Source organism: Poeciliopsis prolifica, unplaced genomic scaffold (genome assembly GCF_027474105.1).
Source record: "Poeciliopsis prolifica strain line A6 unplaced genomic scaffold, Auburn_PproV2 SCAFFOLD007, whole genome shotgun sequence".
In the NCBI taxonomy this organism is placed as follows: Eukaryota; Metazoa; Chordata; class Actinopteri; order Cyprinodontiformes; family Poeciliidae; genus Poeciliopsis; species Poeciliopsis prolifica.
Window position 1 is genome coordinate 11,445,718 of NW_026562382.1, and position 122,117 is coordinate 11,567,834.

Sequence of the window (122,117 nt, forward strand, 5' to 3'; positions counted from 1 at the left end):
TTAACAATTTGTATTAAGTGGAAATATTTGTAAACTCTTCAGTTGAAATTTATACAACTTGATATAAACGAGAAATATATATCAATATATGCTGCACACCATATAATTAGAGAAACTATGCCAGGAAAACTTGGTAACCCATTGACAGCAGTTGAAATAATTACGATACTAAACAGCCCACTAATATAATAATACCAGTGAGGGATTTTTAAGAAATAAAGTCATTTATTCATAAGCTTAATAGATTCACTAATATGAGCAGCTAAATAAAACAACAAATCTTTATATGGCTTTGAACACCTAACATATTTTCTAGAATATTTTAATATCTTTATTCCATGACACAATTAGTATTTTTTGCGGAATGATGGCAACACATAATCTAGAGTTACTGATCTCTTTAGTGGTATTATATTGCAAATTCTATCAATGAGTTCAGTAAATACCATGGGTGCTTTTTGTGATCTGTGGCCTTAATTCTTTGTTTGTTGGACTAGAACCAATGATTTGTCCCAGAACAAAATGAAAAACAGAAGAGCGAACTTCCTCTTCCCCCAAGAAAGAATTTCGCAGTTTTATACTAAAAGCTAAGGAGTGACTGTCTTTAAAAAGTCTTTTCTTTAAAAAAAAAAAAAAAAAAACAGGTACTCCCACTATCTAAAACAACACACACCAGGACCAAATAATGTTAAATTATTGGCAAGCAGACTTGACATACTTATAATCTTTATTTAAACCTTTACCCTTTTAAATAAAATGTGCTACATCAGTGTCTTGCATGCAGGTATCTTGATGCATTTCAAATAGGATGGATTTATACAATCAGCAGAAGTTTATATAACAAAAACACTCTTTCATTGAGTATAACGTGTAAAACACCATGCAAAAAGCAATTACATCAATGGAACCTTAATGTCTTCCCCACCAGATCAGGTAACAACTTAACAACAATATAAAATGTAAACAGAGGCAGGAAATGGCATTGATCACATGACGTGTGTGATACAATTTCCTTGAGATTCTTCATAACAACCTGAGCCATCAAAGCCATCTTTGATATTTTCTATGATAAAAATTGAAAGGTATACTGGAAAACAGTGTATTCCCAATTCTACCAGAAGTCTTTCACAGAGCTTTATTCTCATTAGTTCATATCCAAATATCTTATTACATACCATACAACATACACAGTATATTTAGTTCCTTATTTAAAATGGAATTTTATAATATCAAACAATGTTATGATTATTTAAATTAGAATATTAATTTACATCACCAAGAGACAGAGAATGAAGAAGCCATTATTTTAGGGTCAGTGAAACTTTTCAAAACAATTAGCTTCCCTGCAACAGTCAAGAAATCTGTCTTTAGGTAAATACTAAGGCAAACAAGATTATAATTTTTGTTTTTATTTAAAAATTAATTAAATGCTTTACTTGTAGAACAAGTTTGCTTACACGGATGTGCATGATTAATTTATTTTTTGTTATATATGTGTGTAACCCAGAATACATAATCGTCTTCAATGATTAGAAAAAGTGCAGTTTTTTTAAGGGTTACTGTCCTGATACTGATCAACACAAAAAATCAGCAGTCTTGATGTTTTTCAGCCATAGTTTTGTAGCATACAGCCTGGAATTAAACTCATGGTGAAACTGCACTCTTTGGCATGCATAGCCATGAAGAGAAACATTCATGCAGAATTAGAAGTGGCTTTAGCAGACATTCTTAGCACAGTAATTAAGGCTGGTCTGAAATCAGAATACCCTTTCTAAATGAAACTTTAAAGAACCACCCTAAAAGTAAAATGGGTTTTATAAAAAGGCAACTGACTGACAAATTAAATGCATATAGCATGAAACCATTCTCTGTTTGAAAATAAATAAGTCACTTAATAAAAACTGGTACTGCATAATCACCGGAGTAGCTGCAATAGTCATCAAAGCGATAATTAATTTGTATTTAAAAATACTTTAAATAATTATACCAATTTCTGCAAAATAGTCCAAAGGGAAGAATTTTATTTCAAACGCTGTAAACATTTTTTTTTTCAATTTCTAAAGTTTGTTTTGCTCTTCCATTTTTTTTTATTTGTCTTGTTCCGTGATGTCTTTGCTCTCAACTTCCTTTTCACTTCTGTCCTTTTCATGTTTGCTGTTCACATTTGGTGTTACACTTGTACTTGAAGGCTCTGAGTCCTTCAACCCTGAGACTTCAGCTTTATGGGTGGTAGAGAGTTTCTTAGGTTTTTTTGTAAAACAATCTTCTTTGTCAGTCAGCTGTTTGTCCTTTTCAACATCAACACGGACTGCATCAAAAATCTTGGTCCTACTATAAAGTCTGAAAGCTCTCTGAATAACAGCAGCTGACACGTCTTCCTGTTTTTGGCGGAAGGTGGTTGTGATGGGTTCATACGACACCTTCGATGGATTTGCAGCCATGAAACGCTCCTCCATCTGGGCCCTAAGTATGTCCATCTCCCCACTCTCACCCAAAACACGTTTTGTAAAGGCAAACAGGATATCCAGGCAGTGAATCCGGTCACCACTCACAACTGGTAGATCCATAGAGATGAGCTCCAATTTGTTGGGCTTAGGAATACGTAATGGTGCAGCTAAAGAATCTGCAAAGTCTGAAAGCATGCTGCACTTCACAAACTGTGTTGCAAGAGGGTCAAACTTTTCCCAGACCTCATAAAATATTTCAAAGTCATCCTCGCTTAATGGCTCAGTGCTTTCCTCTGTAGCCACGCCAAAATTCTCCAGGATGACTGCAATGTACATGTTCACAACAATAAGGAAACAAATAATGATATAACTCACAAAGAAGGTGATTCCCACTGCTGGATTTCCACAATTTCCTTTAGCATTATTACTACCAGGATGCTCCATTGTAGAATCACAATCGTCCGGGTTCTTGTTCAGGATGGGAGCTAGAAGGAGATCCCAGCCTCCCGATGTGGTAATTTGAAACAAACAGATTATGCTGTTGCCAAAGGTCTCAAAATTAAAAAGGTCATCGATGCCTTTTTCTTTCTTGACATAGGCAAAGTTTGACATGCCAAAGATGGCATAGATAAACATCACCAAGAATAGCAAGAGGCCAATGTTGAACAAGGCAGGAAGTGACATCATCAAGGCAAACAAGAGGGTGCGGATCCCTTTGGCACTTTTAATAAGGCGAAGGATGCGACCAATCCTAGCCAGTCGAATCACTCTGAACAGGGTTGGTGAGACAAAATACTTCTCTATCACATTTGCAAGAAAAATGCCTGTGGAAATAAAGAATAATTCATTAAAGTTAACAAATAAGCAAACATATACAAAAGTTTAAGTATTTTTTCCACAAAACAGTAGCCAAAGAAAAGTCTTACCAACAATTGAGAGGATCACCACAATGAAATCAAAAATATTCCAGCCATTGATGAAAAAATAATGGCGAAGTGCAATCATCTTTAGCAAACATTCTCCAGAGAAGATAACAATAAACACTATGTTAATGATCCTGAGGTTTCGCTCCCATTCATCACTTTGTCCTTCGGTTTCCACCATCATAGTTACCATATTTAACCATATCAGAACCATTATTAAAATATCAAATGCTTGTTGAGTGACAAAATCAAAAACATATCCTTGAAGCTTGTTCTGAAACAAAAAAGACACATACAAAAAAATAAACAATAGGAAAATGTGTATTAATGACCAAAACACATTAGATGCAAGTGAGTGGATAAATGATGAGAGAAAATGGTCCAAACTTCAGTGGCTGGACATCCCTCATATTAGAACAGTTTTGTTCATGGTAAGATCATTAGCTCTCAATGTGATATGTCTCTCTAAATAAGACAAACATTTCCGTGGCGAGTTGTAAATAATTTTATTGGCCTAATTGTAAATATTTTAAAAAGTTATAATGATTGCCTGCTTTCTACGGGTGACATGCCTGCTGGTGCAACATGAGATTGACTGATAATCCCTTTAAAGACCTTGACACAACTATCCCAAGTTTGATTCCCGTTGCTTCCGGGTTCTTTTGCCGCCTGTCTTTCCCCTCTTCTCTCTTGCCCTTTCCTGTCAGATTACGATCAGCTTTTTTTGATCTTGAGCTTCCTGTTGTTTGACTATTAATGTCAAACAAAGTGCCAAAATAATTCTTAAAAACGAAGGTGATAAAATTTTCAAACAAGCAGAACCTACTTTAATACATCTCCCTCTGTGCATCCCAATGCACATGAATGTTTTACACATCCTCAAAACTGACTGCAATAATTTAAAATGGCTGATTAACTAGCCAAACTGATAAAAGTCATTCTCTAGCTAAGTTTGATTTACTTACTTCTGGCCTTGGGATTGGTTTCTGTGGCTTCTTTGATCCCAGCTTTTTCATAGCATTATAGTATTTCTTTTGCTCATCAGTCATGAAGATGTCTTGACCTCCTAAGTAAAAAGACACAACAAACAATGTTAAACTACAGCAAAACATAAGTAGTTGTTTAAAGAGAAAATGTGACACTTATCTTTCTCTTTTGTTGATTGAAATTGTCTATAATGACACCAATGAAGAGATTTAGGGTAAAAAATGCCCCAAAGATGATGAAAACAACAAAATATAGGTACATCTTCAAGTTGATTTCATATTCTGGCTGTTCTCCTACCTGTAATAGACACAACAAAACACACAAATTAAAATGTAAATGTAGAACTAAGAGGGCTGCAAAGTGGTGCAGTAGATAGCACTGTTGCCTTGCAGCAAGAAAGTAGAGTCCAGGCCGGGGGTCTTTCTGCATAGAGTTTGCATGTTCTCCCTGTGCATGCATGGGTTCTCCCTGGGTACTCTGGCTTCCTCCCACAGTCCAAAATCTGCCAAGTTTATTGGGTTCTCTAAATTCTCCTTAGTGCGTGTACATGGTTGTACGTCCTGTCTGTCTCTGTGTTGCCCTGTGACAGATTGGCAACCTGTCCAGGGTGTACCCCACCTCTCGCATGTCCTGACCCCACTAAGGACAAGAGTGTGCAGAAAATGGATGGATGTAGAACTCAGAGCTCCTTCAGGGTTCCCCCAGTGTATTATAAGCCTGACAGTCTGGCAAGACTTTACTTACCCCTTCCCACCCTCCACAAGGTTAAGCATTTAAGTTTATGTATATATAAATTCCCTTCTCACCCAAAGCAAGTGGTTCTTATCCTCTGAGCTCGGGTCCTCTACCAGAGGCCTGGGAGCTTGAGGGTCCTGCGCAGTATCTAGGCTGTGCCAAGGACTGCACATATAAATATGTATATTTATATATAAAATAAGCCGGTCTACAATCTGTTGCGTTGAGCATTTCACTAACGAAACAGAATTATTTCTTATAGTTGGAATTATAGTAGTTGATGGAGTATGCTACACTATGGATATATTGCCTGTCTATCCCAAAGCAATATCTGGGTTTCAAATCCTGCAATAGTGTTAACTTTTAATTGGACTTAAATGCCATCTTTTTCTGACAATGCACAGAAAAAAAATTATGTAGACGTTCTCTATGACTGTCATTTTTAAAATTAGAACTCAACAGACATATTTTCTAAAAGTAAGGAGAAACCGATTAAATAATGCAGAAAATAAAACTCCACCCCAAACACTCCTGAGGTTTAAAATACACAAAAACTCAAACTCATATATGCTGTATATCAGGGGTGCTCAAGTCTAGTCCTCAAGAGCTACAGTCCTGCAACTTTAAATGCATCCTTACTCCTACAGACTGGGATCAAATGGCTGAATTCCCTCACCAGCAGTCATTCAGCTCAGAACGGGCCTGGTAATTTGATTCGGGCATGTTAGAGTAGGGATGCATCCGAAAGTTGCACGATGGTAGCTCTCGAGGACTGGACTTGAACAACCCTGTATATACTACCTAACACTACTATGCTACATGACACAGTTAATGCCATCTTGTAACTGGTGGAGGTTGCTGCTGAGATGAATATTGAATAGATAATAGGTTTTGGTGGTGACAGTGTGATGGTGTGGGGACATGGCCACCCACTCGTAAAATTTGCCTTGTTAATATAGGGGCCAATCTCAAACCAGTCAATATTTGAGATCGGATTATGAAACTTGTGGGAATCAGATAAACCCTGCACCAAACCACAATCTTGTTTGGGGGAGCAAAATAATGTATCATCCAGAACTGAGAGAGAGGAGACAAACTGTACATGCCAGAGTGATTACCACACCCACATAGACCTACTGAAAAGTACTGTGTGCATAATCCTACAGCTGTGCATGACCGAACTGGTGATCAGTATCAGGAGAAGGTTCCAGGTTGTAGTTGATGTGCAGGGTTCTTCCATGAACTACTGAAGCCCCTGTTTCTGAAATGAATAATTTGTTAAACTGGCACCATCTCTTGTTTAATTTTGTTTGGGAGGGAACAAATATGTTGCCATGAAGTTCATTTGCAATTATTCAATCAAACACAAGTTTTCTTACTCTTCTGTTAATTTTATATCCCTCTCCACAGGACCAAATGCATCCTTTGTATTGAACTACATAATGCACTCTAGTATTTTATCCTCAAACTGAGTATTTTTAAGAATTTTTTTAAATTATTTTGTTACTTTTACATTTAACTTATGTTAAAAGTTTAAATGTGAAATATTACATGGTATGTGTCATATCTGGTAATTAATATTACATTTTTAAAAAGTTAGGAATGCTGAGATAAAAGATAATATATTACTTTGCTCTGAGAATCCACAGCAGCATACATGATATCCATCCATCCTTTGAATGTAGCCTGTCAAGAAAGATGCTTCAAATAAGATATTCACATGTTTGGAAATATAAAAAAGTTATAAGCAGAAACATATTCTGTTACTCACAACTTCCAGAAGAGCAAGGTAGCCCATTGCAACATTGTCAAAGTTGACTTTGAGATTCTTCCATATGGCAGTCTGATTCCCTAAAGCTTTACAGTCTGTTTCGTTTTTCACCTCTTTCGGGAGGAAAGCCTTTTCTGAAGTTTTATTTTCACAGGTATAGAACTTCCCTGCAAATAGGTTTACTCCCATGATGCTGAAGATGAGCCAGAAAATGAGGCATACCAGCAGAACATTAAAGATGGAAGGAATGGCTCCCATCAGGGCATTGACTACCACCTACAAAAAAACAACAAAACAAAAAAACACCACAAAAGTAACATATATCTACCACCTGTAGCCAGAACATCTTTTAAAAATAATGCAAAAAATTTCCATGAAATGGTATGAAAAGGAACACACAAGAGTGATGAGACCTGATGTGTAAACAAACAGCAGGACATAACATGGCAATATATTGGAAGTGGATGGAAAACAGGGAAAAATAGGAAAAGAAGGCAGGAAAAATATTAAAGTGTAAAAAAAACAAACAAAAAAAAAACAGTCAGTGGTTACTTAGTTTTAAATAAGCATTGATAGAGAACTTCTTGAAGAGGACCAAGGATGCCAAAAGTTTCATTACTGTAAACAGAAACATAAAATAACACATAAATAAATCATGTTAGATAACACTGCAAGCAATATTAAAAGCAGAAAGATGCATGTGAGAAGATAAGCATGCAAATAAAGGATTTCACAGGCAACTGTGGGAGGAAAGAGACTATAAATACAATACCACAACAGCATGAAAAGAAGTACACGTACATGCTTCATTGATTTTCTGTGTGCAGTGAGTATGTGAAACCAAAGTAAAATTCCTTGTTTAATGACCTTCTTTGGTCATTAAAGCTGATTCTGATAAGTTACCAGTCTCAGTTTGGACTGTCAGTAAATAAAAAAATGACTTAAATAATTGCAATGTTGAGTGAGAGGTCCAAAACTCATTCTGTGAACTGATTCTTCTGCTTGAGTTTCTTCAGAGTAAGCAAGTTATGGATGCAGTGAGACACTATCCTTTGGTAGCCTGGCCATTTCCTTCCTGTGCAATTCCACTCAAAAATAATTCTCACTTCAACCACAATCTTAGATTTCTCCCATTGACTTGGATTGTTTCTGGTCAATTTTTGACCAGGCTAATCAGCGAAGGAGAAGTTGTAAACAATGATGCAAATTTTCTGTGCCTTTTTAGAATTGTATTCTACCTGTAGTTTTAGCAATGGCAATGGAGGAAGTGAACAAAGTCATACAGTCAATCTTGGCCACGCTTCCAAATATTGAAATAACATTAATAGTTGCCTGGTTTGGATTGGCACATCTCTCTTCGCAGTGGAGGATGGTTGCTTACAGCGCAGGCAAGTTCCAGTAAGATTCTTAGCTTTGAACATACGTCATGGGCAAACATTAGTAATTGGGCAAAACCTCAACAGAGTCCACACCTCCTTCTCAACAGCGAGGGCCCAGACCTTCTGAACTACACTAAGGAAGTGCAGAAGGTCCAAAGTGTAGTCCAAAGGCTATTTTTTTAACAATGGTAGTCCTTCAATAACAAACTGAAAATATAAACCAGTTGCAGTGGGAGAAAATGGCTGGAAAGAAAGAGGTAAAAATAGGAATACGTTGACTGCATGCCACAACTGAGAAGATTTTAAATAAAGTGTGCGCATGTGTTTGGAGAGCATGCGGGTGGGCTGTTAAGCAGAGCAACACAAGTTTTGTTTTGGCTAGCCAATTCTGTAAGTAAACAAAGGCTATAAATGTGAACCCAATTATCTGTTCTCTTATATAAGACTAATTTTCCATCATAGATTACAAAAGCCTGGTAAACTTCAAAAGTGTTTTTTTTTATGGTTCTGGATCAGAAATGTAATTAGTACCTCACATAGGTAGCCAAAAACAACAACAAAAAATTACCAGTAGCAATATGCTAAAGGTTAGGTTTTTAGAAGAACTGTACTTTAAGCTTAAATGAAAATCTTGAGCTCATTGTCAGCATTATAGTTTTGCTTACAGTTTTGCAAAAGAGTTTGTGACTGCACTTACCCTCATGCCCTCAAACCGTGACAGAGCTCTTAGGGGCCGCAGAGCTCTCAGCGTTCTCAGAGATTTGATTGGCCCAAGCTCTGAGTATTCTAAAGCATTAGCCACTAGACTGACCAGAGAGACCTGGAAAAAACACACACAGACACTGTAAACAAAGACTGAGAATGTATAGTAAAACACACGATTATCAAAATATAGAAATTCATTGTTTAAATGTTTTTCAATGTAATTGCTTCTACATCAATTAGAGTTACCTCATTGTAACTGACGACTGAACAAATATTTTTCTTTGTTTCTGCATAAGATAATGTTTCAACTCACGTCAACAATGAGGAAGTCCAACCAGCACCATGCATTTGTGAAATACTTGGCAAATCCATATGCCATCCATTTCAGAAGCATCTCCAGTATGAAGATAAAGGTAAAAATTTTGTCTGCAAATTCCAAGATCACTTTAATTCTCTTCCTCTGCTCAGAGTATATATCTTCAAAAGCCTAATGAGAAAGCATAGTGGGTCATCACACTACTGGTGATTATATATTGTAGTCAAATGTCAAGAAAGCATTGAAATAAGCTTTACTTTACATAGAAAGAAAATCTCTGAGACTTACAAGTGCGCCACTGCTGAGCAAAATCATAAATATGATGAAGCTCTCAAACCAGTTGTGCTCCACTATCCGATAACAGGTTTTTCTTAGAGTCCACCACACTTTCCACCAACCCACATTCACATTTACTTGGCAACATTTAAATTTCTGGGTGCATTCTGAAAAGAAAAACGTGTATTATTTGCCTACTGTGTGATTAGAAGCATAAGATGACTGTTATATGAAGAAGTTGGAAAATTTACCAGCAGTAAAGCAATCATGCGGATCCTTAAATACTTTTACATCAAGTACAAGCTCAGCAGGCTCTCCATTTGACAAACCATCATCCACTGTACTTCCCTCAGAGGCACTGCTTTGTCCATCATTGTCATCACCATTGTCATCCTGTGGATGCAATCAAGATTGTGTCTTAAATAGAAAAAAAAGGTTTTGGGCCAGATTTATAATGCAAATTTTTGATCCACGTTGAGTATGATTAATCCATTTTCCTCACTCGTATTATTCTTTTATTTTTAAATCAAGATAGTTCTACCACTTTTCATAAGATTCAATAAATCTGTATTGGTTTTGAATTCAGAGCAGAGCGAGTCCATCTACTGGCCAAATGTCTTACTTACAAGCAGAATCTGAATATGATGCACTTTTACCAACTATTGCACTGAAACTGTTCTTTGCAATGGAAATATTGAACATGCTGATATTAGTGTTATTGGGATGAGAACTGGAATTCCATATATTGTGCACCTCGAGCAGTAACAAGTGAGTTACATGAGCTCCGGTCTTCAGCAAGTCCTCTTCACCATGTACAGATCCCTAAATGTAGTGAGTTGCTGCAATGTCACTGTCTAATTAGCTATTTGAGCTAGTCAGCAACTGGACAGGTGTACCAAATAAAGCAGACTGGGTGTACATGCAGATAATTTGCATGGTTTCTATTTATTTAAAAAACTCAAAAAAGCATAAACATCTTCCTTAGAATTTTAGAGGTATTTGTCGCTATTTTTTTGCTGTTTTTGGTGAAGCATTTTGGTTTGTTATTTAGTTTATTGTTGTAAGGGCTTCTGCAGGGTGTGTCTTCTAAAAGCATGAGCTAGAATGTCTTCCTGCAGAGTGCAGACTACCATGGGACCAGCTAGTGAAGTGCTGGCAGTGATGTAAGTATGTTATTGCAATATTGTGGATATACTAATGTTAATGTAATAATGGTTCATTTCTCTGTCCTTTCATTCTGTTTATGTGAGAGAAACCTGATACTATGCTGGAGCAAAATCAATTGTCATAGTCAAATGATTTGTTTTTGCAGTATTTGGAGTTTCTAAGTTAGCTCATCTTTCATTTTTTAGTACTGAAATCTGCATGGAAGTTTTAGCTTAAATTTGAAAGTGTATTTCTATTCTGTTGTTTTAAGAATATTAGCATTACTACATTAGAGTGACTGTAGGTTTTGTTTTAAATTATTATCTGGTAGTTTGTAGCTAACATCAGCAAATATAAGTTTAAGGAGTGATTTGTAAAATCCCATTAAACCAGATTTAATAATCAGTTTGGGTAATGTGCCAGACACATGAAAAAATGGCGACTCATGTATGAATTAAGGCACTTTTTTTATCAGTAATTTAAGAATTAATTTTACAAATAATTTTTTTTTTTTTTAGAGAAGTAAAGCTAAAGTTTTGGAGTGACATGAGCCAGACACTTAACTTGAATGTAGTTAAGTGTTTGAGTGATCTGTTATTGAGGTCTTTCTATTGATTACTTAGAAAAGTATGATCGGAAGAAAAAAAAAGTTATTAAGATCAATCCTCTTTAAACATTGTTTTAATAGCATTGGAAGATGTTATTGCAGATCAGAAATAAGTTTCTCAGTTTGAGAAATTTTGAGAAAGAAATTTTTCAAAATTAGGTGTGAATTAGCAAATTCACACCTAAATTTGCTAAGGGTGTGAAAAATCCGAATCCTAATCCTGTCAACAAGGATCTTTCTCAGAGCAGGGTCTATCATAGACTAATAAATCTAGTGAGTAAATGAATTTCTTTAAAATCCCAATGAGATGTTACAATTATTACAGCAATTGCTGTTTCTGTCTCTTTTCATCCCGTAATCCCTATTACTGATCAGCAATCAGATTTTTAGAGGAAAATTCAGCTCCACAGCACTAGCAAATAAATGAAGCTGAGCACTAAGATTTTCTTGTCTTGACCAATATTGGTGGTCTTATTCCTAGGGGAAACATTATGACACTAGCATGACTTTTTGACTGTAGAAGGCAAATATTTTACATGGCATTACCTGGGAGCAGATTTCCCCAGTATAAAGGAATTCTAAGTAATACATCTTTCAAAAATACTAAGTCAGTGGATCACACTATTTTTTAAAGCAGGAACCCATTTTTATTAAAGATAATTTTAAGAATAAGGCAAAACATAATTCCTACCATTTCACGTTCCTGTATGTTGGATGAAAAACTGCTGAAGTCCTCAGTGTTAAGCATTTCAAAGTCTGACTCTTCCGCAGCAATGGGAACAGTCACAGTCAGACTTGGGTTATTTATGAAAGACATGATGGAATCGTCACTCTTGCTGTTGACTATGTACTTGTTTCCACTTTTGTCCACTCCGGTCACTTCACCATTGCTGTTCTTAGTTAAGTCTTTAATGGTATGATTGGGGACACCATTATGTCCAAATGTTTTGTCCTCACTTGTTTTTTTATCTTTGATGCAGAAACTGTTGGAACAACTTCGAAACTTCATTTTAATGAAGGCAATGGCCCTGTGTATGCGATCAAATGCAATCTGCAAGTTGTTGAGCTCATTGTCATCCTCTCCTGACATCAGATTGTCTGCACTGAATGAACTCAGCAGCAGGGCCAGGAACAAGTTCAGCACCTGGAAGAGAATAACATTGCTTTAACCAGGATTGATCTTGAGTATGTTGCTCTCAGATAATGAAGGAAAAAAAACAAACATTTAATGCTGTGAAACTGCATTCAGTTAAATTATTCATTAGAGATTGAAAACATTTGAATGATGTGGAATGAAATGAACATAAAAGATGCAATGTACCACAAGATTTCCAATGACCATGACCGTCATGTAGAGAATGAGACATGGGGTTTTTCCAGCCACCTCCATACAGTCCCACATGGTCTCTATCCATTCTCCACAAAGCACTCGGAATACAATGAGGAATGAATGGAAGAAGTCATTCATGTGCCACCGAGGAAGAGTGCAGTCTTCAGAGATTTTACACACACAATCCTTATAGTATTTTCCAAACAGCTGCATGCCGACAACAGCAAAGATAAAAACAATGATGGCTAGCACCAGGGTCAGGTTGCCCAAGGCTCCCACTGAATTACCAATTATTTTGATGAGCTTATTAAGAGTGGGCCAGGACTTGGCCAACTTGAACACTCTCAGCTGTTAGAAGAGAAGAAAAAAAAGAAGAAAAAAACTTTAGAAACACACTTTTGTGCAAACCTATTTGAATGACAAACATTTGGTTAGAACCAATACACCTCAAATTACAAGGTCATCTCAGATGTATTCATTCCTCGTGTAAGTTTAAAATAATTTTCATCCCACCAAAAGATTCTCATCAAGGAAACAACCAACAAGAAAATCCCACAGGCATTTCTCAAACAAAAATTAAACATTGCGAAATGAGAATCAAATTAAAAACAAAATATAGCCTCTTCCTCTTTGTATTTACATTTTAAAGAACATGTCATGCTGAAAACTGTTGAGCTCTTTTTCAATTGTCAATGGGTCACGCTTCTTTGACATCACAGCAAACAAACTCTACGAGTAGCTTTTGAAGGTTTGTATGTGGTGAGAAGAGTCAAGTCTTATGATTTCAGCATTAACCAAAACAATTCCATAAAGGAGCAACTAACAGATACTTACCAATCTAAATGACCTCAGAATGGACATGCCTTTTACATCAGCCAGAGAGAGCTCTATCAAGCTTAAGCAAACTATGACTCCATCAAAAATGTTCCATCCCACTTGAAAGTAGTGGTAGGGGTCCAGTGCAATGACCTTGAGGACCATTTCTGCTGTAAAGATGGCCGTGAACACCTTCCAAAGAGCGATTACAAGGAAGAAGAATAAAACAGGATTTTCAAAGCACAGAAAATATGTGAAAGATTTATCTTCAGAAGTCTCAAAGCTGACTTACCAGGTTTCCTACATACAGCATATCAGTGAACCACTTATCCATTGGATAAAACTCCATGGCCATGAAAATTGTGTTGAGTACAATGCACATGGTAATGGCTAGGTCTGTGAATGGGTCCATCACAATTATTTTGACTATTTCTTTGATTTTCATCCATACTGGACAACACTCCCAGATGAGGAATTTGTCGGCAAATTTGTACCAGTAAGGAGGACACTTCTGTCTTGATTCTTCAAGTTCTATTGTCAAAACATCACAAAATATTTTAGTTGAATTGATAATTTATTTCTTTTAACCCAAAATAAACAATAATGTTTTAATATGGTCTTTAAAGCTGCAGTAGATAACTTAAAAAAATAAATAAATGCTTTTCTTCTTACATATTTGTTAAAACTCATTATGTATTGATAGTATGAGACAAATATTCTCAAAAAGGAATAAAGTTCATCTGCCTCCTCTCTTTGGTTTTGCTGTCATCTGTATAAACATCCAATCAGAGCCAAGCAGATGGTCAAAGTGCTGTCAATCATGTATGTGCTTCTTGCACCCTCCCTTGCACGGCATGTACAAGCTTAATTTAGTCGATTTCTGCATCTGTGGCAGATTATCAAATTACCATTACAGGAAAACTGTTTATCAGCCATTATCTGTAGCCATGCTTACTACCCTGTGTGTTCACAGTTAGAGCCACTGTAGGGATGGAGCTTATTGATTATTTCTGACTGGGACCAGTGTGCGACCAGTAGAACCACAGGGCAGAAGCAGAGAAGCTTGATTTTTCACAGGTTATCTGTCTCATATTAAACTGTGAGGACATAATGACAGTTTTAACAAATATCTAAAATAGCTTGTTGGTCCATGAAGTACACAACCTTAAAACACAAACATATTATAACTCCATTATAATAAGTTTGTGGCTATTATATCATAAAATGTCAAAGGTTCAAGGGACAGAATATATTTAAAACATTGTATATACATTACATTAGGGTTACATTACATACCTTCCATGGTGGTTGTGATGACACTAGCTATACTTAATGCTCTCTGTCTCATCTCAGGTAACTCCAAACTGTTGCGGTAGTTTTCCCCACTGGCCGGTTTGCCTTCAGTGTCTGTGGTGTCAGCCTTCACATAGAAACGATTATTAATGCCACAGTGATGAAGATAGTAGGTAGTGAGAATAAAAAATAGAGTTAGCTTGAGCATCTTATTTATCTGTATAGCTCATTTAATACTAAAGCTTTTAGTGAGGATTTTCCAGTTTTTGTCTTACCAGTTTTCTGGTAAGACGAAATGAATAGTTCAGTTTTAGAATCATACTTAAAAATGATAAGGTTTGATAAATAGGCAAAATTTGATTTGTCATGAAGCTGACTATTTAGCAACTAATTAACCTGCAATGAACCTGTGCAAAAGACGTTAATGTGAAACTGCTAATAAATTGAGAATGTATTCTAACATGCAATGGTGTTTTTTTTATATATATATATACATCTTTGCACTAAAAAAACACTCAAGTAGCATTGTTAGGACATCAGTTATCAATATCTAACATTATTTCAGCAGCAGTTAGTATAATCATTGTATATTTTTCACCTTTCAAATAGAAATCCCAAATGATTTACAGACAGTAATAAGAGTCAAAATTATTTACGGCAGAGCAAAAGTAATTTGGTGAGCCTGCTATATCTGCTGCAAGTGTTAACATTTATCTATGTAAACTATAGAAGCTGGTAATCTGCATACAAATTTGTCCATGGAACATGGCAATAATGTAAAAAAAAAAAAAAAAAGAACCTGATTTGAGAGATGGTCAATAGTAAAGCATTGCAGGCGCAGGCAAGACAATGAAATGTAAAAAAAAAAAAAACATAACAGGTGATGTCGTAAGCAAATCAAATGAGGTAATCTAGGCTATCAAGATATTTCTTACATTGTTTCCGGAGGAGGCCGAATCTATTCTCGGATTAGAAAGAAGAAGCCCTGTAGGTAGTGATGTTGGAAATGAATTCCCGTCCAACAGGGAAACAGCCCCATTGCAGTCTATGGAGCTGTGCCTGATCCCAAAGGGTTGAAACTGGAGATGTGGTAAGAAGCTGCACTGGCTCACACTGCTGTTGTGTCTATCGCATCTTGAGGCATTCAATGGGGATGCCCTCCAACTCAGTTTGCCTTCAAAAATGCTGTTCTCGTCATCTGCAAACTCATTTTCTGAAGAGACATCTTGTGTTTGGCTTTGGAGACTGAAAAGGCTGATTTTGCTGTTTCTTCTGGATGAGATCAGTGGTCCACGAAAACTTAGAAAGGACTAGGAGAAAAAGATATTCTCCAATGGATCGATAATAAATGTTGATGTGTAGAAGAAAAACTTCCAAGACAGTAAAGTTTAGCGCTACACAATACCATATTTCTTGATGGACAATGGAATGGACAATGGACAAAAAAAACAACAACAAACAAACAAAAAAAAAAAAAACATAAAATCTATATAATGGTAATTGGTAACAATGTGAGTTGTGCTGATGATGAAGAGATCAATGATCAGAGTAATAAGAAGTTTAAGATGAAAATCTCAAGTCATGTGAAATATGATGGATAATGACAAGAAAATGAGATGAGGAAGAAGAACAAAATGAAGGTGATAAGAATGACAATGAAGATGATGACGACAGTAAGAACATCGATGATGATGGTGATGTTGATGATGATGATGATGATGATTATCAAGATATCCAAGAAATTCCAAAATCTGTTTTGATTTTAGTGAGAAAAAGAAAATTCTGATGTCTAACAGTTGAAAAAAATGTTGCCATTTAAAGATTTTAATGTAAATGGTTAACTGACCTATCTTCTTTCTTTTACTGTAGTGATTTTATTGACAGATTTTTTAAAATAAATACATTTATATTTCTATTAAAAATTATTCCAAACAGATGTTTTGATTTATTATTTATATTTCATATTTTAGATGTAAATTTGACAGCTGGTGTTTGATAAATTATATTATTTGCAAAACAGGCATAAATGGCAACACTATTTATTATACCATAAAAAACACCGGCATAAAGCTTTAAAAAATATATACCCCTACAAAAGTTTCACCTCGCCTGAATAGTTGACAAATACTTCTGGTGATTTAAAAACAGTGACAAATCCAGTGATTCAAAGACAAAAGGCTGAAAAGCATAAAATGCTGACTTTAAAATGTAAGACATTAGCTGAACTCTTCAACTAATGATGCATGGTACTGCACCTGGTGTGTAGATGAACATTTCATGTCATAGTTGAGCGGATATTCATCCACAGATAAGCGGAAACGGTTTGCTGGTAAGCTGTCCAGTGAATCTGAATGAGATATCTTCCTGGCTCCTTTTTCCTCCTCTTTTCTCTTTTTTTTCCTGTTGCGACGCTCTTTGGCACTTTTTGAGCTCAGCTTAGATACTTCTGAGGAACTCTCTGTTCCACCACCTTTCTCCAAAGCATCTCCATTCCTTGCTGTAGCTGCTTTTACCATTGCCTTGATGAGAATAGGCAGCATGGTGAAATAAACAGATGATAAAAATTGCATTAGTTGTGTCAACATGGCTGGTTTACATTGAAAGATGTGATTCAAGTTGAACAATGATTAAAGTGCGCAATGAAAATGTACTATAAGGATAATATCTTCAACAAGGAAAATGAAATGCACTAATACATCTAATACCAAACCAAGAGACATTGATATTGTAAAGATCACAAAAAGATTAGAAAGCAAGGAGTGCATTGACAAATGCAATCTTAGATAGCAAATTACATAAACTCATCACTTGCATGAATGTTGTTTTATTTTCCAATTTTCTGATGTATTTTAAAACCTGTTTACAATTTAGAATGAATATATAACAAACAACTTCAACCACTGTTAAAGACTACTATTATTTTTCTGTCTAGATGTTGTTTAAGGTGAAGTTGAACTATTGGAAAACAGTTCTTTTATTACATTAATGTAATGAATCCACCTCTGGCACCACTTGGATCACTAAAACCCATTGAATAGACAACAAGAAGAACCTCTAATGTGATTGCACTCATGTCAATAACAACATGTCAACTTCAGAATGAACAATTTAAAAAAAAAAAATTTTAAACAATTTTATAAGAGAAGGAACATCCATTTAGTGTACCTGAACATCCTCTTGTTGACGTTTTAGCTGCTCAATGGCAATATTATATTCATACTCCTTCTCCTGAGCTTTCTTTAGGTTGACCTGGCACTGCTCCTCATAGGCCATAGCAACTACAGCCAAAATTAAGTTGATCAAGTAGAAGGAACCAAGGAATATAACCAGAACGAAAAAGATCATGTAGGGTTTCCCAGCTGCTCGCAATGTCTGTAAATATGAAAGAAAAGTTTATTTACCTTTGATACAAATACCTCAAAGCAAATACATTAAGAATTTTGCAAATAATCTATTTATTATTTCACATTTTCCATTTAATTTAGGTACATTTTTCAATTAGTACTGAAAAGACAATTCTAAACTCAGAAACAGAAAACAAATACATAAGTCATAAGAGGCTCTGTCAATGACATTTAGTAAAACAGAATTTTACAATTTGCCAGAGTAGTTCCAGTAAGTTGAAATGATCAAATTTAATTGACCTTCTTTAAGCAGAGTCATACACCAGTCTCAAATCAGAATATTACCCCCTTGACTCTGAAAATGGAGATAACATAACCATTTGAGAAGATTAACAATGATACCAGTTTTTTTTTTATAGAACATTGTATTTTTTTGTTGTTGTTGTTTTCCTTCAATTTCACATTAAAAGCTGATATTTTGGATGGCAACATTTTTAAACAATTTGATTGATGTAAATAAAAACCCCACTGGAAATTGTTGCCACAGGTAATGTTACTACCTCCATTCAAAATGCCTTTAACATATGAGATATTTGCTTTCCCCGTTGTTAATATGAAGCTCATCAATTTGGTCTCCAGTTATTGTTCTCAAAAACCTTTCAAGGTCTGTTTGCCTGAACAACTCCCGTTTATCACAATCTAAGGTGCATCTGTGCTACCTTTAAAGTTTGAGTTGACATAATACTATTTTAAATCTTGGTTAATCCTAAAAAGGAAAAACAAAGCAAGCAAAAAATCTAATAAAAAACCACAGAAAACTTGGCAAAAGAAAAAAGAAAAACATAATACATATTATGTTGACAAATTTACAATAAAAAAAATTAAATCTGAAAAGAATGAAAACTGCACAAGACAATCATAAATAATTTTTTAATTATATTTTTTAAAAACCCTCAAATAACTACGTTCTGTGAAGACTCTTCACCATAAGGCCAGCATAGAGAAAAACTGAGTTGGATTTTATGTTCTTTTAGTTTTTGCATAAGTTACCTGCTGATAAAGATATTCCCAGTAATCCTGTGTCATCAGTCTGAACAGAGAAAGGAAGGCCCAACCAAAGTTATCAAAACTTGTGTAACCATAGTCTGGGTTTCCTCCAGCTTTCAAACACATATACCCCTCTGGACACTGCCTGTAATAAAGAAGGAGTGTGTGAAACACAAAAAAAGATTCACCAACTAATAATTTTCCATTGTATCATCACAGTCATAGTAATAATACACCAGGGTAGCATTTTTTTATAAAAAAGTCAGTATTCTGTTCGTTGGAGTCTGACTTACCCAGCAGAGCTGCTGTTTCCACACAGCAATGCATCTCGTTTCCCTGGAAGGAAATAATGATTTTCTGAAATGAAAAGTAGTGACAGGTTAAAGGTTAGGGATGGTTGACAATATGAAATGAAATAATATCATACTTTAATTGTGCTCTATCAGAACTTTCCAAAACGCTTTACATAAAGTATTTGTCCTCTATTCAAGTGCTTTTCACAAGGTCTTTGTGAAAATGGTTTTGTTTTTAAAGAACAACAGAAATAGAAAATAGAAAACTCACTTGGGTCATTTAAGTAGCTCTCATTGGTTGTTAAAGTTTTATCTTCTGGTATTATTATGCACTTGTTCCTCAGATTTCCCATAAACAGCTGTAATCCTACAAGTGCAAAGACACTTAAGCAGAAAACGGTCAGGATCATAACATCAGCAAGCTTCTTCACTGACTGGAATAATGCACCAACAATTGTCTTTAGACCTGCAAAACAAAACAGAAAAATAATATTGGAATTCTCAATATAATCTATAGTGTATTATCTGTATATTGTGTCTACTTACACAATCTGATATTGTCTGCTTTCAGTTTATTTTAACATTATTGCAAATTTATTTGCATTAAAAGGGATTGGCAGAATGGCTGCCAATCACTTTTTCCTGCTGCTTACCTGGTATTACTGAAATCGCTTTTAATGTTCTGAGCACCCTGAATGTACGAAGAACTGAAAGATTTCCGATGTCGGCAAACTCAGTTACATACCTGAAAAAGAGTATTTTTTATTTGAAGTTAGTAATTGTTTTTCTACTTGATCAAAAAACCACATTAGCATTAAGGGAAGCAAACATTGACAAGGTGAGAAGCTAGTATACTGTAAAATCTTTCTGCAATATGTTACCTGTAAGACAATTGTAAGCACCATCTTATTAACTTCTACATAGATTCTAACTGAGTCAGAATGGATCAATCACAAAAAAATATTGATAGAAAAAATCTGAGTTTTATTGAAAATACAAAAATTCTCTTTTCAAACAAAGATCTTGGTAAAACAAATACAACAACTGTCCTTTTAGGTTACTTGAATTTCCTGAAATGTTTTACTTACGCCAGAACAATGACACAGAAGTCCAGCCAGTTCCAAGGGTCTCTTAAGAAGGTGAACTTCCCTATGCAGAACCCTCTTGCTAAAACCTTAACAATGAATTCAAAGGAGTAGATTGCAGTAAATGTGTACCTGTTGGAAAGAGGATGCGTTCATTGGTACATCATTTCAACTGGAAACATCCACAACCACATATGAATGATTTGATGAGTGAATCAAAAACTCACTCTACTGGCTTTGCCCAATCAGGTTGATTGTTGAGAGTCATGAATCCACAGTTGATGAGGATAGTACACATGATTAGCATGTTGAACATCTTACAGGCAGATGTTAAGAAAGCACGTAGCAGTTTTAGAAGTAGCATGTTTTCTTAATATTACATGTACTCCATTTCTCGACCAAAGATTTAACTTTGAATATTTTGCTTTGAAAGCTCAATAGATGCCCCAAAGAAGCATTATAGATACGCTGATATTTTATTCTTTTCATGCACTATAACACAATGTTTATGAATATGAAATAAATATTGAAAGTAGTATAGCTGATTAACTTTTATGAATGTGTTCTGTACTTTCTCTGAAGTTTTGAGAAGTCATTACAGAGACCAAATCAACCAATCAGATGTGGATTTTAGGCAACGTGTGCAAAGGTTGAGTTAGGCAGCCAATACAGTCTCTGAGTCAAGGGGTCGTCTGATATAACACTTTAGGATTTATCTTAAGATTCGCAATAGGTAAGAGTTTCATTTAGGATAGCTATTAACAGCCAATTTTAAAGAAACATACTTCAAATTGCAAATATTAAAAATTATCAAGTGAACTACCTAAACAGGTACCTATGTAAATGGTTATAATCATAGTACAAAGCATAAATAGTAATTTGACATTAAAAACAGTAACTCATGTGATACTTAAACTGTTACTTTTCTAAATTCCTGTTTCAACTCACTGTGCTGCAGTGCTAAGCAGTTTACACTCCAATAGAAGGACAGGTGGATAGTCAGCTTGTTGTGTTGTGAGTATATTTGTCCCTTCTGTTGTTGCTAGAAACATTATCTGATGAAAACAATATGCTTTTTGCTGCTGCTTGGTTATAGTTGGTGTTATGTGTTTGTGAAATGTGCTAGGGCTTCAGAAAAATCGTCCAAACAAAAATTAAGAAAATAAAACAAGATTTCTACATACAGCAAAACAGAAAAAATGCCTTTTGGCTCATTTTTATAACAAAGAAAACATATCTCTAATCTTACGCTCTTTGGAAATTAGGTTATGGGCTTTATTATTCACAGCATGTTTCATGCATTACTGAAAGGATATGAATGCACCAGGATTTTGAATGACAGCTTTCTAATGGGATTGAAGGGAGACAGGAGGTACAAGGCAGGAGCAGCGTTGAATCGGTAAATGAGCTTCTTGTTGTTTACTACTATAAAAGTCTGTAAAACACAAAAGAGACAAAAGAGAATTGTATGTCATGATATAACAGACTTGAAAACCCCTACTACCTTTTTGAAATTTAATTGAGTAATTATTTATGGGGAGAAAATACCTTTAGGAAGAGTTTTACAGGACTGCACTTTTAATTTTTTTCTTGAGCAATATCGTTGAGAATTATCATCACTAAAATTTCTGGATAATCTACTTCACTCAGTGGAATTACGCATAGTAATTACCCAAGCTTGAGTCAAGAACAAGCTTGTTTTAATAAAAATTGCATTAAACACAGATATACATGCAATTTATGTTAAAGTGAGACAGTTTTTCATTCTAATTTTATCTGCTTAGCCATTTGTGCCATTTGGAGGTCAAATAAAGAGTCAATAAATATATACTTTTTTTTTGCTGTCACTGCAAACACTTCATCACATTCTAACATATACACATTACATACTGTAAATATGGCTTTACTAAGTTTTATATTCAACGAGAAAATATTTTGTAAAGTGTTTATTTTTCCAGAATTGGCTACTTTAAAACCGTTACTTAAATTTGTGTCTCTAAAGTGTCAGAATTTGCACCGAACTTGATATTTTTGTGTGTATGAAGACATTGTTTTGATTAAATTCATCATGGCAATGTTTTACTCTTACTTAAAATATGTTAAAAATATGTCAAAATTGTGCTTTTACTTAACTGTCTACGCCCATCTAGGAACATCTTAACAATCTAAATGTGTATTTTTCTCCTGAAGCATATCACTTTCTTTGTTGCGTTTTACTGTTTTGCAGTAAAAAGCCACGACTAAATATATATTGTTCAAAGTCATTATCAAGAAAGACATTTATTCATTTAAAGATAAAATATAGTGCATTCTTTGAAAACAAAGCTTAAAGAAAAGTTTATATATTTTTTCTCTCGATCTTAAGTCAAAGTTAACCAAACCTACTTTTTGTTTTGAGTAGTAGGGATCCAGGTCTTCCAGCGCTTTTGACACCAGGCCTGCAGGAATGTCATACAAAAGTGGGAGAGGCTTGCCTGCCTCCAGATCACGGCTTGGTTTGAGCTCATCCTCATTCTTGTGTGTTTTCTCTTCATCGTTGGACTTCTTCGCTTTTTTCTCAGCGATTCGTTTCTTGATAACTTTGAGTGACTCGCGGGTGAAGGGGCGAAAGTTGTCAGGACCTGCTGGCACAAGGAGTTCTGCCATCTTTTCATCCTGCACCTTCAAGAACAGCTGGCCTCTGATATGGGAAAAGTCTGATGAGTAAAATACAGAATCGCAGATTTATTAGCTATGTCACCTTTTTATCTTTATTTTACACAAATACCTCACAAAAGCATTCACATGTTTTAAATTTTTCATGTTGCCATAATCACAAACATAAATTATTTATGTTCTAAAAATATATTGTTTAGGAGTTTTTTGTGACTGTCCTGCAGCACATGGTTTTGAAAGTAAAATTAAGTATTTTATTTATAAAATAATTTGAAAGGTGTGGCATGCATTTGCACTTTTTAATCCAACAACTCCATTGTACTTGTGGGAAAACGTTTAGGGTTCTCGTCTTTCAAGTGCAACATTTAAGAAGCTTTTTTCCACAGTTGGTGGTATTTAGCTTTGTTCATCTTTTCATCAACTTAAACTTGCAAATCTGAGAAAGATTCTCACAGCGTGAATTCAGATACATGGTCATCCTGCACCATGTATCTGAATTCAGATACATGTGTTGCATACTTGTTCAATTTTTAGATGATAGATCAATCAATACTCAATGCGATGCTCTATGATTTGAGCTGTCTGGTTTGGTCACTTTTATTCTCTAACAAATCTTTCAGGCCTTCACAGAACAACTGTATTTATCCACCCACCATGTCATAATTACTATTATGAGGCTGGAAATTACTGCAATGCACAGAAATTTCTTCCATCTGTGATAAAATTAGATCTAATTATCTTCTCATCTGGTAGTAAAATTAAAATTTGACATGACAATGATCAATTCCAGGTGAAACTCCTGTTCCCCACCACCATCACTCAAATTGGAATGAGACTTTTTTTTTTTTAGGCCTCTGTCTGACAAAGAGCAAAGAGGGGAAAAGATCCATCCTACAAATAGGCCTGACTGGTAGGATGTGTTAGGAAGAGTTATGCAGTATTAAATATGAATGCATCACATCTTTTACTGCAGATCCTCGACCCAAAGAGTTTTTGTCTGATCTGCAGCACCATCATCACGACCAAGCATCTGTTCCACATGTATAAATTAATCAACTATTATCAATTAGTACAGCACGTCTTCACAAACCAGTGTTTGAACATCAGCACATGTTCAATTAAAGTTTGAATGTGTAAACATGGTAGATAACTTCCTACTTCATTACAAAAGTACAGGAGGGGATAGTAACTATTAAGTATACATCAGTTTAAAACCTTGACCAATTGTGGAGCCGCTGAAATTAGTCAGATGTCACACACAAAACGTTTTGTATTTGTGGGATTCATGATATGTAAAGGGCTTATCAGTTTTCTAGCATTAACATTTCTAGCACTGAACAGTACAAAACCCACCATAGAGTAGTCGTTCACTCAATGCTTATACTCATATTTTTACGCTATATTATATACATATATTTTGCTATGTATGAGCAAGTTACCTACGCTTACATTAATATTTTTTTATATTTAGACATGATGATTTTAGAATGGATTCAAATTTGATTTTCAATAATTTTCATTTTAAAACATGTGCAGCATCATCTTCCTCACCAATATGAGATAATTTTATGTCACATATTAGACTTCTACAATTCTACATACCTTAGATTTGAGGTTATTTTACAACATGAATTGGGATGTACTTGTAAAGTAAAATCAAATCTTTGCAAGTGAAACATGATGAAAATCTGAACAAGTAATATTTTTGCTGAAAAGCAGAAAATAAAGAAAATGATCCACTTCCTATTTATCGCATTAGCAATTACTTTTTAGACTTCTACTCTTCCACACCAGAAAAGGAATTAGTTCAGAGGATATTTCCTTTGGTTTGCTATTTTGTTTGTTCTTCCTTTTAATTTCTGTAAAGCACTTTGTATTGCCTTGTTGCTGAAAATGTGCCACATAAATAAAATTACCTTTACCTTTTAAACAGCAACATGTTTACAGACTATGATAACAAAGGTGGCATCATTATTTGTAAACAACATTGCATGTCTTTTTTTGGGGGGGTGTGCTTCCTTAGGTGATTATGTGTGAAAAAAGTGTGTTTGAAAATTACTTGTCTGTTTCAGAACAATGGAAAGGCTGAATATGACTTGTTTCTGTTTCATACTTTTGAAGTGTTTTGTTTGTCAAGGCCTGAAATTATGCCCTTTAATCCACCCCTTCAGGAGGAATAATGTGCTAAGACACTATAACTATACATAAAAACATGAGAGATGAGACATTTGGGTTTATTTCTATATAATTACCAAGGAAAACAAATTAAAATGCAGAAGGAACAGCACACACGTTCCAAATTCAAACAGTCATTCCTATAAAGTTAATATACAGTATTCAAGATCAAAGAAGGCATGCATAATTCTGTCTGTCTGTTAACAACTCATTATCCACTGCTTGAGATATAAACTGGCACTTTGAAGCCTCAAATAGGTCCACTTCACTTTATCTCCAACCTGTCTGCATTATGACCTTGTGCCCACGAACCTGACAAAAACACATCTGTTCTCACCTACTCACCATTGGAACAGAACAGAGACTAAATCACTGCGATGTTTGTTATGCGTCATAAATTTAACAGCATCCTGATGTGCTTTAGTGATGATGGACCCTGACCTCAAGTCAGGAGGTTAAATGGAGGCAGAAAATTAGCTTAAATATTTAATGCAGATCAATCATTGTAAACTTAGGTTATTGTGTTTTGTTGGGGGGTTTTTTCACCTCAGGGTGCTTTATTGTGGTTTCAGTGCGGTAAAAGATAGTTTATAACTGGTTGTAGACAAATTAGATCTGTGCTTTTAAAAAAGTGTGAGACAGGAGCCAACATTAGAGTATACAGTACAGCATATTTTAGATCTGTGCACAGTGGAAAGGTATGTACTTGTAGGATAGACCCATAATGATGTGCAAACATTTTCTAGAGATTCACAATATATTCTTTGTTCCAGAGTTTAGGTGTACATTAAAATATTAGGCCAGATATTAGGCTCCTTTTGCCCAAGATATCCACAACAGATTAAGTTTTTACTGACTTAGATGCAAAAGCTGACATTATGATCAAGTGAATAGGGAACAGAGATGGACAGCTGGCTCAACACCTCAGATTTATCAAACAGTTATTTCTTAGAGCAAACTCTAAAGACTATAGGCTTGCATGAATGTTTTATTATAATTGCTTAATGTGACTTGTGGGAGATCAAAACCAGAATAACTAACTTGTAGAATAACTGTGACTCATTATAAAACAATAAGATGATTTCCACTTTAACATATTTGCATGTAAAGTGATAAACAGTCAATATTTGTGGAGTCTCAAGAGAGCAACAGACTCAAAGCCCTTAAGTAGTTCTGGCTTGCTGCTAGCCCAAGATGACTCCAGAAGCCATCTCTTTCAGTCAGGGCGTTGGCATAAGAGCTGCTGATGGGTGGTCAACCAAATACTTCTCCAAAATCATTTTATATTTTTATGAACAATCTGCTAAGATACACTGTTTGCCCATTCTGCGCAGTGTAGAAACAGGACAGTCTAATCTCTAATTGACAGCAATCTAATAATACTGTTGACAGTCAGGCAAGCAGGAAGTCATCTAAGATGGAGTGTGGGCTAGTAATTGCTGCCATGCCCCATTACATTCCATAATGTAGTGAGGGGAGAATTTAGCAGTTTGGGCTTAAACCTTTGTCAAAACATCACATCTTTTTTTTCAACACTCTCATACTATGGAGTAATATTATGTGCTATGGCAAACAGAGAACACATCGGGGCAATAATAATAACAGTAATAAAGAAGATTAAAAAGCTGCATACAAATGTACAAGCACCATAGATGAGATAGAAAAACATCTTAACAAATTACTATATATTAGAAGCATAGATAGATAGATAGATAGATAGATAGATAGATAGATAGATAGATAGATAGATAGATAGATAGATAGATAGATAGATAGATAGATAGATAGATAGATAGATAGATAGATAGATAGATAGATAGATAGATAGATAGGTAGAAACACTTATGTAAATTCACTTATATAAACAAGTTAAATAAATTATTACACAACTTTTGAATTGATTCCACAGCCAAAACTCAGCATACTGATTTCTACTCACCGTCACTTTTCCATCCTCCACAGGTGAACAGCTGACAGAATGTGTTATTTTGGGGGGAGGAAGGGAAATCAAAGTTTAAAATCCTTCAAAGTGTCTTAAACTTGTCCCGGTACAGACTTGCTCCTTTCAATGCCTTCATCAGCAAAAGCCAGTGAGTGAAGAATTGAGTCCACCACTCCCAGCGACTGGAGCGCTTCTGCAGCTGCGCTTCCTGTTCCAGGGACCAAGTGAGGGCAGTTTTCAGAACGACTCTTTAAACAGTGCTGCGCTGCAACCACCAGGCGTTACTGGCGGAAACACGATGCTTGTCACTGGCATCCAAAAACTGAGACCACTGCTGTACATTTTACTTTCCAAGTAATCTCCTGTTTGTTTGGGTTGAAAACGAGGATCTGGTGTCATTGGAGTTCGTATATCAAAGAATCTATATTCGCTTTCGTGAGATAAAGCAGCAAACCAAGCTGCAAAGCTAGTGTCATAGATTACCTTGTTCCTTTAGCAGAGTTTTGTTTCATACTCAGTAAGGAAGAACGAAATCTGTAGATTTTAAAGTTTGGCATTAGGACGACTTGATTGTGAATAGAAACTGTTCTAATGCTGCACCCTGGTGGACAAACGTCACACTACATGGAAATAGCTGCTTTGTTAAACGTTAATTGCCTCCGAATAGAATGGCGCAGAACTGCCTGTGGTGGTTAGAATCAGTCGAATTTCATGCAAATCTCTCATTTGTGAATATTTACTATTAGGCGCATTCTTCTTTTCCTTCGTAGTAGAAGTTTTAAATCTGTATAATTAGCGTTGGTGATGTGCATTTGCATATGAAGTTGCTGACGCAGCCAAATCAAGAGAAAAAAAATGGTTCAGATAAAACCATGGCTTAGAAGCTATTATTATTTGCATAATATAAATATAAGTGAATTAACACTATAATGTGTCCATCTTGTATTCAATAAATAGTTCACTATGTGTTTTATTTTAATATTTATTTTCTTGAAACATTTCAAAGAAATATGATTTAATTATGGGATAATTGCACTTCATAAACGCAGTTTAATCTTTTTTTTTATTAGAAATACAAAAAATTACAACAACAACAACAACAACAACAACAACAACAATAATAATAATAATAATAATAATAATAATAATAATAAAAACCAGCACCACTTATTTACACTTGGTTTCGTGCGCAAATAATGACCAAGACATCCCCATTTTGAACAATGCGCACATTGTTATAGCTCAAGGGGAATAATCCTCTGTCAAATGCCTTTACCCAATTTGCAAGTTCCAAGTTCATAGGCTACTCTAGGTTTCAATCTTGAACTTCTTTCCCAAAGTGAGCATAACACTAATTTGATTCAACATCTCGGAATTCTCGCAATAATCCAGTCGGATGTTAGTCGAGATGCGCGTACGGCCGAGCGAGGGCGCTGCTGTTCCTGTGGATTGTTGTAGAAGTGTGTTGTAGAAGTGGGAATAAAGTCTGAAAGTGACGGAGCGTTTCTCAAACGTTGAGAATGTGAGAAATCCGCCTGAGGAGAGTCAAGGGACAAAGGATCCGCACGGTGCTCCAGAATGGCTCAGCAGGTAGGACGAGCGAGGATTTATAAATATTATAAACAGTGTTTTAAATTGTCTTATTTCTCCTGGTGTTTTTCTTTCTTCTAGCAAATCAACGAAGAAGGGACAGCATTAATACACGTGCACAGACCTGAATGGAGATGTTCAATGATCTCTGCTTCTTTTAATTTTATCAACTCCATCATAGGATCTGGAATAATAGGTGACTATACGGCCTAATGGTATGGTTCTGTTAATAACTAAGAGACTATAGGATTCCCATCTAAAATTGGGATTTCTGAGATGGCAAAACTGCTGTTGCTTATTTTTCCACAATAGACGTTTTAATCCAGCAATATCATATGACCAGCAATATCATATGACCAGCGCCTGCTGAGCCCCCTCTGTTTCATTTATTCATTCATTAGATCCTGAAAAGACAACAAAGACTTTGCAAATTTAGTTTTGAACTGTAATCTGACAACTTTTCCAACAATTTTGGATTGTAGCACAATGTCAATGTGCTACAATTGACATTGTTTCTTGAACTGGAATAACGTGGCAAAAATACTGATTTTTTTTTCCTTCTAGCGCCAGATATTATTTTATTTATTCTTCATTCATTTTATTCTTGACACAGATTTGCAAATTAAATTTAGGTCTGGATTTTGAATAGACTATGCTAACAGAGACCTGTATTTGAGTTTAGTGATTTTCCCATCAGTTTCACCAGTGGGATGATGTGTTCAGACTACTTCTGTCTTACAGGACAATTGCATGTCCGCAAAAGGATTGACCTTTGGTCAGATCTGGCAAGAACACATTCTTTTTTATTCTTTCGAGCTAACATGAACTGAATGGCTTCATTGACTTCTGCTGCCACAATAGTTAAAGTGTGAAATTCGTCAAAATTCCAATTTATTTTTTTTGTATATAACTTTGTTTATTCTTTTATGACATTATGTTCAATAAATTTGAACTAAAACTAAAGCTAAAGAGGCACAGAAAATCAACATCATTGTTCGCTATTTCTTCTGTTCGCTGACTGTCCAGGATGAAATTCATTCAGAGGAATCAAGCTCAAAAGAGAAAACTCTGCAGAAATATTAAGGGGAGATTAGAATCGGACACAAGTAGGTAGGAAGGCAATGGCAAGGCTAGTGTCCCCTTGATCGCCTGTGACAACCTACAGTCTTACTGAGGTTATATTAAAACACGGGTGCACTCAGGTCACTTCAAATATTTGTTTGAACTAACTTTTTTTATTCAGAGGTATCACAGAGAACAGGACCCAGAACAAATGCTTAAAAATGTTTTCAGATTTTCTTTAGTTGGCAAATTTCAAGTTACAGCTTCTGACTGCATATATATATATATATATAAAACAAAGCAATCCAAGGTGTAATAATGATTTTGTTGTATAATCAATTATTAATAAGCCTGGCTTTGTTCATGAAGCTTCAAGTAATGATTTGAATATATTTTATAAATTTGAACAATTTTTTTCCTGCTTTGAAAAAGTTTGATATTTAATTTTGAACTTTAACTGTGCTTTCCCAAAACTAGGTTTGCCATACGCATTGAACCAGGCTGGGCTTCCATTCGGCCTGCTCCTTTTGATGTTGGTTGGTTTTATAACAGGTGAGAGATAACACTGAAAATGGATCGTATCATAAAAAGGTGGAAAACAAGGATGACTTTAAAAAATGGAAATGTAATTAATTGTTTTTGCCTGTTTTGTTTTTGACAGACTACTCAATTGTTCTACTAATTAAAGGAGGAAATCTCTCAGGATCAAACAGTTATCAGTCGCTGGTACAAAACACATTTGGTTTTCCTGGATTTTTGATTTTATCTGCTCTACAGTTTCTGTATCCTTTCATAGGTATGTTTTTAAAACACCAGAAGGAGAAATAATTATTTATTTATGCTGCTCTGTGTCCTGTTTATCTTTCTTTTTATCTTCATTTGTGGTTATTGCATAGTAGAAACATTACAACAGACAGTCTTAACAATAAAACACTGATTCATCTTCTGTCTTCTTCAGCCATGATCAGCTATAACATCACAACTGGTGACACACTGTCCAAAGTATTTCAGAGAATCCCAGGAGGTAGGTAACTACCTTTTGACATAGACGGATAAATATTATGGACTTTATTTTATTCATAAAGAACAAAATAATAATCTAACTCACGTACAGAAATTTAATTAATCTTTTATCCAATGTTTGTAGTTGGTCCAGACCACATCCTTGCAGAGCGCCACTTTGTGATCTTGTTGTCTACCTGTCTGTTCACCCTGCCGCTCTCACTTTATCGAAACATCGAGAGACTTGGGAAGGTACGGTTATATCTAAGTATCAACATCCTGTGTACTTCTAAGATTATCTTGCTGATTAAATCTTGTGTTACCAGGTGTCCTTCATGTCAATGGTGCTAACACTCACCATCCTCATCATCGTCATGATCCGAGCAGCTACTCTTGGACCGCAGATGTATGGATAAGTCTAAAACCTGACAAAAAATTTTGTGAACAAGCACTTCTGGAAAGAAATGTCTATATCTTTGTTTTACTGACATTAATGTTAGAGTCCCTTTCTAGTGTTCCTACAGAGACGGCGTGGGTATTCGCAAAGTGGAATGCCATTCAGGCTGTTGGTGTGATGTCTTTTGGTAAGTTTTATGATGCAAAGCCGCATGACAGAGAATTGATGTTTCCAAGTCATTCCAGACAGTACTTTTATCCAGTGAGACAAACAGATCAGTAAAATCTGATTTTATTTAAACACGTCTCTCATAAATAATGCCTGCTTTTAGTTACTCCATCGTTCACTTAAAATTCTACATCAGGCCACAATAGCAAACACTTTTCATTTCAGTTTGCTTTCTCTTTTATTGTTGTCTAATCACAATTGACATCCTGATATTTCAGTAATGTAGGAACATATACATAGAAATTAATTACTACATGTACTTTTTACTAAATATCATAGACTTAGTTTAAAATTAGGCAAGCACCTCAGTTTATTGATGTAAATCTTGAAAGAATTAATTTTCCATTAACATGCGTGTTTATGTTTCTTTAGCCTTTATATGCCACCACAACAGCTTTCTGATCTACAACTCTCTAGAGCATCCCACTTTATCCAACTGGTCTCGGGTCACCCACATCTCTGTGGGCTCTGCACTGATAATCAGTGCTGCATTCGCTGTTGCAGGCTACACAACATTCACAGGCTACACACAAGGTATGAATCTAAACTGTATAGCAATGCAGCCCATTACTGTATTAAATTTGTTTATCTTTTCATCTTCAATAATGATTTATTTTTGCATTTGGGTTATATTCAGGAGACATTTTTGAGAACTACTGCAGAAATGATAACCTGGCAACATTTGGTCGGTTCTGCTTCGGCCTCAGCATAATTACAACATTTCCACTCGAGTGTTTTGTTACCCGAGAGGTAAGTCATATTTGGAAAGGCCAACCTAAAACTTTAGCTGCTGAAGTTTCCATAAATGGGTTTACACAGTGTTCTGAAGACCAGATTCAGTCAACCAGAGTTGATTGATTAATGTTCAATGTAATAATTTCCTCATTGTTTTCAAAAGATTAGGTTTTCTTCCTATTGTCTGTTTCCTCAGGTGCTTTCCAATGTCATATGCAGTCGTCCTCTTTCCAAAGCTGAACATGCATCGATAACTCTACTCATAGTTGGTGTCTGCACAGCATTATCCCTGGCTTATGACTGCCTGGGAATTGTTTTAGAGCTAAATGTAAGTTGTACCTGTTCAGACAGGCTCTACCTGCTTATCTAACATCATTCAGCTATATGCAAATTCTCAGAATGAACTTATTGCTTTTTCTTCTGCCATCCAGGGAGTTCTGAGTGCCACACCTCTGATCTTTATCATCCCATCGGCGTGCTACCTCAAGCTCAGCCCAGGCCACTGGTTCCGTGGTGAAAAGCTAATTCCCATCATGCTGATAATAATTGGCTTATTTGTTATGATCACTGGCCTGATACTGATTGGTGTCTTCCCTCAAGATTGCTCACACGGTGTTGAGATGTTCTATTGTGCTGATGCCAACGTTTCTGGCACGATACCCCCTGAATGACAGAAACCTGCCCCACATATGTATTTTCCCTAGAGATACACTGACGCACAAATAAACAAAGGGCAACAATGTCTTTATGTGGATCAAGTATTCTTATTCCTACCTCAGGAGAGAGTGCTAATTTGAGCTGTTTGGATACTGGATCCTTTATTTTTCTTATAATTTAGCTTATACATGAGTAGTGTCTCATGTATAATGAGATAGTTTTGTTTTTCTTAACTGTCTATAATTCTGAGGTGCTGAAGAAAGAGGATTCTAACTTTCTATCTTCATTTTTTGACTAATTGCATGTTTTGATATAAAATTATGGATTAAACAAAGAGTTATCCTTATCAACAACAGTGATGAAATAACTTTTGTATTTAGAAGTATCCATTTTGACAAATTACTAAATCCTGAAAATTCCCCGAGTGTGATTATACCCAAATAATATGGTCCTGCACCTTTAGTTGGACCCTTTGCTTTTATATTGCTGTTGCAATTTCACTGTGATCTTGATTTTCAGAACACATAATATATTTATCTAGATTTGAATGCATTGTATTATTGTCAAAGTTGTCTTTTTAGAAGAAGTAACAAACTGTTATATTCCAACCATAAGGGCAATGGCGTATTTAAGTGCATTATGGAGAGATGAGGTTCAAAAAACTTCAATAAAATATCTCTCCATTCAGATATTGTCTTCTGCTTATTCTGTTTATTTTTTTCTTTTTGTTGGATGTTCTTTAGGTTTGAGCTAGAGAACCAATTACACAAAGCAAGAATTTAACAATGGAGTTATTCAAGATATGAAAAAACAGTCATTTAACTTATTGAACAATTTTCACTATTCATGTTGTTTTTAAAGCCAGTTCCAACCCATTTTCAAACGGATGTGTTATGCAGCACACAACATGTTTATTGTTCCCATGAGTTCTAATAAAAAACATGCAACCAATGAAAGTAAATTATTAGTCGCACAGACTTCATTTACAATGTGTGCTTAAAAAAATATAAGCACACACTGCTTATATTGTGTAAATTTTGAATCTGTATCAATATTGTGTCTTATCAACATGTTTTATTTAGACTTTGTATCTTTTATTGTTAAGATTTAAACAATTTTTTTCTTTGGTATTTAAAAAAAACTTAAGTTTTACCATTATTTTTTAAAAACTTTTATTTCATTTATGCAGACTGTGGGACTTTGCTTGTGCAAATTTTAATCAGCAACAAGATTTTGTAAAGAACAAAAAAGATATTTACATTGTATAAAAATAGTAACACAATGATCACCATTTTTCACATAAAAAGTGTTTCCACAAAGCGCCACATGGTGTCGCTCTGGACAATACATTCAGAAAACACATTCTAAACAGCCACGCTGGTGTGTTTTCCCAAGCTACAGGTTGTTTTAATGTTGACGATTTGACTTTGTGGTGCTAAATCTAAAGTTTATATCGAGTTGTTTCTATTTCTATTTAAATTTAAGCTATAAAACTGAACACAAAGTAAGGGCCCTTTTGGAAAGTGTGACGAACCGAGAACCGCCCCGCTTTTTACAGCTCTGTGTCTGTGATGCAGCTCCAGATGAAAGTTGGCACCGTCCTGTTGGCTAAAGTGTCAGGAGAGAAATAACGCAAGATTCAGGCGCTTAAATGAGCGGAGCGGCATAACGTCCGCTTTTCAAAACGTCCTCATTAAAGGAGCGACATTATGTTTTCACCCAAAATCTGTTTTTAGGAGCGTTGACGTCTTCCCTCCTAAAGGACTAATGGAAGTTGTCATCTGCTGTGAGACCCATCTGAATTCATGGTAAGTCGCAATCAGAAACAGTTTGTTTCTTCTCTTTGCAGAAACAGTTAACAGGACTCGAGCTGGTGACCTCATGCGGGGGATTCGCCCACCTTTTGGTATTGGTGTCGCATGAAAACACCAGCGAAGAGTGCTTTTGGTATGACGGCTCTCGCTAAAGATGAACTGCGCTTTCTGTTTGTGTTTGACTTGTCCCAAGGATTTCGTAAGGCCGATGAGTTTAGTCATGGATGATCGTGGATCCCAGCCCCATGCGCGGAGCACTTCCTTGAGGTAAGTAGGCTACAGCAAAAACAGTCAGTGAGAGGGGGGTGGTGTAAAAAATAAATAAATAAATAAAATAAAAAATAAAACAGTTTATTTGTTACAAGAAATGTTATTCTTCTTAAGCTTAAAGCATCTTTATATATTTGGAGAATTTCATCCCCGTTTTTATGCAAAAATAACACGCGAAACTTTCACCTGTGCACGCAACCAGCTGTATTCCCAGCTGTTTGACGCAGGAGCACAATGACACCTTTGTCACCCAATTTACCGACTTTTTAACTTACATTCCTTAAAGTCAGTACATTTCAGCGGAGTCAGGGTTGCTTCAGACGTTTCAGCCTCTGAACCCTCCTCATTTCCTGCTTACAGTGTTGTTATTATTATTTTTTCTTCTTCTGAGAAATACCCCCCTGGACCACATGCAAAGGTCATGGGAACTATTTTGGAGGCTAAACTTGCAGTCTCTGTCACTGTGCTGTGCGTGATGATTGTTGTGGAAGTCACGCATCCACTGGGGTTACAGAGGATATTGTATTATAAACACGTTCCCCTCCCTCCTTGCAAGAAAAAAAAAAAGGTGCTGGTGAAGTGCTTGGTGTGACTTGATGGAATTTCCCATCAATTTTTGGTCCATATAGAGTCATAGGTGATGTCAGCTGCTTCTATTACTGTGGTTGGAATCATTAAAAAGTGGAAAGTGAGTTTCCAGAGCCTTTTCAGTCTCTTCACTGCTTTAGCAATTTGTTGCCAATTGGCTGAGATTTTGAGATGAAATTTAAGGTGACAGTCAAGACCAACTGCTCAAACTTTCCAACCATTACTTATTTTTGCTATTTTGCATTTGTGAAAAAAAGTGTGCATGAAAGAGTCTCCCTCTTATTTTGACTTGCAAAGAATTATACTTTTCTTATTTTATTTCAAGTTATAGCTATAAACCTCAGTGTGTTCCATTTGAATTTTATTCAGCACAAAAACATCAGCTTGTATATTCAGGCTCTTTGTGTGGATGGAGTGAGTGTCAACTCTCTGCTTGATCTCAGGTCGCATGCAGCTTCTAACAGGATTTCTGACAGGAATGGCTCTGTACAGTTCTATTGATCTTCCCATTAACTCTGCTAAGCATTGATTGTGTGCTTGCTGCAGAGGAGCACTCTCACAGCAAGATGTGGCCACGAACATGTTTTGCTTTGGGGATGGTGCCTTCAGAGTTAGTTGCAATGTTAATATTCTACCACATAATGTGCCCTTTCTGACCAAAACTGGGCAAGCATTTTCTTTGAAAAGTTTAAATAGTTGTGGCAAACTACAAATGAAACATTTTGTGTTTATTTTCAGAATGATTTTTTTCCTTGCAACTCTTCCATAAAGAGCAGTGCCAGGATGCACAAATATTCTCAGAGAGCTACTATCTTACTCTAAAATTTCTTCCAGAGTGACCAGAGTGATTTGGTCAGCCGCTGAAAGCCACTCTGAACAAGTAGCCGACAGAAATCTGTGATTGACCCTGTTACCAAGTGTGATGTTGTTTTCAAGGGACAGTGATTAGTTATTTTTCTACTTATTGTTTAATAGCAATTAACAAACAACCTAATGGAGCCAAATGCCACCAAAAAATGAAGAAAAAAAATCCCTCATATCCTATTTTGCAAATTACTTTGTCTTAAACACATAGAACATCATTGGTTTTATTTCTTGAGTCTTCTGGCATAAATAAATAAGTTCTTGTTTTGACTGTCGTAAGGTAATACATGAAAAAAAACAAACACAAAAAGCTACATTTGCTAAAAGTAATTGATTGATAGTTATTTAGGAATTATAGAACCTAGATTGGAATAACAAAAATATGTAATAGAGAAGAAACTACGCAAAAACAAAATACATTTTGAAACAGCATCAACATGCCTGCTAATTTAGGTGAAAGGACATGTCTTGGTAGGTCTGTAGTTATGTCATGCTTTATTCAGTTTGAGGTGATTAATTAAAGAGTGGTTCTTTATTTAAACATATGAAAATCTGTATCCTTTACATGCCTGGTCTGTTCCTTGGTTTCATGAAGCTTTGTTAATTGTTCATTAAAAAACTTCTGAGGCCTTCAAACAACATCCTGACAATACATTGACAATATAATTGTGTAAGATCTGAGGACAGTTAGTTGCAATGGACTTTACTTAGGGGTCTCAGTATAAAGGTTGCTGAATGGAAGCAAGTTTCTATTTGTATAATTTGTTTTCATCCACTTCAGTTATGTACTGGGTTGCAATGTTAGTTTGTCTCTCCAAATTACTCCCAAATCTCATTATAGTTTGTGACTTTGCTAAGAAAAAGTGTGAAAAAGTTCAGGGAGTGTACATGCTTCTGCATGGTACTGCATGTTCATATTTTATAAAGTAGTTTGTAACTCAATTTCTTGGTGGTTTAACCACTTTTCCATCCTCAGCTGGGGTGTGGTGGAGATAGTTAAAGACATATGTTCTCAATTTTTTTTCTTTTATTTGGGGAGACTAACCTGCTGCTTCTCTACTTTTCAAGCGCAGCCGTACGGGAACATTTTCAGTGACCCCCGAAGCTATGCTTCATTTGTTGTCCAAATACTGACGCTGCCAGAATCAGTTGGCTGGCTGATTTAATGCAAAAATGTTTGCTGGCACTAATGCAAGTATTATTTACCTAGAGGCAGTGCTAGCAGTATTGCGAAGTGGTGTTGAAGTGTTCTTGGGAACTATCTTTTTAATATCAAGAAAAATACTGTGCTTGCATGACATTTTTACAATAACATTCTCTTTTGCCAAAGAGACGCATATTGGTTCAGTCCTCTGACAGTGCACAGCTCTGAGCTGGCCCTGGTAATTGGACACACCTAAAAGCATGATCTCACATGGCTGGCTCTCCTTAAGGGCAGAATGTGGAACTGGTTAAGGTATTGTGAATCCCCACAGCTGTTTCCTGACATGCAGGCAGTCCCAGGGCACAGCTGCTCACATGAGTTAACAGATGAATAATATGGCAAGACTTGATGGTATGAAATGAGTTATTTAAAGAATTTGGGCAAGCACAGTTGAAACGACAGAGTTAAGACACAAAAATCACAAGATGCAGACGAGACTAAGGCGTATCACATTTTCCTTTTTTCTTTTTACATTGTAGTTATCCCCAGAGACAACAAGGCCGTCTTGATTTAGAATCATGCATAATTTGATAGTGAGCATAGTGCCTTCAGATTGCCCACTCACAACCAGTGGGCTCAGAAACCAAGATAAAGAGTGTCATTGAAAAATATCCACCCACTAGATGAAAAAAGGGGGGAAAAAAAATCAGCTGTACACTTCCAGCAGAGTTTAACGAGTGAGTGTTTGAATGCTGGAAAGTTTTATCTCATCGATGCTTTCTCAGAAGCCAACTCTCAGCAAATGTTGAATAATAGCTGGCCTTTTTTGCTACTCTGGGCTCATTAACAACACATTAATCATTAACACCAAAAATTGACCTCTTTTGACAGTAAAGGTTTTTATTCAGCATGGTTCTTATAATAAAGCATTTTTTTTATTTGCTTATCTCTACTGCTTGGTGTTTCTGTTGGCTGCAGCAACAGATTTGTTGCACAGATTCAGGTTTGTGGACCAGTTAAGTAGACTGGAAGACATGGCCCCACGTTCTTTCTGTTGTGCACTTTTCCAGGCCATAACAGTTGGATGCTTCCTACTCTCAGCCCGACTAACACTCACAATGACCTCATATGAATGAGTCCTTTGTGTGCTCACAATGACAAATTTTGCATATCTCCAATAATATTCAAACTTTTCATGCAGCAACTTGCCTCAATTTGCTTGACCTTCATTATCAATGTTTGTCCAGTTTAGATGAGATATTAGCAGTGAGAGGCTTGCCTGTCCTGACACACATTCCTGTTTCTTTTAGTCCATTTCTATATTTTGTCATATTACAATGTCAAAATTAAGATTTATTTTGTTTGGATTTCACATGCTACTTTGTCAGAAATTGCAAAGTGGAATCAAAAGTGATGTTTTTATTTGTATTTACTATGTAAAATCTGAAGGGTTGTGTGGATTTATATTCAGCCCACTGAATCCGATTTTGGTGCAAGTAAAATCTTTTCGCTGTAAGTTTTTGTGGTTTGTATTTACCAGCTTTCCAACAATGCAGAGATATTTTATTCTTATTTTTGCAAAATGGCTCAAGCTCCATTGCATACAGAGCATCGGTTAACAACAATTTCTATGTCTCAATTTTATTTATGTCTGGACTTTGACTGGACTATTCTAACACATGAATAAGCTTTGTTCTAAATGCACGGTATCCCACTCCAGTCCTTACTAGCCAGTGCCCTGCATTTTTGAATGCAAAATGTATCCAAGCTGAATTAATAGATGAATAACTTACTCCCAGTGTACCAATGAAATATTCTTCTGATTCTGATGTGATACAAAGGAGGTAACTATAAGGCAGGCCATCAACTCTTAAGACCTGGGGATCTAAAACTAGAACTGCAAGATATTTGAAAATCCTGCATTAGCGATAAAATTGGTAAATATTGCAATAGTAATATTAGTTGCAATATTGGTCTGTTTTCTTTGCTTCTTATTGTTCTCATATCTGAAATTTTGGACAACATCATTTGTGCCTGATGTGAGTGTCTGCTGCTGTGAAACTTTCCAACTGGCTAATTTTTACTCTATCAGGAAAAATGTATGTTCATTACGTATTAAATATTTGCCAACAATTATTGTTGACCAATTGGACCAATTGGTCAACAATAATTGGTTTAATTTTCCAAGTGGAAAATTGAACCATCCCATAGAAGGTTTCCTAAAAATATATTTTCGATATTTTATATTTTTATTTGTAAAAAAAATATATATATATATTTTTCTATATATCTTTATATATATATATATATATATATGAATTAATAGATGAATTATATATATATATATATATATATATATATATATATATATATATATATATATATATATATATATACCTAAACACCAGAGCAATAGAGGCCCAGATCTACCACACCAGACAAGACCCAAGGTGTAGGTTGTGCAAGGAGGCCCCTTAGACAGTCCAGCACATCACAGCAGGGTGCAAGATACTGGCAGGGAAAGCGTACATGGAACGACAAAACCAAGTGGCAGGCATAGTGTACAGAAACATCTGTGCAGGATATGGACTGGAAACCCCGAGATCAAAGTGGGAAACACCCCCAAAGGTGGTGGAGAACGCCAGAGCTAAGATCCTGTGGGACTTCCAGATCCAGACAGACAAAATGGTAATGGCAAACCAACCAGGATAAGAACCACCCGCGGTGGGTGAGAAGGGAATTTTTTTTTATATATATATATATATATCCCTCCTTCTCAATTATTTGCTCCTTTGTGTTGATTTGCTAGATAAAATCCAAATAAAATAATTTACAATTTGTTGGAATGTAAAAAAGTTCAAGGGGTTTGAATATGTTTGCATGACACTGCACTTTTGCAGGGCACAGAAAAAAAATCTTGAAATTTTTTCTGGTTGCCAAAATAAATTTGTGGCTACTGGAGAAATCCCCATCACAACCGTCTTTTTGAGTCTATATGCATAAGAGGGGAGGTATAATGTGGAAAATGTGTGTATTCTGTTTTGTGGTTCTCTAGATGGCACTGTCACTGTGCATGTGTTTGGGAAGTGGTCTCCATGTGGCCACTTTTGTGGCTTGCAGTTTTCATATTATCACACTGCTGAAGCACAGATAGAGTGAGCCTTATCATTTCCCAACAAGACCGTAGCAACCGGTGAATCACACCACGACACTAACAGGCAACTGGGGACTGGTTTCAGTGAGGAGTCTGGCTCTGACAGCAAACATTAGTAAGTAAAAGGAGGAGAGCTACTTTGTATTCAAGATCCACACAATCTGTGTGTCCAGCTGTATTTTCCAGTGCGCCTTGCCTCTGAGGTAATGCTTTCTGGCTATAAACATGTCACTCTCTTTATTATGATTTTAGAAGACATTAAGTGGACATATAAGGAAATTGGTCTTGTGCCTTACTTTAGATTGTATGCTTGTAATGATGTGAAGTTTGTATCATTTCAGCACTTAGTTTTCTCTTCACATTTAGTTTTTTAAAAATAAATGTGTCTGTTCTCGTTTAAAACCACTGTGCCTGTCCACTTTAGAAAGCTCAGTTTGTGTGATGAGCAAAACATGGAGCCTATGCTTTTGTGCCATTGATAGATGCTCTTTTGTAGACAATGCTGCATTGTTTCAGACGAAGGGACCTGGATTTAAAGGTTGTGATTATGGCTGCAGAAGATGGCTGTCTTCATCTCAACTAAATTGTTTATCTAAATGTTTGTCGCACTTTGAAATACACAAATGTGGTTAAATCATCAGAGACCAGAGGTGAATTACTCTACCTTATCATTCAAGTGTATTGTGTAACTTGAAAGGGCCTCCTGATCACCCAACCAACTGCTTCTAAGTGCATTCTCTTGAGATGTGTGTGAAAATATGCACCAAAGGGCAAAAACATGCATTGTGTCCACTGTGAATTCTCCTCCTCCCCCTTTGTACATTCATTGCTTTGATATGGTGCAATGTTTGGAGGGAAAATATTTGAGCTGCGTGAAGATAAGGACAGTGTAATGTACCATAGCAGATCCCAGTCCAGTGTCTCAAAGGAGATTTGGAAACTAAAATGAATGATTTTAAATCTAAGTAAAAAATCTCTTTCCCTCTCTGTTGACTTTTAGCTCTTTTGATCTTTCAGTGCTATACTGAAGCGTGCAGGGCTGATGTTAAATGAAGCTGGGCCAGATTATGACAAGTGGACATAATGACAGCTAAAATGAGTACTCCACATAATGATGTAAGGGGACACCCTGAGACGTTGAGTTTTTCCAGGCTTATGCGAGAAACTGCTGCGGAGAAGAAAAAAAATGTTGTGCCTAAAGTATAAACAATACACTTAGGAGGTGGGAAGTTCTCATAAGGTCCCTGAGCTTTTTTTTTTTCTAACAAATCTCCTCCCTGCTCATGAACTGAAGGCCTTTCCAGACCCTCTATGAAATGCTTGTGTTTACTGTGAATGACCTCTTACCAGATTAACAGCTGTGGCTCTGGCACAGTGTTTTGTCTTTCCTCTGGAACCTCTAGTCTTCATCACTTCAGACTCGCAGTTTGTTTTATGCAGTGAAGCACAAGGTGCAGACATAACTTTACTTACATTCAGCTCAAGTATGACGAGTTGTGTGAAGGTTTGAATGTAGCTGTTTGACAAAAATAAGGCAGAGAAGGCGTTTTAATATGTTAGGTAAGTGGGGGTGGGATGGTTTAGGAGGTGGCTGCCAAATACCTGCAAAGCGTGAGTATGTCAAGACTTTTGTGGGAGGAAATATTTGCTTAGTTCTTTTATCAAATTGGCTGGAGGTCTAGTGTGGGCCTCCCAACTCCCAAAGCCTTCCAGGAGGGTGTTGGCTCTCTTCAGAGATCTATGAGGAGTCTGATTTTGGTTGCTGATTAGCTGATCATGCAAAAATAGTGTTTCCTTGAGCTCCTTTCCTTGTAAATGAAATAATGTAATGGTATTTGACTGATCGCTCAACAGCAAGGGAAGCTCAACATTTATCAAATACACTTAGTTTTGTGAGAAAACCTATCAAAGAAAACATGTATGGAAGGCTAGAGCTCTATAAATTTTTTGAAAAGGTGGAATTTCAGAGAAAATGTGTGAGAATTTATGTCAATTCAGCATCATATAATGTTGAAAAAACTGAGTAGTTGTACCCATCATTTGAGTCAGACTATAGATTTTGATAAGGTTTTAGCTTTTCTACTTTCTGGTTTATGTGAAAATGCAACTGTCTTCACAATGAAAAGTAAATATGGTGTTGTGAAAGCAGTTGTCCCCTTGCAGTTTAGTTTGACTGCTACATGTGTCGGTTATTTTCACAGAACTTGGTATTTTAGTTATTTGGTTCTTCAGGATTTTCCAGTTCTCCTGAGGTGAAAGGTTTGCAGCGAACATCATGACAATCTGTTGCCACATTTTAAAGAAAATGCAAAAACAAGCGTCTATTTTTAGAAAGTCACCAACTTTGTGATTTTGCTCAATTCCTCATGGACAGCTTCCTTTGTACCCACTTATTTGTCTTCCTGCAGCATCTTATTACTTTGGATTTGACTGAATTTGTTTTCTGGACAGAAACTTTAAGAAGTTCTATCATGATGCATAGTCACAGTGAAACTGCAAGCAGTTTAATTTGCGCTACAGAGGTTTGCCATTATTTTAGAAAACAGCTACGTAGCACTTGTATTCTTGTGAATTATAAGATTATTTCTGTGACATGGATTTTCACTCTTATAAACAAAAAAAAAAAATACTTAATTTATAGCTTTATAGCTCCAGCTTGCTCACATCTCCGCTCACCACCTAGCCCCTTATCTTTTGACAGAATTTAGTGGTGATGTTTGCAGAATGGGTTGCACATTCTTCAGTGAAAGCGTAAAACTACTGATAAAGAACTGCCCTTATTTCACAATGGTGAAACTTATTTATTGCTTTCGTACCAGATAGTGTGAAGATTCCAGCACAAACTAGCTATTATTACAGTAAATTAGGGATTCAGCTCATTTAGAGTGTGACTCTTAAGTGTACATCAACAGAAACATTTATGCTTAAACATTGATTACAGTAAAAGGCTTACAGGAAGAAAGTTAAGGGTTGTAAAAAAAGATTTCTGATTTTGATGGTAAAGGAAACAAAGTACGTTTTATAATTTAATATTGATAGTAAAATTGTAGTGATTCTCACAGAATAAGTCTTTCAAACTTGTTGCTGCAAACCATGCAGGAACATTCAGTGTTTTTATTGGTCAGCTGTATCTGGGACAAGAGTACCAATTGTAAATATTTTGAGCAAGATAAAAACTTGAAAATCTGCTAATTAGTAGTTTTCTGGTGGACTATTTTGGGTAAAAGTGTGATAAGTACACTGAATGAATTTGGATAAGACGTTTGGAAGTTGAATAAAGCTTTGCAAAAAAGATCTGTTGCATCTTTTTATTAGTCTTACCCTACCACATCCCATGACACTTCCTGGCTACAGGGAAGTGTTTGTCTCAAATACCAAGTTGAATAATAAGAAAACTAAGTTTGTTTTAGGTGAAGTGATGTGCAAAAATATTAGCACGATAGCTTTCAAAAGAATGATTAACTTAAGCATATGGTCAGCCAGGTTTGATGTAAACTGATTTTCAGTGGCATACATTCTGAAGTTTTAAATACATGTACTGTATCCCTAACATCTTCCTGTGACCAAATCTGGTAGTGCAAGATGCAAGGCTGAAACCAATGAAGTCTTCTCAGCAGTAGTACCAGGACACTGGAGCGAAATGTCCTTCAGTGATTTAAATACCTCAATGCAGAGGGAAGACTTCATTTAATATGGAAAGATCAAGATTTTTGAGGCATTTGCATCCAAGACGTGAATCCTGCACTGACCAATTTAGAGAGAGTGACATCCAGTGGTTTAGATGAGTAAGAAAGTTTGAACAAAATCACAGTTCTATTCTAAACAATGACATACTGATAAAATGGAATATTTTGAGTTCATATCTAGAATTTTTCTTTTACAGAAGTCATTGTTTCTTTTATTTAAGAGGAAACATTTGTGTAACTTTTATCTATTGATACTTCTAGGCAAGTTCAGTTTGACTTTAAAAGTATCAGAAAAAAAAAAAAACACTAAATTAAGTAAACTGGGCTTTTTTTCGGTTGGACTCTTGAACTTTTGTATGCAAACCACAATTTAGATAATCTTTTTAATAATAGGCTTTTGACTTTTTGAAAACTTTACTTTCTTTATGACTGCATGTAAAGAAATGCCCTTTACTTCCCAAGGCATAAAAAAATAAATAACCTTATCGGGGTGAAGATAATATTTCCTATTCAATTTTCACAACAATTAGGATGCTCGTTAGATCTTACTGTCAAACAATTGAATAGTGTAGGGTCACAAGCAAACAGTCGGAGATATCAAGGGCCATTTCCTTTTAACTTTTGCCACTAGAAATCTGATTTGCACCTTTACAACTCCTTGTAGAATTTTGTGCTACTCCCACCGATCACGATATTAGGTGTTGTTATATTGCATGTTAAGTCATTCAACAAATCAGCAATCGCATGGCAAGACATTAATGCATTTAGGCAGAGATGTGGTGAAGTCAACTCAGCTTGTTAAGTTCAAGCTGAGTATCAAAGTGGCACATAAAACAATCTGCTCATTTACTTGGGAGGATTTCTTGGGTTTACAAAGAATGGCATGAAAGAGAAAAACTATCCAGTTAGTGACATCAAACATCAAACCTTGAAGCACATGGGGTTCACTTGCAGAAGTTGCACTTCATAACAAAAAGATGTGGTTGCAATTTAAATAGGCTCACCAAAATTGAACAATATTATATTGTAAGCATATTGCTGGTGTGTCTCGCTTTTAGCATTAAAAGTCAGAAAGTTTTAGAAACAACAAGAAAGCACATATTCATCCTGTTGTTAGGTCGTTAAGGCTTTGGATGTGGTACTGTAAGAATGCAGCCACAGTCTGCCTTCGTATTGTTGTGGACCATTTCTGTCTCTTTATGACCAAACTTTATCCAACTTCTGATGGCTACAACAAGCAGGAACATATTGTGTGACATGGTGTACCTCAAAATTAAACATAATAAACTCATCGTACTCCAAGGCAGAGTAAACTTACTTTACTGTAAAAGATGTCCAACCAACAGAGATGAGATGGGTCTTTGTTACACAAAGATTTGCATCATGGGTATGCAGTCTACAAATCTGCAGGAACCAATGTGGGCCAAAACCTTTGTTGAAAAATTTCAGACACCTAGTTGAATATATGCCATAAAGACACTTCTTATAGCAAAAGGGGGTACAGCATTTCCACAAACACAGTGTACCTAATAAAGTGGCCAGTTGTAGGTTATGTTTTCAGTTATTTATCTGCATTTAGTAAGTGAGGGAGACAACTTTTAATGATCCTCCGTCGTGTTCAGACATAGTCAATCATCACAGTTGGGAAATGCATGTTCTTTGTTCGCCTTGACTCACCATCATTATGGTTTTGCACAACCGACGGTCCTTTAACGTGGTTTGGGAGTGAGTCAGTTCTTCAGAAGTAAGGTGTGGTTTTAAACTGTTGGCATTGTTTTTTTTTGTTTTGTTTTTTTCCATAAGGAAAATAAAACACAAGATTACAACCTGATTTAAATTAATGAGACCCCGTGAGAAAACAAAATCACTATCGGGAGTCCCTACTTAACTTTCTTTTAGTTTGTAGACTCTGAAATTGCTTTACTGCAATTTTCTTTTCAGAAAAAGAAAAAAGTAAACAAATTTGATCATTCAGCAGATCCAAAGTCCTATGAGCCCATGCTTCTCTTTGTGCCTGCTCTCTTGGACCCTCAGGTTCATGTCTACAAAGGGGAGGTAAAGCTGCTTACCTCTCTTCTCTGGACCAAAGAAAGAGAGAACACTGCCAATTCAGCTTTTTTTGAATTGCAGCTAGAGGGCTGGTGGAATTTTTGTCAGAGGGAGACAGATTTCTGATGTCACAGATTAGGGCGTGGTATTAAGGTGGGCCTTTTAAGGCTGTACTGGCAGAGATCAGTCTGTTTGACTTCTCATGGGAGAACATAGCTGAAAGGGGAATTATGTGAGTGGGAACCAGCGTGCACAGAAAGGTAAGAGCGGTAAATGAAATGCAGGCAGCTTCACTGGAAAAGCAGGTCTGTCACCTGCTCTCAAACTTTTTGTTCCTCCTCAGTGTTTTGTTTGTTTGGTTATGTGCTGTGGAAGTATGAGGCAAATGATTTCTGGCCAAGTTTTCTTTCATTCAGGGAAGTTTCAATGCATGTGTTGTGACTTGAAAGCCAGGGTGTGTTGGGCCTGCTGCACTGTGGCATGTTTAAGCCTGTATATTTGATTGTATAGCTATGCTACAGCTGCTAGAGTTGTTTTGGTCAGTGGAGCGTTGAGTTGTGGATTTAACTTCTTAAAATAATTGGGGTGTTGCATGACAGTGTGGTCGAACAGAAAATACTTCTATTAAAAAAAGCAAAAAAAAAACAAAAACTCGTTTATATCTTGTACATGAACCCAAGGGGTCATCACACTACCCAGCAGCTGTTGACATACCACAGAAGGCACTTTTGGTAATCCTTCATATTCTTTTCTGCAACTCTAAATGCTGAATATTTCTTTTTCTTGTTGACATAATTCCAGTTGGAATGAAGGGTCTGACTTTTATTCTGTTGGACTGTTTTGGTGATTTGCTGTTTCATTGTTTGTTTTTCCATCTTTTCTCTTCTGATGCCTTCTTGTCGTTTTCTTTTTCCCACCTAATCAAAGAAGTATTTGAGGTATTTTTACAAAAGTAGACACATCTGGACATAATTTTTTTCTTTTTTTTATAAGAAAAACTGACTGACCTTTTTTATTTTAACAGATTTGTTTTTATCTTCTTTTTTTCCTCCTAATATCTGCACACATATGTCACAGGCTTCTTTTTTTATACATTCAAATCTCAGATCATGTTGTAGCTGCATTTCACATAATTCAGTTTCCTGAAGCAGAAAGTTTTATTTATAAAATATCAGCATACTGTCCCTCTGGACAAAGTCCTATCACCATAGCTCTTTGCAAGTAATACTAATAAATTAAGGGTGCATTCTAAGTTATGATGTTTAAAAATGTGAGTGTCATGACCTTTGTGGCTGAACTTGACATTGTAGCTAACATTCAGTGCCGTAGTTGGTACAAGAATATATGGAGAGAAAAAAAAAAAAAACTTCAACCATTGTAAAGTAGAAGAAAACTGCAAAGATCGTTCATGTAATTATAAAGAATGTGTGAGGAGTAATGCTAAGATAATTATAAATAATTCTTATTAACTGATGATGTGGTTGTAATTTTTATTATTGCCCTCAAGGAGACAACCGCAATAAAAACGATGCATGGTTCTGCTGGAGTTCCCAACTTGGAACCCTCACTTCCTTTTAAGTCTCTCCAGACGTCCCTATAAAAAAAACTAAGTTATTGATTGTTCTTATCTCATTTTGTGTCTGCATATTTCAAAGTGTGTTATTTTAAATGACATCAGTGTTAAGGAGGATTAAACTGAATGAGTTTTATGCAAAGCTGAACGATTTCCTCTTGTGGGAAAAATATTTTCATAACAGTGTCTTATGACTAAGAGTTAGAGAGGACATGGTGACGATCGGGTTGTTGATTACTGCTGATGTAGGATTGTGTCTGTCAGCTTTGGTCTGTGACTTTCAATGGGCTTCCTTGTGATTATTGGAGCTCCCAGACTCTACCTGTAAATGAAGCATCAGCACAGTCAAGCCGCAACATGTCTCCTCCCATTCAGCAACACATCAGCACAGGCCTGGATGGAAAACATACGCCGCCCTCCCATGTTTATCACCTGCCCAAGGTGTCTCAATTTTATAAAAAACACTTCCGTGTTGACAGAGCTGTATAAACAGTGATGAGCCGGAGGTGCGACAACTGTATGTTATTCCATACTAATTTGTTAAGTGCTTCCATATGAGGCATTTACAGGCAAAATATATTATAGCCCACAGGTTTTAAAAAATGTTTGAATTGTTAAGCAACAAACAAATGCATCACTAACTTTAAAATATATTCATGAAAATGGCACACCGTCTAAAGTAAACTGTTTGCCCCACTTACTGCATCAAGATATACATTTATGCAGACTGTATAGGTTTGGGTTTTACTTGAAGATTAATGTGATCACTGCAGTAATTGTCAGCATTGTTCAGCTGAAATATATCTCAGAGTTGCATCGATCACTGACCTCATTCTTTTCAGATTCCTCCTTGAGGCCTAATTCTCTTGAATCCAAATATTGTGAGCTCATTTGTTGGGCCTGCGCCAGAACTTCTTACACATTCATTCTTTCTCGCTCATGTTTCCAGCATCTGTACAGTATCAAAACTAAGCCCAGTTTATATGCCAATACTGTTCATGTACATCACCAAATTGTTTACATTGGATGGCGGTTATAACTCACCCTGATGAATCAATATGTCTATGACAAATATTATTATGCATTTTGTTATAAACCAAATGCACCATGTCAGGAAACCTATTTTGTAGGTTAATAGTCACCTTATTTGTTTGCACTTCATTTCCACTTTGGGTTTTAACTTGAGGTCCTTAACATATGAATATATAGGAAACCTAGAAAATCCATTTATGGTACAAATATTTCTATTTCAATGAAATTCCAATGTTCAGGCGTGGGTAGGTGGTGCTATGTTGATCACATTTTACTTAATATAAAAATTCAGGCAACAGTTTGAAAAACAGCCATGGAAAAGCAAGTTTTAGGTTTCAATTAAACCTCAATAAATAAATGTCCCATTTGAAATTGTAGTGGAATGTATCACATGAATCATGTGATACTGGATACTATTTTCCAGTAACACAAAATACTCTGGAGTAAAGCTGAGTATACTATCGATTGATGCTCGCCAGTCACAATGGCAACGCTTGCTACTCCACCACCTGTCTGACCACTGTGAGAAGAGGTGGGGAGGAAGCGCTGTGCTTTTATACCCGAAGTGACAAAGTTGTAACAGGTTGTTCTGCTTTAACAAATAGAAAAAATCAAGTCTAAAAGCCATTTGACCCAAGATTCCAGTGCTGAGATGGTTTTAGGCTAAAAGAATTGCACAGACATGTCAAAATTTGCACAGAAACATAAAGATAGAGCCCTAAATAACCTATTTGGACAGTTAATCAGCAAATAAAAAAAATTGCTTTGGGGTGAGCTTCACGGCTGTCAGCCCCCACAGCAATACTAATATTTCACCAGTAGACATGATCAAGTGGTGCTTTTGACCTTACATTGCTTGGCGTCTTCTATTTGAATGAGTAGTGTCCCTGTGTGAGATGTTAAAAGCCGCTCCTCTAGAATGCTGAGTATGCAAAAAAAAAAAGAAAAAAAGAAACCTCTTTCTATCTGTGCATAGGCCGACTAAAACAAATGACACATGGATGTTTTCTGTGTTTCTTTGGCCTGGGTTTACTGACCGGTTTAGTTTTTTTTTTTTTTTTTTTTTGTAACATGTTTTTCATGTCGGAGTGATCCGTAAACATGCATAACTACTGCTGTCTGCACTTTTATTGATTTTGTTTGCAGGAATGCAGAGCTTTGACAAGCATTTGATAACCTAAGTACATTCACAAAACACATTAACCTCTCTACATGAATATTCCACAGTGAGTCACATTTAGGGTTTAATCTTCCTTTTTTTAAAATATCAGTATCTCTCACATGTCTTTCCATTCTCAGGCTGTTCTTCTGGCTCAGTGAGCAAATCTGTCCTCTTAGTTGTCTTGTGACTTTTGTACAAAGTGGACTCTTAAATGTTACAGCCTCAGTTCTTTGTAAAGCTTCTAGAAGAAAAAGTTGCTATTGTTGTCTGGGAGGACACATTTTAGTGTTCATTTTTATAGTTTCTTTTTTTTTAATGCAGTCACAATCAAAAACACTTTAATTTGTTTGCATAAAGAAATGCAGTGCTTTGAAACTAATACAGATGCAAATCGAAGACTGGTCATCTTCTTATCTGACTGTAGGGTGTCGACCAAAACAAAAGCCCCGTCCCCACCAGGACTGAAGACAGCGGATTGTTCAGGTTTCTCCCAGTGGCACCCAGGAAGCCCTCGTTTAACCATGGACCAGAAGGAGAACCTGATGGATAAAGAGCTTTCTCTTACTGTGGTTTTGCCTGGTGGAGTAGAAAAGAACACCCAAGTTGAAGGAAGGTAAGATGCATGTAGATTAGCTTGTGTAACTTCTGTAAAAACAGTTGGAGTAAATTTCTTTCTCACACTGAACATCCAACATTTAAGCCCGACATCATGAGACCGATGACGGATTAAGTCATCACATGACGTCCTGCTTTTATCAGACCGAGTCAGATGGGTGGAGTTGCTGTATGCTGTGGTCCCAGTTAACATGGATTCTTGGCCAGTATTAATTGCATTCTTTTTTTTTTTTTTTTTTTTTTTTTTTTTTTTTTTTCATTTTGCTCATCACAAGCATTGACAAGCTTACTCCCTTACTGTATTTTTACCGGTAGCTGTGTTGTCAAGACCCAATAAAAAGGTTAAAGCCGAGCTGTACCAACTAATCAGATCAACATGTCTGCATACCTCCATGCCAGAGTTTCAGAGCAAGGTCTGTGTGCATTTCTCTATCTCACAGCTCATCAAGAGAGTTTACTCAAGATATCACCATCTGTCATTTGCACAAGGACGTCCATACAAACAGTCAGAGAGGGATCCTATCACCTTGGACTCTTGAGAATGAATTAAGATTGTTCATATTTGATTAGACTGAATGTATCTTATTGTCATAACTTCAGGATTGTTCAGATTGCTCAAACGGCAGCTGAAATTTGTTGCAGCTAAAAACGTTTGAGTGATTTCTTTATAGACTTTTTGTTGTTTGTTCGCTAAACTCCAGTATCTCTTGCACCAGAAAAAAAAAGTAATAACATTTTGTTTACCATGTGTAGCTATCTGCAAACCAGATCATCAAGTCACATTAGATTCAATTTCACAATAGTTTTCTTTTCGTTTTCAAGCACAGACTTGAAATGAGTTTTTGGTTACTGTAGGCTTTCTGCTCTTTTTGCAATTAATGGTTTTACATTGGATTTTGTGAAACCAAAATGGAAACAAATATTCTGTAACTATTTTATTGTTTGACATCTAGTATAGGAGACTGAATATCATCCTATTCTATAATAAATTATTTTGTAGAAGATAATATATTATTTTAATCTTTCCACAAATGTATTACATTTTATGCATTACAAAGCATTTACATTTTAAAAAAATATTATCAGTGTGCAATATTCAGTGATTGTTGGGTGTGTGTTTGTGCTTGTCTCATTCTAAGGTGACATTTTAAAGCTCATTGCCATTTTAAATCTTTGAAATTTAAGAGAACTTCATTTTAACAAAAACAAACGGCTTTTAAAGAAAATTTCCCTTGCCTAGTTCAGATTTTACTTGCTTATATGTAGTGACATACAACATAATTATAGCCTAAATTCTTAAAACTATTTCCTTTTACAATTATGTAGACGCTAACTTAGCATCAATAACTGATTGGTCTGACATGAGATTAGCTCTTAAGAAATGAAAAGCCATGTTTTGAAAGCACACAATCTAAATTATACTAAGGTTTATAATTTGTTTCCAAAGTAGTCGGACTTAATGCGTACAGTTTCAACCTTAAATAAACTCGTCTTCCTCCGGCCGACATGTTTATAGTGGAGCAATTTACTGAAAGGCTAGGTTAAGATTAGCATGTTTACTTTCTGTTTTGATGGGACTCATTTGTTTTGGTGGAACTCATTTGGAGCTTAACAGATTTCATTACAGCTCCAATGTGGTCAAACCATACTGTGCTTCCGAAAGTCCTTTGCTTTGAGTTTTGTAAAATTCAAGCTGTCATAATCAGTACCAATGTGAAGAGTTAAGACACTGAAACAAAGATTTGTTGACAAAGTAAATGACATGTAATGCAGTTTTACAAGCCAAGATTTTCTGTTTTTTCTTTTTTTAAGAACATGCCAAAGGGGTCACCTGAAGTTCAATTATGAAAAACCCAGAGTTGAGGACTCTCAAGACCACTAAGAGTCCTCAGTTCTATTCATGATCTAATTATGTAATCTTATTTTTAATTTCCTTTTATTCCTGTCTCTCAGCAAACCCCTGATGGATCTGTTGGTCACACTGTGTGCAAAGTATCACCTAAATCCATCAAGCCACACTTTAGAACTGGTCACTGCTAACAGGAACAACATCAAACTCAAGCCCAATGCCCTTATAGGAACCTTGAATGCAGAAAAGATCATATTGAAGCCGAAGGGAGAGGATAAAAATAAGAAGGCTGGTCCACAGATGCCAGAGGTAAGTTATCAAGACTAATAAATTCAAGAATCCTCTTTGGAAATTCAGAGACCGATCTTCATTTTTGTAAAGCTTTCGCCTGCTGATACCAATTCAAATTTTATATATAATAAAAACATTAAAAACCGAAAAAAAAGTAAACCTTGGCATAAATCACCCAATTGTCCTCAGTTATCCAATTAGTGACTCATTTTTTTTTTCTCCAGGCTACTGTTCGGATGGTGATAAACTACAAAAAGACGCAAAAGACGGTGTTGAGAGTAAATCCTCGAGTTCCCCTCTATGAACTGTTGCCAGCGATATGTGAGAAATGTGAATTTGACGCAGAGACCACAGTTCTGCTGAGAGACGTCACATCATCAGCACCCTTAGATTTGTCTGGGTCTCTTAATGATTACTCAATTAGGGAAGTTTACGCAAAAGACACACAAGGTAAGTTTACTTTTAGTCAAATCATGATGCTAATTTTACATTTTAGAATTTGCTACTCATCATATTTACTCCATGCTGCACCTGACTGGCCTACTGTTTCTTTTTCTAAGAATAATTGAAAGTGTTTTTTTTTTCTTTTTTTTTTTATTTATGCAGTAAATTTTTAATTTGTTGTCTATATGCAGGACAAGTTATTTCTCCTGTGTGCCTAAGCTCACCTGTCCCTGCAGGTATTTAGTAATTGCAAACTGTATTATGACTTTAAAAGATTAATCATATTATAGTTTGAACACAAATTGTGATTTATTTCTCTGTCTTAGGACTGGTAACTCCAGGCAAAGATAAGATTCAGAAAGAAAAAGAAAACAAAGGCCTCTTCAGCAAATTTAGGAAAAGCAAAAAGAAATCAGACCAGGTGACTGTTGTGAAGCAAACCTTTTATCTATGTGCACTAAAGTGTCTTTTCAGTAATGACTCAAACTTTTAACTCTCTGGAAGCTTATTTGAGGTAAAAGGGATGTTTTTTTTTTTTGCTTTAGTTTGCCAATGGTCAATGTTCACTGTGTTTGGAAACAGGCCTCTTATCACATTCTGATTGGATGTTTACTCTTTAAAGCCAACGACTGTCAGTGCCCCAGCTTCTCCTGTGCTTGTCAGCAAGCCTCGACCACTCAGCATGGCCTTACCCTGCTCAAATTCAACTCCTATCGACGCCTCAACGTTCTCTGACGTGCCAAAAAAGAGACGTGCGCCCCAACCACCGATGCTCACATCTCAGAGCTTCGCCACTCGCCAGAGAATCAACTCTGAACCCACCACCCAATTCGATGGGATTCAGGTGAGTGGATTGTAAACATGAGCCCTAAGATCTGATGCTAGCAGACTTATGAACACTTGGATACAATAGTTAAATTTGATTTTCATACAGAGAACTCCTGTAAGTCGAGGGTCCTCAGCAGAATCTTCACTGAGGAGGACCAAACGCAAGGCTCCTGCACCTCCAACATCTACAAGTCCGAATGTTGAAAAAACTTTGTCAGAAGAGGAACATGCACAAGGTTTGACTCTTATTTGACCATTTTGGTTTTAAGGAATGTTTTTTTTCTTTTCCATTTTGTAATAGTACATTTATAAAATAACTTTTAAATACCTTTGATTTGAATTTCTGTTGGAACATTTAAAATGAACATCTGGCTTTTGACTTCTTTGACTCTTGCTCCTCCTAGTGGTTGTTACTTTGTGGTGCAGATGTTGGGAAAACAAACTGTTCCTGGGACTGTACTGTGAGATTTAGGTTAATTAATAATCCAACTGGGCTAAATTTTATTTTTGTAGACTTCCCCCACACCTCCATTTTGCAAATGGAGAAACTTGTCTTTTTTTCCTGGTTTTATGCTATCAAAGTTCTTATATTTTTCCCATTCAGATAATATAAAGTCACCTGGTTCTAAACATACTTTCCTGTGATTGTGTGTGCCCCATTGTCCAGTTAGAGGAAACGCCACCCGTCCTGCAGGCACAGAAATCAAAAGCGGAATATATTTTAAAAATATTTTGTACTGGGGGTATTTTATAAAGTGCAGGGTTTTTTTTTTCTTCTCATATTTGTGTACATAAGTGTTTTTATTCTTGATTTGGAGAAGAAATAAATTTGACAAAATTTGCTGTGAGTAATGACATCCTCATGTGCTTATTTATGTTTTTATATATATTTTTTAAAGTGTAACTTTAATGCATGTCCTGTGGAAGGAAAAATATTGTTTGATCTCTGTTTTTCAGTCATATTATTTTTGTCTGCTTTACTTGTTTTGTTTAAGTTTAAACTTTACCAGTTTTCCTTTTTTAGTTTTCAGTTAGTTAAAATAACATACCCATGACTGGAAGAGAATTTCAAATAACAATGACTTTTTCTAATTTTTTTTTTTTTTTTTTTTTTTTTTTTAACAGCAACTGCAGTTTCTTCCACGCTGCAGGAGATCAGAGAACAGGAAGAAGCTGCTGGATCTGTAAGCTCTTCCGCTGCCCCCAAAACCCAGGGAGAGGATAGCATCCTCAACGTGTCCCCTGAATCCTTACACCACTCACCTTCTCCAGATGCTGAGAGTGGGAGTACAGTGGAGGCGGGTGGGGAAGATCAGTGTCTTGATCTATCCTCAGATGGCAAGTACGAACTCTAGTGACACTACATAAGGCTGTGCTATGTTTTAATCATTATGATTTACAACACTTTTTTTATTGTTTTAACCTTTTTTTTTCTTTCTTTTTTTTCCCAGACGAGTGGACAGCACTGCAAATGATTCTGCAGCTCAGGGTGTTAAAAGTACTGACACAAACTCATTTGACCCCACTACCACTGGTAAGCACTTTCTCCAATGGCATTGATCTTTTTTTTTTTATTTATTTTTGATTTCCATCTTTAACTGATGGAAAAAAGTTAAAGATGTTGAGTATATATATATATATATATATATATATATATATATATATATATATATATATATATATATATATATATATATATATTTTTTTTATTAGCATAGTATCAAAATATAAGAATCCAACTTTTAAGGACAGTTATTTAGAGTAGGTAAAATTGTTTGTATATAAAACAAATTTACTGTGGCGAAGTTCTGGGTACTCATAATGATTCGTTTTTCAACAAATGTGCTTGAGGCATTGTTACTTTTACTTTTTGACTAACTCAATAGTTTTTTTTTTTTTTTTTTACTGACACTTTCAGTGGTAGATTGTCTATAACTATAGCTAAAAAGGCCCATTTCTTTCAGCCATTGACAGCTAACACACTCAGAAGCTCATATGCTGCCCAGATGAAGCAGTATAGCAAACTTAATGAGAAGTTTTTCTTTCAAACATTTCTTAACATAAGATTTTTTTGTCCATGAATACCTTCTTAAAGGCCATGTTTCTTTCAGTGTGAAATTATGCTTTAGCGGTGAAAGATGTGAAGTTCAGTCTCGTCCTTTTTTAATAAAAAATACATTCATTTTACATAACAGATGTTCTATTTTTTTCTTCTCTTGCAGATAATGTTGTGGTTCAAGTTGAAGATGTTCACCCACAGCCCATCTGCAAAGAGCTGAAAGCTGATAGCAATGAGAGTGGCCTACTTCCTTCTGTAAAAAAGGATGTAGAAGTTCAGGCGTCCAGTGACGCAAATCCAGAAACCCCTCGAGTGCTGCCCGATGGGTCGGTGAGTTCAGTAATAATCAGCACGCAGTGTCCCACTGGAGAAGATGCTCTGGTGCAAACGGATTCCCTGGGAGTCTCTGGGCCTCCACAGCAACATGTGGACAAAGTCTCTTTATCAACTTCTCCAGTCACCTTAGTGCCAGCAGAGAAAAAAGATATGTCCACTTCAACAGAAGAGCTGGAACCCTTTGAACCCTCCGCAGGCGCATCGCTCCACACTTCACCAACCTCTCCGGGCAAAGAAAAAAAGTCGAGCGTGCCAGCCCCAAAGAAAGCATCGTTTATGCATGCAGCAGACTCTGAGCTAAAGCCGAAGCCTTCGAATGAGCTGACCAGAGATTACATCCCTAAAGTTGGGATGACGACCTACACGATCGTGCCTCAAAAATCTCTTGAGAAACACAAATACTTTGAAGTTGCACTGACACTGGAAGCGCCTCAAGAATCTCCAGGAGAAGAACTTGATTCTGTTTCTCCTGGTTTGAAAGAGGACCAGGGACAGACTGTAGTTTTAAGAGAGAAAACTGAACAAAATTCTAACTTACCCAGGGATGACTCGCTGTCTAGCACAATTAATACCACTACTACTTTTAGTACTACTACACTGCAACACACTGTAAATGGAAGCATACCTGAACCTCCTCCTCCCTCACCACCCATGACTGTCCAGATGACAGACAAGATCGCCTCTGCTAATGAAGCTTCCCAAGCAGGTTTTCCAACAGAGGTCAAAGACATGAAAATTCCACCCGCAACTAGACCTAAGCCTGCTTCTTTCCGCTTGGCACAGCACAAAAAAACACCTGGATTTTATGTAACTTCAGCTGCTGAGAAAAGTCCTAGTGCCACTCCTGCCTCTGGCTTCAAGGAAACTCAAGGGAGTCCAGATAGAGCAGGCCTCCCCTCTCCACCTCCCCCTCCTCCACCACCGCTTCTTGCTCCTCCTTTACCTCCTGTACAGTGTCAAGAGGAGACGGCAGAGACCGCTGGAGTACAGTTTAGTTTGAAGCAGGATGACAAGAATGTGGCCTCTATGCGAGTGACAAGGCAAAACAGCCTGCCGTCAAAAGAACTGGGTTCTAGGTTAAGCTTGGAAAAATTTAGGAGCTTTGCAGCTCCTAGACCTTTTGCTCCTAAGACGCCATCCCGCTTCGCCCAGGCTGTGTCCTCTGCTGTGAAAAGAAGCCAGTCTCTGTCCCACGGCCCAAAATCACCTCCCTCCAAGGTGTCTCCTCCTGTTTCTCCAATTACAAGTCCCTCATCAGTCATCCAGTCAAAGGGTTTATCTGAACTCAAGGTTGGTCCTGAAGCAGAGGGTTGAAATGTAGTACCTTTCAAAAGTATTCACACCTTTACTGTTGCACCACAAATTTCAAGGCTTTTTAATTTTTTGAATTTTTCGATAATAAACAAACACAATATTATGTTGATTTAACTGTGAAGTAAAAGGAAAAAATAGACTTGGCATGTATGTATATATATATATATATTATAAAAATCTGAAAAGTGCATTGAACATTTATATTTATCCCCCTTTTATTCCAAAACTACTTGTCTTCATTAGTCATATAAATAGAGGAGTTGCCAAGAGTAGCTCAAGAATCTGGTGTGAACAAGCTGTTTGTTGATGTGCACTCCATAAAATTGATCTGAGTAGAAAAGTGACAAAGAAAATCTGTATTTGAAAGAAATCCATAAGACATTTAAAGGGTAGCCAGCAAAACATGTGGAAAAAGATGCTTTAGTAAAATTAAACTAAAATGTGACTTTTTTTTTAGTCTGTTATAGAAGCAAAATGCTTTGTGGTATAAAGCTAAGACTTCACATCCTCTTGAACACTCAGACTCCATAATGAAACATGGTGGTGGCCAGAATTAAGAATCAAGTTCTTCATCCAATCAGACTCAATTTAAGCTGCTCTGCAATGAAGACGTGGTGAAAAATGTCAATCTCTAGATGTACAAAGCTGGTAAAGACATTTAGCTGTGACTGCAGTAAAAAGTAGTCCTCCAAAATATTGGCTCTTTGGGGCTGAGTACAGATGCATTTTAATTATGGTTCAAATGTGACATTCAGGAGGGTCTGAATACTTTTACAAGTTGCTATAGAGCTTACTATAGGTCATGTTTCATTATGGAGTCTGGTGTCAAACTCCAGTCCTCAAGGGCCACTGTTGTGCAGTTTTTAGATGTGCCACAGGTACAAAATACCGAAATGAAATGGCTTAATTACCTCATTCTTGTGTAGATAAGATCTACAGAGCCTTGCTAGTGACCTAATTATTCTATTCAGTTGTGGTGCAGCAGAGATGCATCTAAAAGTTGCAAGACGCCGGCCCTGCAGGACTGGAGTTTGATACCTGTGCTGTAGGTGTTCATTGAATGGTTCTCTGCACTCATGATAAACTACTGATTCTGGTTTTCTGTTTAATAAATTGTGATCATTCTGTCCATTTGTTTTTCCATTTAAAATTTACTGGAGCATTTTTTTTCTCATATTTTCTGATTTCTACATATGTTGTTTTATTTGACCCACTGACTTTAAGCAGCCTTCCGTTTAACATGAACTCCCTCTTCTCTCCATCCAGCAGGATGAGGAGGATACTCAGATGGCAAAAGTGACCAGAATGTAGCTGTAATTCTGCAGCAATTGTTTTTTTCTTTTTTCACCGTAAGTAAAATCCAGAGCCAGACAATATTTTAGTGTCCATTTCCACAACAAATGCTCAATACTCTTCTTTTAGGAGGAGCTAATCTTGTTTTCATTTTTCTCTAGAAGTCTTCATCCTGTACTTTGAGCGAAGAAGTGGTTTTCTTTTGAAACCTGTTTCCATGGTCGTCGCCAGCCTTCATAAACCTTTGGATTTTAATGATGATTGTTGTTATATCATTCTTTTTATTTTAGACGATTTTTGGCTTCTTTTATGTGAGAACTTTTATGCATTTTATGCAAAGAGTTGTGAGCAATGATGGAAAATAATACTATAAATTATCAGTGATTCCCAGAGCAATAATATTATTGAATTTATTAAGGAAATGTCTGATCTAAATAATACGAGATGTGCAAGACAGATCGGCTCTGACTTTCAGTAAATTCTTCCATATTTAAGTTTTAGTTTCCATTACAGTGGATTCAGAAGAGCACTGCCGTGTACATTTGTACTTGTTCTTGTTTGGTGAGTGTTGCTATGATTAAAGCTTCTACCAAACCATTTGTCTGTATTGTTTCCCTGCACAAGTTACTGAAATTGGATCCTTCAGAATAAAAGCGGTCGTTCACAACAGGAAAAACTGGATCTTTGTGTGTGAGCCAAGAGCATGTTGAACTCAGTCTGTCAGTTCTCACTGCAACAGCAATAAGAAGCATGAGACTTGAACTGCAATCTCACTTAAAGATGCATACAGGTAAAGAATTTAAACTATTTTTGCTAAGGTTTATTAAAGTAAAGGGGGAGCTTATTCTTGGTGAAAAGCTTTGCTGGTGACATTAAAGAAATGTTGATTTAACTTTAGCTGTCAAGGTCAAATTTATTTATAGCTATAGCATATTTCCCACAGCACAATGTGTTTTACAAGGAAGGACAACCAAAACATGAACAGGCATAAAAGAATCAAAAACCAAATGTAAGACAGAGAAAGCTTCTCAAGATTGTTAAAATAAGACAGCTAGTATGGTTGAAAACAAACCATTTGGGTCAATATATGCTACAAACCAGTTTAAAGGGAATTGAAAGTGCTCCAAAGTTTGTGTTAAGGGGCAGGTTATTCCATAGACTGGAACCTTCATCTCTATCAGATGTAACTTAAGACTGGGGACTAGAAAGCAATATTGGTGCACTAGACCTCATGGTTTTAATTGAAGGATGAATAGAGTGTAGCTCAGACAAGCAGGATGGAGCAAGACCATGCATTTATTTAAAAACAGAAGGTAAAATCATTAATTGCATTCTGAAACAGAAGGGAGACAGTGAAGAGAAGTCAACTCTTAGTGTATTTTTGCTTTGTACCAGCAGAAGAGCATCAGCAATTTGGACTAACTAGAAATGATGAATGGAGGATTTGTCCAGGCCAAAACACAAGGAGTTGCAGTAGTTCAACCTGCAGAAGACAGATTAGCTGGAAGATATGTCTTTACCTTGGCCAACTGTCTGAGATTAAATAACCTAGATTGGACCATTTTTAACATTATCTCTGAAAAAAAGGCTGAAGGCTCACAAAATTGTTTTGCTTATGTCAAACAATACATTGAATCAAGTTGAGAAACTTCAAAATGTCAAACTGTAAACATTTTGCATGACGAATGACAGTTGTTTTTATCAGACCTGTACATTGACAATGCAACCAAAATTAATTTTTATTTTTTTGCAAAACAATGATAGAGCCCTACTGGTGCTGACACAAAGTTGGATGTCATTTTTGTGTGGACTTATTTCACCTGCAAACAAAATTTCTGATAATGCAAATTAATTTTCGGGAGCAGATTCAATACTGTCATTATCAAACTGTGAGGCCGTTACATGGTCTTCAGTTTTCAACTTTTATTAGGTGTTATTTCTTTTTGTTTTATTATCTTTTTTTTATTTACATCCTACCAATCTCTGGGGAAAAGTACTTTTTAAAATATGAACCTTTATGTGTGATGCCTATTCTATTACAGTGTCTGTGACATAAACATGTATTACTGATTAGGCCAAATTTTAAATGCTGATGGAGAAAATGCCAATATTTAAATCAAACTCAACCTTTCTTGCTTTAGATGAGTTAACATTAACAAAATTACTTCTAGTCAAATCCCATAATGACAATATACATTTGAAAATAGATTGACATTTTTAATCTTCTTCAAATTTACAGGTTGATATACTTTTCCTTGGGATATGGTTACATTGCATTTTAAACAGTTTGACTTTATTCAGTATATGATTGATTATGACAGCAGCACTGATAGCTGCATAAGCTAATCAAGGCATTGTGAACAGCTGTCAATGCAATCTTCTAACAGACTATTTGCAGATGACCTGTTGAACATGACTTCTGGCTGTGTTTGAGCATCTTTTGGATCGTTCTAAACTAATTACAACAAGAAAAAAAGAAGACAAAAAATATTTTAAAAAATAGCCAGAATCAAGTTAGGTTTTATAAACTGAATAGCCATATTGTCTTTGGTCCATCTCAACAGCTACTAAAAATTAGAGCCATAAATGCAACCTGATTGTTTAAAATGACATAACTTTTTTTATTGTCAATATATTGAAAGGAAACAGCTGAAACTACTATTTTTGCAATTAGATTTACATTTTCAGACATTAATGAGTTTCTTTAACATTGAGGCCAAAGCTATTAAGAGCCATAGCCGAGAGTCTAAATAGCCACATGTGGGAGACCTCTGGGCCCTATGTGAAGTATTCAAAGGAAGCCTTTGTTGCACAGATAATTCCAATAAAGTGTTTTCTTTTTTTTTTAGAGACAGTTGTTTGTTCCTTTTAGTGCTTTGATTTGCTTTATGGCATTCAGCTTGCTGTGTGCATAAAAGCCCTGTTGTTGGTTTTGTGCTTAATGTAAAAAAAAAATATTCCTTTAACTCTTTGCTGTTCTTGGTCTGAATCTCCCTTTGTCAGGGTCTGTTACACATTACCTTTCAGGACGATGTTATCGTCCTAACCATCCCCCATGTAGAGCCTGTCACTGAGTGACACGGCCCGCAGTGCAACCAATCTGCTGGACGAGCTACTCTTTATAACCGCAGGCCTTCTACAGTGGAGTAATTCTAAAGTGTATACCCAGTCCAAAGTCCATAAGAAAAGAACAGTTAGTTTTATAGCCTTCCTGGACTCATTACCAACCCAATTGTTTAAAAGGTCTTTGTGTATACTTGTCCTGACATTTAGTTTGCAAATTTATCTCAATGTAAAATAATCAGAACGAACCCCCCTCACCCCTAGCACCCTCCCCCGACAAAAAAACAAGAAGAAAAAAAAACAACTCTTTGATTCTAAATCAATTTAATACAAATAAGGCTGTTTTGACGATGATTGTGTCAAAAATATCTTTATTGTGGTGGATCATGTTTGGGTAGGAGGGATCATTTTGCCCACAGGGCCAGCCCTGTGGGCAGCAGATGAGCCAGAGAAATGTGTGTGTTACTGTGTGCGCGTGTGCATGTGTGCTGCTGAGCTGTAAGCAGAAGAGCCCCGCCAGGCAGCCTGCTGAAACTGGGCACAGTCTCCCGTCCAACAGCTCGTCTCTCTTGTTTCCTTCAGATGATGCCTTGGATTTAGCCAACCCACACAAGTGCTATGAATAAGACACTGGACAAAATACACACTTCTGGAGGACTCGGACAGAAAGCAGAGATTTTTCAGAGTGGCAAGGGTAATGAGAGTGTCTTCCCCAGCCCAGCAATCATCCCACTGGAAGATCCTTCACTCACTCCAAATGCTCAGAGGACTGGGACCAAGTTTTGCAAGGGGAACAGGTATAGCTCACTTTTGCTTATGTAAACTGTGAATGGCACAGGTCTGCTTACAACAAGCTGCATTCTGAAAAATTCATCTACCTAAAAGAAGAACTTTGTGCAACACATTTTACAATGCTTCCAGCCCTGAATTTAAATAGCACAGAGTTTGCATATGTACGAGCCAGTAAAAGAGCTGCAGTGTTGCTTAGCAATACACTAAAGACTAGTTGATTGAGTTGTTAAGTTGAGGTTAACCATTCATTCAAGTCACTAACAAACTTGTTTCCAAATATAATATTGAATTCTTTTGAGAGATAAAAACAAAAAATCAGCCTTTATTTACAATACTTTCTTCACATGAATTGCATACCTCTTCCAAAAGTTAAAGAACTGTAAATGTAATACAGTGGAGGAATCAGGGGCTGTTTCTGTCTGCTCTTATCTAAAGCTTGTCGGTGAATGTGGTAAGTGAGTCAACATTAAGGGCAGGAGGGGTTAATGCAAAGGGAAGCCTGTTTATCAACTACTCCATACCTATTGTCTGCAAGAGCAGCAGCAGAATCAGTACAAGGGCCCTGCGTGCGCTGACATGTAGGCATAAAGTTAAGTAACAATCCCCCCACTTCTTCAAGGGTTTAGATGCTGTTTTTAAGATAATTTCCCTCTCAATTGTGGTTGGGTTTGTAGCCTGTAATAATTGTATTCATTCTGTGTTTGACATCAAGAAATACTCCTGTTATGTTGCGGGTCAAACTGACCCGTTTTAAAGTTTACTTTTCTTTTATTAAATAGTTGGAAGCATTTTTTTTTGGCATAAAGCTTTTTTATTTGTATTAATAGGTGCACTAAATTTGAATTTTATTCATTTTACACATTTGCAACCCCTACATTTTACGTGGATACTGTTCGGGTCAGTTTGACCTGGCAGTCAAGTTGAAGGGTAAAAAAGATTTTTAAAATCTCCAGTTCTATATGTTTCCAGCTATGAACCATATTTCACCCTTCTCTCCCTCCCACCCCCACCCCACACACACACCACCACACCACACACATACACACACACATGCCCACTTTCTATTCTCTTTACTACACTAGGAAACTGTGAAAGCAGCTGTTCATACAGTTTTTCACAGGCACATTTTTTGTTCCTGTGGGCAAACTCCAGCAACACTGAGTGGACACTCAGCAGAAGTGGGGGAAAACATAAATAATGTGTGCCTGACAATGTTTATGTTGTCATGTGTGCATGACAACATAAATTTGGGTCAATTTTATGTTGTCAATTTGACCCAGAAGAGTATACGTGCCTCAAGTTCACTTATAAAGATCACCCCTTGAAAAAAAAAATCAAAATGTAATATAAAACAAAATTACAAAAGAAAATTTTAAAGGAAATTATTGTTTTGTTTTGTGTGAGGTTTTTTTCAGTGGACATTAAAAATATAAATTCCCTTTTTTGGTCCAAATGAGTAAATGAGTAAGTTGTTGTCATTGGTCCTTTAATTGTGAGGAGTAAAAAACATCATTGCACAAATATTGATTGAAATAGTTAGCATTGGAGTTAATAATCAAATACAAAAATGTTTTGGAGGACTTTTTTGGTTTCTGACACTATTGCATGATTACACTCTCCACAGGTCAAATTGATCCAGGAACATTATTGCTGTACCTCAGACACGGACATAACAGGAGGTTCAAAAAGCCAAAATTAATAAATAAATAAATAATAAACATGCTGGAAAGAACAGCTGAAAGTTGCCAGCGAGTGATGATGTTAAGTCTAGAACAGAATGTCAAACTTCAATGCCATGCCATTTTTGCCATTTTGGAAAAAAAGTGTATTTGAAACTACCCAAGGACAAGGCTCTCCAGAGACTGATTAGGTGAGACTTATGAAAGTTGATAGAGTGATCCAAACGTAAAATATTTACAGGCATGCATTAACTTTTTTTTTTTTTACATTTCTTCTATAGTGAGATATTTTGTACTCAAACATTTTATCAACTTAAAGCCCAGTGAGATAGCTTCATACAAACCAAACTGAACAGCAAGTGAAGAAACTGATTTGTTTTCAGGTCGTGTTTTAAACAAATAACACTGTTTTCAGTGGGAAATTAGAGTTAATTTTTTAACTTTGAATCTGAGCCTCTTTTCACACACACCTGCTTTGAGTAAATGTGGGTGCTCTCTCTATCCTTTGACGCATCAATACCCACCTACTTGTTTTCATCAAGAAAACGGCTCATGTCTGTTGAACAACAGTAATCATGGTAGCTACACTGATCTTTAGTGTAAAACGTTTTTGTGTAAAAATCACTAAATGCATGTTTTAAATGCATATATGTACTTTGAGAAACTATGAAAAGTTCAGTGAGGATTTATACTGTGTATATGTTTTATTTTTAAACATTTATAGGTGTTATGAGTAACATTTTTTTGCCTTTTAGAACTGACCTGTCTGAATTTGTTTCAGTTAAAATTACTTTCACTTTCATGACTTGTGTCTGTGTTGATTCTTTAGGAATATCAGAGAGGGCGAGGACTCTTCATCTTCCTCTGTTCCAAACCCCTTTCCTGAACTTCTACCTCCAACTGTTTCTGGCTCCATCTCTGAATGTTTATTGCCTTGGACAAAACCGAATGCAACTCAGGTGAGTCTTCCATATACTGTAGAAAAGCATTTAACAACAACAGCATTTGGTAAAAACAGCGCAGCTGTTGTTTTCTAACTATCCGCAATTGGAGAACATTCAAGAAAGTTGCATTATGCATGACTAGACTTTGTTTCACTATTGATTTTTGTTTGAATTTATGACACGTGGATGGTTGAACAGGTTTTACAAGTATGGAAATTAAGGGTGCTGAAGAGGTAAATGTTGTGTCAGAATGGGCAGAAAATCTGCATAGACTGCTTACTTTTGGAAATGGATTTTGTTTTTTTCTACATTCACCATACAATATGAAAATGAGTGATATTTTGTTGACTGTAGATGTTATATTTTAAACTGAAAAACTTTATGGTTCACCCTGTGAAAATCTGGCCAAGAGCCCACAGTGCTGTTGTTTGTTTTAGCACAAAGTGTGGGATTCTCTTACTCTTGAGACTGGTTTGTATGCTGATGTTTGACAAGCTTTTGTTGCAGTGTAAGTCTATATATGTATTTATGTATGATGAAGTTGAAAGAGTAGGGCATTCATTCAGTATTAAGAAGAAAGTCTTGTTTTGTAATGAGACCTTGGAGGCATTCTTTTACACAAAATGCCTTGTGCAACTCTTAGATATTTGATGGTAGGCAGCTGATTTGTAACAACTTTAAAAAAGAGTATCAATGTGTTTTTTCTTTACTAGTGGAGTATTGTGCAGTGAGTATATACATATATATATATATATATACATTGACAACATTATGTCTTTTCCTTACTATTTCAAGGACAAAGTGCCTTGTATCTTCAGTCTGATTATAGAAGAGTCTTCATTAAAAGCCAGCCTCAAAGATTACAAAAGTACAGTTATGTTAGTTCTTAAGTTATTCACACATTGGAGGTATTACATCTCATATTCACACGCTCATGACCTCATTGTTTTGGCAGTGAATTACTCTGCAACAACTTGGACAGATATTGTACAGGAAATCCAAAACTTGAAACAAATATTTGGAAGACATTCAGGATTTTGGAAAGCTAACAATTATGAGTCTGTTTCAGAAGTGCATGGGTTTCAGACTCAAGTTTTCTTTCCTATACATTTTCCAGTGTGGCTGAATTAGTTTGGTTTGCAAACCACAAGATATCTCCTGGATGTGCGTCCCTTACTATAAGCTTGAAAAAATATTTTTTGTGGTGTGCATGTGCTGTGTGGAATTGTGTGTGGATTTGTAGCAGCTGGGGGCAAATAAAAGCAATGACTCTTTGGAAAGCCTAACATTTCAAAGTTCCGCAATTAACAGCAGCTATTAGTGATATTAGCACCATGAGTTTGGTGCTCATGTTAAGCATATATCTATATCTATGTCTATAGATAGATATATAGATAGATAGACAGACAGACAGACAGACAGACAGACAGACAGACAGACATACAGACAGACAGACAGACAGACAGACAGACAGACAGACAGACAGACAGACAGACAGACAGACAGACAGACAGATAGATAGATAGATAGATAGATAGATGATAGATAGATAGATAGATAGATAGATAGATAGATAGATAGATAGATAGATAGATAGATAGATAGATAGATAGATTTTTTTGACATTTTTTTTTTAACAATGACCTGTTTCTTCATAAGGAAGTCCTCAAGTCGTTCCTTATGTATTTTGCTGATGAGGCCTGCCAATCATGGGCTTGGCAGCCTCTCACTTATTCTTCTCAGCAGCATTCTTTGGAGAGACAAAGGGGCTGTGTTTGTGTGAACAGCTGTTTTTATGTCACAAGTCTTGTGGTGCAGGGTTGTGACCTCCTTTCAGGAGCTCTTAAGAAACCCATGACATCATTGTTCCAAATGTGCTGCGCTTGGCCCCTCACCCACCATCTGATCCTTTCTGCAGTGGAAAATTGCCAACTGGTCCTCCCAGAGCGTTTTTGTGGGTTGTAGTTTCAGTTATAATTATCTCAACCCAAATAAACATCAACCAAATACAAGGTTTAGAATTTATCAATGTATAACAGAAGGGATTAATAGAGAAAAGCGATTAGTTGAAATCAACATCAGATAAAATACTGTAGTATAAAATACAATAAAACTTTCTTAACAAAAGCAATGTTTTAACCCAGATTTAGAACTGTAATGGTGAGAGCAGTGAGCACATGGAGAGAACATTTGGTCCAATATTTGGGCCTTGTCTGACTTCAGAGCTCTTATTAAAAGTTAGACGAGGAAAACATACAATTGAGCATAAATTGCAAAATATTACAATAACATTATTAATTATGATTGACAAAAATAATCCATGTTTTTTCTTTTAAACTGTGTGAATATATTTTTATAAAAGCTACCTACTTCAGCTTTAATGTAAGTCTGAATCTTGACTCACATTCAGCGAGTGGCTTTCCTACTCTCTTTTCACTAACACAATCAGTTCTCATCTGAACCAATGATGGTAAGTTGATGAAACTCTCATATTATATAATGGTAAGTAATGATATGTCTTGTTTGTGTTGAGCGTTTTGATACTAACAATGTTATGAGAGAAGTGCATCATGACTGATCATATACCCTTAAAAAGTGAGAATATGTGTTACGCAGTTATGACAATATTTTGTAATACTTGTTTCTTGTTAGCAAAATGACAGCATGCAGCGGAGGTGGTCAGGAACGTAAATGTTGACAGTTTTAATGATGACAATAAATAATCTGAAATTTGGCTGTTGGTCCTCAAGCTTTGATGAAAAAATTATTATATTTTTTCATTTTCACATTATTATTATTTTTTATTTATTTCCTTTGAATGCAGTGTTTTATAGCAGTATCACAAAAAAAGAAAAACACTATTCATTTATTTTTACAACTGGTAAAAACTTGTCAAATGGGAAATTGTGATGATACTATAACTATCCCATGTCTCTATTACCCATAATAATACTAAGCAAAATACAGTGGAAAACCTTAATCAATGCCTTTTAGTCCCAACAAGGTACGTTTTCTTTTACACAGTAATTCATCTTGTTTCAATTTGGCTGTCTGGGTACAGCCTGTTGTTTTCTCTTTTTTTGTTTATGTTTTCTGGTTATTTGGCTGAGCTTTTCCTCCTGAAAACTGTGTTTAGAAGCGTTGACTCACATGCTTGATAAGAGTCTGGTGAGAAGCAGACTTTTAAGTCTTCACTGGGGTGAGAAACTGTTCTCGCTCCAAAGCACATTTTAAGTTTGGGTCTATCTCTCAACCAAAGGAGGAAAGTGAGAGGAGTCTGCTATTACTCAAAAAATTTAAATCTGACCTTTAGGGTACAAAGCCACACATCATATGTTATAGTGTGTGGTTATCTGAGTTAAAAAAGGTGAAACTAAAACCCCCATAAACTCTCAAAATGCACAACTGATATAAATAATTTAAAGGTAGCTTCCTTAGATTTTTTGTTAATTGTTGTTCCTCTTATTTTCTACCAAGTTCAAAAGTCCAGCTCTGGTCTAGTTTTTTGTCTGGTCTGAATGCCAGCGCTGGTCAGACACTGGATCAACTTTGGTAGAACAACACCAAAAATATTCTCTTTAGTTATTAATAATCAGATACAATGTCCGCTACAACAAATGTTTGGTGAAAACACAAACTTTGTAATTTCTCCCTCCAACTTTAAAATATCTTCCAAAAACATCTGCAGTCACATTGGTCACAGAAAGCAATTTGCTTAACAACCTGTGCAATAAATTGAATCTTATTGTTTAGCGTCAAATAAGATGAATGCATGCATGGATATAATACGTCCTTTGGATGTTCTATACTCTATTATTTTAACAAATCAATCATGAGCAACAAAATTGGTTACTTTTTTTTTAAACGAGAACAAACTCAACAAAAACGTCGACATGAAAATGAATTGCAGTGTCCAGATGCGAGAGCCTGATTCAGCTATTGCCTTCCAGTAACTTGTATCCATACAGAGCCTCTGCTGTGATATGAGGCAAAGGTGCATCTACAAAATACGGGTTTGAAGGGGCTGAAACACTTATTTTATCTTAAATGTTTAATTGTTTTTTATTTTATAGGCAATTCACTTTGATATCAAAGAGATTTTTTGTGAATTGTTTTGTCAAAAGGCTAGCATTTGTTGATTGATTTGTAAAATGAATAACGAGGGTAAAACATCCAAGTCAATACCTTTTATAGACAATGTGTGTGTAGGCTGTTATTCTACTGTCAGCAGTCCATGTTTTGGGGCCTGTATGATCTCAGCGGCTGAGATACCAATGTCACATCATTGCGTTCGCTTGGTTCTAGCAGTATCTGTCCACAGGAAAGAGGACATTTACTTCCAGGCTGTCTGCACAGTATCTGCTCTGTGTTGAGAAAACACAATCAAACTGTAACTCTGCACCTTGACTAGTTCATAATAACATCTAGATTTTCATGTTATTTAATAGCTCGTCTACTACTGTGTTTCAGATTATTAGGTGACTGGCATGCTTGACTTCACAGCAGACTCTAGAACATGTTGGTTCACAGAGAAATTTACAGTCAGGCTCGACCCAAAGTGTTTGTGAACTTCACACCTGCTGACAAAACACATTGAGTTATACTGTTAGTTAAACTTAGGATGTTAGTGGTATATCAGTGGCTGGTAGGCTTAACTGGTTAAAATTCTGGTTAGGTTTTTAACTCAGTGAAAGCAAAAAAATATAAATTAAATAAAACAATTAAATTGCTCTGCTGCAAATCTCAAATAATTTGTTTAATGTATCAGTTGGTCCTGTATTATTCCAAATACATATCTGATATTAGCAGCGTCAACTTAAATTTCAACAATAAATGCAACTGTAAAAATGCATTGATGTCTGAAAACGCAAAGTAGTTTTGATTCTGTCCCAAATAACTTCAGGTCACAACAGAAATTGTCTTTGAAAAGAGGTAAAAATAAAGGCAAAGTTGAAGTCCAATTTTATCAAGAAAGATGCAGGATGCCCCCCACATCACGATAAAACTATCAATGTCCTCATAATAAGTTTCACTGGTTAAAATGTTTCATGTTAACCCCTTTGTATGTATATCACGCCTCTGGTTGCTATTTTGCTGCTACAGCAGCAGTGAGGAGGGTCTTGACTGAAGCGGCAACGGTCAAGGACAATGTGTCTGGAGGTAACTTTGTTATGGGAGCTGTGGAGACTCTGTTATCGCTTTGGCTCCATTAATTCCAATTCATTTTAGCCGTGTGATAACTAGCAGCGTCTACTTGTCTGTGCTCTCACAAATCAGTGAGCTGTGTTTCCAGATAAAGGCTGAAGTCGGCTGTGGGAGGATTCTCTTTCTGCTGTCTGTTCTCATGAATTTAGTGTCAGCACAATTGTGTTCTTTATACTCCTCTGTGAAGACAGTCTATATAGGCATGTTTTAATTAGCAATCATAAATGAAATAGGGAAATATGTTAGAGCTTTATTTTCTCTCACGGTGGAAGAGGGCGGGGATCATTCCCACCAGTTGGCACAAAGTCTGACAAAAGTCCTTATATCCCTTACCTTCTTTTTCACAATTTGTCATGTTCCATAAGTAAAAATCAATGTAATTTAATGAGATATTTTTCATTGACCAACACAAAGTGCACTGTAATTTGAAAAAGAGGGAAAATGTTCAACAATGTTTTATTACAAAGGAGCATGTGGCAGTGGAACACTATTGTGTAAAATACTGATCAGGTTCACTTCCCAGCAGGATAACACCCTGAAACAATTGCAATTGTCACCAAAACTGCAACAAAATCAAAATATATTAATTTGTTCTGAACACTGAAAATAGTTCAGGCAAACCTAAGAATTTAATTTGATTGAGAATCCAGGGTACTTGAAAACAAATATTCACATCAAATCCTAAATCCACCCATTTTCATGATACGAATAAAAAAATAAAATAAATACAAATCAGCCTCTAAATATGTGCACATCCCACATTCTACTAAAATGTGTTTCTACAAACCCTTGACAAAAGACAGTAAAGTACAAATCCAAGCCATATTTTTCAGATTTTTAATTGAAAAGAAATTTGTAAAGCATAGTTTTCTTTTTCACTTGACAGTTGTGTGTTGGTCTTCAACATAAAATAATAAGATCCAAAAACTGAAAAAGTTCAAGGCATATTCATATTTTTGTAAGCAAGTGCAGGGATTTCATAGTGTTTGTGTTTGTGTATTCTGTATTACAGATTGTGATAATATAAAAAATAGCAGTGTGGTGTAATCAGCTGAACCATCTCATATATGTGAACTCTTTAACACATTTGTTTGTTTGTTTTTTTGTTTATTCACCATCTGTTGCTTCTTTTGAAACAATCACTACTGTCCCTCTGGCCCTGCACTCTATATATCAAATCTGACTGACATGAGAAAATCTTTTTTCAGTATCTTGTTAATATGAGCTCCCTTTTTCTAAAAGGCGAGAAAAGGAAAAAAGATATAACATTTTCAAGGACAAAGGAGGAGTTTGTGTTGTGGGGAGGCAGAACAGTTTAGTTTCTCACACTTGGAAGGAGCTCACTCCAAAAGGGTTTTATAGGATCAAGTATGGTTACTATGTAGAAAACATTCAGCATAAATTTATCATTACCATCGTCACAGCTTTAAATTATTCTTGACTTCAACTGCTGAATGGATGGTTTGTCTCCTAGTCGTTTAGGCGTGTAAGGCAAGAAGCATGAATTTCCATGCGAGAAGAGTCACCTTGCCTGCCATCACACCTCTATGTCTACAGAAGCGGGTAAGAATTAAGCAGGGATTTCCTGTTTCCTTTGATATTGCCATCACAGTAAAGTTTTTCCTTATGTTTTCTTCTGAATTGTTAAAGAAAACACTTTCTGTTTCAGATTTAGATTTATATTCAAAAAGTGTCACATGAAGTCCATTTTCAGTAAACTTCCAAAGGAATATTCATGTTGTCATCATCTAATAATTTGCTTACATTCTATTCAAAACGCATTGAGTTATTTTAGCTTCTTGGTTTTCGGTTAGTCTTTTTAAAAGTGTTTTTTTCATAAAACATTTTTCTATTCCACCAGTCAGTCAGTTACACTTTCAGATGTGTCTGAAAGACTTGGAAGTCTCTATCTTGTTAGACTGCTTTAAATGGAACATGAGCACACCTTGTGCTTTGCTTAAAAGCTCATAATTATCTTTGGGTGTTGCAACAAATACAGATTTTAGGGTTCCTTTAAAATTGTGTAATCTCTCCTTCCTTCCTACTTGTTGAATTTTCCTGTTTACACCAATATTTTGTTGTTAAATAATAAGCTTTAATATGGAATATTATCCTAATATGACACATGAAAATAACTTTTGTTCAACTCTCAAAACTCATGATTTCTTCCAGCAATCACTTTGATATGCAAAGCTGCAACTAACCTTAAAGCTTGCTTATTAGTCTTGCTTGATAACATTTACCGTTTTTCTGCACTTTGCTCTCTGTTGCAGACTGATTATGTCTTTTTAGCTATTGCCTTCCAGTAACTTGTATCAGAGGGCAGGTTTGCCACAAGCAGCTGGTTGTACAACTGTTTGTAGCGATTAGAAGCAGCACCTGGTCTGGAAGCCCTGCAGGAATCTGAAACCATCAGTTTTTCCAGTGTTATGACATGACTGGGGAGAAGTGGGAGGATAATTCAGATGGTTGTCTTAGTCCAGGCAGGAGGCCAGCTCCTCACCCTCTCACCGCTCAGTGACAGAGCCACAGCTGTGGGAGTGCGCTTCAAGGTTCAACCTTAGGAGGCTAATTGGCAAAATGGCACACGCTGTACTGCCCTTGAGATAAGAAGGTCCAATAGAGGAGTTTGTGTTCAATGAGACTATATTTAGTGCTGTATGGTAAGTTTCTGGATATACTCTGCCTTGTCTAGCTGTCTTCACAGCACACAATGTACCGATGCCTTGCCCCAAGTTTCACCGATCACCTTGGCAAGACACTTTTTCAGATCAGCAGTTTAGACAAACTTATTTTATTTCACAATTTTCTGGGCCTCTATTGTTTTTTGTTGTTGTTTTTTACTGATTGTATTGGTGTGATATAATTTGGTCATAAGTAAACAAGTTACTAAGAAGAGTAACTTGTTTACAAGTTTACAATGTAATTGTAACTGAGTTGGATGTTGGAATTCAATAATTTGATCAAGTTGAGAAAACAAAAAAAAAAAAGATTTTTACTCCAATGTAAGTCATAAAAACGATAGCATATTTTAGTTAGGTTTGCAATAGAATTATTATTATTATTTTTTTTTTCTATAATCTCATTAAACATTCACCAAAATATTTCAATACACAGTTTGTTGTATTCATATTAAGACATCTTGAAGTCTCACTCATTTTTTCACAATACAACCTTTTTTTATAAGCATGCACTGATAAGGCAATACTATAGTGGGGAATTATAAGTTAGAAGGACATTTATACACAGTTTTTACAACTACGTTTAAAAAAAATATCAATGTGAATTTGCATGTATCATCAAAGCAGTCCAAACATTTTACAGGTTCAAGACTATGTAGGTTTCTACAAGTTTTGCACATTTAAATATATAACTTTTTCCTATTCTTTCTAGCAAAATAGCTTAAAACAGCAATTTTGAAATTTTCTCCCCAAATTATTAGTTAGGTTTATGTGTGAACTTTGACTGGGCCATTGCAATACAAAAACATGGTCTAATCTAACTATTTCTCCGTACCTCCGGCTGCTGATTGTGGACCAGTTGGAATTCTTCACCCCAGTCTCAATTTTTACGTGCCTCTGTTGGGTTTTCTTTCCTATTGTCTCTGTCTCCCCAGAGAAAAACATCCCCACAGCATAATAATGCAATTACAGTCTTCCACAATATGCAGGGATTTTTTTCTCAGGGGAGTTTGCAGTGTTTTTATTTTCTGCCTAGCAACTTTCTTAAAAATAGATAAATCTTATGTGACCTGAAAAGCTGCAAACTGATTTTATTTTTTTTTTAGTTTTTTTTTTCAGCAATGTTTTTCTTTTAAAAAAAGACCTGATTTTTGCAGTTCAAACTAAGCATTTTCCAGTCAATGAATTCTTCCACACGAGTCAATGATCTCTGATGCTCCTCCAGAGTTACCATAAGCCTCTTGGCTGCTTGACTTATAAATGCTCCAGTTAGCCAGTACGTTTATTGTTTTCCATTTTCATATAATAGATATAACAGAGCTCTGCGAGACCTTCAAAGCTTTGGGTATTTCTTTAAATTTCTCAACAACTTTCTCCCTGACCTCTCTGCTGTGTTCCTTGGTCTTCATGATGCAGTTGGTTCTCTATGTTCTCTAACAAATATCCAAGGTCTTCACAGAACAGCTGGATTTGCAATGAGATTAAATCACACACAGGTCTATCACATAACATGTCAATACAATACATTGACATTTGTGATTATATTGTGACACTGTGAAGAAGCTTAAGAGGTGTGAAAAAGATTTTCATTGGAGAAAAACGCATACCTGTTCTTTTCATAAATTGTGGCTTTGAAATTGAACAAAAATACACGTCACAATATAATTTAATGTACATTTTATTTTATTGTTGCACATTTGTAATTCTTATTTAAAGGTTTTTTTCAATATATCTCACAGACGTTGATATCCATGGAGACTCCTAAGTTCACAGTGCCAGTTCAGGTTGATATGCTGCTTCTCTTGTCTGCTCCTTATATGTCTGAACATGTGAATTTGTTGTAGTTTTTCCTCCAACAGAAAAACTGTTGGTTTGTGTGATTGGTTATGAATGGAACCTTTGTTACTGCCTAATGCAATGTAAACTTTGTTAACACTGAATGGTTGGGTTGTGTATTAAGTGGAGTTGTTTGTTTTACTTGGCGTCTATTACTGAACTCTAAATGAACTGATTTAAGAGTTAAGACCTTCCATGTTATTGTTGGAAGAGAATGTATTACTTTTAATGCCAGATTAGTTTTAAAAACACCTGATTTAGATTTCCTTGTAGCCTATTTCTTAAGTGAAGAATGATCTCAGTTGCTGCATGTTTGGAATGGTTCTTGATTAAATCTTATTTTCTGTCAGGTGATAAAAGTGTACGATGAAAACAACACCAGCAAGGCTGTGGAGGTACCCACAGATGTCACCGCTAGGGACATATGCCAGCTATTTGTACTGAAGAATCACTGCATTGATGACCACAGCTGGACTCTTATTGACCACCTCACTCAACTAGGAATAGGTAAGACACTTTTTGCCTCCTTGATTATCTATTTAGGCATGTTTCAATCTGAGAGTACCATAATTTATAAGGAACTGACATGGACCCTAATGTCTGTTCCTTATAGTCTGACATTATAAGGAATGTCTTTCAATTCACAAAAGAAATAATTGATTAATTATTTTCCTTTTATATCACTGTGCGCCCACTGTCAATTGCAGTTAATTGCGAGTAGTATAGAATTTAGAGATTTAAAACGTTTATTTTAGTTGATTCATTTAATATGCATGTCAGTAATTGCTGTTTTTTCCGATCTACCTTGATTTGTGTTGAATGTGCACCTTTAGTATTATTATTATTTTGTAATTTGACACTTCCAGTGTCACTTCCAGTGTCACTTCGTATGAAAACATAATGAGAAAAAAAAATCTGCTAGGCATTATTACTCTTATATTCTGTGGCACTGGATGGAGGTGGTAAATACAGATGAAACAAAATATATACAGTTTTATATATATATATATATGTATTTGTAGTATTTTCTTTTTGTTCCGTTTCTTCACAGTCTAACATAAATCAACTTCAAGGTTTTCTGTTTTAGGTCAGTTAGGATTGACACAGTTATTTAGATTTTCTAAATTATGAGATAATTCTTTTTTTTAGCACTTTCTTAACCATCAACACTTTATTTGCTATTAAATTGCTATAAAAACGTTGTGATTTGGATCAAACATTGTGAGTATTATTCTTGAGTGTCACCTTTAGAGTACTACATTCCAACAGTAAATGCCCAGACATTGTGGGTAAAGTTATGAGACACAGAACTAGCAGAGGCTGTCGTTTAGCATCAGCTTGTGTTAAATGACACATTGTGTGTCATTTAGCACAAGTCATTGTGAAAATCCAGCAGAACAAACTTATCTTTGTCTTGCCAGGCAGTGGGTGTAGCTTCACTTGGATTGCCAGGTGAAGGGCTGGGCTTCGCTTGGCATTCCTAGGTGACAAAATTGTGATGCAACAATTTAAAGGTTTTTGAAACAAGCCTTTTGCAGACACCAGCAGAACATTTACTCATTTCCAAAAATTTTTTACTTTTTTTAAATTTTTTTTGTGCGCTTGGATTGTTTCTAGAAACAGATATCAAAATGAAAATAAAAGTGACTTTTGCATAACAGAGGACCTTTAAATAATTTTGACTTTGGTTTGATAATACACTTCTTTCCTTGTAACTGCTTACACACTTGTTAAAACCTTTCATTCATTAAGCTTTCATTTATGTTCTCCCTATGTGTTTTCTCCAGAAAGGACCATAGAAGATCATGAATATGTTATGGACGTGCTATCAGGCAATGGGATGGAAACTGACAGTCGGCTGTATTTTAGGAAGAATTTTGCTAAATATGAATTCTTTAAGAAACCGCTGGTGAGTTTGCCTCAAAAGTCTACTGAGTATAAAATAATTAGACCAGTGGTGGTTCTTGCATGAATGGTGCCCTGGACAAGTCTATTATCTAAATCAGGAATGGGATGTCATGCAGTAAAGTCTCACACAAAGCACATAAAATAGTTTTCCATTTCCCTGCAGCAAGCTGAGAGCACACTCTCCCCATTGAGAGATAAAATCAATAGCAACTTTGTTTAAAGTCTAGTCATGACAAGTAAGTTATGTTTTTCTGTCTGGTGCTTGTTCCTCCCTGGAAAACTTCCTATATGGCCCACATCAAAATCTGCCTCTGAATCACACACATCTTGTGACAGTTTAAAAGATGTATTAATGTTAAACAAATTTTGCTAAATTTTGTAGGACTTTTTCCCAGATCATATGGTTTCCATATCAACAGAAAGCAATGGCATTGTGGATCACTCCGAGCTTATTGAGGTATGGAGCTTTCTGATTTTGATAACCAATGACAGGAAAAAAAAAAAAAAGAATGCTCAACTATTTCTCCCCCCAACAGACCTTCCTCAAATCCAGCACTTGTCCTGAGATCCATGGCCACCTTCATGTCAAAGAGCAAAGCAAGAAGTCCTGGAAGAAGTTCTATTTTGTTTTACGGAGGTCAGGGCTTTATTTCTCTACCAAGGGAACTTCTAAGGTTAGTAAATAAACATTCAACAAATAATTAAACAATGTTTTTGAGTATTTTATTAATGGAATTTCAGTTTACAATTTTGGAACTATTCATGTAATGTATTTTCAAAATAATTATTTTTGTATTATCTAAGGTTGATGCAATTTGTCCTCAGAGGGGTCTAAATGCATAAAACCAATTGGGAAAATCTTTTCTCTGTGAAATCAGTTCATGATCAGTTGAGTGCATGTGGGTGCACATGCAGAGGACTGGAGCAGGTTGAGCTTAGTTTTCCTGAGGCCAGCTGCAGTGGAAACCATACTCTGTGCTGCTGACAAGTGACGCTTATACCTGGTCTGCAGCCATGCCAGCACACCCACTTTTCAACTGCTTTCATTTCTTACAACAGAAGGTCTTTTGTCGTTTATGTACAGGTAGGTTTGGTATGGCGCCCGCTTTTCGTCCTGCGTGTTTACAATCCATCTGGTGTCTTGGTCAAACACTTTGCTAGTCAGTTAGCACAGGCATTAATGGCTGAAGCATTACTTTAAATAAGGAAGTGGGAACAGTGTGTCACATGAAAGAAGAACAATGAAGATCTTTCAGTTTTTTTTCTCAGTTATCTTTGACACAGTGTAGCTATTGATACTGTCTCTATGTCTAAATATATGCTTATCTATTTCATTAAATAATTTGATTTTTCACATGAAAATTTATTTTCAAATATGCTTCACGATTGAGTTCTTACATTTTCTCATTTTCATGCTAATATAATTGGCAATACTATCTATTTTGACTTCATCAAAATATTTTCAAGAAATCATGATCATTCTTTTGGAAAATGTTATTTTGCTTTCTCATGTATTTTCTGACATAAAATGAAATAACAACCATTACCATTGGCATGTGCATTTATATTGACCAGAAATATGCCTTGGTTACTTATACAGTGTCCTATAACAATTTTTATACCTCCAGAACTTTCCAATATTTTTAAATGTATTTTATTGGGTTTTAATGTGACAGGCAAACACAAAGTAGTGTGCAATTGTTATATGAATGGATAATGACACGTTTTTTTTCCAATTCTTTTTTAAATAACACCATAAATCTCTGTGTTTATATTTGTCATCAGTCACATTCAGTCTGATACACATAAATAAAATCCACAGCAACCAAATGCAACTTGTGCCTAACATGAACAATTTTGGTGCATCAGGAATGCTTCCCTAATGCTCTGTATGACTTCAGAATAACAGTTTTAATGATGGGCAATTTTTCTTCTTTTTTTATGTATATATATTTCTATTTAAGCTTCTAACTACAGCAGTCTTTGCTGTATTTTCACAAGAAGCTATGTTTGATGTACAGGAACCAAGGCATCTCCAGTTCTTTGCTGATTTCGCAGACAGTGACGTCTACACTGTTTTATCAGCCAAAAAAGCGCACGGAGCACCAACAGAGTTTGCTTTCTGTGTCAAGGTAGGAAGAGCTTCTTTTATTTCATGATGTTTGAACTTGTTTTAAAAAGAGAAGAGAACTATCAAAGCTTTTCAGGTCTCCAACACACATTGTATTTTAATAATGTGTCTGCTTGTTACGTTTCACCTCAGGCTACAAAGTGCAGTTCATCTCGTGATTTGAAACTGTTTTGTGCGGATGATGAGCAGACCAAGACCTGCTGGATCACAGCCATGCGCTTGTTAAAGGTTGGCTTGCTGATGAATAACTGTGGCTGATATGTAGGAAGAGGAATGCTGAGTCAGTGCTAGAATCAGATTTAGCTTTGGAAAGAGGTCAAGGGAAACTATCGAGTGATGCTGGACTAGCATTCCCACCTTTGATAGAGGCAGCATGTGTTCATTGTCTGAATATCTGATGGAGCAGTTTAAGGCATGAATCCATCACACTCCTCCATAAAAAAAAATTGAGTGTAGCATAAAATATGAATTTCGTTGTTTTTTTTTGTTTGTTTTTTTTTCTTGTCTTCACAACAAATAAACAAGGTCTAAAAATAAAATGCAATGTAGTATCTGGTTTCAAATTAATCATTTTAGCCTTCTTCATCTTTCAGTTTGGAATGCAACTTTACCAAAACTTCATTCAGCCTCATCAGAAGCAAAAAGTCTCACCAATGGTAAGCTGAAGTTGTGAAGTTGTATGCAATAATGGAAGCTGAAGGTGTTTGTGTTTAGGTGTTAGTTAGGTTATTGTAAATTTGTTTATAAATTTCTATTCCTCAATATAAGCCACAGTTTGTAGTTTGGGATGTTTTGTACTTGTCATTGCTCAATGTCTTTCATATTGTTGAATCATGGAGTGACCGTAACTGAGGCAAATGCGGTCAGCAGTTCTTTAGATGATGTCCTTGATTGCATCATGACCTCCTGGATGAGTTGTCAATGCACTCTTGGATTACTTTTGGTAGCTAGCCAGGACGCTTCACCACTTTCCCCTGGTTTTTCCACTTTTGAATAACAACCCTTGTTGTGGTTCATTGACTTCCCAAAGCCTTAGAAATGATTGTGCAACCCTTTCCAGAGTGAGAGACTTTAATATATTATTGAAACAATAATATTGTTTCTTATCTTCTCCTAAATTTTTGTCAATAAATCTATGGTGTGATGTTTTTTGGATGTTTAAATAGGTTTCAATGGATTTGTTTAAAATTGAACATATATATCGAGCTTAGATGTCCAAAAATCTGATGATTACAGATAATACAAATAATGACAAAGGAGGGAATTATATTTTCTCTTTGGGTCAGGCTAGTTTAGGTACTTTTTTTTTTCTATTACCTGAGCTACTTTTTGTTTTTACTCTGGTTTTCTTTGTCTAATATATTTAGACAAAAAAAAAGACATTTCTATGGCACTATGTGTTTTTATTTCTTTGTGTGTGTGGATCGTTAGATGTTATTATCAACATCTGGTCTGATTTTCATGTCCATAGAGCTATAAAAACTACATGTTTATTGAGAACATTTTTGACGTCTTCCAACATTTTCTCTCTGCTGTAAAACTATGCTACTAGGATTTCTTTGTGAGATAATACCTGATCAGAAAGAAATAATGGAACATTATAAACAGAAACAAGAGTGTAAAGTGGACTAATTAACTAGAACCATGAGACAAAGTTGTGTGAGTTGCTGAACATTTATACTTATTGAATGGTTTTTAATGCAGTACTATAAACTTGTCATATGTCAGTGTTCTTCCATTAGCCGCTCTGTTAAATTAAATCAGTCAGCGAAGCCTTAAAAACAATTTGAACGCATTAAAAAATGCAACAGTGATATAATTCAGTAGGACAAATAACTCACCTTCAGTGTTTTAATGTGGACTTTATGTCCCAGAATAGCCTCAAACTTTACTGAGGCAGCAAACAGGATCTATTTATGGGTTATGTGCATGCTCGCAAGCTGCCAGCCTTCTAAAAATACATAATGATCAGCTGCTCTCACTTGACAGCTCTCCCCTTCTTCTTCTTTTCCTGCTGTCATGGGGTCGAATGCTCCCTGGCAGACATAGCCAGGAGGATTTACTAGAAAGATTGGAAAGTATGTGAATCAGCCCGATGCCAAGCTGGGTAATTAAATTTTATGTATAGATAACATGATATGTTTCAGCAGAATTGCTGCCATTTATAAATGATAGTTGAGCTGATGAGTATTTACGGCATGTGATGTGGGTCAGAAAGGATAAACAGCAGTAAAATAAAAAAAAAATGTTTAAGAGCACTCATTTTAATTGCAGAGCTTAGTTGGTGGAACAGCAATAAGTGTTGCAATTTGAAAGCTTTGAGGTAATCCTCATAAGAAGAATTTTCTTGCCTGTCTGTGGAGTTTAGAGCCACTCACTCTATGACAGCTTAAAAGAGTAAAATGTGCCCATGTGTCATTCTTTCCAAAGCCACTCTAATCCCTTTTCAATAGAGCTTTCTGTCTGGAATTATCTAGAAATGATGAGGATGGAGTCACATTACACTGACACTAGGTGGCAATGTAATACCACATTGCAGCAAGTCTTTAAATCTCCCGTACCTTATAAAAAAGGACTCAATTAAAAACGATCTGCATTTTATTTCCATGATTTAGATTTTTACTTGCTTGAACTAATGTGTGTTTTATAGCTCCTTACAATGCCTAAAACAATATATAATTTATTTTCCATTTCAGAGAAGCATCTCTGAGAATTCGCTGGTGGCCATGGACTTTTCTGGTCAAAAGACACGAGTGATTGAGAACCCATCTGAAGCTCTCTCTGTGGCTGTGGAGGAAGGCCTGTCATGGAGGGTGAGTCAAGGATTTCTCAACAAATGTCTCACTCTATGCAGATAGAGAACGACTTGTTGTTAGCGTTGTTTATTAACAAGGTAGACATTTGTTAAAAGGTGTACATGGGAGACAAATATACAAAATGATTTATGGTTTTTACTTTCATCCAAATATTTTATAAGTGTGGTATACCTTTCTATATAATGTATGTAAATATATACTCTGCTAAATGGAATTCAGTGCAACTAACTGTAGAAGTTACCTTATTATGGAATAGAGTCTACCACTGTGCATTTTATTCTCAGTAAAAATCCAACTGTTCTCTGAAGGACTCAGATGTTTGTTTGAGAACATAAGTGAACAAACAACGTCAGGAAGATCATGGAAGTCAGTAAAGAGGTCAGGAAAAAAGCTGTGTAAAACAAGAAAAATAAGTTGTGGACAATTTAAAAGCAGGATAGGTTATCTGAAAGTTTCCAAAATTTCAAAGATCAATGTATAGCTTGAAAATGAAAAAAAAAAAGTGCATTTGTAAGCCTTCCAAGACATAGTTTTACATTTTAACTGTCAAGCTGAAAAAGGCATTAATCTGAGACACAACCAAGAGGCCCTAGGTAACTCTGGAGGAGCTGCAAAAATTCACAGCTCAATTGTGAAAATCTGTTGACAGAGCAACTATTAATATTGAGCCCTTCAGATCTGGGTTCTGTGAAAGAGCGGCAGGAAGAAAGCAAAAGGGAGTCCAATGTGCAGTTTTCCACTTGTTACATAGAGAAAAGCAAACATGTAAATGAGCTCAGATACAATGAAGTCAAAATTTGAATATTTGGCCTGTGTACAAAACGCTGTTGATGTAGTCAATACAATCTGACTGAGGTTGACTTAATTTGCAAAAAAGGCAGAGTTTTCATTTGCTTGATGTAAAAGCTGGTTGAGAAATAATAAAATCCATGCATCATTTTCTTCCTGCTTCAAAATGATGTGCTGGTTTATATAAAGAGCGCTTTGAGTAGTCAAATTAATTGGAAAGTGCTTTATAAGTTCAGTCCTTTTACCATTTACCATTAGTCTAGCACACAAAATCTTAAAATAAAATTAAGATTGTGGCTGATTGTGGCTATATATATATATATATATATTTATATATATATATATATATATATATATATATATATATATATATATATATATATATATATATATATATATATATATATATATATATATATATATATATATATATATATATATATTGGAGAGCACTTGTGTCTCCTTCAGAGGAAAAGCTGCCACCGTTTGAGTGGTCATGGGAGCCCCTCCTCCGCACAGAGCTCAGTTCCAAACCTAGGTATGTGAGATACTTCTCTATCTGCTTTACATATGTGCTTCAGATATGTACACATGTAATTAAACAGCTAACTTCCAATCTTTGTACTGCAGCAATCCACTTGGCTCAGCCGTGGTTCCATGGAAAGCTGTCTCGAGAAGAAGCTCAGCATTTAATTACCCAGCAGGGTCTTATTGATGGGTAAGTTGTTAATAGTCTTTTAGCACATTGTCTTGCTTAAGACAATTGAGATTTTGCAAACCTCTTGCCTCCTATCATTTAGAGAGGTTTTCTGTCTTAGCTATTTTGAAAAAGAACAAGTATAACAATACATTTCTAATTGTTTACACTTAGACCAATCATGTGCAGTTGACAAAAGTATTATTTACAAATGATGACCATTAAAATGGCTACATTTTTGTGCTACAGTGTCATAGCTCAACACTTTCCTTTGCTTTTATTTGTCAACACGTCAGCGATATCTTTACCAGGACAACTAAAACAACAATCTTTAATTGACTATAATATGTCCTATTACTCATCTCAATAATTCATAAATCTTTGAATATAGGTAAGTCTCAGAAGTTGTATTTTAACATACATACTTTGTCTTGAACTACACTAAGAGGGTTTCTTCCTGTTGCAGAGTGTTTCTTCTAAGGGACAGCCAAAGCAACCCAAAGACGTTTGTTCTCTCACTCTGCCACATGCAGAAAATCAAACACTTTCAGATTCTACCAGTAAGTACACTTATTTGAATGAACCTAAGCCAAACTGGAAAACATTTTTCTGATTAAAATGTTGGTCAGATGAGGGTGTTTTTACAAATACAGACCAACATTATTTTATTTGTGGTAACAAATAAACAAAATGGAAAACATATTAAAAAACAGTGGTGTAGACATATAACCTTATTAAAAACTGTATTTTACGACTAACATGCCATGAATCACCTTAGAATATATTGTAATAGTTTGTTTCAAATGTCCAGAAACGTGCAATAGGGCGAATGTTGTATTTCTTTTCACATAATACAACTTGACTCTTACTTATGGATTATATCTGGGGCCCCTTATTCTTTGGCTCAAAATGTGTCCTTGTATGACAATATTAGTACGATAGACGTATAATCGAATAAACCTAAATAAAGGTTTAGATTTCTATGAAAAACAGATGAGAAATGAGCCAAACATTTAAAATAAACTGCACTAAGGTCAATTGCACTTGTTTTCTATTTGCCACCATTAGCAGTATCTGTATTTTATTTGTCTCTTTTTATGTGCACATATGAATGTGTGTATTTGGTCCTTTGTAGGTGGACAATGAAGGGGAGCTGTTCTATACTTTGGATGACAGTCACACACGATTTACTGATTTGATCCAGTTAGTGGAGTTTTACCAGCTAAACCGTGGGACTCTCCCCTGCAGACTGAAGCATCACTGTATCCGGATCACCCTGTGAAATGGACACTCAAAACTCCCCAATGGGCCCTTTACTCTGGATTCTGTTGGACAATTTTTTGCCTTGCAGAAGAACAACATAGAAACCATAGTTTTCACAATGTGGGACATTCTCCCTTTTTCTATTTCTCTTTCAGGAAAAGCCAGCTTTCAGAATGAACTGTATGACTGATAAATTGCAAATAAGATTATTTTTTAACTCAGTTGTGTTTCTACATGTATTTGGAAATCTATTTTGGACAGCCTAATCATGATGTTTTGCTCTAAACAGTGTGAAATTGTATCACTTCATAATATCATTGAAACGTTTTTTTGTAATAGCTGATTTTCTAATGGTGTGCACATACAATATTGCTGAAACTCCTTTAAACTCTGCAACCACAAACTTTGGAGTTTGTTTTTTTTCCGCGGTATGCCGACATGCACAGGAGAAGTGGTTCTGAAAATGTAAAAAAAAACAAACAAAAAAACTGTGAATTATAGTCCAGAAAATATGGTACAGTTGCAAATGCTTTGGAAGATGTATAATTACTAACATTTTCACAAAATAGCTTGTCCCAGTCAGATTGGATGGAGCACTTCTGTAAGCATTGATATGTTTTATAACATTAATATGTTTTAATTTAAACTATTCCATTGCAGCCCTGGCAGTACGTTTAGGGCTTTTATCCTGCTGATGGGTGAATCTCTGGCTTAGTTTGAAGTCTCTTACCAGTTTTCAGTGACCTCATCTGACCACAGCATATTTCTTCCATTCTTTCACATTTTCTGTGTCTCTTATATGTCTTGAGGAAAACTCCAAAAAAAACTTCTTAAGATTTTCTCCTTGCCAATTTTCTGTAAAACCCAGATTTGTGGAACATTTAACAAATATCTTCCCTGCCTTCAGATTATCCCACCTGAGCAGTGGATCTCTCCAATTCTTCCAAAGTTACCACCGGACTCCTAGTTGTCTCTTCTGATTAATGCACTTTTTGCCCGGCCTGCAAGCAAAGGTGGATAACCATGTTGATTTGTAGTATTACCACAATCTTTTTATGTCTCGACGATGATATGAAAAGATATCAGACCTCCAAAGCTGTATACTTGATCTGTCTGCTTTTTCTTGGTCTTTCTGATGTTTGTCAACAAATGTTTTCTAACAAACCTCTTCAGTTGTTGAATCAAATTAAGCACATGTGAACACAATTTATCAATTTGTTGACTTCTGATCGTGATGGATTCCACCATTTTTATTTTTTTTATGGGCACTAGATGGTTGCTGAGAACAATTACATGCCACAACTTAAAAAAAAAAGTGCAAAAAAAGGCAAGCCTGCAAGAAAACTTTGAGTTATGTGAATCCCAATAAAAATATATTAAAGTTTGGGATTTCTAAATCACAAAAAAGTAGAAAACAAGTTCAGGTGAATAACTATTTTGAAAGGCATTATAAACATGATTCATATCAAATAAAGAAACATAATTAATTGGATGCATGCAGTTCTGAAAACATCAATAAGAACAAGTTTCAGCTGTTAAACATAAATAGGTCTATTTTTTCTTGTTTTTGTACCTCTCAGTGTCCAGGATGTTTTTGGCTGTTTTTTTTTGTTTAGTTGAGAGAAACAGCCTCTCAAGAAATAGAAGAACTAGTACAGCGTTTTCAGCTGCAAAACAGAAATAAAAGGAAAATGGTGAGAAAAGTTAGTCTTTCTGTAATTACTACTAACCTTCCTCAAGAACAAGAGCAACAAGGTGCATCTTACAGCTTTTTCCTTTCAGCCATCATGAAGAAATTGTGTATAACCGATTTTGATCATACTGAATTCACCTGTAAAATAAAAAAAGTTTGTTCTTTTTGTTTTCTCACCTGGATTGATTGTAACTTAATGCTGTACAGCCACTGTAGATCACCACTTAAAGGAAGTGTCAGAAATGTTTTGGTCATGGTTGTTTGTATGCCATTAGCCTTCCTGTATAAAATTTGCATAATTCAATGTTATTATTTTTTTTTTGAAAAACAAAACTACATTATTAAAAGAAGATATTTTGAGTCACTTAAAATAAATGTCTGCCTTTGATGTTAGCTTCAAAATTTTGTATTCAATTAATAAATCAACAGCTTAACCCTTATGATGCATGTATTTGCAATACATTTTTAAAAAGTAATGTTGATTTTAAAACTCACATAAAATAAGATATATACAATATTTGTATCTAATAAATCTGTTTTATCTTGATTTAATTGCTGATGTTTAAGGAAATACACCTTAAACATGTTTCACCTTTTTGTCTGCCCTTATAAAATCAAACATTTCTCTCAAGCCACCAATCCAGCCATTTTACATTTTATGGGAAAAGCCACCTTTACCTTCATCCACTAGATGGTACCAGAGATATTTGGCTTGCTTGAAACCATAATAGACATTTACAAATTAATATTTCATATAACATATAAAAATTCAATGAATATGGTGTTATTAAAACTTTTTCAGCAACTCAGAATTGCTGAAAAATGAAAAAGCATATTTTCCTTATGTATTGCAAACTGCTCCATAATTTTATTTATCCATAGCAGTTTAAGGATACTCAAATAATCTACTTGTTCCTGGTATTTCATGGGTCTCTGCTTTACCATAACCATTTTATTACAGTAACTTCTACGGTTATGATGGTTAAGATAATGTTAGCTGCTTGCACATGAATGAATTTGTGGTAATCTTGTAAGAATTATATTTAGGGATCCACGGATGAAAGTAAATGTTCATGGATATACACTCCCCACACAACAAAAAATGAAAAAGGATATCTTGTCAATCTCCTTGGTTGTGATATAAACACATTGCCCCTATACCTGCCCTGCTCTACTTCAAGCACATATTTCGAAACACTTCTCTCATCCAGGGGAGATATGCGCACACAGAGAAGTCTTAAACGCACCCCTGCTTCCGAGGTCTTGTGCTAAATGTTGTTTTGGATGTATTCCTGCCATTGATCGGAGTCTGGCTGCAGGGGGAGAGATGGCAGCTGGGAGAGACTGCGCTTCCTTTAATGAATTCATCCAGCTCAAACGGCCTGTGGATACACAATCTCTCTCAGTAAAAAATATCTTGTCTCCATTCTATCTTGGCCCTCATGGACAACCAGCAGGTTTTGTAACACCTCACACCAGCATACCATGAAGAATTTACTCCTGCTTGCTCTTGGACTGTTATGACTTCAGGTTCTGTTCTTGAGAGCTGTCAACTTTGCTCTATTCTTAAATGCCCCTCTTGTTGTATCCCTCTTGAGTGTATTAAATTATCTGCCTTTGTCTTTTCTCAACGAATGTCTGCATACATCCAGTGAAGTGAAGACCTTGCTATTTGCTGTGCTTGTGATTCACAAAGAGGCATTATTTGGACGTGGGTTAAAGTCTACAAGGAAATGTGAAGATGGGAGATAGACTGCGGTGAAGGTTAGTGGAGAATTTTTCTTGGTTTCAGCAGAAACATTTTCTCATACGGAGCATGTAAAGCCAGAAGCAAATTTGAGTCATGGTAATTTTCAGCCTTATAACAAATTATAAAGGTTTTATTTTCACATAGTGTGAATGAAACAGTTTGCATAAACTTCCAATGGGTCTCATGGATCAAACTAGCAAACGCTGTATAGTTTACTGAGCTGTATGGTGCTCTTTTCTTATGCAGTTTACTGCTTTTGTTTGAACAGAAATCAAAAATGTTTGAAGAAATGAACTCCAGAAGGTGTTGTGATGGTTGAAGAACTCCCAGCAACTTAAAAAAAAAAAAAAAAAAAAAAAAAAATATATATATATATATATATATATATATATATATATATATAATATATATATATATATATATATATATATATATATATATATATATATATATATATATATAAATAACCTGCCTCTCCACAACCTGGAAGCTCATGAGCACGGCACAGAAGGGTGTCTGTAAATAGCAGAGGAGCCAAACACCAACTCCTCGTAGAACACACAGTTGCCCGAGACTGCAAAACCCGACACACCAACCTGTGCATGGCTTGGATTGATTACAAGACGGCCTATGACTCAATGCCGCATACTTGGATCATTGAATGCCTAGAGATGTATAACATGAACAGGACTCTAAGAGCCTTCATTGCAAACTCGATGAGGCTGTGGAAAACCACCCTTGAAACCAACTGCAAGCCACTTGCACAAGTGTCCATCAAATGTGGCATATACCAAGGAGATGCTCTGTCCCCGCTACTGTTCTGCATAGGCCTGAACCCCCTCAGCCAAATTATCAACAAGACTGGCTACGGATACAGACTCAAAAATGGGGCCAACATCAGTCACCTCCTCTACATGGATGACATCAAGCTGTATGCCAAGAGTGAGCGAGACATCGACTCACTGATCCACACCACCAGGATCTACAGCACGGACATTGGGATGTCATTCGGACTAGAGAAGTGTGGTCGGCTCGTCACAAAAAGTGGGAAGGTCATCCGCATAGAAGGGGTCTCACTCCCAGAAAGAACGATAGCAGACATAGAGAACAGTTACAAGTACCTAGGTATACCACAAGCAAATGGCAACCTCGATGAGACCACAAGGAAAGGAGCCACAGCTAAATACCTCCAACGAATAAGGCAAGTCCTGAGAAGCCAGCTCAATGGCAAGAACAAAATCCGTGCGATAAACAGCTATGCCTGCCAGTAATCAGATACCCTGCTGGAATAATTAGCTGGCCAAAGGAGGAGATAAAAGCCACAGATATTAAGACTAGAAAGCTACTAACCATGCATGGAGGGTTCCATCCAAATCCAGCACCCTGAGACTGTACACGAGCCGCAAGGAAGGAGGCAGAGGACTAGTGAGTGTGAGAACCACTGTCCAGGACGAAACAACTAAGATCCATAAATACATCAGGGACAAAGCCTCAACAGACAATGTGCTCAGTGAATGTCTCAGACAACAGGGAACGGAGGTTGAGGTGCCAGAGATACCATCATGGGAGGACAAGCCCCTACATGGGATGTACCACCAGCAAATAACCCAAGTGGCTGATATCAGTAAATCCTACCAATGGCTGGAAAAAGCTGGACTCAAGACAGCACAGAGGCCCTCATCCTGGCCGCCCAGGAACAGGCCCTAAACACCAGAGCAATAGAGGCCCAGATCTACCACACCAGACAAGACCCAAGGTGTAGGTTGTGCAAGGAGGCCCCTGAGACAGTCCAGCACATAACAGCAGGGTGCAAGATACTGGCAGGAAAAGCGTACACGGAACGACATAACCAAGTGGCAGGCATAGTGTACAGAAACATCTGTGCAGAATATGGACTGGAAACCCCGAGATCAAAGTGGGAAACACCCCCAAAGGGTGGTGGAGACACCAGAGCTAAGATCCTGTGGGACTTCCAGATCCAGACAGACAAAATGGTAATGGCGAACCAACCAGACATTGTCGTAGTGGATAAACATCAGAGGAAAGCCGTTGTGGTAGATGTAGCAATACCAAGTGATTGCAACATCAGGAAAAAGGAGCACGAGAAACTGGAGAAATACCAGGGCCTCAGGGAAGAACTGGAGAGGGCCTGGAAGGTGAAGACCACAGTGGTGCCTGTGGTCATCGGGGCCCTCGGGGCAGTAACCCCCAAACTGGAGCAGTGGCTACAACAGATCCCAGGAACAACATCAGACATCTCAGTCCAGAAATGTGCAGTCCTTGGCACAGCCAAGATACTGCGCAGAACCCTCAAGCTCCCAGGTCTCTGGTAGAGGACCCGAGCTCAGAGGATAAGAACCACCCGCGGTGGGTGAGAAGGGAATTTTCTTTTTCTTTTTTTTTTTTTACATATATATAAATCTAAATTTGCATAGTGTGGTGTGAATGTTTATTCAGCCTCCTTTACTCTGATTACCCAATATAACATCCATTGAAATTAGGAAAAAAAAAAACCATCCATCTGTGTGTAATTTAGCCTCACCTTAAATCGCAGTAGTTTCCTGAATTTTTTTCAGAGAAGACTTGAAAAAAATATATATCATCATAACGTCCAAGAATCACTTTAGACAGATCAAATAAAAGTCATTGAGATGCTGTGTGTGAGGAAAAAGTAACATTGCACAGCATGTCTTCTCCACTTTGACACAGGGTGGTGGTAACATCATGCTGTGGGATATTTTTTTCTTCAGCTGGGACAACGGAGAGTTGATGGAAAGGGAAATAGAGTCAAACGCAAATCTGGGAGACAACATATCAAAAGCTGCTTCTCTGACAAAGTTAATTCTTTCGAACTGTTTCCATCCAAGCCTCACTGAGCTTGAGTTTTTATTTTTTGTGTGTGTTTTGTTTTTGCAAAGAAAAATGGGAAGAAATGTTAATCTGTACATGTGCAAAGGTGGTGGAGACATTACAAAAGACCTGAGGGTACATGGTATTGACTCAGATGACTGAATACATTTACACAACTAAGTAATCAGAATTATTAATTGTAAAAAATGTTGAAAATTGTGTATTTTTCACCTTCCACTTCATGGCATGGACTGAAGCGGTTTTGTATTGGTCTATCTCATAAAATTCATATAAGTATTTTTACAGTATCACATTTATTTGATCAAAACTATTTCAATTTTTTTTTTACTTTTTTTGTTTCAAGCAAAGGAGATTCCAAAAGAACTGTTGTTTGCCATGGCACTGTTAGGTAAAGAAACTGAAGCAAAAAAAAAATAAAAAGACATGTATAAATATAAAGACTGCTTGTAGTTTCTGTTTGTTCACTACACCACAGCTGCCTGCTATTGGAAGCAAGAAAAGTAGAATATCTGAGCAGCTCCAGCCTCAAAAGACCTGTAAAAAATACATTTTTGTGTGGTTTTCAGTCTTGAGGCTGTGCAGGAACTTGGCATTAACTTTGGCAGTAAATGGACAACATACAGCTCATAGCCATGGCACAAAGATTCACTAAGAAATAGTAATAGAAACGGTTCCTAAATTCAGGTTTTTATGTTCCATTATTGGCAGTAATTCAATAGGTGGCCACAGTGTTATCAAATCTCAAAAGACAAGACATATCTGCTTTTTTTCACAGCTGTATTGAAAATACATCAAGTAGCTATAGGCTTGCTCTAATTGGATGCATTTTCCTGCCTAAACAGAAACCTTTTTAATAAGCATTTATTAAAAATGATTTTTAGTATTGTATTAAAACACATATTTGTATATATATTTTGCACTCATTACAGTTTTTAAATTAGATTTTGTTTTCTAAGATGTGTCTGTGTTTGTGAAGTAAAATTGCTTTACTGAAATATTTCTCTTTTGCTCTGTTGCTATATTTTGCACCTCAGGGGCACTGTAGTATCTGGCCTGCTTGATCTTTACGAGCCTGCTTTGCTATTGAATCAGTGTGTCCTATTCAGCGGGGCTCCTGTTATTGTATTTTGAGTCCACCTTCAAAGCAGCAACATTGCAGAGGCTCTTCTTCACCTTGAGAAATTAACATTGGAGAACCGGCTTTTCTCTAGGGGAGCCCTATTGAGGCCAAGTCCCCTCCTAATCCCCTGCTGAAAGGCATGTCTTTACTGCTCCCAGGAAACGGCGACATTGCTACATATCAGCCAATACCATGGCATACAGTTACATCTTAAACTATTAAAATATCAACTAAAAGTTATATATATATACATTCAGTAAATCAACTCTTGGAAACCCATGTACATATTTTTACATACTCGTGTTTATTTGGGCATTGATTAATAAATATATTAATATTAAAAATATTCAGTTAATATTAGAATAACACGTAAAACCGATAAGAAAACATATTTTTAACCCAAATATATTGTTGCCAATTTGTTTTCTATGCAGTCATGTTGTTCAGTTGATAGTTAAAGGAGAGTAAGCCACAAAAATCTACCAATCATTGCTAATGAAGCTAGTCATTCATAGAGGTGTATGCAATGGAAAATTGAGTGAAAAGAAAACATATGAAAGAAAACAAAGGTTCATTCGAGAGTTGAAGTCCGTGCTTCACATACAGCTATCTGTAGAATGTGAGTTTTAACTATCAGATTCCTTTTGTCAAGCCATTCCTGAAGGGGAGACATGGTCCCAAGCTTCTCATTTTGGCTAAGAAGGAAAAGGACTTAACTGTTGCTCAATGGTCCAAAGTCATCTTTTGACATAAAAGTACAATGGCTGTTTCTGATATGACAAGCATACCTTGTGCCTCTCTGCCTCAGTAAAATGGATGGACAAAATTGCACGCTTATGCAGAAATAAATGTTTCAATTATGTTGCTATATGTGCAGTGAAAATATATAAAGCATGTTCAACTTTTCCAAATACATCTTAATATGAGCAAAATGTTCTACTTCACATGACTTAGAATTGTGTTTATTGATTTTAGGTTTTGATGATGTCTGATTGTGACAGAGATAGTGATGGATTTTTCTTTGCACAAATGAACAAACAATACATTTAAAAAGTTCAGCGCCCCGTGTGGCTGCCCACCGACTGAACAGCATTAAGACACTGCCTGTCAAAACCTGCTGATGTTTTCCACAAACTGAAGTTTGAAAAACAGGTAGACGCTCAGCAGGGAAGGGATCTCATTTTAAGGCAGGCAGTAAGTTGCAGACAGCAGAAAAACATAAACCACAGCTTGTGGAGGTGGTGAAGCGATGGTTGAATGTGGAAAACAACAGAGGTGGATTCAGGAGGAGGCTTCAAACGGGAAAATATTTTGGATTAAAGTTAGAAAGAGGTAAGAAAAAAACTGAAGTTGAGATATTTGACAGTGCAACACAAGAGGTGAACCAAATTTTTGAATTCACTTGTGCTACGTATCGTTCATACCTGAACATGGAGTTGTCAGGAGAAACGTCAACTGTGGCCTGCATCATTGATAATTGGAAGAAGTTTGAAATCAGCAGCACTTAGAGGTGGCTGGTTATCTACAGTGTTTGGGAGGAAGAGTCTTAGTCATGGACCTAATGGTCACTCTGTTCTCCAGAGATCCAGTGCTTCACTGAGGAGAGAGAAGAACCTTCCAGAAGGGCAATCATCAATGCAGCAATCTACTAATAAGACCTGTATGGTAGAGCACTCAGACAAAAGTCACTCCTAAATAAAAGGGTCATGGCTATTTGGAGTTTACAAATAGCAACCTGAAGGACTCTCAGAACATGACAAACAAAATTCTCAGGTCCAGTGAGAATTTAATTGATTGAATTCCTTGATGCGAATGTCAGGTGTCATGTTTGGAGGAAACGCCATCCTGCCTACAGTGAAGCATGGTGGTGACAGCAGCATATGGGGATGTTTTGCAGCAGCAGAAACTCAGACCAGTCATAAAAGAAGGAAAGTTACAAAGTCATCCTAGATGAAAACCTACTGCACAGAGCTACTGATCACCGTCTGGGGCTGGTTATTTTTGAGCAGGACAACGACTCAAAGCACATGACCAAGATCTCAAATGAGTGATTTATTTCCAAGGCTGCAAAAGCCGTACATTTTTAGTTATATGTGATTAATATGATTTTATTATTATTTTTAACAAATTTGAAAATTTCAACAAAAAAAAAGAATTCCGTATTTTCACAAAGAAGTAAGTATGTGCAGAATTTTGATGAAAGAGGCAAATTTAATACATTCTGGAATATGGCTATAACATAACAAAATGTGAAAAAAGTGACTCACTGTGTATACTGTAACATGAGGCAATTTATTTCAAGGTTACAGAGCATAAATAAAGATAATTTGTTTTTCTTGCATTGTTCTGCAAAATAGGTCTAAATGTTCAAAAGTCGCTCACAGATGCATGTGCACAAGCACAGCTGCACACTTTTCAGATCAATTTAAATGCGTTCCTGCTTCATTTGCATGGTGTACGAGTGACTGCTGAAGAGGGTAGGAAGCCTTGTGGAAGTATTAGGAAATGGTCCATCTCTGGGAACACAGCGGAATAGAAGCAGAGCGGCATATGTTGGGATTCGAATGGTCAATCGATGAATAACCCAGAGCAGTGTTTTTCCCGTGCAGACTGGCAGGCATTGTGCAGCCTTATGTGTGTTTGTCTGCGTGTTTGCAAGAGAACGGCAGAGATGGGGGGGTAGGCAAGAGAGGGGATTCATCTTTCCCCGAAGTATTATGTGGTGGTCAAAAATATTTGCAATGCCAGGGGGTATTTTGAAAAATATTTGAAAAAATTCAATACCATGCTGACCTTTTGCTGGGCATTTGTGAACACATTCTCTCTCCATTGTATCTGGCTCAGAGTCAGAGAGGATCGCTGTTCCTGTACCGTATTGGTGATTCTAAATTATGTTAATATATTCTGTACTTTCGCTTTTATATCTTTATTGACTTTTTTAGTTTTAGTGTAAATGTACAAGTCAAGGCAATCATAGCAAATTGAGAAGTTAAAAATTTTATTTCAAATACTGTGAAGAATACCTTATAAATTAAATTACTTCTATGAATGTGCAAGCTAAATATATTAGGATACACATTTTTATATATACTTTTCTGATTTAGCACAATGCTATTTAATATAATTATGCCTTGTATTACATTGATTATGTCTTTATAGCTGCATGAAATAATTTACCTACAGATAAAACTAAAATGCTCTTCAAGCTACATAGCTGCACCACAAGAGGGCAGAAAGCATTCAAGCAAACTGTCTTGAAATTCAGCTTCTTTTGGTTCAGAACATCTGCTTTTTTAAGATTGTGTCAATCCAACACATTGTATGAAAACAAATGTAAACAGAATGCACTTTTTTAATTTTATAAATTGCCATTTTACTAATAATTATTGACAATCAGACTAATACTAGCAATCTAAAATTACAACAACATGCAGTTATATTACATAATTATTTACATATATTTAAGTGAGTGAATTGGAACAAACAAAATATGTGAGATTGAACTATTCAGTAACTGAATGAAGATGAAAAATAATAGAAAATAGTATGTGTGATTTATTTAATTCATACCAAACAAGTCAAATGAGAACAGCATTTTTACCTAATTTTACATATAAATATTTATTGACACATTTTGCCTTGATTCTCTTTTTCTCTCAGGAAATTGAAATATCTGACTTCTTGCTGAAAAAGCAAGTACGACACTTACAGAAAGTAACAACTAATGTCAAAAAGTAATTACTAAGATACAAATGTTCCATTTTCATGGAAAAGACATTTTTGTTATTACTAAAAAATTATATTTCCAAATAATTTTAAACCTTAAAGCCAATTCAAACTCATCCCACAAGTATAAATTCAAACCAACATAATACCTGGTTTCAGTTTAAATCAATCATCCTCATCTACAGAACCCTCTATACTTATTGACTTTTCCGATAATGAATTATGTAAAATTATTTATTGAATAAAATACTAATTACTAAATTAGAATGATGATAATATGTATCATTACTCCAGTAGCTTATTATCAGACTAAACATGAAAAAAGTGTCCAGGGACATTTAGTTAATAATCCACAGCTTTATGTTTCTCTGTAAAAAATAAATAAATAAATAATACATGGTGCAGAAATGGATTCTTCTTAGCCACTCTTCAATAGGGGAAAACAATAAACATGAACATGTCATTCACGTAAGGCAGATGTCTAAATGTGTTTCACCATGGATGCTATAAGTTAGTAAAATAAGTGAACACTGTTTTGCACGTGACCCATTTTTGTGTTTTCATTAATTGTGCAGTTTAAATAAGAAAAAAAAAACAGGATCCAAATCTATATCATACACACAAAAATGATACAAAGAGGTTCAAGACTAGATTTGACATGTCAACCATCCCCGAAAGTTACAGATGGAAACCTGTTGGACTATAGCAGAAAGGTTCACAGTCTACAAGTGTGAAATCACCATTATGATTTGAAACTTTTTGTCCATGACTGCAACAGGATGAGAAATCCTGGAAACAGATAAATATTTACAAGTGTTTTGAAAGAACCACAATAACTCTGCACCATGACATTCAGCAATCTAGCCATGATCTATCAACATTCCTCACTGTATGCTCCCTTTAAAGATCCAGAGACACAGAGTGTATGACAAGGACAATAATTTTACTCTTATAAAAAGGAAATTATTTGAAAACAAGATGCTGTTGAAATTACTAGCAGTAGCCCCAGTGCTCCCTCTGCCTCTCTATCACTGCCGCAAGTCTTTCTCTTCCCTCAGATAGAGGCCAGTGAGAGATACAGCTCGTCCTTCAACTCAGAGATTTACAGCACAGCTAACAGACTTATTAAATTCATCAACAAGCCACAATACATAAAACGTTACAGCATTGATCTAACATCGTTTTATGCTGCCTAAAAATGTGGGGTTTTTTGTTCCTGACAATTGAACACACAGAAAATGTTTTGAGAGCATGCTATTTGTTTACTGAGCGCTTCCTTTCATGCAGAAGCTGAATACAGGCTAAAGTGAATCGTACCTCTGGACCTCACTTTTCGTTCGGCTAACTCCTAGTCTTTGCCCCTTATTATAACACAAGTTAATTGAATCTCAGTCCAGAACTGCCTTTGAGTTGCTTCTGTCTGTATGAAAGGTACAAAAGTGATGGAGCAGGTGTAGCAATATTTGCACTTAGAGTATTTCCACCGACTATCAGCCCGCTCTGGTCAAACATTTAAGAGAATAGCTCCAGCTTTGTAAACCCCTTTCATTTACTGCTGGGCAGTTTTCCTATCTTCCTGTTTTCAAAAGATTCCTCTTTGACCCACATATACCAACAACAGTGAAAGACTTCAGTCTGAGCTGCAGCACACAGTTTACTTGGCTTGCTAAAGATACACCGAGAAATGGGATATGGACAAAATGGCCGTGACCCCAGACATGCCTGCACACTAGAAAGGGAGGAAAGCATCTCTGTCCACAACAGGCTGTTGAACACTGGGATCACAACATATTTATGTGTAATGGCTTGCAGAGGTGGTCTGCTTGCATGGTGGTCGGGTAATTGCTGTCGTATTTCTTAAACCTAACAATAAGAATTTACTGGCTGTAATTTCTGTCGACACATTCCTGTGTGTTTCAGTGGCTAAATGAAGGAGCTGCATTATTGTTCCTGAGCCTCGACGCATTGTTAGTGGCACCATTTCAACAAAAAAGTAAAGAAGAAGGCAGAAGGTAAAATAAAAGGTTATTTATTTTGGGATAAATACAAATTGGAAATAACATGTTAGTGAAAATATATTCTGCAAAAATGTTGCTTTACATATTTACCACTACTAATTTATGAATCAAGGACTACTTATCCTCAAATATGGGGTTACAGTATTTGTATTTTTTTATTCTTTTCTTTGGTTTGCTGTTTTGTTGTATTTCTTTCTTATTCATGTTAAGCACTTTGAATTGCCTTGTTGCTGAAAATGCTCTATATAAATAAAATTACCTTATCTTACTTACAGTATATTCTATAGTTTTTGCTTTATTTTGTTTTCATCAGAACACAATCACATTAGACAAAGTCCTATTATACCCATACAGCTCTCACGTGTTTCAGGTACCGCTGATCATTCACTTTGAAAAAAATATTTCAAAGTGGTATTTTGAAATGTTTTTTCAAAGAAATATTTTTTTCTTTAAAAACTAACGTTTGGGTTGAGGACACCTGTGCTGCTGGATCAAGTTTTGCATAGGTATGATATTTTAGGCTGGAATAGCTTCGGTGATAGGCCAACGGCTTTTTGCAAAAGTAGGACGCAACAATAGTCTTTTCCAGTGTCTCATCAGATATTTATTTGAAGCAAAAAAATTACCCTTCACTGTTCCCAGAGAAGTCGCTTTCGTCATTCATTGTCGTTCCTTTCGGATGTCACTTTTGTGTCAGAATTACAGACTTACTATAAAAAGTATGAATTTTCTGGCCCAAACATTTGTATGTCAAAAAACCTATTATTGTGTTAAGATTTTTAACTCATAATGCCCTAACCTAATACTAACCATGACAAAGATGTTGAATAAACCTCCTTATCCCTAATTCATAAGCACAAGTCACCTTAACTGGCTCATTTTTCTTTTTTTTTTTTAGCTACAAATTTGTTTCAATTGCTCACAATACACTTGCAAAAAAATTCTGACTAGTTTGAACATGTTGCTGCCTTAAGGGGTTTCTGGTGGTATTTTGGCTCTTTTCAGTATCTCTTATGATGCCATGGTGAGCACAGTCTACTACAGCTTTCAAAAGCCCAGTTAATAAAGATGCTCAATTCCCTGAGGAGTTAAAGAAGAGGCGACAAGGATTTAGGAGACAAATTGAGGAGAAGGTTTAAATAATTTCTTTCTGCAATATTGGACAAAGAAAAAAAGTATCAAAGAATGGAGGACTGACAAAGACGCAGCAGGAATGCACTATTATTTGTTTCAAGATGATATGGCAGCAGGAAGATATTTCACACTATGAAAGCAAACCGAAAAGCTCGAACATACCAGAGGCATTCAGCTCTTTGGTTCCTTCAAAGAGGATAAGAGGTTATTCCTGCCCAGCACATGTAATCCCATTATTGGTTGTTTGTTTTTACCAAGTATTTCCCATATATATATATATATATATATATATATATATATATATATATATATATATATATATATATATATATATATATATATATATATATATATATATATATATATATATATTTCAGTATCTCTGAAATATATATATATATATATATATATATATATATATATATATATATATATATATATATATATATATATATATATATATATTTTGATTCCAATCCCAGTTATTAAAAATGAAATATTATTCTCTGTTTAATTTCTTCAGAGAAAATTGGCACACTACAATCTATTAGTGCAAATGCTATGCTTATAACTGATCTCAATATTTCTACAGAAGCCAGAAAGTCCTTTAAATATCCAAATCTCTTTCTGTCAACAGCCATTGTTTCTGTGACACTGCACTATTAGAGTTGTCCCTCACGCATTAACTCTACCATCTGCTTAACAGCCCATGCCTTCATATTACCCATTGATTTTGTACGTGTTTCTTGCAGTACCTCTTTGTCCCTCTGTTGCTTGCTTTATGCTTTACAGTAGGATATCCATAAAACTGATGAACAGAAGGTTTTTGATCAAGGAATCTGTCTGAACTCTGAATGTCTGTTCGAAAGCAGTTACATTCACATCAAATAACATTCCCTACAGCCAGTAATGGTGAGGTTTTTATCCACATCTAATAATGTTAACTACACCGAACAAAATAGAATGTAAAAGGGACGAGGACCTATATTTTCCACCACAGCTGATAGGTCATCTGGAGAGGTGACCTATCATTAATGTAATGTAGTTATTAATGTAAAAAAATGCAATATGTACAGGACATGCACAGGACTGGAATTATGTTACTTTCAGGTGCATGGTGCAATAAGCATCTAAAAAAGATGAACGTTAGAAAAACAACCTCTTGGTTTCACCAGACAGAGCAAATACATGGCGTACAACTGACTAAGCCTATCGAATTATGAAAACAATTACTTTTCAGCTGCAGTTGTCCAACAAATTTAGTCCACTTCTTTAGGACCAACCTTGTCAAGTTTCTTTGGTGCTAGGGTTTTTGTTTGATAACTTTCTTGTGAGCTATTTATGTTCTACAGGTCTAATATATTCAATTCTTTTCTCCATGTTTATTGGTTCTTTGTGTTGCCAGGCTCTGTTTAGTTTCTTTATTTATTATGCGCTTTACTTCTTGTACAGTTATATTCTATTTCTTAGAATGTTGCTTCTTTATCTTCTTATCTTCCAAAAATTACAAACTAACAAAAAACATCTGGGTTACAGTAACAATTAAGAGTCTGAAAGTGTTTAGTGCACTTTCAGCACCTCAGAAGCGAAGGTTCACTGTCAAGTCTTGAAACCGGTTGGATGTACTGGATGTGAATTCCCTGGATGGTTTAATGTACTGCTAAAACTAGCTACTGTACTTTTTACTATAAAAGCTAATATATTTAGCTTCAACAAACTCTACAGCAAAAAACGGAACCAGTAAAATAAAAATCAGAAAAAGCATCAATGGTAAATACCAGTGGCTCATGCCTTTTTCATACAGAACATCCCAGACGTCCTCTCTCAGCTCTAATGGTCCCCTGATGTATAAGAAATGGAAATATACACTATCAGCATTCAGCACATGAAATGTCTTTGATATAAAATAAGAACCACGGAGGTGACTGAGTAATAATATTGGTATCTTTTTCACTGTCAAAAAGTTGATATTCCTCTGTCATTAATTTTGCATTTGGTCCTTAAAACTTTGAAGAAACGTGAAAAACAAATTCTGCTCCTTTGCCTGCATTGGTTCTGAAGCCGGTCCTTTCTGCTTGGGTCATTTTGAGAGGATTACATAAAATTCACGCCTCCAATAACAGTGTGTAAATAAATGCAAATCATACGACTGATAAGAGCTCATAAATGCAAACAATGCTTTTGAAATAAAGATGACAGAGCTGCAAGAAAACCCAGAATACTCATTACCTCTATAAGTTGCCAGCGGCTGTCCAGGAAACTGTTGTACTGCTAATCTCTTCACATCTGCTTTTTCCTCTGAAACATACAGTAAAATAATGATATTCTTATCTTCTGTTCCCTCTTTGAGGCCGAACGAAAGATGGAACTTTTCATTTTGATGCCACTCTGCTTTGATTAGGGTATAGGATAAAGGCGGTCTTGATCTGCCTGGAAGAGAATAAAGAGCATTGACTTCACAGGGATTTCCTTCTTGTCTGAACATACCTTCTAAACAGAAACATATGATATGAATCTGACTATATGAGTTCAGTTGATTTTATCCAAACTGACATGGCTAACTGATTCAGACATCACTTTTACTTTCTGGAAAAAGCAAATGTCTTTTCTCTGTACAAGACAGGTTTTCCATCCAGACTTTAAATCTTTTTAATTGACTATGAGGATTTCTTTTCTTTGGAGGATGGTTTTCATCCTGTTTCAAAACCAGAGCTCGAGCTGGGACATCTGTCCTTTAAATCAGCTTTGGGATCTCATAGACCGCATGGATTTTCTTGCCTGCCTTCCTGTGCTTAAGAAATGGTCTCGCTCCTTCAGTACTGTGTGGATTAACCACTGCACACTGATTCACCTTGCTTCACTCGACTTCATCATTCTGCCTCTGTAGTCAGTATAAACAACCTAACCAGAAAAGAGTGAGAAAAGATTTAATAGTAATTCACCAAATCCCGTGTCTCCTCACTTCTGATGTTGTACGTTGTTTTGTTTTGCAAGTTAAAAAGTAAAACAAGATCTGTTGGTAATGCTGTTTCCAGGGCCCTCAAACTATTAAATTGTTTTAGTCATGTAGCACACTGTGAAGAGATTCCAAATTGTCATTAGAAATGCCTTTTTTCACCTCTTCATATTTGCAAAACCGAAGAAACCTAAATATTGTAAAATAAATACTCAAACGTTCCATAGACATTTGAAAGTCTGCAGAATCGCTAAACAAATTTAACGTTAAAAGATTAAAAGAAAGTCCTGACTGGGAACTCAGTGTAAAGGAATCAGAGGTGGTCTAAAACTGTTTAAACAGCATTGGAACTTTTTGAATGAAATATATTAATCTTGAATTCATCATTGCATATTGATTTGATAATTTTATAGATGAATACACATCTAATTACAAACAAGAAAAAATTAAATCTAATTTTACAGAAAAATCTTTTTTAAAAAAAGCTTCACCAATAGCATGACTTTTTGTTGAGGTTTTATTTTAAAGCAACTGTTTTCATCATATTTTTTAAAAATGAAAGAGTTTTCTTTATCATTTTTATTAGCCCATCTACTGTAAAGTACCGCTGTATTTCCTTTGGTGTGCTTAGCTCTACTCTGTGCCTACACCATATCAGGGGATGAAGCTGTCTGTTCAGGTGATTGACACAAGCCCACATTAAGAGGTGGTTTTGGAAATTAGTCCGTGGAGACCCTTTGGAGCTGAGCTGGAGAAGGAGGCCTGTCTCTGAGAGGAGCTGTGCCTTTTTAACCCCACTCATTTGTATGCCGATGCGCGAGAGGCAAGCTGCTCTCTAAATGGCTGAGGCATTCTGGCTGGTACCCCCTCGACACGTTCCTGCACAGACAGACCCCGTGGAGAGCTGCCAACAATATGCAGCCCAGAATCCTCAAATTACAATGGGCCCAATTAATAATCACATAGTTATTTCATATTTTATACACTCGTACAAAATTCAGAGTAACAAAGTCTCTATTAGAAATTATCAGTGTGTGTTTTCTCCTGACCATGGCAAAGCTTTACCTTAACACCATGAACTTTGCGTTCTCTTTTCCTTGGAATGTTAGAATTTGGGATATTTTTAATGATGTGGTAGCTTGACCATTCTTTCACCCTCTTTTTAATTCACCATTATGGGCAGATGTGTTAAAAATACATAATAATGGGACTGCAGAGGGACAGCCATGAAATTTGAATGAGTGTTGGAGGAAAGCAGCATGAAATAAAACATATAGCTGCTCCATATAAGGCATTACTTTGGACCATTTAAGACATTTCATAAAGTTTTAATAGTTTAGTTAGCAGCTTAAATTTTGGGTTTGGACAGTAACAATTTTTTTTTTGTCTTTTTTGGCATAAACAAACTTTCTAGCTGCACAGAAAATGTTACCTTTATTTAATTTTACATTCTATAATAAACATTTGCCATTGACTAAAAAAAAAAAAAACATTGAACCTTTTTAAAACTTTTCTTCAGTCATATTAAAGCTTGCTGTGCCGACCAGTTATATACATTTTCATGTACCACACCAGATGTAAAAAATCGTAAATTAACTAAAAGTTGCAAATAAATTATATATTTGGACTGAACTCGTGGAACAAGCACAACACAATTTCAATTTGAGACTAAAAAGGGATCCATAAGATCTCTGTGTGGAGAGCTTTCAATGGCAAATTACAGGAAGACTATAAAATATTTAAATACCTTTTACACTTGAAAATTTTTATCTGTACGAATGTAAAAATTAAAATTAACATGTCCCATGTAACATGTTAATCAGGTCATACTGTATTTTAACTGTGCAATAGCCAATCCACTTTAATCTAATCGCATTTTGTGTTCAATGTTTTGTTATATTAGATTACGCCAAATGACAGACAGATTCAGAATGGTCCACTGCATATCAGTGAAGAACAAATTTTAGATTTTGACGTGTTCATTTAAAACTTGTTAATCAGATATAAATATGCAAAACGGCTTCCCATGGGCCTCCATTGAAATGCTAATACAGGGTGCAAGAAAAGGTGGGGTGAATATAGGTTCTGATGCTGCAAAATCACAGTTATATTACTGTTCTTATCTCATTAAAATATGAAAGAGATCAGCTATGTTACAGCAACCTTTTTTAATGTAAATACTATGATTTGAAGAGGTTTGACATTTATAAATTGAAATTCTAATTTCAAACAAAAAAGCTTTTCAAGATTGTTTCTTTTTTACATAAAAAGATGGTTTTCCACCTTTCCTTTTCTTTGTTTCCCTTCTGATCTATCTGATGCCAAATGTTAAACTGATTTGTGTTTTAACAGACCTTATAAATGTGCTACTGTGAAGCATTTGAAATCAGGTGGGAGTATAGTGGGAGGCCTTAAGTGTAGTGGATTATGAAAGATAAAATTGTGAAGTGTGCTTGCATGTGTAATGCATTAAATCAATCTATAATTGTCTGAATAACCTTCCTATGCAAAGACGTGGTTAGGTCAAATTAAGGTAATAATATTCTCTAAAGCCTAAATCTATTTGGCATGGGAATACCATTTCCCTGAAGCATTTTAAATGTTTGACTCTTTCTGTGGTTGTGTTCAGACAGCTTTGTAAAAATGTCCACACCACTTAAACTTTTTCACATTTTATTGCGTTACCATCACAAAATACAGATCCCACAGCCTGATGCTGTCGCCACTGTAAAGGTGGTGGGTTCTTGGTGTACAACTACATGTAATATGACATGTACCTAATACAGTTTAGTTTGACAAAGTTCTACTGTCTACTATCTTCTTCCACTCGCAAACTGTTGCAGACCTATGGCACTGGCACAGAATAGCTGTATGGAGTCTTAATTTGAATTACACTCTATTTCCTATTTCAGTGACTTATGAAGGTATAAGTATAAAATACTACAGTAATCAAACTTTTAGCTGTAGTTTTTCACTGTCAAAAAACAACTACAAAGTAGTTTTTTACTGTAGCTTTTTTACTGTTGCCTTTTTTTCCCAGTAAAACATGTAGAAAACCAATTTCTTCCCATTAAACTACACCAAAAACTGCAAAATTTGAAAAGTTGAAGAGATAGTCAATAGTTTTGCAAAACACTGTAAATTAATCTAATTAAGACTTAACAATTCAGTTTAATTACATGCTAATTTGTTATTATGTAGTATCTTTTCATGTAACCTAATGGTCAGCAACCAAAACAGCCAACTCCAAATCCCCCTGTGTTGGTAGCACTAGCAACTTAAAGGGGCAGTGTTCTGTATTTTTAAGGTACATACTGCTTATTATGCCTAACCAAGTGACCTTCACTGATAAACATGCTGTACGCCAAACATGACTTCCTCCTGGCTCCTGTCTCTTTAAGAAGCTCTTTCTTTTTCTGAGAGTCTACCTTCACAACAGTGCTTCACATTATCCTATTTACAACTGGGCGTTGGACTGAGAAGTACATGATGAACTCAGCAGACGTGCAGTCCTACCAAGTGTTTGCAAATGATGTTCCTGCCAGTCTGGTGGAGCTGAGTACATTAGATGTGGGGATCGGACTCCTCTTTACCTCTTTTTGAACAACATTGCTGTATCAGTGATAAAATAACAACCTCCCCCCCAGTACCCCCCCAAAAAATACAATAAAAAATTAAAGAAAAGTTCAGGTCAAGTGAATTTTCTGCATTTTGGCAAAAATAAATATCGAATAACTATTTCTTCTGTCATTCCAGATAGCCTGCCCTACATTAAGAAAATATTTCTGCACAGATATCCATAACCCTCAAGGTTATGAATATAACTTCTACATCCTCACCACATTATCAGTGAAAAAAAATAAAATAAAATAAAAAAAACACATCATGGTGTCCTTGGTGATAAGTCAAAATCAGTGGCAAATTGCACATTGAAAAGCTTTGTAACTTAGTTTGTATTATTCATTTAAATATTATGCCTAACACTTTTTACTTTGAAAGGCAGAATCACAAAGATTATGCATTTGAGGGACTAGTCAACAATTTCTGCAAAGTTGTACTTTTATATCTACTTTTAATGTTAGCTTCCATTTTTTAAATCTTGCCTCATCCTGTATTTCCATAGACATAATGAATATAAATGCAATATATAAAAAAAAAACCTCTGGTGTATCTCTGTTGTGGTTAATTTAATAAGTGAGTTATTCTTTACAGTTTTACAGGTCAAAAGATAAAGCTAAAATCCCATCGGAGACCCTGGGATTCATAATTAGTTTATTGATGCTGAGTGGCCAGCTCTACATTTCTGCTTTACTCAATTAGCCTAAAAGTTGCTATAAAACATCTCAGACCTATAAAAGCATTATATTTCACAAAAGTTGGTTGCTGTACACCTTGGAGATCAGAAGAAATAATAAAAGTTATATCTACAAGGAAACCCAAAGATACAGGTGATATGGCTCACAACCCAGTGTACCATTACATCAGGACAGCAGAGACACAACCATTTGGGAAGAAACATAAAAATCAAAAGTTTTGGCCTAATTAAGTTTAGCACTGAACTTGGGTGACCTGTACATAGTGAAAGTGCCCCACTGTGTTTCCATTCTCTACTGGTTTCTGATTTGCAGCTTCTGATTTGGTACTAAGCGAAAAAACAATTTCAGGTTTCACAATAACAGAATTTATTATTTAAAATTCAAAATCTAAAATAAATATATTGAATGAAGGTGAAATTCAAACTTCAGTTTGTGTTTCACACACAATACCAAGGAACCGTTTTCATTGCTTACTAGAGTGGCTTCATAGGACATAATAACTGTACAATATTTGCTTTGTTTTTAGTGCAGACAACATAAACAAAAATGTCATCTTACTTTTGTTCATCAAGGCCATGGAATATTATTCATTTTTAGCAACTAAAGATGAAATGTGGCGTCTTTCCAGAATAAGAAAATATATTACATCTGAAAATGCACAAAAGAAATGCAAGAGATTAATTAAAAGAAACATGGCTGTTTCTTTTAAACAGCTGCACAAGCAAAATACAAAGAGCTAAATCACACAATACTTATTTAAAGCATGTGGAAGTACTACATAAATTATTTTATAAACGCTTACATTCCTTGGCAATATCTCAGCTCATCCTGCAGTATACAAATAATCTACAACTTATCCTTGCACACAGAAAATGGCTGCCCTGCACCACACATGCAGGTCTTCAGTACCGACCATTTCAGAAATATACCATTTTATTACAATACTGACTGCATAGAGGGTTCTGGAAAGGAGATGGGGATTTGAACAGAAATATTGGTGATGGAGAGCTGTGAATAGAAATGAGAGGTAGTCTTACTTAGTAGAGTGAAAGAGGAACGCCAGGGGAAGAAGACTGGAATTCGGGTAGTGTGTAATCTGCCATGAGGTGATGAGGATGTCAAAGATGGATAGGCCGAGGGTGAAGGACCAGTGTTGGAGGGTGGGCAGCTTGCAAGAAAGATTTTAAATTTGAGGATGGTGAGGGCTGCAAGTCCCTCACCATGGATGGTTCTTTCTTGAAAGGTTTGGTTAGGTGACTCCAGAAGTGACTTCAGTGAGGAAGAGTACAAAGCATGTTTTTAAAAGTGATTGGCAAATGGTTTCAATGGTGCATGGTGGGGTGAAATCAGAATGCATATCAGGAGACTTAGACATTGGTGTCACAGTTCTTCATCGTCAATCATCACCTGGCACTAATCAAAGAAAATTATAGACCTGATTAGTTGCGATGCAAAGGTAAATGCAAAGGTGGTCATTCATATAAGAACTGCCACTGTTTTATGTTTTCCAACAAAGCAATTTTTATGTCCGAGCTAAATAAGCATCACAAAAGAAAGATGGAAACCTGATAAGGGGTAAAGCGTGTTTTTAGTCCAGTCAATTTTACAAAACGTTGCCCTTTAAAACAATCTAACCTGTACTAAAATTGTTCTTCATAGCCTTACTAGAGTTTATTTTACACGTTATAACTTATAAGACCTTCTTACTAAGTGCAGATTTTGTTACTGGTCAGCTAAAATTTTATTGACAATTTGTACATTTTTCTCTTGCATACTTAATCCTATTTCATGAGAAAAAAACACTATTTCATGAGTGTGTGAAGGACCATTTTCCCTCTCTGAAGTGGAAAATGTTCTGTTCAAAACCTCTTCATTAACTAACCACCAGATGCCAGCCTCAAAAAAGTGCTTATACCAAAGATAACCACATTCCCATGCTTTTACATTCATTTGGGGAAGCACCACACAGATGTTTTAATGCTTTGTAAAAAGTGCACTGGGAACACTAGAAAAGTCAAGTTTAGTGTAATTATTCATTTCGCCTTCGCAAAGACTGGTGAGTGCAGAGTAACCCTGACCAGTCCCTCTAGAGAGGTGTTTCTGTTCCTGTTGTGTACAGGCACTTAACCAGACTTACAGACATTAGGCACCCATGACTTTACTTCCAATCCAAATTTGACTTCCACAGTACTCTTCATTAAAATTTTACAGGTCAAAAATTTAAAAGGCCGTTAAAGAAATGTTCTTTTTCATTACATGTGACAAAAAATGAGGAGGTCAACCAGTGGCATAATGGGCACAGTAATTAGGTACTCACGGTTTGATATAGTGTGACTCTTAACCAATGTAAGACTAATTAATCAATATTTTAATTATTGGACCTTGTAATGATGATTTTGTTACATTCATCTGAATGGTGTTGCCAGAGTGGTCTCCTCTGTCATCATTAACAAGACAACGGAGGCTTCTACTGTGTTACATGTGCCTTCATTTGTGTTACCAGCTAACTGCCAGCTAATAAAGATTTTATATTGTTGGTTTTAGCAATTACTTCATAAAGAATTGTGTCTTATTAAATTGTACTTTCTTCATTGTCACTTCCAGTTTTGCACAGCTCAAGACTGAAGTTTTTGCTCATTCTTAATGGCAAAATAGTTTTAATTTTGCCATGTAGGTCAGAATAAATGAAGATCCACCACATATTCTCAGCATGACTTAAAAAATTATATATTTGTTACTTTGTAATTATGTTGTTTATTTGGTAAATGGCAAATAGACTGAACTTATATAGCGCTTTTCCAGTCATTTTGATCAGTCAAAGTGCTTTACACTAGAGTCACATTCACCCATTCACACACACATTCATACAACGATACGCAGACCAGTAGGCAATTTGGGGTTAAGTGCCTTGCCCAGAGGCACATCGACATGTGACAGGAGGAAGCTGGAATCGAACCTACAACATTCCAATTGCAAGACGACTACTCTGCCACACAGCCACAGTCGCCCTGTGTATTTTTTTTATATACTTTAGTCTTTGGAATACCAGAATTTGAACAAAGTTTAACTTTCTGACTAATAAGTCTCCATATATATACATAAAAATTCCCTTCTCACCCACCGCAGGTGGTTCTTATCTCTGAGCTCGGGTCCTCTACCAGCGGCCTGGGAGCTTCAGGGTCCTGCGCAGTATCTTGGCATATATTTGCCTGGTGAAAACCAGCCCCTGGTCCTACACTTTGGTTCATACAGAACATCTTGGCTGTCAGCTCTCCAGAAACAATTGGTTTTAATTTGACCCAATTTCTAACATTTGCCCATGATGTTTGTAATCATCTTAAGAAGCTTACCGTAAATTACCTGTGCTGTAAACAAACAGAAAGAAGTACCAATTAGAATGAGGTGGCTGTTAATGTTAATTTGATATTTGAAAGTGTGACCAACAAGGACTCATTGGCTTCATTCACCTCCTTCAGTGCCATTCTTACAACCTTAGGCAGACTCCACAGTTCTAAAACAGCGCAGACAAGTGTTCACAACTTCCCCATCTGTTTGCCAATTGGCCAGTCAAAAACTGACCAGACCCAATCAAAGTCGAGGTGAGAAATATCAGACTATGCTGGAAAGAATTATTTCTTTTTTTCACAGGAAGGCAATAACTAGATTAGTGTTTCTTGGTCTTCATGATGTTGTTAGTTTACTGGTGCGCTTTTCAAGGCATCAGTTTAAATAAGATTGAATATATTCAGGTGACAACAATTTCAGACATTTGTCCAAAAATGTTTCAAGTGAAACATTATTTTCACTCCACATAACATGTATGCACTGCTTTGTGTTGGTTTAATATTTAAAACAAAATACCAACATAATGGATACAAGTTTGTGACCGTATGTTAAAACCTGATGTGCATAATTTTCCAAAAGGATTACAGCTTTTAATTTTTAACTATAATTAAGTTAAATGATTAGTAACATAAGTGGCATATAAATACCACTAAACATCTTCTGCACAGATCATGATGCCAAACTCAGGCTTAAAAAATATATATAATAAATTGCATACAAATATATGTGCATGATTGCAGGCAAGACTACCCAAACAAGCTTCAGCTTACATTTCCAAAGCATTTTAATTTGGAGGCTTGATACAATGCTTTTATATGCCAAAACCTCTCATCTTCTTTTTGGTTACTCAGAGGGTTTGAGATTTTCTAAAAGTCGGGAGGTGGAGGGGGGTCGTATTAGCAGACCTATGAAGTGGAAGAACAAGCAAGGTTAATGAGCAAGAGAAGACAGAGCAGCACTGACACAGAAAGGCGAAAGCAAAGCGAGGTGAAAAGGAATGCCTTTGTCTTTTGGTAAAGCAATAAAAACAGCCAAAAAACATTCATAATTTTTCTGTTTCTAATTCTTAAATGTAGTGTTACAGTTTTGTGCACTTAGACATTCGGAGAAGAAAAAAAAAATATGTGCAAGTAGTTTTATTTCCCCGTGAGATATGCCTCCTTAAATGGAATTACACAACTCGTTTGAGTGTGGCCTGTGAGTGTCAAGCTACATCTTAACAACAACTGGCGAAACTCTGTGGAGCTCATCTCCACTGAGGCAGAACTAAAATCTGGAAATAATCAGCTAGTGGGGAACATGAGAAATTCTCCAGAAAACACTTTAACGCCACTGGAGCCCACTGCTCCTCAAGATTGGATTCAGGTACCTAATCCCAGGCGGCAGCTGCCCACCCTCCCCCTTGCTTTTCTTTCATACAGTGGAGCGCAGCAACCACGGGGTGTCAAAGGGGGCAGAGAGACTGCTGTGGCTGACACCTGCTGGGCGCTATAAATATAAAAAAACTGGAGCTGCCATTGTTAGTTTGTACTGTAGTTCTCTCTCCCAGGCCACTCTCTCTTGTAGGCTGATGTGTACTTTAATGCTTGCTGAAGGCTTCTGCCATCACCAAAGATAAGCAAGCATCCAAATGACTCAACTGATTCCACACAACAGCAACGATCCCCAGCCTGGATGGCAACAAAAAACTGTCATTGTGTTCCACTCAAAACAAAGGCAAGAATCCACCCTAAACTTTATATTTCTGATGGATAATAGGTTTCAAATTTAGTACTTTTTAACTGAATGAAAAATATAAATATGTTTTTCAAAAATCAAAAGATGGAATTGATATCCCTACTAGTCCTCTCTTCTTCAATTCTTATGACTTTGATTCTTATTGGTAAGTTATTGTGTTCTTCTGAGCTTGACAAAAGTTCCTATTGTCATATTGGGATATTTGCATGTAGAAGTTTAAGGAAATATATTAATTTAATACAATTTCGGAATAAGGCTGTAACATTACAAAATGTGAGAAAAGTGTAGCAACGTGAATACTTTCGGAATGCACTGAATGATTGAATGTTACAGAGCAGATAACCAGTACATTTTATGTTTTTATCATCTAACAAGCTGTACTTCATATGAAAAAGGGGGGAAGTCCAAGAAATCTGCAATATCAGTCAGTGATAGAATGACTTCACGATGACTAAGCCTGGTAAGATACCAACATCCGTATTTCTTCTGTGGAAAAGAACTATAATTTCAGTGCAAGTCTTTCCATGTAACCTATCTTTCATCTCCCCCTTTTAAAGCGAGGAGAAATAATGTGATTTGTTGGACATGTTCTGGCAAAAAAAAATAATAATAATTGTATAAATGTCTGAGCTTGTGTTAGAGGGAAAGAAATAAAGTGAAGATGAGCAATAAGTGATCAAAAAAATCAGTAAAAGACTTTCAGCTTTTTGTTCTCACAGTTTTATGAGAGAATTCCTTGAAACATATTTTCTACATTTTGTTGAAATCACAACTAAGCACTTATTTGTTCCACACAGAGGTGTTTGCTTTCTGGCTTTTTCTCATCTCCCCTTGCTCTTTGACTCTGTTGTATCCCACGCCATGGGTAGACGTGGTCCTTACAGATGATCTCCTCTGGATTTCCAATTTGCAGAGCTCTGACTGCTACAAGGGAGCAGCAATATGCTTTAGCAGGACAGACGAAGCCAAACTGGTACACTCTACAGCTGTGACACCTCCATTTCATGATATTGTCAGTTTGTTGGAGAAAAAGTGGATTAACGTCATTTTCAAGGAGTCTCACAAAGCAAATCCTGACTTCAAACATGAAAAGGATTCTTATTAAGATGGTCATCTCTGTCATCTGTCAGAGGGGAAGAAGACATGTAGCTGTAAAACACAGCAGAGGGATTATCTAAACCAGCCTTGAGATACTGAGGTTTATTCACACCTAACCAGCTTCAAATAGCGACACCTGAATGTGTTCTGGAATTGTAATGCCTGTGTGTATGTTTTTTTGCTGGACCCTCCCCCATGGCCTTCTCCTCCCATTGATTTTCCCAAGGGATACCCCGCTGAGGAAACGACAGGGCTGCTAAAATGTACAAAACCAACTCACAGCAGGCTTTGGCCTCCATTCTCTTCTTATGGATTTAATGCTCGATGTGAGCTAAGAGAGATAAAATAACAAATAAAAATAAGTTCTGATCACTGTCACAAACCGTACACTGTGTTTTGATTAAAGGTCTGTGAATGTTCACATGTATCTCATTATGTAAATGATCAAATTAGGATCTTTGTAGAAGGTAGATTGCAATGTATGTGTTTAATTAAAACAAAGAATCCCTATTTATGTTATTAATTTTTCATCTGATTCTTGATGCTGAAATGTTGTGGCCTACATAATTATGAGGAAGACTGCTGACTTGACAATTTTCCTGTAGAGAGTCACTGACTCACTGCATCAGCAGGGCAAGACACAAAAGAAGATGACTGTTCACAGGGTGATGTATTCAAGAATATAAAAGGAAAGTTTAGTGGAAGAAAGGAAGCTGGTAGAACATGACCAAGGACAAAAAAAGGGCTATGCTGTTGCATGGTGGCACAAAGTCTTCTTTTCAGAATTGTGAAGATGTACAACTGTGTTGTTTCATCAGGCCTTTTAAAATAATTTTATATATATATATATATATATATATATATATATATATATATATATATATATATATATATATATATATATATATATATATATATTTTTTTTTTTTAAAATACACACACACACATATATATATAGATAGATCTATCTATATAAATACATATATATATATATATATATATATATATATATATATATATATATATATATATATATATATGTGTGTGTGTGTATTTAAAAAAATATATATATATATATAAATATGTATGTATATTTACAAAAAAATTATATATATATATATATATATATATATATATATATATATATATATATATATATATATATATATATATTTTTTTTTTTTTTTTTAAAGAATGATTAAAATATACAACAGTACTGTAAATTAATTATGACCTTTAGTGATTCACAACAAGATTCCAGTTAAACTATTTTACTAAATACAGCTCAATGATCAACCACAATGTATGAAACCATTTTAAAGTGGCTTTAAAGTTGTGGCAGTTCAAAGTGACCCAGTGCTGTAAGATATTCAGAACGATCCAGAGCAAGGTCAGTGTTTAAGTATATCTCCATGTATCTGCACAGAGGGAGACAAGGATACCACACATTTCATCGAGGACCACTGGAAGGGACAATGTAGAGCCATGACTTGTCTAGACACCTGCTACTCATCCTTAGCAGAACAGATCCTAACAGCCTTGCGCTGAAATAAATCTGTGACCCAGTCTGCGTATTTATCAAAGACTTAGCAGATTCCTTCAGCCCCATCGAAGCAACTGCTTTGTAATATATTCATTTTACATTGTGATACATTCCACTTGCCCAGACGAGTCTGGCTGACCTGCATTGCAAAGCCAGCCGGCTCCCTGCCCGCCACACCTGGGGCCCGTAGTTGGCGTGTGGCTGTCACTGGCCATCGCCATGCCATGCGATTGATGACAGCTATTCACTGATGAAGCTGTATTCATCATTCCTGTCCAGGGCTGCACTGACCAGATGGACCCTGACCATCCATCCACTGTCAGGGACACATCTGCTACCGGTGTTGCTTAGAGTACTAACAAGTCACCTGCTCCCTGAAAGGCTGGTGTCAGCCATGAAGGCAGGAATGCTGTTACATGCTGCCTGTTCAAGACAGAAAAAAAAATAACTTCAATGAAGAAAAAGATTGTTTCCCAATTATGTGGAATTTTACTCAATATGATGCTACCATCAAGGTGTAAGCTGTATTTTGAGGTATGTTGCTTTTGCTGAATCATTTTGTCAGCTTGTGTTTGGATATGGGAACAATAATTTCCAAAGAAATTCACTCCTAAATGTCCAGCTATTCAAATAGCAGGTGATTTTTTTCAGCTCCTTTCCCTCAAGATTTTCTGGTAGAGATGGGAATTCAGGGTTCAATCAGTTAACCAATCAATCAATGATGACAAGTTGAACTAGTTCAGATGGAGCAAAGTGGCCTCACACCATTACACTACCACCATTATATTTATTTTCCTGAAATTCTTTGTTAATTTTGTGTAACAGGAATCGCTTCTTCCAAAAAGCTTCACTTTTATCAACCCACTGAATATTTTCCCATAAATCCTGAGTTGCTTTCAGATTAAGTATCAGCAGGTCAGTAAATTATTTATCACCTCTCTATATCATCACCTGAAAACACTGAAAACAGTGTATGATGAAAGTGAGAGCATCATAATAAGGTGCAGATGTGCCAGTGGGTAACCCACTCAGCCGATTTATGGATGAAACTTTCTGTATGTTGTTTATTCTGCTCACTTATCTACTCGCAGATAGGGAATTTGGTACCATTGCTGACATCAATGGGACATTTTTAAATGCTTCATGTAGTCCAGATGTCACAAAGGAAGTCCTGTGAGGTTCGTCATTGTCTTGAGACTCAGTTGTAATCACCTTATGCAGCGAGACTGACAAAAGAGCTCTCCAGCTTGATTGGAAGTATTGATCTTATGGCAGGTCCACCCAGACAACTTGGAGATGCACACTAACAGCTTACACTTTCAAAAACATCTCTTCATCTGCCCTAATCACCTGATCAATAATTAGCATTAGAACAGCAAAGCCTTCAGCCATGTGTTACTTGCGCCAGGTTTCAGCTGCTTGCTGCCTCTGTTCTGTTTCCCACAGGAGAGAATTCTGCTGAGTAAAGCCAATCTGAGAGACTGGGGCAGGGAGGGCAGGTTGGAAGCCCAGGCAGCAATGACTTTCAGTTTCTAAGCCCCACCCAGCAAGCTCTGTCCACCCTTCTTCAATGTCGTGCAAGATCGGCAAGATTTCTGTCACCTTCATATGTGGCAATCTGCCAGCTGCTCTTGGAACCAAAATTTATCTTCACAGCATCCTTTCGAAGCAGCGTGAACTTGTTAATCTTCTGATAATTAAGGCTTTAAAGGAATCAAAACTCAGATCTGAGAACAGGCACCAGGACAGAGTTTTCATTTCAGTAAAAAATATTTTGTACATCTTTTAAAATAGACAAAACCAGATATTTATATGTGAATGAATGGAAAAGATAAATTAGACGAAAAAAAAAAAAAAAAAAATATATATATATATATATATATATATATATATATATATATATATATATATATATATATATTTTTTTTTTTTTTTTTTAAGTATCTATATATATCTATATATATATATATATATATATATATATTTTTTTTTTTTTTTTTTTTTTTTTTACACATACATTTATTCTGATGCATGCCTGATTCAAAACTCTGCAATCAAAAGGGCAAAGATTATGTTGTCCACCGTGTTCCAAATTATTATGCAAGTGATACATTCTCAGATTTTCTTACATGGTGAATGCAAATGGTGGTCATTATAATTTTCAAGTCATGAACTATTACAGTAAAAATCAAATTTTACTCAACATCGCCCCCAATGAGAATAGTGATTTTCCAAAAATAAAAACTCAAAATGCACTGTTACAAATTATTATGCACAGCAGATTTTCTAAACATTTTTATGAATTATAAAGAACTGCAAATGGTCATTCTTTGAATGTGCAGCATTAAATGGTTACATGTACTAAAATGAAAAGCTACTTCAATCAAAAACATCTTAACAGACCGAGTTACTTGTTAACATAGGACCCCTTCTTTGATAACACCTGCATAATTCTTGCATCCATTGAACTTGTGAGTTTGTGGATAGTTTCTGCTTGAATTTCTTTGGAGGATGTTAGAATATCTTCCCAGAGCTGCTGCTTTGATATGAACTGCATTCCACCCTCAGATCGTCTGCTTGAGGAAACTCCAAAGGGTCTCAATAGGGTTGAGGTCAGAGGAGGATAGTGACCACACCATGAGTTTCTCCCTTTTTATGCCCGTAGCAGCCAATGACACAGTGTTATTCCTTGCAGCATGAGATGGTGCATTGTCGTGCACGACGATGATTTTGCTATGGAAGGTAAGGTTCTTCTTTCTGAACCTTGAAAAAAAGTGATCAGTCAGAAAGTCCATATATTTTGCTGAGGTCATTTTCACACCTTTGGGGACTCAGAAGGGGCTGACCAGCTCTCTCCAAAAACACCTAAAACAAATATTACCACACATTATCAGCTGAAGCATCATTTTGCACGTTTTATGTAGACAATAGTTACGGAATGGCAATCTGAAAACTAAATTTAATTCTGATTATTCTACTTGTGCTTCATTTAAACTCTAAGTAGGGACATATTCGTTTGGTGCATTCTGTTAGTCATTTAATGCTTGATTATTGTTTTGTAATTAATAAAAATGTATGAAGAAAAGGGTCCTTAAACCCCAGGTTGTTTTTGTTTGTGTTGATTATAACCTGACAAGTGCAGGCTAACTCATCAACTAATTGCTAGGGGTATATAGAAAGGTTACAGAACAATTAAGAAAAATTCAACCTGCAGAAAATGGTGGCTAAATGCACATCTCTCCCTTTTTCCTACATCCACATTGACATCAATGTACAAGTTATACATTTGGCTCCTGCAACAACAAATAAAATATTACATATGTCATTTGACAGGAAAATCTGAAATCCAAATTAATATTTTCACTTTGGAAAAATTCCTGGAAAAAGAAAATCCATCTAAATGTTGCATTTTTCCCTCAGGCCCCCCTTTTTTATCAATACGGGTTTTTTTCTTTCTTTTTTTTCTGAATAGACATTGGGCTTTTGTTACTCTGCCTACCTCGAGGCCACATCTTGCTGGAGACGTGCCAAATGTGTTCCACTTGTTGAGTCCATCACTTCCTCCAAAAGCCAACAGGAGCACACAGATGGACCTGCACGAGTGCACACAGCACTCCCTCACAGGCTTAGATGACTGCATTGTTATTATGTGCAATTCAGGAACAAACATGACTACTCTGTAGCTCTCAGCAAGATGTGTCTCAGTACCCCTGCTTTGTTGAGAATGGTTCAGTCATCATGCCTTTAACTTCTGGTAAACAGTTATAGCTGCAGCTCTACCTGTCTTGGATTGGCAGCTGTTGCACTACACACGTCAATACTGTGTAGTGGGAAAGAAAATGTATACATTATATTATTTTATTATGAATGTCATTCAGAACTGTGTGCTAAATGCTCTACATGATGTTAAACTGTAGACCAAATGATAGCTCACAAAAAAAAAATAAAAAAAAATAAAAGGATGTTAAAAAATTGTCCTATGGCTCTTGCATCCAAACTAACTAAAAATATTCTTACAATCAAAAATAGTCTTTAAATGAAACTAGATTATGAACAAATAAATTGATATTTTCAGTTCTAGATTATATTATGGAATATTCTGTCTTGTAAAGTAATTTTAAGCAAGAGCTATGGCAGGCTGTCTGAAGATGACTGCATTTTGTGTAGTGTGTGCTTATAAAGTGAGAGAAAATGAAATCATAGAAAAGAAGCCATTGGCCAAAGATAAAATACAAACAACGAATGAACAATATCTGAACGTCATGCCTTTAGGGTGTTGATTATCTATTACATGCAAAGTTGTCAGCTCACAGAATTTTGGCAAGCAAATGCAAAATGTCAAACTGTGTGTGACATAATGCAATCTTCAACAACATATTTCTTTCCATTTAATCTATTTAAGTTCCATGTACACAAACAGTAATATAAAGTTACAATGTGTGCCCTATGTATCTTACAGTAAGACAAACTGTAAGAAGTGCAAGTATATGCTTTCTTTCAGTGATTTTGATGTCCATAGGCAATACAATACATAGGGTATACTTCTATGTCCAGTTAAAAGACTTTAGTCACGAAGTAACTAGGCAGCATTCAGCTGAACTACTAAGTAAAAATAAGAATATATGAAAGAACTTAGGAATCAAAGCAAATTATAAAAGGGTAGAAACGGATTAATGAAGATTTGTTTTGAAATTGGAAGAAAACTGAAACAAAACAAAAACAATAAAACAATGCAGTAATATCGCAGTTGGGTGTGAGGATGTATTTTTAAGAACTAACATTTGTTTCAAGAAAATAGAATGAGGCTAAATTAGATTTAAAACTATAGAAACCACAGTTGGTATGTGGGCTATTATTTTAAATCGAAAATTCTTTATTTACTTTACAGCAAATCAAACTGTGATGTACATAAGCATCACAGTTTGTGATGCCTACCAGATTGTAATGTGATTCCCTTGTCAAAATCATGTGTGATGTTGTTGTCATGAAGTGTTGAAGGCAGAAATAGGCTCTTAAAGAGAAAAATGTCAAATTGTCAGATTTATTCTCAGTAATGTCATTTCTTGATTGTGATATGGAATGGCACTACACACCTAGAAAATATATAATACTACTCTTTAAACAACCATCTCATTATGCAAGCAGAAATGAAAGTAAAATATGTTTTTAATATATATATATATATATATATATATATATATATATATATATATATATATATATATATATATATATATATATATATATAGATATATATATATATATGTATATGTACAGCTTATGTTCTTAAAAATTTACAATTGCTCTATATTGCCAAATTAATTACTAATTTACTTTCTGTTTAACTATGTCAATTCTGACATCAGTTATGTCAGAAGGACTGGTCCAATATGCCAGCAAACTATTTAGATGTTTGTGGTAGAGTACTCACTTTTTTTTTTTTTACCCAAGTCATTCAGTGTAAAAGATAATTCTACCAATTACAAATGAAACATATGTGTGAGTCTTTGTAAAATCTGGCCTATATGACTGCATATATCAACTGAGATGAATTCAATATGTAACAATGTATCTGTTATCTGTTGTAGCCAACTGTGTTGGTGCCCATGTGTTAATGCGTGTACATGTGTGAGTGGGTGATTCTGAGCATGAGCTTGAATATATGTCAGTGTGTGTTTGCCTATATCTGTGTGTTTGCACCTGTTGATGTGTTTGTTGATGCCTGGTCTGTGCTCCTCTCCTCATGCGCAAGCACTCAAGAGACGCCTGCGCTAATGGAAGCTGAAGCTGTCATGGTGGTATTGATTGCTCAGACCTGCAGATTATTGCTCTGAAGAGTGACCAACAACAACCCACTGAGGTTGAAAAAAAATAAATAAATAAAACTTCTCTAACCAACAGGAGTCCAGCCGCTCAGCCCTGAGAAGCAACATGTTTAATTGTTTGTGGTGTTCTCCGGCCCCTGCAGCTCAGGGCCCTGAGGGAGAAAGGCAAGTCCAGGGCCTGACCTTTCCCTTCCATTGCCAGCCTCATTCACGTGTAGACTAGGAAATGTATCAGTGCTTCACACTACAACATTGCTCCAATTACCAGATACAAACAAAATCTGAGCCCTTATCAAATGGAATAGAAACATTGCATCCAGAGGCCATGAGGCAGCCAATGCACAGTTTGGTAAAAGTGGATCCAAAAATTGTGCATTTTAAGATTTATATTCATGGTTTGTCCACATTTTACATGACACAATTGCATACTTTTCGAGACTAAAGTTCCCAAAATTCTCTGACCTTCATAACCAATGCTTACATTTATGTTTAAAACGCACAACACTGAATCTAATATTTTTACAGTGGTCAAGCTTTTCATGGGGTAATATGTCGGTGATAAGGACAGATGGATGGATGTTTTAAATAAAACGGCACACTTTTCCGGACAGCACAATGCTCCTCCACGAATGATATAAACTGTCTGTATTTATCCTACCAAAATAGCAATATGCTGTGGAGTATATTAATTTATGCTAGCCAAAAAGGATTTGTGGGCTTTCTAACTAAAAGTCAGCTCAAGTTAGAGATCATCCTAAACACCTACATTGATTGCTGAACAAAAATGGAGAGAGGTGCATTAGGAGAGTCAGGTCCATGTTGGCAACACACTCGATCAGCATTCAGCTCAGTTGTTTGCAATTATAATGAATATTAATGACTGTTTTCTCATACATAATATTCTCATAATGACTCCACAAAGTAAATGCGGCCCTCCTAAACAACCATTTATCATAACTACATACCACAGCAATAATACTGTCAACTACTGCAAAAATAGAGCCATCAGTTACGCTCTTCAAAGTCTAATGTGTAAGCATATATATGTCAAAATGAACTGAGAAAAAAAAACAACAACAACTACATCCTGCATAAAATTGCATTAAATATTAAAGCCACTGACTGTAAGATGAGTATCATCCTCCTATTATTTTCCTTTATCACTCTACTCTTTATTAATTCTGGCAGCAAATGCATTTTTACACACACAATATATCTTTATATTTCTCTCTAACTGTCATTAACCATGTGCATTACTAAACAAAATGTAATTGAGGGTTGCTTATGTGCTCAAGATTCGCCCCTCCACCCTACCCCCCTTTTCCTTCCATCAAATACCTTTTCCCGAGGGCCATTAAAACAGCAGTGAAGCCAGGCTCAATCCACACAGACATTATCTGCGAGCGGCTGAACCCTGTTTGGGAATTGGTAAAGCGTACAGAGAAATAGACTTGGGACAGAACACCCTGGCAAATTCCATTTCACAACTGAAGTGGTCTACTTGTGAAAGATCATTTGGGTTGGAGTGAGTAAACAGAGGGGACTCCATCGCTCTCAATGACTTATGTGTGAAAGCTGGGGATTACAGGCGATCAGGAAGTCTTGGAGCTGTTTGGAGAGGAATTGCCTTGCAAAATGAATCAAACTCCGGGCACTGCGTTTCGCAAAAGCATCTGCTTTTCTCTCTCTTGTTTTGGCTGCATGGGACTTCAGGGAATCAAATGGGTCAAACTGATGAAAACTCAGCATTTTGTTTTAATTCACTAATATTTCCCAAGTAAACTAATATAGAGACCTCATTTTTGTATGTAATTTTTTAAACAATTTATTTTATTTAAGTCAGCACCTTAAAATGTATAAAATTATTGTTCCT

The 122,117-nt window shown here is 36.0% G+C and overlaps 4 protein-coding genes across 11 annotated transcripts; 3 read left to right on the forward strand and 1 right to left on the reverse strand.

Moving 5' to 3' along the window:
* Nucleotides 1-709: 709 nt before the first annotated feature.
* Nucleotides 710-27,475, reverse strand: scn1laa (sodium channel, voltage-gated, type I-like, alpha). Of its 2 annotated transcripts, XM_055031693.1 has the most exons (27): nt 27,270-27,475; nt 22,886-23,196; nt 21,815-21,935; nt 20,728-20,815; nt 20,504-20,632; nt 20,069-20,160; nt 19,687-19,881; nt 19,416-19,479; nt 19,126-19,267; nt 17,897-18,103; nt 16,987-17,250; nt 15,667-16,041; nt 14,735-14,858; nt 13,731-13,969; nt 13,457-13,630; nt 12,614-12,970; nt 11,984-12,436; nt 9,791-9,932; nt 9,552-9,706; nt 9,261-9,434; nt 8,940-9,062; nt 6,864-7,139; nt 6,722-6,778; nt 4,517-4,654; nt 4,336-4,440; nt 3,374-3,644; nt 710-3,271 (listed from the first exon to the last, which is right to left on the reverse strand). In XM_055031693.1, exons 2-27 carry the CDS (start codon nt 23,144-23,146, stop codon nt 2,088-2,090), a joined length of 5,910 nt encoding a protein of 1,969 aa, XP_054887668.1. In that variant the 5' UTR covers nt 23,147-23,196; nt 27,270-27,475; the 3' UTR covers nt 710-2,087. The 2 variants fall into 2 exon arrangements, with proteins under 2 accessions (XP_054887668.1, XP_054887667.1); XM_055031692.1 differs by lacking the exons at nt 15,667-16,041; nt 21,815-21,935; nt 22,886-23,196; nt 27,270-27,475 and having other exon boundaries at nt 20,728-20,811.
* A 1,284-nt stretch (nt 27,476-28,759) lies between these two features.
* Nucleotides 28,760-33,575, forward strand: slc38a11 (solute carrier family 38 member 11). The gene is made up of 12 exons (XM_055032154.1): nt 28,760-28,862; nt 28,944-29,058; nt 30,402-30,476; nt 30,586-30,720; nt 30,883-30,948; nt 31,072-31,178; nt 31,253-31,332; nt 31,440-31,510; nt 31,924-32,085; nt 32,189-32,301; nt 32,483-32,614; nt 32,718-33,575. Exons 1-12 carry the CDS (start codon nt 28,851-28,853, stop codon nt 32,955-32,957), a joined length of 1,308 nt encoding a protein of 435 aa, XP_054888129.1. The 5' UTR covers nt 28,760-28,850; the 3' UTR covers nt 32,958-33,575.
* A 916-nt stretch (nt 33,576-34,491) lies between these two features.
* cobll1b (cordon-bleu WH2 repeat protein-like 1b) lies at nt 34,492-59,905 on the forward strand. Of its 5 annotated transcripts, none has more exons than XM_055031702.1 (14): nt 34,492-34,751; nt 34,951-35,024; nt 50,704-50,892; nt 52,848-53,052; nt 53,259-53,484; nt 53,670-53,714; nt 53,805-53,899; nt 54,101-54,322; nt 54,413-54,542; nt 55,432-55,648; nt 55,758-55,840; nt 56,529-57,991; nt 59,285-59,364; nt 59,470-59,905. In XM_055031702.1, exons 1-13 carry the CDS (start codon nt 34,749-34,751, stop codon nt 59,324-59,326), a joined length of 2,994 nt encoding a protein of 997 aa, XP_054887677.1. In that variant the 5' UTR covers nt 34,492-34,748; the 3' UTR covers nt 59,327-59,364; nt 59,470-59,905. The 5 variants fall into 5 exon arrangements, with proteins under 5 accessions (XP_054887677.1, XP_054887676.1, XP_054887675.1 ...); XM_055031701.1 differs by having other exon boundaries at nt 34,493-34,751; nt 59,282-59,364; XM_055031700.1 differs by lacking the exon at nt 34,492-34,751 and having other exon boundaries at nt 34,912-35,024; nt 59,282-59,364.
* Nucleotides 59,906-60,044: 139 nt separating this feature from the next.
* On the forward strand, nt 60,045-87,109 carry grb14 (growth factor receptor-bound protein 14). Of its 3 annotated transcripts, XM_055031706.1 has the most exons (15): nt 60,045-60,098; nt 62,954-63,168; nt 65,672-65,801; nt 75,859-76,015; nt 77,296-77,417; nt 77,799-77,873; nt 77,953-78,090; nt 79,438-79,548; nt 79,680-79,775; nt 80,141-80,203; nt 82,244-82,360; nt 83,621-83,690; nt 83,783-83,870; nt 84,316-84,409; nt 84,985-87,109. In XM_055031706.1, the coding sequence occupies exons 2-15, from the start codon at nt 62,990-62,992 to the stop codon at nt 85,129-85,131; spliced, it is 1,587 nt and encodes a 528-aa protein (XP_054887681.1). In that variant the 5' UTR covers nt 60,045-60,098; nt 62,954-62,989; the 3' UTR covers nt 85,132-87,109. The 3 variants fall into 3 exon arrangements, with proteins under 3 accessions (XP_054887681.1, XP_054887680.1, XP_054887682.1); XM_055031705.1 differs by lacking the exon at nt 60,045-60,098 and having other exon boundaries at nt 62,879-63,168; XM_055031707.1 differs by lacking the exons at nt 60,045-60,098; nt 62,954-63,168; nt 65,672-65,801 and adding an exon at nt 72,282-72,554.
* The last annotated feature ends 35,008 nt before the right edge of the window (nt 87,110-122,117 follow it).

What these genes read in the sequence shown, in the direction of transcription:
- slc38a11 (XM_055032154.1), top strand. An exon ending in GTTGGTTGGTTTTATAACAG is followed by an intron (nt 30,477 to 30,585) that starts GTGAGAGATAAC and finishes TGTTTTTGACAG; the next exon opens with ACTACTCAATTGTTCTACTA. An exon ending in GCTACTCTTGGACCGCAGAT is followed by an intron (nt 31,333 to 31,439) that starts GTATGGATAAGT and finishes GTCCCTTTCTAG; the next exon opens with TGTTCCTACAGAGACGGCGT.
- scn1laa (XM_055031693.1), bottom strand. Translation starts at nt 23,146, where the DNA reads ATGGCAGAACTCCTTGTGCCAGCAGGTCCTGACAACTTTCGCCCCTTC. An exon ending in GTCAACAAGAGGATGTTCAG is followed by an intron (nt 17,251 to 17,896) that starts GTACACTAAATG and finishes ATTCTCATCAAG; the next exon opens with GCAATGGTAAAAGCAGCTAC. An exon ending in ACCTTGCTCTTCTGGAAGTT is followed by an intron (nt 6,779 to 6,863) that starts GTGAGTAACAGA and finishes CTTTCTTGACAG; the next exon opens with GCTACATTCAAAGGATGGAT.
- grb14 (XM_055031706.1), top strand. Translation starts at nt 62,990, where the DNA reads ATGAATAAGACACTGGACAAAATACACACTTCTGGAGGACTCGGACAG. An exon ending in GAGCTCAGTTCCAAACCTAG is followed by an intron (nt 83,691 to 83,782) that starts GTATGTGAGATA and finishes TTTGTACTGCAG; the next exon opens with CAATCCACTTGGCTCAGCCG. An exon ending in AACACTTTCAGATTCTACCA is followed by an intron (nt 84,410 to 84,984) that starts GTAAGTACACTT and finishes GGTCCTTTGTAG; the next exon opens with GTGGACAATGAAGGGGAGCT.
- cobll1b (XM_055031700.1), top strand. Translation starts at nt 34,912, where the DNA reads ATGAACTGCGCTTTCTGTTTGTGTTTGACTTGTCCCAAGGATTTCGTA. An exon ending in CCCAATTCGATGGGATTCAG is followed by an intron (nt 54,323 to 54,412) that starts GTGAGTGGATTG and finishes ATTTTCATACAG; the next exon opens with AGAACTCCTGTAAGTCGAGG. An exon ending in AGGGTTTATCTGAACTCAAG is followed by an intron (nt 57,992 to 59,281) that starts GTTGGTCCTGAA and finishes CTCTCCATCCAG; the next exon opens with CAGGATGAGGAGGATACTCA.